The sequence below is a fragment of the Balaenoptera physalus genome, assembly GCF_965194825.1.
Source record: "Balaenoptera physalus genome assembly, chromosome: 4".
In the NCBI taxonomy this organism is placed as follows: Eukaryota; Metazoa; Chordata; class Mammalia; order Artiodactyla; family Balaenopteridae; genus Balaenoptera; species Balaenoptera physalus.
In genome coordinates this window covers 49,005,067-49,149,245 of record NC_138891.1, presented here as the reverse complement: position 1 = coordinate 49,149,245, position 144,179 = coordinate 49,005,067, and the positions used below count along the sequence as shown (strand labels likewise).

The 144,179-nt window shown below is 36.7% G+C and overlaps 1 protein-coding gene across 1 annotated transcript; it reads right to left on the bottom strand.

The window, feature by feature from the left end:
- Nucleotides 1-31,602: 31,602 nt before the first annotated feature.
- Nucleotides 31,603-134,030, bottom strand: LOC309659136 (uncharacterized protein). Its single transcript, XM_082458456.1, has 7 exons — nt 131,967-134,030; nt 120,159-120,293; nt 116,393-116,455; nt 69,860-69,979; nt 64,083-64,211; nt 52,658-56,657; nt 31,603-49,852 (listed from the first exon to the last, which is right to left on the bottom strand). Exons 1-5 carry the CDS (start codon nt 132,039-132,041, stop codon nt 64,158-64,160), a joined length of 447 nt encoding a protein of 148 aa, XP_082314582.1. The 5' UTR covers nt 132,042-134,030; the 3' UTR covers nt 31,603-49,852; nt 52,658-56,657; nt 64,083-64,157.
- Between the last annotated feature and the right edge of the window lie 10,149 nt (nt 134,031-144,179).

The following is a 144,179-nucleotide window of genomic DNA, read 5'->3' as shown; positions in this document are numbered from 1 at the left end:
CTCTATACCTAGTAGAGCTATAAAAAAAACTTTGAATGCATTTACTTTGAAAAACCATTTAAATCATTTTTAAGTGTACAATTCAGTGGGATTAGTACATTCCCAATATTTTGTTACCATCACAACCACCCATTTCCAGAATTTTTTCATCAATCCAAACAGAAACTGTGTACCCATCAGATAATAACCCCCGATTCCCTCATATGCCCAGCCCCTGATAACCGCTATTCTACTCTGTTTCTATGAGTGTGTCTACTCTATGATTTTACCTTTTCCTCACACAAGTAGAATCATACAATACTTGCTCTTCTTGTCTGGCTTACTTCATTTAGTGTAATGTTTTTAAGGTTCATCCATCTTGTAGCATGTAACCTAATATAACTTTTTGTCTTAAAGTCTATTTTTACTGATATTATATTACTTGCCAGAATTCTTTTAGCTAGTGTTTGCCTGGTATGTCATTTCAAATCTTTTACTATCAGCCTTTTCTATCTTTGTGCATCAGGTGTTTCTCTTATAATCTATTGGTACATATAGCTTTATTTCCTTAATTCATTCTGAAAAATCTTTTACCTGAGAAATCAGAATTATGATTATTGACATTATTGGTTGATATATTTATTTTTATATCCAGATTGTATATTATTTTTCTCCTTTCTTAAAGTCTTTTAAAAAATTGATTGAGGTTGAGATTTCTGTTATTGCCTTTATTTTCCTTTATTATGTTTTTTTTTTTTCTGCACTGCATTGGCCTTTGTAACCCTTATTTTATCATATTGAACTTAACAAAATCTAAAGCTGAACAATGAATTAATCCCTACTTTTCAACCAGAAATGTCTCAAAAAATGTTTCTAGTAGTCCATATTGTTTCTTTAGAGACCTTTGTCTAAATCTCTAATATAAACCAATAACACACATTATATAAATTTTTTTGGAGAATAAATGAGGAGTGTTATGGACTGAATGTTTGTGTCTCCCCTCTTCCCCGATTCATATGCTGAAATCCTAAGCCCCAGTGTGATGACAATAGGAAGTGGGGCTTTTGGCAAGTATCAGTAATTAGGTAGTGAAAGTGGGGCCCTCATGAATGGGACTAAAGGACCTTTTTAAAGGACCTTAGAGAGCTCTCTTGCCCTCTTCTGCCATGTGAGGACATAGCAAGAAGATGGCCATCTATGAATCAGGAAGTGGGCCCTCATCAGGTACCAAATCTGCCGGCACACTGATCTTGGACTTCTCACTCTCTGCTCTGCAAAATAAATGTTTATTGCTTAAACCACCCAGTCTATGGTAGTTTATTAAGCAACCTGAACAGACTAAGCCAAGAAGAAAAAACATTGTGAGCTGGAGACCATAGCATATAATAGCATGAATTTGGATTTTTAAAAATATGGGCTCAAGTTCTGGCTCCACACTTATTTGACCTTGGGCAAGGTTTTTACAGCCTCTAGGCCTAAGTTATTTCTGTAAGTAAGATGGGTACAGTAATATCTACCATGAAGCGTTAATTTATTTATTTACTCATTTATTTATTGAAAAATCTATGTTTGAACTAATATATATGACTCTCCTGTACCAAATGCCGGATGTGTAGTGATAAACAGAATGTCTTTACTTCCTGCCCTCATAAAATTTACAGTCTTGGATACAGAATTTTCTTAAAAAAATCATACAAATAACTGAGACAAATTCTCAGAAGAAAGAAATTGATATGCTTTTAGAGGCTGTTTTCATGTTATGTATGAAATGTATGAAATATAGTAAGCACTCAATAAATGATGGTAGTATTACTATGAATAATAATTTTCCATAACTTTAGAGTGACTATTTATCATAAATAAATAATAAGTGAACAGTATGTTATATAATGAAATACTCAGTTATGTGTTATAGGCATTACATTTTTCTTAATGATGTCAAAAAAGTTGAAATTTGAATAATCATCTATGTGATTTTCAAAAGTAGAACTCAATGCATCAAAAAATTGGTTAAATATACTTTTACCAATATCTTTTTATCATTTTCATCAACTATGTAGAATTCCATTTATATGACAATCATCCTGCCTCTTCCAAAAGAGCAGTTCAGTATCTAAACTCGGGCTTCCCTGGTGGCACAGTGGTTAAGAATCCGCCTGCCAATGCAGGGAACACGGGTTCAAGCCCTGGTCCGCGAAGATCCCACATGCCGCGGAGCAACTAAGCCCGTGCGCTACAACTACTGAGCCTGCGCTCTAGAGCCCGTGAGCCACAACTACTGAAGCCCGCTCGCCTAGAGCCTATGCTCCGCAGCAAGAGAAGCCACCACAATGAGAAGCCCACACACAGCAACAAAGACCCAGTGCAGCCAAAAATAAATAAAATAAATTAAAAAATAAATATATATCTAAACTCTATTCACAAATTTTCATAATTTATTATGCTTTTTTTTAATTGAGCATCATCATTTCCTCATTCTCTCATTCAGTAAATGGACATTATTTAGCATTTACTATGGACCACATTGTATTATACGAGGAGTCATGTCATGACATTTTGCAGTGGAATTTGAGAATTGGGCAATTAGGAGGTGGGGGTAGCCCAGAAAAAAAGGAATGTGAGATGTTTGATGCAATTTATCAGATTATGAGCCATGCCACTTTTTGTTTTATTTTTATAAAAACAGAATAGAAATCGATTAATTCATTTATTCACCACACAATTATCAAGTGTCTACTATGTGTTAGGCATTGCCCAAGGTTCTGGGAATGCAACAATTAAGATTCGCTCCCTGCTCTGAAACTGTTAACAGTTAATTGGGAATTATGGATGGGTATAATCCAGTGTGATATTTGGGAGGTGAATATAATAGAGTATGATGTTTAGAATACTTTATTATAAGGATTCTAAAATGATTCTTAGACCAGGAGAAGCAAATCTTATCAGATTCCACACTCTTTATTCCAACTGTTTTTGTCTGCTCTAAAAACCAGTTACTCTAAAATGGTCTCTTAAAAAAATATCAAGATGAAACTATTGAAACCACGTCACAGAAACCCATTTTTGCAAAAGATTTGAGAAATAATCATTATGCTTATAATCTGAGGAGAGAAACAAAGGATATTTTGGAAATTGATATTTCTTGGTACATTCAGTATTTATATCCAACTCAACAAATGTGATCTTAAACTTATCTATGGTTTCAGTTCACCTATTTTTAAAGAAAGCAGTAAAGCAGCAATTTGGTAGACAAAGGGAAAGAATTCTCTGTGGAAAGCAAATAAAAATTAGAACTTTAAAGTATTAGGCACTAAATCTAGTTCAGCCATGGCTTTATTTTTCAGGAATTAAAATTTGCTAGAATATTTGACATTCAGCATTTATCAAATTCATCCATAAAATGACAATGATTGGCTGATCAAATAGTAATTGGATGAGCCCAATAGTACAAATAATTACTGAGAAGATTGAATAGGCTAACCCCAAAAGGTTGACATTTGTCAGCTCATAATTATTTCTTGAGTTTTCTGCTCTGCATATGTGACAGAAGTTTTTGCTACACTGGATTTCCTTTGGGTGTTTCATATATAAACTGTGGTTCTTTGTGGAATCAGAAAAGATTGACATAATTGGAGCAAAATTTTTTAAACTGGGAAGAAATGGTAGGATCGATGATACAATGACTATAAAATATTTTCACCTTTTAATTTCTGTCTTCATTGAATCTGCCTATACTTTCATCTTGTTTATTCTATTTTTCACTAAAAATGGGGGATTTTATGGAGTCATGGAGAGCTAAACCTTTTATAGAAGTTTTATTTTTTTCTCTAGGTGAAGTACTTATTATAGATGGAATTAGTGGCTATGTAGATATAATACTTTTACTTCTTACCAAAGTAAGGTACATCAGGAAAAAAGTCTACAAATAGAATATCTTTTATTTATTTATTTATTTAGAATATCTTTTATCACTTTTCCTCAAATGTTATTTGAAAGCTCCAGTATAGTCAGAGTCTAGATAAAAGGGGGTGATGAAATATAGCTCAAATGGTGCTCCAAATAATTTTCTTGTAATGCTAGGCACACCCTTTATCATACCAAAACAACAATAATAACAACAAAATAACTTTTAATTAAAATGTTCAGAGCTGTACCCGAAGATGTGTAAAGATTACAGATTCCTGAGGCTGGGGTGAGGGGAATATAGATCTGAACTTATGGGACTTTTTAGTGGATGAATTAATATTTGGAATAATCTTTTACCTTAGAGTGAAAGATGTGCAGAGACTTGCTCTTTGTTCATCAAACTGTTTACCTTTCCTTCTTGGGCAGAGATAGACTACATCTCCCAGCCACCCTGACAATGTAATGCACATAGAACTCACGTAAGCCATTTTCGGAAATGGCTTATTAAATCTGACAAAGGAGCCACTATTCTCTCTCTGCATCATCTCTGCCTATCTGTAGGCTGAATCTGAAAGACCCTAAGCACTCAGAGAAGGGCAGAGCCACAAGGGAATAGGAATTTCTCCTTGGAAGAAAGCTAGCAGGAAGAGCCACTCAACTCAGAACTCTACAGTAGACTATTGTATGCCTGAGAATAAACTTTTATTATATATTAAGTCACTAAAATTTGGAGTTCTCAGTTAGCTTATCATGGCTAATTCAGAAAGATTCCAAGAATGAGGAGAAGTACAGAGGTTACCATCAACAACCTAGAATCTGCACTATTTGTGGGCACATGAAGCATGAGCTGGAGGGATATCAAAATGTGTACCTAGGATTCTTTTTTAAAATGCAAATATTCCAGGAGAGGAAATATACTTTCATGAGGCCATTTTCCCACATAACATGAGAAATGGGAGTAACATGAGAGAAAAGAAGAATGCTAAAGAAGCAGGAGAACAGTAGGAAAAGCTAGGTAATAGCAAACACAAACGTCACTTATTCTGTTTAGGGGCATGATGTCAAAGGTAATGGAAAACATATGATCTCTCTTGTAATCTTTGGTTCTGTGAATAGTGGAAGATGGACTTAAGGTGATGCCATCATTTTTTTTTTTTTATAGCTACTTTTTATTTTTTTTAAGAGGCTTTTTCTTTATTTTTTTGGTTGCATAGGGTCTTAGTTGAGGCATACTGGATCTTTCGTTGTGGCGTGGGCTCTTTGTTGTGGTGTGCTGGCTTCTCTCTAGTTGTGGCGTGCGGGCTCCAGAGCTCATGGGCTCTGTATTTTGTGGCACATGGGCTCTCTCATTGAGGCGTGCAAGCTCAGTAGTTGTGGCATGCAGGATTAGTTGCCCCGTGGCATGTGGGATCTTAGTTCCCCAACCAGGGATTGAACCTGTGTCCCCTGCATTGGATTCTTTACCACTGGACCACCAGGGAAGTCCCAATGCCATCATTTCTAACAAAGTGGATTATGCCACTTAGTTACTCAAAATCTTTTGTACCTCCCTTGTGGTATTTTTCACCTTCTGACGTCAGTCAGGTATTGTGTAGGGATCTTAAGATATAAAAATGAAAAAACAGACACAGTCTCTACCTTCATGGAGCTTGCAGTCTGGTCATGGAGAAAGACATGACACATATAATAAGATAGGTATATAAACACATAATTGTAGCTGCATAATTTAGCATAAAGTGATCTGAGTGCTATACTGGAGGTAGCTGAGTCACATGGGATGGAAAGAGAAAACCTCTGGATAAAGCAAAATTTCACTCTGAAAGGATAGTGAGTTAGGTAGGAGGGGAGAGAAAGAGAAGACTCTAGGTGAGTGAAGAAAGGAGATGGAAAACATCCAAATAGAGGAGCCAGCATATGTACAAGTAGGCAAAAACTCTGAGATGGGAAGGAACATGCTATACCCAAGGGACAGAGAAGGCCAAAGGTAGTATAGAGTGAATTAGGAAGGGAAGAACAAGACATGAAGATAGAAAGGAGATGGATCACACAGAGCATTGTGGGCCATTTCAAGAATTTTGAGTTTTATCCTAAGAGAAATGGGAGATCATTGAAGACTTTTAAGGAGGGGAGTTGTGTGAACTGTTGTGCTTTTAAAAGATCCCTTGTGCACCATGGAGAATGCATTTGAGGGGAAAGAGTGGGTTCAGGAAGATCTGTTTGGAGGTTACATCTGAAGTCCAGGCAAGAGATGATGGTGGTTTGTACCAGGGTGGTAGCCAGGAAGACAGAGAAGTTTGAAAAGTCAAGATACATTTAGGGGGTGAAATCAATAGGGATGATTGAATGTGAACATTAAAGAAGGAGTAGACAAGGCTGACTGCCAGGATTCAGACTTGAGCCACTGGTGGTTATTTTTTCTGTATTTCATATACTTCTCCTGCTTCCAGTGAGCTTCAAGACAAGAATAATTTGTTTTGGTCAACTTTTTAGCACCCAATCTAGTAAGGCAAATGCAATAGATGTTTAGGATGTTGAAAAAATAAATGAGTGAATGTATATATGCATAAATAAATGAATGCATGGCATCTTGAATAATAAATTAGTTCATAATCTACTCAACTGAAGTTTCTAAGGCTGGTTACAATCTTTGAGATATTAATTTATATCTTTTATCTATGCATTATTCTCCTTTTCCCCCTCCTCATTCAAGGCTCTGGATTACATTACTCAATAGACATTTGTATAGGTAAGCTTACTGAGGAAACTCTAAATAAATCTAAACACAAAGGCACTGAGGCTACTGAGACTCACAAACTCTGAAGGGGCCATATAGGTGGGGACTGCGGACTTCTTAGCTACAATCTGTGAATTACTGTCTCTATGACCACACTTCCCAACCAACATCTTAGCAACGTTGACATCGCTCTAGGGATAGAAGAACTGCTCAAAATCCCGTGGGTAAATTACCATTTCACCTGGTGTAAGGGAATAAGTTATTTAACTTATTATACATTTGGATTTGTTGCTTAATTTTCATACCTATAATATATACTTTGTGACTGAGACTGTGATGGTTAATTTTATATGTCAACTTGGATAGGATATGGTGCCCAGTTACGTGGTCAAATATTATTTTTGATGTTTCTGTGAGGATGTTTTTCGATGAGATTAAAATTTAAACCAGTGAAGGGACTTCCCTGGTGGCACAGTGGTTAAGAATTCACCTGACAACACAGGGGACACGGGTTTTATCCCTGGTCCGGGAGGATCTCACATGCTGCTGAGCAACTAAGCCCATGCACCAAAACTACTGAGCCTGTGCTCCAGAGCCCGCGCTCTAGAGGCCGTGAGCCACAACTACTGAGCCCATGTGCTGCAACTACTGAAGCCTGCACACCTAGAGCCCATGCTCCACAGAAGGAGAAGACACCACAAATGAGAAACCCGCTCACTGCAACGAAGAGTAACCCCCACTCGCCGCAACAAGAGAAAGCATGTGCGCAGCAATAAAGACCCAATGCAGCCAAAAAAATTAAAATAAATTAATTAATTAATTAAAAAAAATTTAAATCAGTGGAAACTGAGTAAAGTAGATTGCCCTCCATAATGTGGATAGGCTATATTCATTTGAAGACTTGAATAGAACAAAAAAAACTGGCTTGCAGCAGATGGTCCCAGAACTTAACTACAACATTGGCTCCTTTCTAGGTTTCCAGCCTGATGGACTTTGGCCTTCATCTGTAGTATTGGTTCTTTTCTGCATCTCCAACCTGCTGGCCCTGCCATGCAGATTTTGCTCTTGCTATCCTCCATAAGGATGTGAGCCAATTTCTTAAAGTAAAATTTTTAATATTTCTTTATCTATATATCCTATTGGTTCTGTTTCTCTGAGAACTCTGTCTAGTGCAGAAACTAATACTCATTAATGCTTTTGAAGAAGTCTTTATGTTGTCTCAGGTATCCAGCTTTACTTAAAAATATTATTACTAATTAGCCACAATCTAGCTACTACCTTTATAGATTTATTTAGACTAATGGTTCTGTGTCCACAATGAAATTAAACTAGAAATGAATAACAGAAAAATATATGAATAAACTCCAAATATTTGTAAAATAAACAACCACTTCTACACATCTCATGAGTCAAAACAAGCCATACTTGAAAGTAGAAAGTATTTTGAACCTATTAAAAATGAAAATAAAATACATTAAAATTTGTGGGATGCAGCTTAAGTTGCTATTAGAGGAAAAACTATAGTTTAAAAGCTACTATAAAGGGAAGAAAAAGTTTCAAAATCAATTATCTGAGCATCTACTTTGAAAATATAATAAAAAGGAGAAAATTAAATTCAAAGTAAATAGAAGAAAGAAAATAATATAGATAAGAGCAAGAAAAATTAAATAGAAAACAAACAATATATAATAGCAATTAAGTAACAATCTGGCTTTTAAAAATCTTGATAAATGCTTTAAAGAATTGATAAATCTTTAACTAGAATGATCAAAGAAAAAAAAAACTAAAAATAGAATTACCAAATGACCCAGCCAATCCACTACTGGGCATATACCCAGAGAAAACCATAATTCAAAAAGACACATGCACCCCGATGTTCATTGCAGCACTATTTACAATAGCCAGGTCATGGAAGCAACTTAAATGCCCATCGACAGATGAACAGATAAAGATGATGTGGTATATATATACAATGGAATATTACTCAGCCATAAAAAGGAACGAAATTGGGTCATTTGTAGAGACGTGGATGGACCTAGAGACTGTCATACAGAGTGAAGTAAGTCAGAAAGGGAAAAACAAATATCGTATATTAACGCATATAGGTGGAATCTAGAACAATGGTACAGATGAACTGGCTTGCAAGGCATAAATAAAGACACAGTTGTAGAGAACAAATGTATGGACACCAAGGAGGGAAAGGTGGGGTGACATGAATTGGGAGATTGGGATTAACATATATACACCAATATGTGTAAGATAGATAACTAATGAGAACCTGCTGTATAGCACAAGTCACTCTACTTCATTTCGCTGTACAGTAGAAACTAACACAACATTGTAAAACAACTACACCTCAGTTAATGAAAAAAGAAAGAAAAGAATACCCAAATTACTAACATAAGGACCAAAACAGGTGACATCATTACAGATACTAAAAGGATAATAAGAGAATATTATGAACAACTTTGGGGTAATAAATTTGACAACTTCAATGAAATGGACAAATCCTTTTAAGCCACATATTACCAAAACTGACTCAAAAAGAAATGAGAAATCTGAATAGTTCTATATCTATGAAAATCATATTTGTAATTAAAAATCCCCCCCAAATTACAGACTCAGATAGTAAATTTATTTATTTATTCACTAGTAAATTTATGCCCAAGATAAGACTTTTCAAGAGAACTGCAGACCAGTAACCCTCATAAACATCAACACAAAAATGTTTAACAACATTTTAGCAAATCAAATTTAATAATTAAAAAATGGTTAACATGTCATATTAGGGTTTATTCCAGTAAAGCAAGTTTGGTTTACCACTTGAAAAGCAATCAATGTAATTCACTATATCAACAGACTAAAACAGAAAAACCATATGATCTTCAAAATAGATGCAGAAAAGCATTTGACAAAATTCCATAGCCACTCATGATTAAAAAACACCCAAATTAGGAATAGATAGGAACTTTCTCAACCTGATAAAGGGCATCTAAGAAAAATCTATACCTATCACCAACTAAATGAAATCCAGAAACAATACTTGAACAAAATGAGAAGTTTGAGAAAAATATAGGGACTAAAAAAATAATGAAACAAATTCTGGAGCTGAAGAACACAATGATTGAAATAAAAAAAGTCAATAGAGAGTTTCAACAGCAGAATCAATCAAGCAGAGAATAAATGAGCTCAAAGACAGATCATTTGAAATTACTTAGTTGATAAGATAAACAAGTTGACAAACTCTTAGCTAATTAATTAAAAAAGAGAGAAGACATGTAAATAAAATTATCAGTGAAAAAGGAGACATTTCAACTGATACTACAGAAACTAAGAATCATAAGAGAATACTGAGTACCATTTTGTGGCAATAAATTGAATAACCTAGAATAAATGGATAAATTCCTAGAAATTTACAATCTACCAAGATTGAATCATGAGGAAATAGAAAATCAGAAGAGACCAGTAACGAGTAAGGAGATTGAATCAGTAATCAAAAAATTTCCAACAAACAAAAGTGCAAGACCTAATGGCTTTACTGCTGAATTCTACCAAACATTTAAGGAAGAATTACTCCTAATCCTTCTTAGACTCTTTCAACAAATTAAAGAGTAAAGAACGCTTCCAAACTCATTTTAGAGGCCAACATTACTCTGATATCAAAGCCAGACAAGAAAAGAAAATTACAGTCCAATATCCCTGATGAACACAGAAGCAAAAATCCTCAACAAAATACTAGCAAACCAAATTTGACAGCACATTAAAAGGATAACACACTATGATCAAATTGTATTTATCCCTGGGACGCAAGGATGACTTAACCTATGCAAATCAATTAAATGATATACCACATTAACAGAATGAAGGACAAAAATTACATGATCACCTCAACAGATGCAGAAAAAACATTTGACAAAATTCAAAATCCTTTCATGATAAAAACTCTCAACAGATGAGGTACAGAAGGAATGTACCTCACTATAGTAAAGGCCATATATGCCAGCCCCACAGCTAACATCACTGTCATTGGTGAAAAGCTGAAAGGTGCTCCTTTAAGATCAGGAACAAGACAAGGATGTTTACTCTTGCTACTCTATTCAACATAGTACTGAAAGTCCTAGCCTGAGCAATTGGACAAGAAAAAGAAATAAAAGTCATCCAAAGTGGAAGGGAGGAATTAAAATTCTCTGTTTGTAGATGTCATAATCTTATATATAGAAAATCTTAAAGACTCCACCAAACATCTGATAGAACTAATAAACAAATTCAGTAAAGTTATAGGATACAAAATCCGCATAAAAGTCAGTTGTGTCTCTATACACTAACAACAAACCATCTGAAAAAGAAAGGAAGACAATAACGCCATTTACAATAGGATTAAAAGAACAAAATAATTATGGATAAATTTAAGCAAGATGGTAAAATATCTGTACTCTTAAAATGACAAGACATGGATGAAAGAAATTGGAGAATACACAAATAAATAGAAAGATACCCTGTGTTCATGGATTGGAAGAATTATTATTGCTAAAATGTGCATACTACCTAAAGCCACCTACCAATGTAATCTCTACCAAAATTTCAATGGCACTTTTCACAGAAATAGAAAAAAATAATCCTAAAACTTGTATGAAACTACAACAGACCCTGAATAGCCAATGCAATTTTTACCAAAAAGAATAAAGCTAGAGGCATCACACTTCCTGATTTTAAATTATATAACAAAGCTAAAGTAATAAAAAATACGGTATCCACATATAAACAGATACATAGACCAATGGAACAGAATTGAAAACCCAGTAATAAACTCATGCATATACATCAATTAATCTTCAACAAGGACACCAGGGATACAAAGTGGGGAAAGGATAGTCTCTTTAATGAATGGTGTTGGGAAAACTCAATATCCACATGCAAAAGAATGAAATTGAACCCATGTCATACACCATATATAAAAATGAACTCAAAATGGATTATAGATGTAAATTTAAGACCTGATACCATAACACTCCTAGAAGAAAACATTGGGGAAACAACTCTTTCACACGAATCTTGGCAAAGATTTTTTTGGAACATGATACCAAAATTAAGGGCAACAAAAGCAAAAATACACAAGTGGGACTAAGCAAACTTGTGGGTAGAAAATGAAACAACAAAATAAAATGGCAACCTATGAAATGGCCAAAAAAATTGCAAACAATATATCTGATAAGGGGTTAACTTCCAAAATATATAAGGAACTCATACAACTCTGTGGCCGAAAAAAAAAAAAAAGCCAAACTATTTAATTCAAAAATGGACAGAGGAACTGAATAGATATTTTTCCAAAGAAGATGTACAAATGGCCAACAGGTACATAAAAGATGCTCAACATCACTAACCATCAGAAAAATGCAAATCAGAACCACAATGAAATATCACCTGTTAGGATGGCTATTATTAAAAAACAAAAGACAAGGGCTGGACAATATCTGGAGAAAACAGAATCCTGGTACACTGTTGGTGGGAATTTAAATTGGTACACCCATTATGGAAAAGAGTTTTGAGAAGAAATTAAAAACAGAATGACCATGTGATTTGGAAATCCATCTGAGTATTTATCCAAGGAATTGAAATCATTATCTAGAAAACATACCTTTACTCCCATGTTCACTGCAGCATTATTCACAATAGCCAAGTTATGAAAACAACCTAAATGTCGATTGATGGATGAATGGATAAAAAATGTGTAATATATGTAGAATGGAATATTATTCAGTCTTTAAAAAGGAGGAAATTCTGCCATTTGCAACAACATGGATGAACCTGGAGGACATTATGCTAAGTGAAGTAAGCCAGACACAGAACGACAAATACTGTATAATTTCATTTTTGTATAGAATGTAAAATAGTCAAACTCATAGCAGCAGGGAGTAGAATTGTGGTTGCCAGGGGCTGTAGGGTTGTCGGAGGGTGGGGTGATTGTCAAAGGGTACAAAGTTTCAGTTATATAAGATAGATAAGTTCTGGAGATTGATTATATATTGCCCAAAGCTACTGTATTGTATACTTGTCTCAATCTGTTCATGCTGCTATAACAAAATACCACAGACTGAGTAACTTATAGCAATAAAAATTTATTTCTCTCAGTTCTGGATGTTTTGGGAAGTCCAAGATCAAGTCGTCAGCATGGTTGCATTCTTTTGAGGACCCTCTTCCTGGTTCATAACCAGTGCCTTTTTGCTGGGTCCTCAGATAGTCCGAGTGGCTAAGGAGCTCAGTGGGGATTCTTTTATAAGAGCACTAATCCCATTAACGAGGGCCGCACCCTCATGACCTAAGCACCTCCCAAAGGCCCCACCTTCTAATACCATCCCACTGGGCATTAGGATTTTAACATGAACTTTGGGGAGACATAAACATTAAGACCATAGCAATACTTAAATTGTCTAAGAAGATGGATTTTATGTTGTGTTCTTAGCACACCATACAAAATAATGATAATAACACAGGGGCAAGAAGAAACTTTAGGAGTGATGAATATGTCTTTGGCCTTGATGGTCGTGATGGTTTTTTGTTTTTTTAAGAGATTATTATTTTTAATTTTATTTATTTTTTGGCTGCATTGGGTCTTTGCTGCACGTGGGCTTTCTCTAGTTGTGGTGAGCAGGGGCTGCTCTTCGTTGCAGTGCACGGGCTTCTCATCGCAGTGGCTTCTCTTGTTGCAGAGTGTGGGCTCTAGGTGGGCGGGCTTCGGTAGTTGCAGCACGTGGGCTCAGTAGTTGTGGCACACGGGCTTAGTTGCTCCATGGAACATGGGATCTTCCCGGACCAGGGATTGAACCCGTGTCCCCTGCATTGGCAGGCGGATTCTTAACCACTGCGCCACCAGGGAAGTCCCATGGTGATGGTTTATACTCATTCTTAAATTCATCGAGTTATATGCATTAAATATATTCAACTTTTTACATGTCAATTATACCTCAATAAAGTGTTTAAACATACACACACATACACACACACACACACACACACACACACACACACACTAGAATTTTTTTTCACCACTTTCTCAGACTTACTGCCCTGTTAATGACACAGTCATCTTTACTTACTAAATATGCCTTGGTTTCTGATCTAAATTTTCACACCTGAATTAACCACATTAAAAAAAAATCATTTCATATTAAAGTAAAGGGAATGGCAAAAGCACTTTATGGAGAATGTCCTGCCTTCTTTGAAGCTGTGCTCTTTGCATCGGTTGTGAGAAGACGAGATGATATTCTTCCTCCACCAGAATAGAGGCAGAGGTGGGCTTGATAAAGCAAACCCGTAAACAATTGCTTGTGGATCTGGAATCCAATCCAGGAAGGAAAAAGAAGTTCTCATTTGAATGGATTAAATTAAAACTAAACAGGTTAGATTAAAATAACAACTATAGACAGTTGTTTTGAAAAGATTCATAGTGACCGAAAGTACTAGTCTTTACCCACCTTGGGATCTTTCTTCCCTCTCATGTAAGTCTGTTGACATGTGAAGGGAAGACGGTAGATAAAATCAACATGAGAAGTAGCATTTACAACATATCAGTCTTCTGTCTATTCTTATATTATGATTATATGCACTTGCACTGCATTCTTTTGAGTGCGGAGCGTAATACAGAACAAAAATCTCCACTTCCCCAGGAATCGTATGCCAATTGACTCATCCTCCAAACTGGTTCCTGTGGCCTTGTTTTTGGCCTCTCAATATGTGAGTGGCATTGCCAGACTCTTGTCTTGGTTAGTAAAATGCACTATCTACTCTTATTTCTCCCATAGTCATATTTATAAGAATCCTGGGGAAAAGAAAATGCATATTCATCAAGAGAAAGTCAGCAATGCCACTTCTGATGTTACAGTCCGTGTGTTAGCCTGCAGACTGGAAGTATGGGGGGGGACTCCAGGGCCCAGTGACTCTGCCAGTAGTTTGTGAATTAGGCAGACTTAGGTTAGCACTCTGATCTTCTGAAGTCTGCTCCTTCATATTTCAAATGAGGGTTCTAACATCTTCCTTACAGTATTTCGTGAGGATTCAAAGAGATAAAGAATGTAAAGCACTGACCGCAATTCCTGGTACTCTGTTCAATATACAGTAGCTTTGATTATCATTATGGGTTGATTAGGAATGAGGACTATTGACCTCTAACGCATGGATCGCTCCAGCAATGGACAATTCTTAACATTTGTGCCTATTTCCTTCTTTCTAAATTGGGGAATAGTACCTTTCCTATCTATTTGATGAGATAATTAAAAGGATCCAATGTAAAGGAACTCTGATGACTGCAACGGGCTGATCAAATATGTGCCCAATTACTTTGTGTTTGTGGTAGGACAAAAAGTGAGAGTCAGGAAAAAGGGAAATTTTAAAACAACCTTGTTTTTTAATTGGGTAAAAGAACACTTTGGAGAAGAGAAATTTATAATTACATAATTAGTTGGAAAGTTGGGTGGGATCAAGAAGATGAGAAACATGCTTCTAGTAAAATCAGAATTGGAAATCATGGATTATCATGAAAGTGTAAACAAACGAGGAGAATATTGGATTCCAGGAAATTATTGCTTAAGACTGCTAAGAAGTGAAACTCAGCTTGGTTCTTTTTTTGGCCTACTCGAATACACACACACACACACACACACACACTTGATTCCATGTGATTAAGCAGCTTCGTTTCTGTCATTTTCAACATGCCACTGCTTCCCAGAACTTGGGGAGGTTTTGTGGAATAGGGATCCCTGGGTCTCAAGCGTCCCTCCTTGCATAACTCTGGTTTTTGAAGAGGTGCACCAGAGGCAAAGTGCATACTGTGTCATTTCCAGAATTTATGGGGAACCAAATGCTTGAGTCCGAAGTCGCCAAGTACACGTTTCATTTTTATTTAAAAGACAGTTAATGTCTAAAATTGAAAAGAACACAAGTGATTATTAATAAAATAGGTAACAGGAACTAACAATTGAGAAGCAGAGCTCTTTTACATGCAGTAGCTGATGCTAATTTGCAATTAGGTAGCTAAAGCAGCCTCCTAAAAAAATGAGAATCGGGTTTCTGAATGATGGTATTCTGTGACTGAGTGTTGGATCTTCTTTGATGATGAAGAGGAAAATGGGGCATTTTGATATGTTGCTGGAAAGATCATTTTCTCTAGCTGTACTGTAAAGCTCTGTTCATTCCCCTGACTTCAATGCCACAATAACTTGGCAAGAAGCTACAATGGCTTACAAATGGATGCTTATAGAGGCATTTAAGTTGTCCAGACTTAGTTGCAGCCTGGAGAAAATGAAGGGGCGCATGGTTACTGTAAATGTGGACCTTTCCATTGAATGGTGATATATAAGACTGATGACTAATAAACATACCCTACATGGGAAACATTTGAGTGATGACATCTTTTTTCTTTCACACTTTTGACTAGCCACAGTTGCTGGGATTTTACCTAAAGAATATATGGGAAACAGACTAAGCCTCCAAGACAGATCACCCTGGCAGCTGTAGAAAGAGAAGGCTATACTTTCCCATGTATGTTATCTGCTTTTTTTCCTATCATTTTAACATCTGCCAGTGAGATCAGCATGGTCCCTTGCATGCTGCACATTGAATGCCCAAGTTTGGTGGAGAACTGTGGCTTCTTGCCTTAAGAGACAGGCTATTAGGCTGTGGCCTTTGAGGCCCCTGCCACCAGCCCTATCCATGCTGCTTAGCTTTTTGGACAAATGTATTCACAAACATTCCTTGTAATCTTGGGCAAAATTCATTGTTCAGCCATCTTTTTCCCTGTGTCTCCAACAAGGAAGATGCTTGTACTTCCTTGATCCTCATGAGATTAATCACAATCAAGTGACAGGATGATTGTAATTTTGCAAAACATAAAGCAAAATGTAAAATATCATATTATTGGCTAAAAACAATTTGAAACAAAGTAAGATGTTTATTATACCTTCTCCATGTGATTTATTATGTCCAGTTACCTATTTTTTGTCTGCAGATATACATTTCTGGGTGCAAAATTAGCCTGGTTTGCCGTTAGACTCTATCATATCACTGAGCATGTTCCTATTCTTTTTATCTACTCATTTTCTCCTGTGTTACTGAGATTTTCCGAGATTACTTAGTACATGTAGACCTGCTTCATTCTTTTCTTTATTAAGATATAATTATAAGAACCTACTGTAGTGCACAGGGAACTCTACTCGATACTCTGTAATGGCCTATAGGGGAAAAGAATCTAAAAAAAAAAAGTGGATATATGTATATGTATAACTGATTCACTTTGCTGTACACCTGAAACTAACACAACATTGTAAATCAACTATACTCCAATAAAAATTTTAAAAAGATATAATTGACTTATAACATTGTATTAGTTTTAGGTGTACAACGTAATGATTTGATATTTGTATATATTGTGAAATGATTAACATAATGTCTAGTTAACGTCCATCATCTCACATAGTTAGAAATTTATTTTATTTTATGTTTTTATTTTATTTATTTTATTTTTTTAATTTTTTCTTATGATGAGAAATTTTAAGATCTACTGTCTTAGCAACTTTCAAATATACAATATAGTGTTGTTAACTAGTCATCATGCTGTACATTATATCCTTAGAACTTATTAATGTTACAGTTAGAAATTTGTACCTTTTGACCACCTATATCCATTTCCCCCACTTATTACCACTGCCTCTGGCAACTACCAATCTGTTCTCTGTTTCTATGAGTTTGGTTTTTATTTAAGATTACATATTTAAGTGTGATCATACTGTATGTGTTTTTCTCTGTCTGACTTATTTCACTTAGCATAATACCATCCAAGTCCATCCACGTTGTTGAAAAATGCCAGTATTTCCTTTTTATGGCTGAATAATATTCCATTGTGTGTTTGGAATTATTGTTTCCATTTTTTTATCCATTGATCCATCAGTGGACGCTTAGGTGGTTTCCATGTCTTGGTTATTATAAATAATGCTGCGATGAACATGAGGGTACAGATATCTCTTCAAGATAGTGATTTTGTTTCCTTCACATATATTCAGAAGTAGAACAGCTGAATCATATGGTAGTGTTATTTAAGTTTTTGAGGAACCTTCATACTATTTTCCATAGTGGCTGCACCAATTTATATTCCCACCAACGGTGCATAAGTGTTACCTTTTCTCTCCATTCCTTCTGACACTTATCTCTTATCTTTTTGATGATAACCATTCTAATAAATGTGAGGTGATATCTTATTTTGGTTTTGATTTTCATTTTCCAGATGATCAGTGTTTTTGAGCCTGTTTTATGTACCTGTCGGCCATTTGTATGTTTTCTTTGGAAAAATATCTATTCAGTTCCTCTACCCACTTTTTAATTGAATTTTTTTCTTTTTTGTTTTCTTGCCACAGAGTTGTATGAGTTCCTAATATATTTTGGATATTAACCCCTTATCAGATAAATTATTTTCAAATATTTTCTTCCATTCCATAGGTTCCCTTTTCATCTTGTTGATGGTCTATTTTGCTATGCAATAGTTTTTTAGTTTGATGTAGTCCAACATCTTTATTTTTGCTTTTTTTGACTTTGCTTTTGGTGCCAAATACAAAAAAATCTTTCTCTTCTAGAAATTTTTTTATGGTTTCAGGTCTTTTGTTCTAGTCTTTAATCCACTTTGAGTTGATTTTTGTTTATGGGGTAGGATAGGGGTCCAGTGTCATTCTTTTGCATGTGGCTAACCAGTTTTCCCAATACCATTTATTGAAGAAACTGTTCTTTCCTTTTTGTATGTTCTTGGCTCCTTTGTTGTAAATTCATTGACCATATATGCAGGTTTGCTTCTAGGCTCTCGATTCTGTCCTATTGGTCTGTATGTCTATTTTTCTGCCAATAACATACTGTTTGATTACTATAGCTTTGTAATATGTTTGAAATCAGTAAGTGTGGTGTCTCCAGCTTTGTTTTTCTTTCTCAAGATTGCTTTGGCTGTTTTGTGGTTCCATACACATTTTAGAATTGTTTGTTCTATTTCTGTGAAAAGTACCACTGGAATTTTAGTAGGGATTGAATTGAATCTGTGTATTATTTTGGGTGTATGGACATTTTAACAATATTAGTTCTTCCAATACACGAGCACATATTTCCATTTATTTCCATTTATTTGTGTTTTCTTTCATTTCTTTTATCAATGTCTTGTAGTTTTCAGTGTACATATCTTCTTACCTCCTTAGTTAAATTTATTCCTAGGTATTTTATACTCTTTGATGCAATTGTAAGTGGATTATTTTCTTAATTTCTATTTCTGATAGTTCATTTTTAAGGTATAGAGCCACAACTTATTTTTTATATATTGATTTTGTATCTTGCAACATTACTGAATTTATTTATTAGTTCTAACAGATTTTGGTGGTCATTTTTCTATTAAAAATTAATTAACTTGCATAATCCTATTTCTCTTCTTGAACCCAAGTTAGATGAATTTAATCATACAGGCAAATTGCTCCAGTTTTCTGGATTTTTTCCAATCTTACTTTTATGCGACTAGAATTAGTTTCTTTAGAATGAAAAAGAGCGTATATCTGCATAAGAATCTGGTCATTCTGTTGGGTTGGCCAAAAAGTTCATTTGGTTAATGAATAGGTTGTTCAATAAAGTTCTTGGTGAAAATGAAAAACGTGTCTTTTTACTTAAAACCGAAAGAACTTTTTGGCCAACCCAATAAAACCACATTACTTTTAGTGGAGGGAAGGGGAATATGTCCTTGCTTAGATACACAGTCCTGTTATATCAACATGAATACAAACTGTGCTTAGATGTCTAGAGTATCTCAAACTCTATGAGCCTTCTTACTTGACTTTTTATTATGTACCACTCAAAGCAGTTCCCAGGGTCCAGCCTCCTGAGAATTGAATAGAAGAAGATGTTGAGATCAGCATGGCTTAACATGACTACAAGGTCAACTTGACCATTTTCAGCACTAAGTGCTAATCCTGTGGTCAGCTCAAAGAATAATGCTGTCCCCTCGGTCCTTCCTTTTATCACATTTGTTGCTAAGACAAACGTGCATTTAGAATCAAGATTGCAGGTCTAAGATGATGTGGAAAAAGAAATTATAAAATTATAAAGTTAAAAGCTCTTGCTCCCTACTCTCCACTCCCCACCCCCATCCTGCCCAACTAAATAAACATTAAAATACTATCTAGACATACTTCATTGTAAGCCTTGGGAAGGTATGTTTCTATTGGCAACCAAACTCCTAAACATCACTGCACACCAACTAGGAAAGAATCAGGATTGACGAAAACACAAAGGTAAGATTTGTTCTAGATGATTTATTCTTCTGTAATTTCTTTCAAGAACCCCCCCTACCCCCAACACACACACACCCCTTTTTCTCTTAAATAAATAATAAGCTTTGGAAGTCCTTTAACCTTTTTTTCTTATAGACATCATTCTAAAGGAAAATAGAGCCCCGTGTATTTTGGAAGTTTATATAAGTTCCAAAAAAGGAGTCACTCTGGTGCAGTTTCAACCCTCACTACAGCAGGTTTCTTTATGGTGAATATGACAAAGGGCAGGCTGTGTTGCAAAAATGCCAGCCATCTCTGTGTTCGCAAACCTTCTATCACTCTTCTTGATTTGACATGAAATATTAAACACCAGTTACCAGCAAAAAGTTATTGAATACAGATGTCCACTATCACTTTCAAATTGCTAAAGTCATTTTAGGTTTATATATTTTCTTTGCTTAAGCATTCGCATGCAACGCAAATGTTCTGTGACAGTAATGATTTCACAATATACCCTTTCAATTAGGAAAGCACATCGTATATGTGTTTTCATTTTTAAAATGCCCATTTTTTCATTTAAAAGTTCTGTGTCCCTCACTAAAAATGGGACCTTGGATTGAAAAATAAATAAAAAGAAAGAGCTCCACCTACTGATTCATTTTTAAAAAGTTTTTTTCTGCTCTCGTTTTGAATTGAAAATGTTCTTTGGCATGACAGGGATCTGGTAAGCAAGCAGCTCAAACTGTTTGGTTTAAAAAAAAAAAAAAAAGATACAAGAGTTGCCCCCATAGAAAGAAGCAGATTAGAATGGAGCTCTGTCTCTGTAACTAAAAAAGTTCTCCCCACTCCTGCCTTTGCTGTGCCCCTCAGAAGCCCTAATTAATAAGTCTGCTTCAGGGTTAGTGCTCCCCAGGGATATGGCTTAACTGTAGCATTCACTTTTGCTGGATTTAACAGAATCCCCAGGAGTCACACATTTTGCTCCATTACAATAATCGTATTCATGTCACTGGCTGCCTCTTCTTTCTGAAGGACTTGGTGGGCCCTCTTGGAAAGGATTTACAGGGCCATTCCTCCCACCGGTGAAACTGGGATTGTTCAGTACCTACCATACTAGTCCCCTGCCCCCACCACTGCCCAGATTCCAGTGATTTCATGGGGAGAGTGAAGAAAAACATCCACTGGGAACCTGGGGGTATTTTAAGGAGGCCAAGAGTAATTACTTGAGGAGGAACTGCTGTGCCAGCCTCCTGGCAGCAAGGGTTGAGAGCAGCAGCTGGAATGACGGCTCTCTGTGACTTCTGCCAGTTCTCACCCTGCTACCTCTGTGGCTGAGAAGCTTCCAGAACCATTTCTGATTCCTTCCTTGGAGCTTCTTTGGAGAGGGGCGTGTTCCCATGAATCTCCCATTGTGTGCCAAGCCAGGCAGCTTCCTTGGGATACAGAAAGATGTGACTTATCGGGGGGAATTTCCTGGCTGCTTTGAAGGGCCACAGTGTTCTGGATCTTAGGTACCCAGTGCTTCCAGCTTGGACCCTGCTTCCTGTATTATGGAATTTCTCTTAAGATAAACAAACACCAGACTGTATTCATCTCATACATTTGAGCAGTGGGTATAGAAAATATTACCAGTGGGCGACAAGATGATATCTGGAAACATACAATGGAGTAATTGATTAAAGTCTCCTACCTTTGAACCTGTCTGCTCAGTCATGCATTCCTAGAGACATGATTAACTAACCATAAGACCATAAGAACCATAAAGAATTCAGAGTCTGAATAGAAAATGTCTATTCTTCCCCAAATGAATCACACATCACCTATCACTGCAGAGTTGCCAAACTCTATGGTTTTCTTGTCAAACATAAATTCAATAGCTGACTACAGTCAGGGACAGAAATTTCTTATAAATCAAATAACTACATACATTAGAGGGAGATGCAGGGGACCCACTGCCACATTTCAGGCAATCAAAAATATGTGTAATGAGCATCTACCAAGTTCAAGGTGTTGTGCTTGGCGCTGTGTGGGTATTTAATGAAATATGACCTGGCCCTAACCCTCAAGCAAGGAAGTACCTACTTCACACTGCTGCTGTGAGGATTTTATGCAATTACCAAGCACAGTGCCTGGCACATAGTCAGTGATAGGTAAAGGCCACTATTATCATTACTAGTAAGGTAATATAATATTTAGTTAATATTTAACACATAAATGGAAGAGATGTCACATGATGGATGGGTTAGCAAATGGTTGACCCAGACACTAATTGTTCTGAGATCAGAAGAAAGGGGAACTCCTGGAGTCTGAAGTAGGTGAGATAGTTTTATGCAGATGATTTCAGCCCGAATTACAATTTACCATTTTTGGAAGCTCATTAACATCTAAGCACCAGGTTGACTAACAATTTCATCTCTTTTTAACTTTCACAATCAAATGATGTAGATATACTCACCCTCATTTTACAGATGACAAAATGAGGTTCAGACAGGCTAAGTAAGATACTGTGTGTCACAAAGGCCTGACACCAATGCTCACGGTTTTTCCACCTAATCGAACGGTCTCCATCACAGAATTACAGACTATTAGAGCTGGAAGGAAATGCAGAGAGCATGTAGTCCTAATTGCTCACTTGACAGGTAAAGAAGCAGGGGTCCAGAGAAGAAAAGTAATTTGCACAAGTTCATATACCTAACTAGTGACATAACTGAAATTAGAAACCAAGGCTCTGATTTTAAATTGGTACTATTTCCAATATTTTTCCCAAGTATTTTCCACTATTTATCCTAAGTCTAAGCACTTTCTAAATACAAATATAAAAGATTATGCTAAGAGAAGTCTTTGTGCTCCAAGTCAATCTTACATAAACTCTCTTCTCTGCTGAGAATGTATTTAATGATTTTCCTGTTAGTGAGAAGTCATTCTCCACCTCACATCCCACACAACTCCATTCCTTATACACACACACACACACACACACACACACACACACACTGAAAATACATACACTGTCTTTTTATTCAGAAGGTAAAATGCAAGCCAAATTTATATCACAGTATTTGGGACTTCTATTTAAGCCCAGGTTTAACTGAACTATTACCTCCCCAAATTTATCTTTTAGTAGGATTTAGAGCTAATTTGTTTCTTGGGAATTGTGTAATTTAGGAAAAATATAGCAAATATCTACTAATAGTAGATGCTATGGTCTGAAAATCTGTTCCCCACCAATTCATATATTAAAATCCAAATGCCCAGTATTAGAAGGTGGGACTTTGGTAGATAACTAGGTCATGAGGGTGGAGCCCCCATGAATGGGAGTAGTGCCTTATAAAAGAGGCCCCACAGAGCTCCGTAGCCCCTTCCACCATGTGAGGACACAGAGAAAAGGCACTGGTTATGAACGAGGAAGAGGGTCCTCATCAGAAGGCTATCAAGCTGGTTCCTTGATCTTGGACTTCAGGTCTCCAAAACTGTGAAAAATAAATTTCTGTTGTTTTCCACCACCCAGTCTGTAGTGTTTTGTTATAGCGTCCTGTATGGACTAAGAGAGTAGATATTAATAATCGATTACAAAATAGTTTCTTTTTAGGCTCATTAGTGGGTCCAAGATCAATCAGAGTACCTATCAATCAGACTGTCAAGTGAGAAAATTTTTGCTCTCCCTGATCACAGGCTCTTCTTCTTGGTCTGATATGATCACGCTGCTCTGTGTCCCTCTTTTGTTTTCTTTTATGGTGCTCTACCAATTTCTAGAGCTGACCGAAGCATAAAAGTCAAAAGAAACATACAATACATCATGGCAGTAGGCAGGCTTTTTTAACAAGCCTGTTAATAATTATAACAAAAATATTATTTTTTTTTGAATTGTAACAGAAAAATAATTTTGGAAGTGAAACAAAAATTTGTAGTTGAGCTTTTAGTTTCCTAATTCAATCATTTTTTCTTGTCTGAAAGTGCAATTATTATTTATCACAAAGCAAATACCCATGTAACTATCATCATGACCATGAAATAAAATATTGTCAGTGCCCAGCAGGCCCCTTTGTGCCTGCTCTCTCTCACTCTCTCCCCCTGAAAATTACCAGTACTTTGAATGTTAGGCTAATGATTTCCTTGCTTTTATTAATACCATCAAAACACGTATTGTTAAACACTCCAGTTTTTCCTGTTTTTAACTTTGAGTCATACATACATACTGTATATAAATTTATTTATTTATTTATTTATTTATTTATTCCTGGACTCTTTCACTCACAATTACATCCATCCATTCATGATGATGCCACAAGTTATTTAACCATACTTTTAAAGGACATTTTTCCAATTTTGACTATGGTAAATGATGCTGCTATGAACATTTTTGTGCATGTCTCCTGGTATGCACGTTTTGCATTATCTTGGGCGCATATTAAAGAGTAAAATTAGGGGGTCATAAAATATGGGCACCTTTAGTAGATACATTTTTCCAAAGTAGTTGTAGTACTATATCACCCAGTACTAGTGTGTGAGAATTCCTGTTGGCCCTAACATTTATTATCATCAGTATTTTTAAAGTTAGTCATTCTTTAGGTGATCTTAATTTGCATTTTCCTGATTACTAGTGAGTCTGAATATCTTTTCATATATTCTGTATGTTTACTGGATATTTGCTGCCACAGTGTTTGAGTGTGTAGTGCCTTTTCAGTTCTCTTGTCCTTTTTTTCTATTGGGTTGTCTGCTTCTTTCTTACTCCTAGGTGAGAGTTCTTTACATAATCTGGAAAAAAGCTCTTTATCGGCAATACGTGTTGAAAGCATGTTTCTCCTCTTGGTGATTTGTTTTTAACTGTCTTAATGGTATATTTTGATGAACAGAAATACTCAATTTTAGTATATATCCTCAATATTTCCTTATGGTTAGTGCTTTGTTTCCCATTTAATAAGTTTTCACTTATAATAAGATTATGAATATATTCTCCAAATTGTCTTCTAGATGCTTTATTGTTTACCTTTCATATTTAAGTCTACAATACATATGGAATTGATGCTTTTGTATGATACGAAATAAGGTCAAATTTCTTTTAATTTTTCTATTCATAGTCAAGTTTCCCAGTATCTTTTATTGAAAAGACCATATTTCCCCACTATCTACAATACATATGGAATTGATGTTTTTGTATGATACGAAATAAGGTCAAATTTCTTTTAATTTTTCTATTCATAGTCAAGTTTCCCAGTATCTTTTATTGAAAAGACCATATTTCCCCACTATTACGGTACCACTGTAGTTGTAAATCACATGTCCATATACGCATCTGTCTGTTGATGGGAATCTTGATTCTATTCATTATATCTTTATAAGTCAATACCATGTTCTTTTAATTACTGTAGCTTTTTAAGTTTGACATACAGTAGAGCAATGCCAACCATTAATGGTTATTTATAAGGCAGATCAATCTGCAGAAAATACACAAGAGGAACATCAGAGGAAGAATGAAAATTAAGGGATGCTGAAACATCCAGGGCTCAGTCCTTGGACCACTTCTCTTTCCTTCCTACACTCATTGCCTAGGTCACCTCATCCAGTCTCAAGGTTTGAAATACCATCTATACGCTAATGGCTCAAAACTCTATGTCTCCCACCTGGACTTTTCCCCTAAATCTTGGACTCAACTCTCCAAGAGCTTACTTGACATTTCCACTTGAAAATCTAATAGGTATCTCAAACTTAACTGACCTCCTGATGTCTGTCTTTCCCTAATAAAGTTCTAGCTCTTTCTGTAATCCTTCCTATCTCAAAGAGTAATATAATTCTTTCATAAATCATGCTGGTTTTTTTCTCTTCTCTTTCTCACTCTCCACATCCATTGCATCAGCAAATTCTCTTTGTTCTGCATGAAATTACATCAAACATTAACAACTTCTTCCCACTCTACTTGACATCCTGAACACCATCTTCTCTTGCTTGGATTAATGCAATAGCTCCTAACTAGTCTCCCTTTTTCTGCCCCTAGTTCTCCATAATTTATTCTCTACACAGAAAACATAATTATTTTCCTATCATTCCTCTTTTCAAAATCAGTTCAATGGATTTCCACATCACTCAGAGTAAAAACCAAAATAGTATGTTGAACAACCTCCTAAATGATCTGGTTCCCTGATAGCTCTTTGATGTCATCTCAATATTCTTCCCTTCATTCTCTCTGTTTCAACTACCTTGTCCTCGAACATGCCAGGCATGCCTCTTCCTTAGTGCTTTCACATTAGCTATTCCCTCTGCCCGGGACGTTATTGTTTGTCTCCCTGCAGATATATACATGTCTAAATTTCCATTTCTTTTAGTTCTTTACTCTATGCTTACCTTCTCAATGAGACCATTCCTGCACACCTTATCTAGAATTTCCAAGTCTAACATTTCACATTGCCTTTCCATGCTTTATTTTTCTCCTTAACAATTATTACTATCTAACATACTGTCTAAAGTACATATTTTACTTATTTATATTGTTTATTTTGTGGCTCTTTGAAGTGATGTGATTTGAAGCTCAAATTGATACATTAGTCTTAAAAGAAGTAATAGCAGTGTATCCACTGTAACAGGTCCGAAGGGAGACAGGATAAATAACCACATAAGTGGGGTTATAAGTCTGGTCGATTAAGGAGTCTATAATTTACTCCTGACTACCAACAGATCATCTTCAAAAGGTTTGGCTGGGCTGAGCAGATTTCTTGGAACTATGTCTTGAAAAATTCTTTAAGATTGATCAGTTTCTGTGCTTTATAATCATATTTGAACACTTTGACTATTGAACATGGTTGGAAGCTGGGAAGATGGAGAGGTGGAGTGGGGACAAGAAGAGAGAAGTATGCACATCCAAGTCCGATGTACATATATTCATTTGAGCTTAAAAATTCTTATCAATTTAAGAAGTAGCTAAAAGTTACATTTCTAGATTTAGCTATGATTGTATCAACTCAAATGTAGTAAAGCCTGAGTCTGATTGGCCCTATAAAAGGGTCAGTAGTTAGTTAATTCCAGGATCACTTTCAGTAAGTAGCAGATACAGGCTTAGAAGAAAATTTTAGTACCATCCTTACCCTACCCCTCTCATATGGTCATCCAATGAGTGAGGTGACTTCCTAGATGAACAGACACTTAGAATTCAAAGACTGTGTTCATTATGGGTTGAAACATATTCCTCCAAGAGATACTGAAATCATAACCTCTAGTACCTGTGAATGTGACTTTATTTGAGAATAGGGTCTTTGGAGATGATTAAGTTAAGATGAGGTCATTAAGGAAGACCCTAATCCAATATGACAAGTACCCTTATAAAACAAAAATTTGGACAGAAGCAGACATGCACACAGGGATAATGCCATGTGGAGATGATCAAGGTGAGGCATCTACAAGCTAAGGAATGCCAAAGATGGCCAGCAAATCATCAGAAGCCAGGCAAGAGGTATGGAACAGATTTTTCTTCACAGCCCTCAGAAAGAACCAGCCCTGTTGAACATTTTGATCTCAGATTTCTATATACCAGAACTATAAGACAATTTTGTTGTTTAAGCCACACAGTGTGTGGTACTTTGTTATAGCAACCCTAGGAAGCTAATACAGTCCATATTCTTTTTAGAACAACTATAGTAAATAGAATTCAAATTATGACCATAAGAATTTTAATCTAGTAAAATTTCCAAGGTTTCAAGAGTCATTTAAAAAAATTAACTTTCTAATGTAGAACAATTTTAGATTTAAGGAAAAATTACAAAGTACTACAGAGAATTCCTCCATGCAGTTTCCTCTATTGACATTTACATTAGTAGGGTACACTTGTTACCACTAATGAACTGATACTGATACATTATTATTAACTAAAGCACACACTACTCAGATTTCCTAGCTTTTAACCTAATGTTCTATCCCAGCCAAGATATCATGCTACATTGTCATGTTTCCTTATGCTCCTCTTGGTTGTGACAATTTCTGACTTTCCTTGTTTTTGATAACCTTGATCACTTTGAGGAGTACTGGTCAGCTATTTTGTGGAATTTGACTGATGTTTCTCTCATAATTAGGCTGTGATGTTGCATTTTAGGGGGAAGACCACAGAAGTAAGGTATCGTTTTCTTCACATCATATCAAGGGTACAGACTACCAACATGACTTATCCCTGTTGATGTTCACCTACATGAGGAAGTGTTTGTCAGATTTCTCTGCTGTTAAGTTATTCCTGGCCCCTGCCTTTCATACTATATTCTTTGGAAAGAAGTCACTATGCACAGCCCATACTTAAGTAATGGGAAGTTATGCCCCACCTCCTTTGGGGTAGAGTGTCTATGGACATTTTTTGGAATTCTTCTGCACAGGAGATTTGCCTCTTCTCTTCAGACTGGAATAACTATTTCAATACTCTGAAAATAGAGGGACTCTACAAAGAGGATAATTAAAAAATTTTACTATATAATATAATTTCTATTTAAAACAACACAGTATTAGTATTTGATGTACAAAAGCAAATATTCTGGTCCAGATAATTAGAAATAATAATATATACTTTTAAAAGGCTTCCTTTGATCATGGAGTCTCAATTTCTCTCTACTAGAGCATGTATTCTCAGTTACCAAGAGTGTGAAAATTGGTTCCTAATTACAAAGAAAATTTACTAGCAGAACACAAGATGTTTTAACCTCTTTTATCATCACATGGAGGGTTTTGTACCTTTGTGCATGACCCAATACTGTCCTTTCTTCATGTTTATCTTCCTCCTGAGGTAGAGTAGAGAATAGAGTGAGAGGGAAATAACTTTGAGTTTCCCCCAAGATGGCAAACTGTGTCACTAACCACGGGAGTGCCTCAATTCAGATGTGCTAGATTTTGCCTTCCAAAGTATGATATACTCTTTATATAAAACTAGTAATGTGGTATTATAGAAAAGTTCATGCTTCAAAAACTCTAGGTATATGTAATGCCTCGATTTTATTCTTTCAACAAGCATTTGTGGAGGGCCAGCCATGTGCAAAGCACTACGTTTGGTTCTGAGGAAACAGCACTGAGAAAGCATAGATAAGGTCCCTGTCCCTGTTTTGATATAGTTTTAAACTTGGTGGGGAAGACAGGTACTGAGTGAGCATTAAAAGTGTGCTAAGTTACATGAAGAACTTTAGGGTACTATGAGGGTGTAAAATGTGATCAGGTAATGGGGTGGTGTGTTGGTTAATGTAGCACAGCAAAACAGAAGGTTTCTTTGAGAAAGTTATGTTAAAGCTAAATTCTGCAGGATGCATAGGAGTCATGTTGGGGAGGGTTATCATATTGACTAATATGGTCCTGTGTTGAGTGAAAGTTAAGTTTCTCCTTGCTTTACAAGGCAGAAAGAAACTTTAGAGAAGATCTCAAATCTCAAAAGTCTAACACTAGAGTTTATAATATTTTTGAAAAGCCAGTTGAAAACTCCTAACCCTGGAAATTTATTATAAATAGTTAGAGACAACTCATACTGGTATCCTTTCTTTGAAAATCCCCATGGAAATAGCAACACTACAATACTTCCATAATTGATATAGTGGTTTACAATAGCCAACTTCTCATGCAAATGATAGTACAGTATGGTTTTCAGGATGTTTGCTACAAAGGGAGAAAAAAATAACTGAGGAAGCAATTTCCCTAAATGTGGTGACAGCCTAGTCATTAAAGATCATTCTACTTCATTGTTATGAATATGTGAATCATTCCAGTGGTTACTGGGAATATTTTTTTTACCATTTACAAGAAAACATCTGCTACAACTAGATGAATTATCAGCTGCAAAGTATATAGCAATTTTCTTTTTTAAGGATTACTTTCCAAAGTCCCCCCATTTCACCCTTCACTTCATTCAGGTGCATGTATAATGACATAGGTGGTCATTTCTAGAATTTTCCAAGTTGGTAGGAGCAAATTCTTGAAGAGGCTCATAAGATAAAGTTTTTGTTTCTCTCAGAATTTCAGCATTTCTTTGAGATTACTCCATCCCATTTTCAAAGAATTCTATCCCCCCTCTCTGGCACTCCCAGGACATATCTTCAAGGTTAATGTTTAAGTGTTAATTAAGCCTAGCCATCCCTTAAGAGATAAGTAAGTAAACAGGCTAGCCATGATAACAAGGTTTCTAAGACTGGACAAACAGGAATGTTAATGCATCTTTCATAATGGAAACAATACGTTTATAATCTTAGATTTAAAGTAACTATGGTTACAAAACCTTGTGCTGCTTTACCTTCACTTGATTCCTTTCACTGGGGATCCACCTCTGTCATCAGGAGAGGGTCCTCGGCTAATGGCCCTCAGTGTGTCATCATGAGAATACAAAGATTAAATACCTTATGAATAGAGAGTGTAAATTTCTTTATCTGCTTCAGAAGTGTCTTTTCAATAAGGAAGACTTGGTCAACAAAGGAGAGAGAAGTGTTCTCATTTTCAACCAACTTTCTAAACAAAAAAACACTGGCTTTCTATTGTACCTGAAGTGTTTTGTTATCAGTGATTACCTGCCAAGTGCTTCAAGTCTTTATAGCCATAGTCCTGATGTTGACAAAGTGCTTCAAAAAGAATTTCTGCAGATACTTAGGGTGAAGGGGTCAAGAAGAAGATATTATCAAGATAGAATTTAGAATGCTAGATTTAGGATGAATTACTGCAGACATCTTCTCAAAGAGTGTTAAGGAGATAGGAAATTGTTCAAACATAACATTAGAAAAAAAGCAGGGTTCGAAATTGTGTATATAATCCATTCTATAAAAATGATATAAAGTATGTAAAGATGAAGCACATGAAAATGTAAACAGTGGTTATCTTGGGGTGAGATTATGGGTGATTTGACACAATGAATATTATTACTTAAGTATTCAGAAAAAACTGTTTTATGTAATAATTTATTTTAAACAACAGCTATAGGTTCGGTAATTATGAAAAGGACTCACTGTTAATCTGGGGCACTTTCAGAGGATGTCAGCAAAGGATATCAGGAGCGGTTATAGCACTGATGCTTTTTCACCTGGAGAAAAAAAGAGTAATGAAACATAAAAGCTAGCTTCAACCCTTCGAAAGACTGTCAAGTAGAGTAATAACAAGACTTATTTTCCAAAGACTGGAAGTTCTATGGAGTTTAGCACCTGTCTTAATTTTAAAAAGACATTTCTAGTAACAAGGGAACAGATTAATATGCAAGAATTACTGAAGGCATTCAAGAAGAGGTTGGATGGGTATGAGACATATGGTTATAAAAATGATTGCTTCACTGAGTGAGAACTGACTATGGGGTTTTTAAGGTCTTTTCAACCCATGGATTCTATTATTTTAAACACTGCTAACATATTTGCCCAACACTCTAGAGGTCAGAAGTCTTGGTTTTTCTTTTCCTCACTTTTCTTTCCCCCACCCTGCTCCCACTTCCCTCCCACATTGACAGGAGATGATGACTTCTTGTGCTGGGAGTCACAGGGGCAAATCGCCCTTGAGAACAATGCTAAAAGAGCAGTAAATTCCTCATGATAAAGCCTCCAATTTAAAGAATAGAAGTGACAGAATATAGTGACTTGTCTAATTTACCATAATGTGTTTTGTATTATAATGGCAGGGCGGGGTTCACTTGGCTTGGGGTTTGTAGGGGCTTAAGACAAATCAGAAAGAATAAGATGGGCTCAGATTTCTATCACTCATCTGATCACACATTTAGACATGATGCATGCTAACCATCCCTTTCGCTATGCCATCAATTTCCGCACCATCTTACTCAAAAATGGCACAAGACATTCTCTGATTCACCTTCCCAGACATCCCAGCCCCCTAGCTGAGGAGGCCCGTTGTGTGATCCCCAATGCGTGTGACATCGTCACCTCTTGTCAGCCCCAGATAGGAAGCAAATATTCTTGTAACACCATTCTTTTAGGAACCAGCCAAACAGTATTAGAAACATTGTTACAAATACCAATAACCATTCATCTTCCAGTAAAAATAACAGAATATATATATTTAAAATTCTGGGCAATTTCGATATTTATACTTATTCTACTCAAAGACTTAAGTCCTAGAGCGATGATTCAGATGATTTTCTTATACTACTTAGTCCAAATTCCACTTGTATTTATTGAGTATCTATGTGTTCCAGGCACTGTGCTCTGTTTTCATTTAGACATCTCATTAACTTTGAGTGAAGAAATTTGTCCCTCTCTGTCCAGGTGAGTAAAATGTAGTTTAACAGATAATACTTTGCTTTGATCACCCAGCTGCCCAGAGGTAGAGCTGGGAAACAACCTAAGGTTTCCTGACGCTAAGAGGCACGGAATTTTGTAAATGCCTTCATATATAATTACATAAACAACCTGTAAGGCTTCATGATGATAACATGAACACGCCCACATCAGCCTGTAAAACAGATGGGACCTGAGTTGAGTTATTCCCTTCTTGAGACAGGCATGTTAAACTACAGTCCAAGATACTCAATTGGGACAGGACAAATGAAGGATTCAAAGTCCTGTTTCTGCAGAGTTCTTCTCCCTGCTGTGAAGTATTAAGGAAAACAATGCATCTCAATAGTGACAAACCCCAAATACCTCTGATTGCTTACAATGTCTTGCTTTACACAATGTACATTGTAATTAATTTTTACCAATATAGAGAATCTTATTTTTTAAAATTTATTTTATTGAAGTATAGTGGATTTACAACGTTGTGTTAATTTCTACTGTACAGCAAAGTGATTCATATATATATATATCCTTTTTCATATTCTCTTCCATTATGGTTTATCACAGGATACTGAATATAGTTCCCTGTGCTATACAGTGGGACCTTGTTGTTAAAGAATCTTTCGTTAATCATTAAAATCAACTGAATGAGTTATATTTCAAATGAGTCTATTAGTAGAAAAAAAGCACTCATTAAAATAGAAGTCTGAAAATGGAGACAGACAACGTTGGCCAAGAAAGAAGAAAGAACAGGTGTTTGATCTTATCCCACACTCCTTCAGAGTGGAATATGGAAGAGCTCTTGTTTTTGTGGACATGTGCTAAAGAAAACAGAAAAATCCAGCCAAGTTCTGCAGTGAGTTTCATGAATATATGGAGAAATGTTTACTTGTCTTGAATTGAGGATGGAATTCTAGTCCCCTTAGACAATGAGCCAGATTTTAGAGCTCATTTGTACTGTCTAATCATTCTCTCTTCTGGGAACATTCTAATTTAGCTAAAACCAGGATTTGAATTTGGCCTAGCTATAAATTAAAAGAATACTACATGGCTATGCAGCTCTGCTCAAGAGTTTATTTGCTGTTACATTAAAAAATAACTCAAGTTACTCTCAATGGATTCATTAAAAACCTTATTTCTCCACTTTATAGCTATTTTGTCTGGCAGATGGGATCTGGTTTTTTCCTTATGCTGCATTTTTCGAACTAAGTATATATGGTGAGATAACAGTATACTCTCCCGCCAACAAAAAAGCCACATGAATATTTCAATAAAATTGCATTATTTGGCATCTACTGTCCACATATGTTCATTTGGCTATTGCTTGTCCAAGCCAATTATAGCCACAAGGGGAATGAGTGTTTGAAATTTAAACAAGGAGCTCTAAATTTTCTAAGAGAGGAGGCCTCCTGACAGGTAGATCAGTCTCTAATTCATTTTTAATGAAGTTGACAATTCCATAAATCATTGTTTCCGTCCCTTTATCTGCCAGCTTCTGTGCTGCAGAAGTCTGAAAAGAAAACTTCTTTATACTTTTTTTGGGGGGGGGCGGTTAGGATGAGGTTAGACTCTTTGAATGAGCTTTTAAGGATAAATAACCTCACCATGCAGAGAACAAAGAGTATTTCAAGCAGAGAGAACGGCAGGAAGGTGTGATGGGTTCAAGGGTAGAGCAAGGATGTAGAAACATAAGTCGGAGGGGATGGTAGAGATGCTGGATTTGTTGGTACACTCAAAGAGCCATCATCAAAAGTTTTAAAATAAAGAATGTTAAGTTCCATCTCTATGAATCCTGAGAAATGGAATATTACATTCCCACAAATATGAAGAGAAAACCTGATTCCTCTTTCCAGTAAAGAATGTCTGTAAGGTCTGAAGTTAAGTGGACAGATAAATAGGGGCAAGAGATATTTGGAAATATTGTTGTCAGTTAAAAACCAAAATATGTAATACCTAAGTTAAATCACCCCAGGGATTTTTTTTTTTCATTCTGATTTTTAAAAATCTGGTTTGGAATTGGGAGAGAACAAGGCACAGATAGAATTAGTGTGAATTTCTTTGTCAAAAGTTAAGGTCACTCAGAGATACCATTTGCTTAATCATTGCTTGTACACATATCAAAAAAAAAAATCACACACACACACCACACATTTTTTTATGTGCCAAAAATGGTAGTGGTTGAAAATGTGATTAAATCTACATGTGTTGATCAGAATCTGGAGTATAAGCCCACTCTCGTTTAGCTTTGCCAAAATTTTATTACTTTCTCAAATTCTCAGCTATAGCTCTTCATCCTATATGGTAGTGCTTTAGAACTGCACGCATAATATAGACAAGAACTTGGCCTCCAGAATCAAGCAAACCTGAGCTCTGTCTACTTATGAGCCCTATGACCTCAGCAAGTGATTAGACTCCTTTAGGTCGTAACTTTCTCAACTGTTAAAAAGAAAAATCAGATGCAAACTCGTATCTACCAAATAATTATTGTGAAGATTAAGTAAATGTTTGAAAAATGCTTACTGTGGTGTCTGGTGTATATTAAGAACTTGATAAATGTCATTAGCCAATTATATAATTATTATTATTACCCAAAGATAAACATACATAATCAGCTTGAGAAGAAACATCTGTAGAAACCACTTTATCTGTACACGGAGCCAGCTGATTCACCGCATTTTGCTTGATTAAATAATAATTAAAAGGGTAATAATAACATACATATAATACTTTAGTGTTTAAGGATATTCCCTCATGGACAAATAATTTGGCACCAACTCTGTGAGTTAGAAAAGATAAGATATTCTTACTGTTTACAAAGAAGAAAAAAATGAAATCAGGATATAACATACAAGAGAAAAAAAATCCATAAAAGCCAGAATAGAACAAGGAGATTAAGGGGAGAGGAAAACCTCTTAAAGAGATTAATGTGTCACAACAACCCTTTCAAATAACCAGAGTGGAAAAAGCACCGTGTCAGTTAGTTAATTGACATTGTCAAATCGACTCATGGGGATCTAACAAATGTCAGACTTATTTAACATTTTTTTAATTGCTAGCTATTGATTTACATATTTATTTTTTATTTATTTTTATTTTTGTATTTATGCAGGTATTTTTTTATTTATTTAACATTTTTATTGGAGTTCGTTCCAAAATTAATATTTCAGTTATGTTTATGACTCTTAACACATACATTATTGCAGAGAAAAATGTATCATCAAAACATTTGTTCAAAATAAGCACCATTTTTAAAACACGCATTTGTTTAAAAAAGTACATTATTGAGTAAATTTTTATGTTCTCTATTTTCCAAAATTATATATTCACAGACTGAAATGTAGTCACCGTTTTTACCTACTATTTAAATTATTAATCAACAAACCATAATATAGACTTTGGAGCAATAGTTCTCAAACTATACAATGGCGGGCAGAAAACTTGGAAAATGGTTCCATTGCTTACTTGAATATGGCCAATCTTTCTTCCAGTTCACATTTGATTAGATTTGTTAACAGTTTGACCAATAAGTTTTCCTTTAAAAAACTGATGCCTGATAATTGTTGAGTCTGACAAAGTGAATGTCCAAGTATCATAAAATATGTATTTTATGAATACGTATAGAAAGGTGACTGTGCCTAACTGGACAGTTAATAAATGTGATCATATATATTCACGTCTAAGATTTTTGCACCATGTACCTATAATAGAGTTATAGTTTCTCTAAGAAGCACTGATTCCAACTCATTAATATGATCAAATATCCTAATAATTCATATTCTACCTTGATCACCATGATATTCAGATGCTTCCTGATCAAATTTGGTAACCATTGCTTTAGAAGTATACACATATTCAGATTACTCATTTTTATTTAATTATTTTAAATTACCTTGAATATATCTTTGTCAAGTAAGTAAAATATAAGGCAGTACACTTGGTTAGTTAAAATTATGTGGAATAGATTCATTGTTATCAGTGTGGTTTCCATTTCAAGTGCTCTCACACTAATGGAAAAAAAAGTTAATGCAACTTTTCCTTATGGCTACAGGTGGAGGTATTACTAATAATGTTTCTCAGAGGTTTCTTTGGCACTTACATAATAAATTTAAAGAATTACATATTTATTTTTATTTTTGTATTTATGTAGGTATTTATTTATTTATTTATTTAACATCTTTATTGGAGTATAATTGCTAAGAATTACATGTTTAAACTTAAATGTTTGTGTGGATTGAATCTAGGAATTGTGCTTATCATTCATTATAGAAATTGATAGCTGTGGTTAATTAAGATATTGTTATATGTAGGCTAAACTGTCTTTTAAACATATAAAATATAAGGTTTGAATAATATATGCCAAAGACAATATAAAAATGTTTAAAATTCACAGGGCAGTGAAATCATTACAGGACTATGAACCTCTCCTTGGCTTCAATTCCTTATATCTGCGTGAAACTACTGCTCCCAGATATAGCATCAATATCTAATAAATGGTGACACTGAAAGTTGGGAAGGTCTATGACACCAAAGCTAGAATTCAAAAGAATTTCTGTAAAGCAAAGTTCTCTGACTCTCCTAAGCGAGAAGAATTTTTCATATGTCTTGGAAAAGGCAGAATCAAAAGGCAAAAGATGGAAGACATAAGATGGGAGAGAAGAGGTAAAAAAGTTTTGGTCCTGTGATTCTCAGTTTCCTTGCCTAAAAAAAAGACTAGGGGAGCTTTAAGGTCTTTTCCAATTCTGAGCTTCTATGATTCCAAGTATACAAAATTCTCTATTCCAGAAGTGTTGCACCCTTGTTTTGCTTGGTTATCTAACACATCATATAGCTAGGTTATGGTATCTCATATTACAAATGGAAGATGTATTTTAGCCTGAACCGATATGAATTGTGATTCATATGGGATTGCAATTTATTAATTTTTAAATTTAAATAAGTATATACATAAAGTCACATAGAACTGGAGGTGTTTGTTTACAAGTGAGGAAGATGATTTTTCTGAATACTACAGCCTATACATTTATTTGTAATAATTTAGAATTTTTAATGGAGTTTTAACAGAAAGTGTCTAAAATATATAATCCAGATGGAAATTCTCCACAACTTTTCACCACCATCAGCATAAATAGGTCTGTGTGTGTGTGTGTGTGTGTGTGTGTGTGTGTGTGTGTGTGTGTATAGAATTGGGGTTAATTTATGTTAAACTTTTAATAAATGATATGATGATCATTAGTGAAGAATAATAGATCATAATAACTCTAGTATCACTAGAGTCCACATACTTCAATTATGATATGACAACAACTTATGTAACCATTTGGCAATTCTCAAAAAGAAATTATGTTCATTCCAGTGTGTTATTAAACATTCTGGCTTTGGAATTTTTAACACATTTATAATAATCCTCATGGGTTGTTCAAAATATGGTATATAAAACCACTATAAAATGCCCAGATGTTAGCAAAACCTTAGCCTTTTATTTTCTAACATATATTTCTGTATAACTTTTATAATATTTCATTTAAAAAGAATACAATTTATTTCACATCTTCCTAATTGTTCTTAATGTTTAAAAAAGCATTTACTCAATTTCTCATATTAATTTGACAAACAAGAAAGGCAGAACTCTTTAAAAGAGTTTCATCAACATCTTACTTCGCATTTCAAAGCTCCATTTTGACAAATACTTACTGGCTCATAGCAGATCTGTGGGAAACTATAAACTAATATAGGCCTTGCTTAGAATCCTCTCAAGCAGTTACTAGAAACACCATAAAATTGTGTGATCAGGATATCCAGACCAAGCATGATTTTGAGGACTCACTCAAGTTCACATTTATTCTCATTTTTCACAAATGGTGCTTCTTTGGACACTTGTTTTTCAAAACGCTCCTAAAAAAAGGAACTACGTAAAAGAAAAAAAAGGAACTACCTAGTTAAAAAATTTGGAATTCTTTGCACACTGTGTCTTCCTATTTGAAATTCACAAATCCATATCAGAGCTCCAAACAAGTATTTCAGTGAAGTATACTATTTAATCTATGTTTAACCCAGAGTTTTCTAGTCGTTGGTGTTGTTTTGACTATAAGACTCACGCAATTCTCCTCTCCTTCCCCCCTTTTCTCTTTATTAAATACGATTACTTTTTAATTCCATGGAACACTCATTGCTTGAGGCCTCAAGGCCTTGAGAGCCTCTGTACCATTTCCTTGATACTGTGATTGCCTCAAGGCCAGAGTGGCCTCTGGGGAGCAGACATTTAGGAAAAGGGTACAAATTTGGGAAATTCATGACGGCTGTTCAAAACAGAATTACAAATTCAATTAATATTTCATAGAGCACAATGAATTTGCTGATTGTCTGATGTTTTTTCAATATGTTTAGAAACATGAAAAAATGGATGCGCTACAACTGTGATACGCTTAGCAAACGATGACCGCTTTTCTAATTGCACGATCTTTCAGAAAAGTGTAACTGTTTAAAGGTGAAAAATGTCTTTGTTTCAGAAATGCCTAGCAAATAAGAAGAAACTTATAGAAAGCATAATTTCAAATAATCAAAATATTCACAAAATAGGAAAAAATTCACAAGTGCAGGCAGTATACAATTAAGTTATTCAAGTAGACCAACAGTTTGTGCTGAGGACTGTACAGACTATGCAACTGGCATCAAGAAGTTCTTCCTATAAAAAAAGAAATAATGCTTGGTGGTTGTGGAACAACAATGTGAATGTTCTTAATACCACTGAATTAGACACTTAAAATTAAGGTGGTAAATTTTACGCTATGTGTATTTTACCAATTTTTTTAAAAAAGAAATTATCTGATCTTGTTTTCCGATATCATTAAAATAGCAAGTATTTTTTAAGGCTTGAGAGAACTACTTGCTTTGTGATGAAACCAGATTCTTAAAAATGTCTAAAAACTTTCCTCTCTCACTGGGAAACACTTATCTTGACCGACAGAGAATGCAGCAGTGGATGCTGAAAGAACATGACATTTTTCAGAATAAGAGAAATATTTCCTTTTTTTCTCTACTTCCACTACCTAAATCTCCATGCCGTTAGAGCTACAATAACAAATTTGAAAGTGGACTTCCTTTTTACATTACAAAAAATAATATAGTTTTCTAGAAATGTAAAATGGTATTTCACGAGTTTTTAAAAAATATTTCATTTCCTGTAGTGGCATTAAGAGTAAAACCTGGTGTGTGGATTTTTTAAGGTTAGGTAGAATACATTTGATTTATCAAAGTGTGTATTAATATAGGAGAATTAACACATTTGTGAGAAATAGACTTAGGAAAGGATTAATGAAATCTGAAAGGATTGATGAACTATAAAACTCACTGCAAAGCTAAGAATGTTTAATAACATTGTTCTCCGTGGCTAACATCGTATACTAGACTGTAAGTTTATGAGGGCAGGGAACACACCCATCTTGCTCACCACTATTTTTTCCTGCCTCCAATAGTATCAGTGTTGTAGACAATAAATATTTCTGAGTGAATTAGTAAATTCAGAAGAGAGTTAAAAAATACAGAAAATTGCTTTTTAGGTAATAGTTAAAAAGTGACACTAGCGAAGGCCATTTTTCAATCAATAAATGATGTGAAATATTACCAGTGGACTATTTAGATATCTAATCAGTTACCAGTTCCATTATTCATCAAATACATGCTAAACACTAGCTACCAAATTCATCCAAATCTTACATATGGAATTTTATTCACAAACCAATGCTCTACATTTCAAGAGACTAATATTGCCAACACTTAAGCACTTAATATCCAATTCTTCACATGAATCTTTTTGTCTGATGGACTATTGTTGAATTTTTCTCATGAAGTCTGAGCAATAAAATTATATTTCATAGATATTCTTACATTCTTTCCAAGGAGAGACATTATGAAATTTTCTATATATTTTTAAGATATCCAGTGGAAGAATATTAATTAAAATGTTAATATTTGTCATTTGAATTAATATTCTTCAAAATTTGAGCTATTTGCACATAAACATTAAAATGAGGAGTGATTAAATGGTGTTTCCTATAATCCTGACAAAAGATTTAGAGATGAAAGAGCATGTCAGTATTTGTAAGAATATAGAAAAGAGATATCTACTGCTTTTAAAATTATTTCCTAGGCCTTAATTATTGGTTTTTGTGTTTTTTGATTTAGAAAAACTAAAATATAAGCAGAAAAAGTAGAACTAGTTTCCACATGATTAGCAAAAAGAGTCAAAACTTTGGAATCGCTTTGAAATCTACTTTAAAAGCTCAGCTACTTCGATTTTTTTTTCTGTTATAGAACCATGAAAAGTTATTTCAACTGAATTGCATACATAACTCCTAGAGTGTAGACAGTTGCTATTATTTGTTCACTTCATCAAAATGCTTTTTTAAATTATTGCTACATTTGTATTACCAGGTCCTGGAGAAACCAAGGTGAAAGAGGCCCAGGAGAAGCCAAACCCTCTTTGCTATTTCTAACAAAGGAAATGCCATTCTTGCCACTAACTCTTCGAATGATTTCCAAGTTCTCTAAAAATAATTTAACCTGTGTCAAATAGCTGTCTCATCTGGAAAACTAGATAAATGAACGTAGAAGTTAGAAAGAGTGAGGGGAAAGTTAGGTGTTAAACTGAGATGGTATATCCCAGGCTTTTTAGATGGAGACTACAAATTAGCCAGCGCACTTCTATACATCTGCTCACTTTTCTTTAAACTTGAGCTACATTATCGCAGAAAAGCATAGTAATCCCCACTCTGATGTTGTATTTCAAATGAGAGAGACTGAAACATCACAGCATAGGCACCTTTGAAAAGGGGTATTATGGATGGGTGAATTTCTTTTGGGGTCAGCATGTCTACATTTAAGGGGCAGATTATATAGGGAGGGAAAGTAGAAGGAATAATATAAAGTATTTCTACCCAATGACAGTGATTCTCATTTGATGTTGGACTTTAAAGAGGACATGAATGGACTTGAGGACACGGGGAGGGGGAAGGGTAAGCTGGGACGAAGTGAGAGAGTAGCATGGACATATATACACTACCAAATGTAAAATAGATAGCTAGTGGGAAGCAGCCACATAGCACAGGGAGATCAGCTCGGTACTTTGTGACCACTTAGAGGCCTGGGATAGGGAGTGTGGGAGGGAGACACAAGAAGGAGGGGATATGGGGATATATGTATACATATAACTGATTCACTTTGTTATACAGCAGAAACTAACACAACATTGTAAAGCAATTTATTATACTCCAGTAAAGATTTTAAAAAAATAAATAAAGAGGACATGCCTATTAAATCATGCTTCATTTTAAACAACAGTTGAATATTTAAAAATTTTGTGCAAATTATTTCTTGGTAGCCAAATTACACTTTACTGTACCTGAATAGCTGTTGACATGTAGAAAGCTCAGGTAAATCCTTATAGAAGTAAAACGTATGCTATATTTACTTATTCAGAAATGCGGGTCATTGTATACTATTTTCTTAATTTAAAGCATTTTAACATGCCAGTTATTTAAAAAATGAATTTTAAAATTCTGTTATATGATTTTGCAAGGAAATTCTATTTTATACTTTTCCATCTGTTAAATTATTTAAGATTAACATTTATTATATGCTGGTCCATGAATGAAATGTCATTGCCTACAATGATTTTTAGACATCTACTAGTGTCCTCAAAGAGAAGAACTGGAATATTTTTAGAACGGATGACTTACCACATGACTATTAACTTTTGTAGAGTCCTACTTAAGATTCTTCAAGGTGACTAAAAGTAAAATGGAAACCTTCTGGATTTTAAATATTTTTCTGTTTTCTTTTTTGATATGAAAGGGAAACCTATACCAATTTTGTAAAGAAAAGGGGCTTCAGTAACTTGCATTGGCTCCTGTTGACTGGTATAACAATGAAAGTGAAATTCACTTTGTGTAAAGGGTCACGTGATTGTGCAAATACAGGTTTATGCTATGACTTTGCTTTCCCACTCTCATAGTTAGTTTTAGAGCTTGGGGTGGAAAAGAGGATGAAGGGAGATAATATATGGACCATCTGCCATTTGCCAAGAATCATGCTTAACAGTTTACATGTGGCTTCTCATTTATAAAGAGTTAAGCAGTATATAAGAAAAAAATTCAACCTAAAGAAATCTCTTACTTTTTTTTCCTGCCGACTTCTTGTCTGTCTTACTAGGTGATAACAACATCTCTAGTAAGGGAGAGAAACCTGGTGTCTTGCTTTTCTTCCCTGTTTGCAGTCATTGTTTTTTTTAAGTCTTGAAATGAAGGGAGTCCAGTGGTGGATGGCAGCCCAAGAAAGAATGCTGCTTTTATATATCTTATTCTCTTTGCAGGTCAGATGAGGATAGCTGAGAGAAGCTTGAAAAGTAAAAGGTAAGGAAAATGAGCAAATATTGAGAATAAAGCATAGTTTTCCATTCATTGGATAAAAATAGTTAAAATGAATTTAAACATAAACAAAAAACTTTAATTTCAAATACTGTAGCTAGAGAATAGAAAAGGATAAGCTGATTGCAGCTTTTTTAAGACCAAAGCAAATTTATAAGTAATCTCTTAGGAAGTTATCTAATCAAGTCCTTCATATTATTTAATAACATTAAATTTGACACGGCTGCCTATTATAGGTATGCTATAGCTCTGTTAAATGTGCGGAGATATAGGAAGATAAATGTTAAGTAAAGCTCAGAAACTCTACTGAATTGATAACACCAAGCATTTTTCATAAATCCTTTAGTCAAGTCTATCTTAAATAGATTTTGATTTAAAAACTACTCTAGACGGTATATAAGTCAAATATCTAGTCATATAATTTCAGTATTCTCTATGTTTATCCCAATAAAGCATGGATAACACGAGTAACAACATTTCTAATCACGAAAATTTTTGTTCTCTGAAGTGAATTAACCAGTCGTCTGAAATTTTAAACACGTATAAACCAGTTGAGAGCAAAACTACAATCATATTCATCGCTGTGTCTTTCTGGGGCTCATCACAGGGCTTTTGCTTACAAATGCTGTAGAGTTGACCTAAACGATGAACAATTTGGGTCAAGATTACAGTGTAGATTAAAATTCTCCTTCCAGGCAGGCCCTACTCCATGGGAAATTTGCGTCCCTCGGAGCAGGCTAAGCACTTGCCTTGATCACTTCTCCTCACTTTTTCTTCCTGTCTGCTGACCAGTGATGGCGAGAACATCACTAAACACTTTGATGATTCATTGTAAGTCTGCACCTCATACTTTTACCCTGATATTTATGTGGCTAAAGTCTTAATAGCCTCCCACACCAAAAGTCATGTTTGAAATACAATGCATTAACAATCTGAAGCTGACTTAGCTGTGAAGCAGGATACCGAGGACACACAGATGAAATTCTAGACATTTCTAAAGAGGACCCAGCTTACTTAATGGCCACTGAGGTCTTCAGTAAATAGGTGTGAATATTTCAGTGCAGTCCAACCTGAACTGAAAAGCAGTTCTTACTTCCAAATTTAAATACCTCCTGTGCATATAAAAAGTTTCATTTCTTAGTCCAAAATGTTACTACGATTTGGGATCTTGAAAAAACATTCTCATTTTCTTGGGCATGTTCTGCAGCAAAAGGAAGTTGGGAAGGGTAGGCTAGAGAATGGAACTTATGCTTGGAGGCCATAAAGTTGAGATGTCCTGTTTTTCACCTCACAACAGGCGAGGCTGGGCTGAAGATGGTTGGGTAAGGACATTTCTCTGCCAAAGTTAAGATGATGAACCATGGGTGAACCTCAGCAAAATTCTATTCATCCACTGAGAATCTGTTAGTGTTTGGCTATTGAGGATTGTCGAAACCATATTCCTCTCAGGTTGGACCCATTCTCTTGGGGCGGGGGGGGCAAGTGCAGCTCCCATTGAGAGGGTCACAGTGAGCTGTGTGGACACACTGGCACTTCAGAGAGCAGTTGGGTCCATACTGGCCTGACCTGCATTCCGTGAGGGAAAAATAAAAATAAAGCCAATTCAAATATGCTTTTCTATCATACAGTCTTTTTACTACTATGTCTTGGAATGCAATAAGATAATGATAGGCTTGTAAAGAATTCTGGTTAACCATTGGTATCTTTTTCCCATGCTACAATGTTATATAAGAAAAGTAAGGACTTTAATGGAAAACAGGAGGAGGCTGGGGAGTGTCAAGGAAGTTAGTGACAAAATCGAAAAGACGAGAAGACAGGACAGCAACTTATATGTTTAAAGTGCCTTCTCAGAATTAGATTATTCAATAGCAGTGCATTGTGAGGGAAACACGGAAAATGGATTAGTTGTCCTGAGACCAGAAAAAGGCAAAACTCACCCTGAATACACAATATATGAAGTTTGTCTTTATGTTGAAAACACAATTATTTATGCTTATGTTGCTGAAAAGGAAATGACTTTAAATTCAACTCTTTCATCTCTTAAAATATGTCAAAAGGGCCATAGATCCCCTGTGTAAAATAATACTATATGTACTAAAGGGTTATAACTATCTTTAAGTTGAATTGCTTTGTGATTGCAACCAGTACAGAAATGAAGAAAAGGAATTAAAAAGTGTTAGCTTTATCAAAATAATGAAACGTGGACTAAAAGGGGCCCCCTCAAACATCACACCCCTGCCTGTGCATTTGGTCTTAGTCTGATATCCAGCAGGGAATTAGCAGAGAATTAACAGGTTCTGTTTCTGAAGGATTGTGAGGTTGGGAAGAAAGCCAAGCCCAGCCCATGGAAACAGAAAATGGTTTCACATTTCCTCGGCAGTCAGGCAAGACTGGGAAATAACTCAATTTACCAATGTTTAAGGACCAGAGAAACTTAACTTTGCAATAATAACAGTCAGCTAGCCCTATGCCATTTTTCAAAATGGGTTCCTAATACATTATCTTAATTGGTTCTAACAAACACCTTTGAGGTAGGAGAGGCAGTGAGGTAAGCTCTCTCATTCTAGAAAGAGATGAACTGAGGTTTGGAATGTCTTAAGGGACCTTCTCAAACGTTAGATCCCTGGTAAATGACAGAGCTGGATTTCTAAATTCTCATCTAGTGCTCATTCCTCATTTTGCACTATGATGTGGAAAGACACAAGGTATCAAGCATATGTAGAAGAAAGCCCAAATCAGGAAGTGGAAAGTGGAAAATGTAGAGATATTGATATAAACATAAAGATACAGGTACTAGAGCAAATTCTGAGTCTGAGCAAATTTTGTTAAACATTTCTTTATTGCCTCAAAATTCTCCTTGCTGGATTGGAGAGTCACCCTGAATATTCCACGAGCAGTGGATGTTTATTTGATATTATTTTTCTTTCTCAGATAATGAAGGTAGGTTACAGTATGGTCTAGCTCTCATCTTAATTAACTAGTTATATTTTAAATGTGAGATAAATGGAAAATATATCAATTTTGCAATTAATTTTTTTAACAGAGTTTCAGTGTGAGCAAACAGTAATTCAATCCCTTCCTAAATCAAGGAACTACAGGTAGGTAAAAGGAACTTCGGAGGCGACACAAATACTGCTCTGAAATGAATCTTCTCTTTAAATCATCAAACTTTATGAAAGTAAAAAAAAAAAACTATGTGTCATTTCAAATTTAACCTAGCATAACCACCTGTGTCCAGTATGTGGGAGAATTACTTAGTTTGGTGGTAAGACCTAGTTTTCTTGTTTGAAAAAGAGTTATGAGTCAGGATCTCTACTGAGCAGTTCAGAATCTGATTTTAATTTACAAAAATACCGCATTTTCATGTTAATAACGATGTGTATTTAAGACATCTGTTTGAATGTCTGCAAATGTTAATTTACCAAGGGGGTGGGGAAGTTATCCAATAAAAAGCTGCTACATTCTTTTATGAATTAATATTATGGCGGTTTAATAGGTTCTTTACCAGAGTTCAAATTAAAATGAGGTCTTTTATCTTTATAGTGCCTGCATAGACACAGCTGTTCACAGTTAATATCACAGATGAACTGTGCTTAATTGAAAATAAAAATGCAAATAAAAGAGCCTGCAGTATGTCTGTGTAGGCCATGGGTACCCCAAAGAGCTCACGACAAGAGAGGCCTTGAGGTGCCCACCTAGAATGGACAAGTTAATACATAGCATCCACTGTCAAGTGGCAATTTACTTGTGGATGAAAGAGACTATGTGATAGCGAATTTAGTCCACAGAAATTCCATAGAGTGAGGCTTTAATTTTCGGCCTGTCTATAAGCTCTCCTGGTTTAGTGGCTAGTTTTAAGTCATTGCTAACTGTTGTCCGATAGAACCTTCTGCAATGACGGAAATGTTCTATACTGAGCTATCCTATACTGTAGCCACTAGCCGTGTGTGGCCACTGAGCACTTGAAATGTCATGTGAGACTAAGGAGGTGAATTTTAAATTAAACTAAATTTAAATTAAGTAGCACGTGTGGTTAATGGACAATGCAGATTGACAACTGAAAAGTCCTATCCCTTTCTTTTCCTTGAGAGGCGGTACAGTGGGGATGTTAAAAGTCTAGCTCTGGGCCCAGATTGCTTGTTCCAAATCCCCAAGCTCCCACTTACTAGCTGTGTAACCTTGGGCAAGTTACTTAACCTCTTTTGTGCTTCAGCTCCCAGCTTCCTCATCTATAAAATGGGTATGGTGATAATAGTAAAGGCGCCTAGTATAAGTGAAAATGCCTGGCATATAATACGCATTCAATACACATTAGTGGTTTTCTTTGGGATTTAGATGCAAGCACCAATGCTATAAGCACTGCCTTTAGTGAGTGTTTCATTGGTGACATGTTACCGTGGCTTCACCAAGATGTCATGTGGATGTTTATTCTGACAGATTTAGTTTAGATTTCACAAAGTTCAGATACTTCTGTCTACTGTGACTCCATGAAGAACATGCAGAAGGGAAGCAAGAATTCCCTCAACAAAAATTTGCTGAAAGCTATCATGTGCTAGACTTGGTTCTAAACGTTTTTGATAAAAGACAAGTAAACATGGATGTGACTCTCAGGAAACTTGTAGTGCAGTGAAACACAAGAATTAGAGATTTTAATGAAGCAGCTTTGCAGAAAAGAAATGTCAATATCAATAAGCTCCTGAGTTGGAAGATCCTACAGGATTCCGAGTCACTACTCATAACCCCTTGGCCTTATCCTATAAGTCTACACAAAAGGGAAGAAGGAGGGGTAGGAAGTAATACAAGACTCTTAATGAGTCTCTGGAGGTTCCTTGTTCTGGACTAGATACAGATATTTACATATATACATAGATACAATATTGTCTACTAATAGCATCACCCAAGGTCTGAAGCCAGACTGCCTGGGTTCAAATCTTGGCTCTGCCACTTTCTTCCTTTCTGAGCCTCAGCTTCCTCATCTGTCAAATGGGATAAGAAGAGCAACAATCTCATAGGGTTGCGGTAAGGATGAAATGAATACAAGCAAACTGTTTAGAATGGTGCCTGGCATTCGAAGAAAGCAGTTTTTATTGCTGTTTCTCAGAAGCAAGGTGGGGTAGAAGAGATGGTGCCAGGTGACCAGCACTCTCCTGTGGCCTGGAAGGTTACTGAGGTTTTCTCAGCATTATTGAAATCCCAGATTACATAATCATAGATTAGTGCTGGAAATGATCTTAGAAATACATAGCCTCAACCCTCCTTTTTGGCAGATGAGGAAGGTAAATTCTGAGATTAAATGCTCTACTTTGGGTCATATCAGTGGCAGAGTCAGTCTTTCAGGGCTATTATGAATTTAATATAAAACCTTTTCATCTAGTAAGCATCCGTTAAGTTTGATAGCAAGTGATAAGTCAATGATTCATTCCATCTACTTTCTCTTTTTTTAAAGATAGTGCCTGAAGAATTAGAATTTTACACTCAAGCCTATTCTTCCTGTGAGTGAAAAGAAAAAGTATCGATTTCAATTCCCAAAGAATAGCTGAGAACTTGGTTCCTAAGAATACCACCTGGACCTTACCTTAATTGCCTTAATTCTAGTTATTTCTCTGAATCACTTTTGTGATCACAGTGTTTAACTGCATACTTTGAGGTACTTACAAGGTACTCTCTGTCAGCTGTGCTGCTGATTTTGGGTGCCTACAACGTAACAACTACATACCCTAAGGCAAGGTGACAAGCAGTGGTGGAGCGATATTCTTTAACTGAATAATGTTTTTAGTATGAAAATGTCTATATATTTCCGAGATATATACGTGTGTATATATTTCTAAATATATATTTAGGAGTCAGAGAGACATCCTAAAGTGCTTTGGTTCATACCAGCATCACATAGGGCTCCTGTTCTTCCAGGTGGGCAGAGGCATTTCCCAGTTACTGGGTGGCAGGAGTTTTCTCTTTCACAATCACAAAGTTGATGGCAATTGTCTCCAAATATTCCAGGCGAACACTCTACCCAGGAAAGAGAAACGCTGAAAAATTAACTCCTTGAGCTGTCAGTGATGCGCCTAAATTGAGATTAAAGATACAATTTCCACAAGAGCAAAGTGGGATGATAAAGTGAGACTGATTGGTCAGAAGAAGAGAGGAAATTTTCGGAATTCTCAGAAAGAAGCTTCATTTTATACACGGTATCACACTCGGGCCTTAAAGTTGAGTTACTTCAACATTGGTTTGTACAAGTTAGAATGTATGCAAGCTTTTTGAAGACAGGAATTTAAGGAATGAGACTGAGTCGCCCAGCCAAGTGTATTGCTTTAAATAGTTTTCCTTAAAATGTTATTTATTTACTGTCTATTTCTCCAGAAGTTGGTAAGCTTCACTATGTTCCCGGAATTTAACACAGAACAGGCACATAATAGATGCACATTGTATCGAATCACTAAATAATAAATGAATAAGTGAATAAAGGATGGACAAGAGTCACTACATGTAAAGTTCTAGTGACATATGAGGACACCGTATGGGACTAATTTATAGTTCCTTTTTAAGGTAAGAACTTTGATTCAAAGTCAAATTACCACTATCATTATATTATCATTATCGTTATTGGGGTTGTAACCATATATACACAAGAGCAAACATAATATAGACTAAAATGGGACTTGGAATTCTTTACTGAGAATGATGTGGTTTGGCATTGTTTTGAATGGACCAGGGCTTCATAATATTTTATTTCAAACTGAGTAGCCCAAATTCTCACCTCTATATCTTCATCCACATTCATGGCTGCCATTACTTCTACTGATAAATGCCTAATTCACATCTTTAAATATTTTTCATAAAGCCCTTGAATCTGTTTCAGTACCACTGAATCCAATGCATGTCATTCTTTAAAAAAGCATTCAATGAAATATTTCTCATTTAGAGTAGAATCTTTGTCCATTGAAGACTAACTGCTTTCGTAGTGTTTTGACATATTAAATAGTTTCATTTAGGGCAAAATAAAAATTTTGACCAATCAGCAACAAAATCAGGACTCATTATACTGTCTGTAGAGTGAATTCCTGTCACTTTAATGTCCAAATCTCAGGTGATTATTCCATGGTTCAGATTCGGGTTTACACGTTTGCCCTCAGATGGAAAGACCTCACAGTCACACAGAATTCCCACATTCAACGCTTAAAAACACCCTGGCTATACCTTTTTCACATTGGCTGCTGTGGAAACCTGCTGGGCAAATGCATTGTCCACCTGCTGCATCACAGTTGGCTCTGTTTTTGCAGTCACAGATGTGAGCACAATTCAAACCATAAAATCCAGGAAGGCATGCTAGAAAATGAAAATGTCAAAATGCTATTTTGGATTTAAGAATAAATAAGGAGAAAATTAAAGGATATGCTCTAGGTCATCTCTTTATCAGGACCAAAGAAGGAGAGAAGAGCACAGAATTGAAAAGCAAGACAAAATTACATGGAGAAGCATATTGACAATACATTTGTCATGCAGATATGTGAATATATCAGTGCCATTCTCTACAACTAGTCTAGAAAAGTCCATAAGAAAATTTAAAATATCTTCAAGTAGATAAAATTTATTTGCTAGAATGTGTTATAATCTGACAAAGACTTCATCAAAACCCTCTAATAACCTAAACACTTCAAATAGCAATGTTTTCTAACTTCAGATCCAGGCTAAATTTAGTGTGAATTTAAAATTCTTTAAATAAATAAGAGAGTATCTGTGGAAGGTGATTCACACAGCTCTCGATATTTAAAGTCCTGGAATGGATGACAGAAGTGGGTGTGAGGGAGACAGGCGAGGAAAAGGAGAGAAAAAGGAAATAGAAGACAGAGAATATGATGCATATGTAGTAGGTTAACATCTTATGAAGAAGTTATGTTGTAAAGTCAGTGAAATTTAACCTTTGAAAGATTTCCTTAGATAGCCTATAGAGTATGATATAGAACTGTTTCTTAGTAAGTCTGATATAACGTGTTTTTCCTCCATGGCTGGAGAAGATCAGTATTTTTGTGTCTGAACATCAGAAGTAATTTGTTTAGATTTAGAGACTATGTCATCTGAGCAAATGCATTTCTTGGAATGCTAAAATTGTCCTCTGCCCAGGGAGATCCTCACCCTGAGGGATGTACGTGAGAGCTAAGTTTGACTGCAGACAAAGGATTCCCATTCCCTACCTTGAGTTTTTGCTAGGGCTGTGGTCACCACTCATCATTGGGAACAGAAGGGGCATGCAATTTCCTCACCCTTCAATTATCCACTCTCTCTTTCTCTCTCTTGCTCTCCTTCTCACTCCTGCTCTCTCCTCTTTCTTTCTCTCTCTGTGTCTCCTGATCCCCCTGCCCAGGCACCTAGAGTTGGATTTGCCTAGGCTTCATGTGTGTGACACTTCTTCAACATGAATGGAGCTACTCAGGACAGATTTAACATTAGGAAAAACTCACATTCAGAGAGCAGAAAAAGGAGGTAAAACCAAAAGAGATGAGGATGAAGAATATATATCAAATATCTAATTTGATATATATTATTTTATATAATATAGTCTTCCATTTTCTTATCTCATTTTAACTCAAAAAAAATGAGTAATAAAGGAAGATTCAGTGCAGGGTTTCTTCTGTTCATTCTTATATAATCTTCGTTGACAATACATAAAAAAATCAAATCTCCTTTATCTCCCCTATTCTAATTATATATAGAAATGAGCTCATAAAGTTTGGCTTGCTCAAATTTTCCATTTGTCTTAATAATACTATCATTCTTCCAGGTCCCCTGGCTTAGAACTTTAGAGTTATCTTGGATTCCTACATCTTCCTCATTTACATGTCCAAATCGATTGCCAAATACAGTCAATTGTTCTTCCAAGATATTTTTCTGTTCATTCATTTACATTTTGATCCCAGAATAGATTTTTGAAATCCTAGACTATCACTACAGCTTCCTACATGGACACAACAAATGGTTCCTTTTCCTAACAGTTAATAATGTATCCACTTTACAGATTTCTTTCACCAAAGTGATGTCCTTTGTTCAAAATTTTACTTGCTACCCTACTGCATGTAGGATGAAATTTATGGGGCTTGAATATATATTTTTCCATCTTTTGTATCTCTAATTCCAATTTTGAAAACAAAATGAACAAAAACTACAAGATGTTTGCTTCCGTACTCCCTAACCCAAGAAACATCAGAGTGGTTGGCAAGAATTCTAAACCTGGAAAGGATTAGTAGGATTTGTTTCTGTGAAATATGTTTTCTAGAGCCTAAAGACAGGTTGAAACAAGTGGAAACAATTTAAAATATTGTTAATATCACTACAGAGGCTTTATAAATTCTTTACTTCTAAATAATTAATGTTCATCACGCTTTTATGACATGCCTCAGTGCTAAATGCTTACATGTATCTTCTTATTTATTCCTCATGATAACATTTTAAGGCAGGTGTTATTATTATCCCCATTCTATAGATGAGGAAACTGAAACTTACAGAAGTTGTGTTTATACATATTTTATATGGCAGAGCCAGGCCGTATACAACTAATTCTGGAGATTAAACTCTCATATCTTAATTTCTGTGTGCTGTCCATCAGGGCTCTCTGATGTCAAAGACAAATTATTGCGTAATTCTTCTTTTTCCCAATTTAGTTGAAAACATTGAGTCCAAATGAAGAAGTGATATAAATAAATATATTCAAAGGAAACTTGAAGGCAGATCTTTTAGAGTTACGCCTAAGTTAACATGAAACAAATAAGCAGCTTCTTTGTCTATATTCTGTCTAAAGGCAGCCAGGGGAAGGAGAATGATTTCATTCAAAAAGACCAACAGCTGATTCCACTGAGTGTGTCAGCCCGTGTCTACTCTAGATAATCATAGAACCATAGAAATTTTTTTCAACAACTATTCCAAAAAGAATAAAGAAGTCCAATTACTTCATCATGCCAGTTGTCAACACCCACAACTTAAATTAGAGCTATAAAATATATTGCAAGAATATACATTAAACTGTTGTTTATCTAATTTGATATAATGTGGACGTATTACTTCTATGATTTAAAAAACAGTTTTTAAAGCTTAAAATATATCAACACCATAATATGCCCACTCATTTTCTTGGTTTACCATGTTCGCAGTCTCTTCCATAATAACCTGGGAGGCACTCACAGCTTCCAGAAAACCTGTTGCAAATTCCACTGTTCTGACACTTGCAATTAAAATGGCAGCCCAGACCATAATAACCAGGAAAACATTCTGAAAAAGAAACCACTCAAGCAATAATTCTAGTTAAGACAATTGCATTTGTAATGAGTTCGATGACAGAAATAAACAGTAGAATTAATAAAAAAATCAAGGCAGACAAATCATTAGCCAGTGCAATCAAGAAAAAAGAGAAAAAGCACAAATACAATTTTTTAAAAATGTCAAATGATCATCAAAAGGAGTAAGTCTGAAAAGTATATGAATAAATATAAAAACCTAAATGAAATGGAAAAGTTATAGAAGACAACTTACCTAATTGGCCTAATTTGAGGCAGAAAACCTAGACAGGCTAACTGTAATAGAAAAACAATAGAGAAAATAGTAAAATAGCTCCAATTAAAAAAAATTCCACCCGTCCTAGGCTTCACGGGTAAATCCTACAACCTTTTACAATTCAGATCATCACCTTATTACTTATACTATTCCAGAGCATTGAAAAGGAAGGAAAATTTCAAATATGTTTTTTTATGTTAGTATAACATCAATTCCAAAACCTGAAAAAAATGCATAAAAAACTACAGCTCAATTTTACTCAATGCCAAATTTATAAAAAAAGTACACAGAAGCCAACAACATATTGTAAAGTAATATATCACAACTAAATAGTATTTATTCCAAGAATGAAAGGTCATGTAATAGTATAAAAATTTCATTGATAAATCCATCATATTTATCAACCTAAAGAGAAAAATCATATTATTAATCTCATAAAGGCAGAAGAAACATTTGAACAATAATTTAAAATTAGTAAAAATACTGAATAAATTAAAAATTAATAGCTATATCATAATATGAATATGAAAATCAAGTGTTTTACTTATTGGGGAACACACAGCTTGAACAAATGGAAGGATAAACAATGTTTATTCTTGAATGAGATGAGTTAATATCAGAAATATGCTAATTCTCCTTAAAAGAGTAGACACAGAGGACAACAAACCAGTGGGAAGAAACCTGAATTTTTTTTTTTTTTTTGCATCTAGACGATTTGACTATAAATTTCCTTTGGAAGGACAAACAAGAATACACCAGGAAATCCCCAAAAAAGAAGAGCAATGAAGGGCAGCTTGCCCTGCCAGTACCAAATACATATATAAAGACTTCATAATAAAAATATTATTGCATTTTCACATAAATAGACAGATCAATAGAACAGAGCATCCAGAACTATACCTAACTGCATATAAATGTTTAGTATTTGATGAAGCCTGCATCTTTAATCAGTGGGGAAGACAGACTTGTAAAACCTGGATTATGACAACTGAAAAGCCACATAAGGGGGAAATGGATCTATTCCTCACACCATACACCAGGAAAAATATTTTACATTGATCAGAGAATTGAATGTCAAAAATGGTGTCATATAAGTATTAAAAGAAAACCTGGTCAAATTCCTCTAAAACCTGAGAATGGGGACTCCATGCCTAATTATGACTCAAAATTTTAAAAAACAGAGAAAAGACATATTTTATAAAAACAAAAAAAAAGTCTTTTGAATCATGCAGTATCTATAATCCAAAGATGCTCTTAATGAAGCACATCTCCTAGGATTCACACCCTTGCGTCATCAATAACCTTGTGGAATCTGGGCTAAACCCATAACTGGCTGTATCCAAGAGTATGAGGTGGAAATGATGTTATATCATTTCCAAGCCTTAGGAAGACCTGACAACTTGTGCTTTAAGAAGTCAGCTGTCGGGCTTCCCTGGTGACACAGTGGTTAAGAATCCTCCTGCCAATGCAGGGGACACGGGTTCGAGCCCTGGTCTGGGAAGATCCCACGTGCCGTGGAGCAACTAAGCCCGTGCGCCACAACTACTGAGCCTGCTCTCTAGAGCTCGCGAGCCACAACTACTGAGCCCGTGTGCCACAACTACCGAAGCCCACACGCCTAGAGCCCGTGCTCTGCAACAAGAGAAGCCACTGCAATGAGAAGCCTGTGCAGTGCAAGGAAGAGTAGCCCCCGCTCGCTGCAACTAGAGAAAGCTTGCACACAGCAACGAAAACCCAACACAACCAAAAAAAAAAAAAAAAAAAAGTCAGCTGTCATGTTAGAAACCCAATTATCCTGTTGGAAAAAAAAAAACCATGCAGGGATGGTAGTGGTCAAGATGGTGGAATAAAAAAGACCCCGAGCTCACCTCCTCCCATGGGCACACAAAAAGTACAACTATTTACAGTACAAATAGACAATTTATAGATAAACGTCCTTACCCATTAAAGAGGATGCAAAACTTTATTCATAATAATAAAAATGAAAGTTAAAACTCCACTAATACAACATTTCTCACCAAAATTTTGATAATATACTCTTTTGATTCCCTTGTGAGGAAACAGGCATTCTATATGTTGTTTATGAGGATGCAATATGGTACAATCCCACATGAAAGAAAATCTGTCAGTATGTTGCAAAACTACATTTGTACTTACCCCATGACTCAGTAACTCTTGTATGTGTTTGAAATGTTCCATAATAAAGAGTTTAAATGATAGAATCAAACGTTAAAATATCCCACAACCCAAAATGCTAGAATTATCCAACTCTGAATTAGAAACAAAAACAACATGAACACATCTATTCTAAACACACTGCTATTCCTCTGATTTAGGAGTCCCAAATATCACAAAATTGATAGGAGCTGTTTCCCATGAATTAGGGAGGATATCCATGTTTTTAAAAATTCTGTGAAAAATGGTCTTGAATGTTGGATTTAGAAGGGCTGTCATTTCCAAGTGTCATCGTACTCACTTTCAGATGGGAAACTCAGGGAGAGGTTGCGAACCTCTCCAAGGCACAGAGCATGGTCAGCAGAGCAGAGATTAGCCTATGGGCTATCCACCCCCGGTGCAAGGTGCTTTCGCCTGTGCCATGCTGCCGAGTTTCATGATGGTCAAATTAGCGGCAAAGGATGGCGGGTACTCACACTCACTGTGAGAGTATGTTAGGGCCGCAGGTCTAAAGAGCCATAGCCCCCAAAGTTGGAACCATCTAGGTAAAAGTTCCCCGTGGATTATGTTTTACTCAGGGCGCCCCAAGTTTAGGCCCCAAGCACAGTGTTCTCACCCATGCTCTGCCTCACTGCTCCTTCTCGATATTCTGCAAAAACACAGCACTATCTCCTACAATAATGTGCTCTAACTATGGTGCATGCTTTTCAGTGTTGTACAAAATTATCAACTGTGGTTCCAAAAGAAAACATTAGAACAACTATTGATCTTTATCCATTCATTATCAATTTAAACCTTTATAATGTACATATTAGTGGAGAAGCACATGAATGTCACTTCTAAATAAAAGTACATTTATGGTGGTGCGTGATTAAATTTCTCCCGATGAGGTGCAGTTTGGAGACCTCTGCTCCCAGAATCCTCCACTTCTCTCCTTGCAGCTGGGTCCACTCCTGATGTGAACTGGCTCTGCCCAGGGCCCTGCATCCTCCATCCCGCCCGCCTCCAGAAGTGGCTGGAGGGGGAGTGGGATTTAGGTCTCAAAGGAGCTCTTTCCCATTAATACTATTTCAATTACTTAAGAGTTTTAAGAGTTTTCATGTGGTATTCCAGTAACAAGGTAACAAAATCAATCAGTATTAACATTATTTTTATTGGAAATGCAATCATAATTATAAACAACTTGCATAAACTTATTGGAAAAGAGCCCCTTCACAGGTCTCTACTATACTTTATCAACCAATGGCAGTACGCTGCAGATTTTTATTGAATGAAAGAAGGTAGTAATCAACTTACCTTTTTCACAATAATTTCCTGTCCAGCCAAGGGCTTCCATCCACAGGATTGCAAAGGCCACCATTTTTACAGGTACATTTTAGCTCACAATTTGGGCCATACTTTGTTGGGGGACATCCTGTAGTAAAAATAAAAAAATCAAACAATAAACATGTCACACATCAAACATTTTTCTCTGCTTCAGTAAGTAATCTTCAGGAAGAAATCTATATAGCAAAACCATTTTTTCAAATGCTCAAATTAAAACAAACAACTACTCAGATGTATCCTTGGGGTAGTAAGCACATCACTGTCATTCTTTCATGTTTTCATTCACTCCATAAATATTTATTGAGCTCATAACTATGTGCCTGGTATACTTCAGGAACTGGAGATGCCCTAACAGAGATCAACCTTAGAGTAGTGATGGGAGATTTTATGTATTTAATCTCATAATTGATAAAGAAGACGGACCAGTCATTTGTTCCTTAACGTCTCTGTGATGAAATCTGAAAAGCACTTCAGCACAAAGTGGTGGGTGACACAAACAAAAATGTACTGGCAAGAGGAGTTAAGCTACACATGAGTGAAGCTGACCAGAAAGAAGGGAAATTGAGCCTTCATTGTCAGGGGGAAAATAATTGAATGACGGGAAGTGCCACCAGTGGGAGAGGAACCATTACTCACATTTATTTGGTTTTGCCAAGAAGAATATGAGCCCAATACAGCCAGCTAATATGATTTTTTTCAGGAAAACTAAAAATCCATACTTTATATGAAATCATCCAATATTTGAAAGTTGGCAACTAATTAAAATTGTTTTATAGCATTGTGGAAGCCAAAACTATGTCAGCCAATTCAAACACATTTGTGGCTAGATATGGCCAAAATCCTGCCATTTATATCCTCTAGTTTATAGTAGTTTTACATAATGATATTTTCCACATGAATTATCTCATTTAATGCTTACACATATTTCTCTGATGTGGGTAACAGTATTCTTATTTTATACTTGAGAAAACTGAAGCTGAGAAACTTAACTCTTGCTCAGGCTTAAGCAGCCAGTAAAGATAAGAACCAAGATTCAAACCTAGAACTTCTGGCTTCTCTTTCTATTTTAGATGGTGGGAGAAATGGTAGAGAAAAAAAAATTTTTAACTTGCCCTAAAGCTTTTGGTTAATATACAACAGAGCACATACTTGAATTCAATTTGTATGACACTTCCTTCCTTGCCTTTATTTAACTGAATAGGTGTGCTTAACTTTAGTCTCAAATGAAAGAAGCATTTCAATTTTGTTTATTTAAAATAACAGGTATAGGGCTTCCCTGGTGGCGCAGTTGTTGAGAATATGCCTGCCAATGCAGGGGACACGGGTTCGAGCCCTGGTCTGGGAAGATCCCACATGCCGCGGAGCAACTGGGCCCGTGAGCCACAATTACTGAGCCTGCACGTCTGGAGCCTGTGCTCCGCAACAAGAGAGGCCGCGACAGTGAGAGGCCCGCGCACCGCGATGAAGAGTGGCCCCCGCTTGCCACAACTAGAGAAAGCCCTCACACAGAAACCAAGACCCAACACAGCCATAAATAAATAAATAAAGAGTTTTTTAAAAAAAACAAAAAACAAAAAACAGGTATAGTTGTGCAATTAATGGTTGAATTGTCATCGTATGTGTTTTTGGTTTTTGCCTTTAAGACAGTTAAGCAAAATCAATGATACCGAGTCTTATACTATAAAAATAAACTTTCATCTGTGTCCCTTTCACCGTTCCAAAACAACCTCATCAACCAGGAGGCCCATTCATCTTCCAACCTGAATGTTGAAATGTACTGATGAAACTGGTGAATCTGTGAAAATATAGGACTCCAAGATAAGACATTGGATAAAAAACATAATTGGAAAAGTGAACAGTACTTAGAAATCTTTCTTTCCACAGGTCTAAGTCCTAGAACAATATTCACACATAATTGTGTAAATAACTTTATTGTTTTCTAAAAGTTACTGTAATTACACAATAAATATTTCAAACAGTATATAAAGGTATATTAAGGAAAAAAGTATTCCATCCCTGTGCTCTAGTCTTCCAGTCTGCCTTCTAAAAAACATCATTGTTCATCAGTTAGAGGTTGAAGTCCAAGTTCCTCATACAGCCTCCAAGGGGGAGCAAGGATAAATGTGCCTCATTCCTGTTGGGCCAGGGCAAGAGTTCAGGCTCCCCACTAGGCTGACACCTACCTGACAGAGGGGTAGAAATGCCTCCTTATAGCTCCCTACTCAACCTCCACCGACACTGTGTGGGGTGGCCTCGTTGCTGCTTATGAAAGCCTTGACTGTCCATTAGACCTCCTCTGATTCCACCCTAGCACAGAGGGGTGTGGTCTCCTCACCATCTGGTGGGAGTGGACATTCATGCTTTCCACATGGTTTCCACTGTCACTGCCAGGGTGGCGAGTCCATTCCTATCTGGCAGGGATGAAAGTCCCAGCCCCACTAGTACTTCTCTCATCACATCCCGGTGCAGGGTGAGGGGTGCCTCGTACACCCCAGTGAAGTTGGAAGGTTAGACTCCTCACTTGGCCTTTGCTAATGGGGCTGTGGTTGAGGAAACAGTTTTATTCTGTTTGATGGGAATACACTCGTTACTGTCTAAGAGTTTTCTGTCTTGCTTGGCTGTCCTTTCCTGATCTTTTGACTAGAGAAAGCAAGCTTATCTTGGACCTTTCTTTGTCTGCACCCATTGGCCCTCCTGGGTTGCAGGCTCTCCAGCTCCCAGTCCAGGGTACATGAGACAGAAAAGAAAACCCAGGGAACCTACCATCATGTTGACCCTAGGTCCCCATAGGTGTGGCAAGCCTGCCGTCTTATCTCCACACTTCTGAGAGTCTTATGTTTTCTACATAGTGTCTAGAATTTTTATTGGGTTTAGAGGGAGGAATAGGATAAAGTGTGTGTACTCCAGTTTTTCTAAGTGAAAACTGTATAAACATAATTTTATATAATCTAGAGGATCTTCTTTAGACAGTGCATATAATATAAAATATAATGAATTTCTTCATTTGGTATATATTGACTCAACAGTATGAGTGGTGATGGAATGGATATGATTCTGCTTTCTCCGAATTTTTCTCATTTCTCTTTTCACCTGATTTTACTTGGCTGTATTTTTAGTCTTAAATTCTCAATTACAGCATTCTAAACTCCAGCATTTATCTTTATACACTTAAACATATTTATTGAGATGCCATATTTGAACAATATATTTTGACACAGATTTGTCCCTCCCATCCCAGAAACTTTAATGAAGAAATAAGATCAAGATACTTATACTCCTCCAGCCTCTCTTCCCTTTCAGCTTATGCTCCTTATGCTAAAATCTCAACATTTTTATCATGTAAAACATCTATATATTTATCATATACCGTGTCACCATAATTCCCACATTTGTTTTAAACTTAGCCTTAATTAAAATAGACTTAACACCCACTAAACGTCTTTTTTACCAGAGATTTTCCACGTATTACTTGGTTGCTCAAATTTATTTTCTAGAAGTTTCTTCGAAGTATTTTATGGCTACTATATTCCCAGCAACTTTTGATTATTAAAAATTGTTGTTTATTTTCCATCATATGTTATTCTTGAATAACAGTTTAACTATGTATAAAATACTTGAGTCATATTTTTTCCCTGGAACTTCATAGGATTTGATAGCCATATGCTAGCAATAAATATTGCTGTGAAGTATCAGGCCAGACTGATTTTCCCCATCTTTTCATATGAGATCTCATGTTTTTTCTTATATCGCCAATAGAGTTTCCCCTCGCTTAAGATCAATCCTAGCTAGTATTTCTAGGGATAGAATGTATTCATTCAATCTGTAGCAGCAGATCTTTCATTTCAGAGGAAAAACATCTTGATTATACATGAATATTTTCTTTTCCATTTTTATATTTGTCTATTTTTTCCATTTCACTGTTTTCACTTTCCTCAAGTATATTCTCCATGTACCTGGTTGTCGCATCAGCAGGTTCCATTCTCCCAATACCTGCGTTCAATGTGGTCTACATTTATATGATGTGAGGTTTAATTTTCATTTCCACTTCTTTCTGAGCTCTGCCAGCTTACTTTTTCATTTCCCTTTGTTGTCTTTTCATCTATTCCATGAACCCTTGTATCTCTGCATTGCCCTCACAATTTATAGGGAACATTTTTTCATTATGTCCTTCGAATGCTTGGAAGAAATTCTGGTTAATATTTTCATGGGCTCCATAACAAAACTCTTCTGCTCTGTGTTCATCTGCTTTTTGTTTCCCTATTCCTTTTCTCCTTTCTCCTTCTTACAGAATTTGTACTAAAAAACTTTGAATGCTTTCAGATTTTGTTTCCAAGACGAGGGAAGGTTTTTATATGCACCAGTTTGTTTTAATGTATCAGATTGGTTTCTTGTGCACCTGTAATTTTTAGAGGGGTAGTATCAATTCAGGGCTAGAAAAATGATTTTAGCTATTAGGATGCCTCCTTGGCCCAGAGTAAGACCCCATATGACACAAAGTCATGGGATATGTGTATATGCGTGGGTAGGCTCAGCCTCCCTTTAGCTTGCAAGGCCGCTTTTAGTTCATAGATTCCCCTCTATTCTAGAGAAGACTTGAAAAGATGATATGTCTGTGCACTTCTTGGTTTTATCCCATTTCCCTGCCACTTTGTGATGTCAGGTGGGGTTCAAGAAAGCTCCTGCAGCCTGCCCACATACCCAACTCTTGTATTTCAACAAAGGGTCATTACGTTTGCTCCTCTGTGTATGCCATGGAGAAACAGCTGCTCTGCTGACCCCACTCAAGAGCTGTAGGGGCCCAACATCCTCTACGCACGTCTTTTCATTGAACTTGACAGTTCTTCAGTTATCATGATTGTTATTATGATAATAATAAATAATACTATTTAGTTCAAGAAAGTTTTGCAGTTTTAAACCAAGATCATGGTTGTTTTTTTTTTTTCTTCTGTCTCTCATTTTTCTTACAGCTTTCAATGGGCTGAAAATTGATGAGGACATAAAACTCTTCAGTTGGTATGATTAGATACCTCCAACACACAATTCGAGGTAGTTTCACAAAAGTTAGCCAGTTACTTAAAAATTTGCTCCTGGTCAAGACTATGTGTAAATTATTCTTTGTTTTTGTTTACTCCCCAGTAGACTATTTCCTTTATAACTCTACAGGAGTGAGTACTTTCATGTTATTAAAGCCACATTTAAGAAGAAAGTGTTATAAACAATGACCACTTAATTATATGCCCTGGCACCTGCCTTCAAAGTTTAGCTTAATTAGTGCCTGGACAAACAAGGTGACCCTGAAGGCATTGTTACCGTGCTGACACCTGGCTCCCGTTTGGCCAGGTGGACACTGGCACCCTCCAGTCACTGGGTCACACTGTCCTGAGCCACAGGAACGCCGCTGGACATAGTCCTGCCCGTAGTGATCTTCAGGACAAGCTGCAGGAAGGAGCAAAACAAAGCAGAGCAAAAGGAAACCAGATTTTCCTTATTAAAACGTTTCGCCAGTCAAGATTTTTAAAACCGTGTAAATACATGACCTTTTCTTTTAGTCAAATAGGTTTCCCTGATTTGCCTTCAGTTTTCAGTTTAAAAGTTTACTTCAAAAAACCGAAGTAAAAAAGGACCTGTTCAAATTCTTGCTTACTTAGTGCAATTTTAGTTGATATCAGGAATTCCATCCAAATATATAGTGTCAGACATTTATGTATGTATATGACATAAATGACACTTACAGACTCAGTCTTGCTTTACCACATGGTTGTCTTTGCCTGTGTGTGTGTGTGTGTATGTGATAATCTTGAGTATGTTTCCTCTTAAAGTCCACTCCGAAATTTTAGCTTACACTTCTATGCATTGATATAGGATCCATTATGCTCATATCTCTAAATATTTATTTATGTATTTATTAATTTATTTGTAAATTTATTGTGCATTTATTAAAAACAACAAATCTGTTAAATTACTTTTAATAGATTATATCTATTTAATTAATATTATGAATATAAATTAAAAATTAATTTATTCATAAATTAACACATTTATTAATTTGCTTGCTTGTTTTGCTGCAATCTCACTCCACAGTTTCACTGAGATGCTTATCAAAATACAGACAAAACAGAGATAAAATAAATGTCTGTGAGAATCAAGTGAAGGGAAAATATAGTAACAGTGTATACATAAACGAATATCATAATTCTTTGAACTTGTAAGAGGTGGACTGCAAATATGGCTCTGACTTCCCTAGCCGTCAAAGCAAAGAAGGGAAATCACGGCTTTCTGAAGACAAAACTACTCCCAATATTCAGGGAAACCGTAACTTTTGAAGATGCTCTGGCCTAAGGAAATTAAGAAATTTCTCCAACGATTTTCTTTGAAGAACAAACACAAAGGAGCCAGTTAGAACCTTCTTTGGGAGATGCTTATGGGTTGGCTTTCACTCAGAGATAACTTGGCCGTTGAGGCCTCAGAGGCAGTATCCGTTAGGTTTCAATTTTCTGCTACTTGGAGCCAGGACTTTATCTTATTCATCTTTTATCCTCAGAACAGCAGGGTACTGAAGCAGAGTAATTAAAATTACCCTCCTACAAAGAAGACAGAGTAACTACCTGCCTAAGGGAGATAAGCATTCTGGATAGCTTTAGCACATAACAATTTAGTGCTCTGCCTGATCACAAACTTCATTATCATTCTTCCAAATAAAGGAATCTCAAGTTTACAATCACAGCCCTTCTATCTTTAAGATCTTCACTCTTTTGTGAAGTGCAAGATACAGAATAGTGCACAAAAACATCAATGCACAGATCAATGAAGGATCACAAGGCAAACATCCTCATCAACAGCACTAGGTCAAAGAACACAGCATTGCCAGGACCACCTCCCCACCACGCCCTCTCCTACTCATTGCCTCCTCCTCCTCATCTTACAAACTGTCTAAATAGTTAGAAAATGGCAGATCTGATGAAAGCAAAATGTATTTGCTAAGGATATCCCCATAGTGTCTAAGCCAGTGCATTTGTAAGGAATCATTCATTTACATCTGGTCCCTTGATGTCAATAGTTGTTTGTATGACAGGTCGTTAAGGGGTCTTCAGATTTTCAGGAAATGGTTACTTTTTGGTAACTAGGGGAACTACTTAATTTTGAACTGGGAAATTGCTGAGGATAAATGAAATTGTGGAACTTTGGACAATGAGTTTGACATTTTGTACGCAGGAATCTCCAGTCTGCTCTGATCTTGCCAAACAGATTTTCTTATCCTGACTTGAGTCCAGCACTTCTGGGGGCAAGAGAGGATGTGACCAAAGGTCTCTCTTTGGCTGCCTTCACTGACTTCAGCTCTCAATCAAATGCCTGCTGTTAAGTACTCCTCAACCTAGAATACAGGTCAGTTGCTGATTGCTGTTACTGCAATAAATCATTATGTAAAATAAATGCAACCACATTTACTCTCTAAGTGCAGTTCTTTAAAACTCTGCTTCAGCATATCTGCTTCATAGTATGTAGAGTGACTTACTTTGACTGCAGTCAGCTCTGATGAAGCCAGGAGGGCAATCACAGGTGCCAATCATGGTGTCACAGCTGCCACCGTTCAGGCACTTACACCTCCTTTGGCGATAAGGACCGTAAGTGCCTCTTGGACAACCTGTTGAAGGAGAACAAAACTATATGTGGTACTGTAACTTGAAGCTATCAGTGTTTAACTTCATTCCCATAGTCATGTGGTTAACTCAACATTCCAATTACTTTGGTATTTTTAATCACATTTAAACTACTGATTCAAGTCATGGACATATCTGAGGATATGAGTTGATATAGATACATACCTTAGAAATATGGAAGGGGACATAAAATTCCTGATGCTGTTCATTAATAAGATATAAGAAACTTAACTTTGAGCTTCCTTGAAAATCTACCCACTTTTAGAGAATGCTCAGAATAAAAGACAATTCACTGAACAAGGTTATTTCATTCCAGCCTAGAAAAAATCATTATTTCAATTAATGTTTAAGTATTATAATTTGTCTTATCTGAAATGATCTGGGTTTAATACAAATAAGAATTCAAAATGGCACCAAGCATGGAGGAAGCATCTTTATTTTCTGTTAGTTTCTCAATTTTCTACTCTCATATCCACGGATGCATGGCCAACCATTCTGATACCTGTGTAAGAGATAGATAAATGGCCAGACTTCAAGATAAAAGGAGATTGAACAGGACAAAGAGTGACCTGAAGGCCACATTATCTGTGCAATGACTGAAAGGTTGGGGGTGTTTAGCCAGGAGAAAGTAGACCTCAGAAGATAGAACTATCTTCACACATGAAAAGGAAGTCTCATGGAAAAGGAGGAAGGCAGATTTTATCTCAATAAGGAAATACTTTCTGAAAGACATGTCCAGGATTGGAATAAGCTTTTTCCAGGAGGTAATGAGTTACCCATCCTTGTAGGAGTTCCAGCAGAAATAGGATAAGTAACTAGCAGAGAAAATGCAGCAGGGATTCAAGCACTTGATTAACTTTGAAGCACTTCCAAATACGATATTCTCCTGCTCTGTGAAATGTCTGGTACTTTAAAGTCTTAAAATCATAGAAGTTTGAGTTTCAAGAGACCTCAAGTCCATCTGATTCAACTCTTATTTTAAGATGAGGAAGTTGAGTCCTAGAGTATAGTTACTTGAAATTTTTACTGCACAAAATTCTGTCATCTGTTAAAGATAACTTTCTTTTTTCCTGCCATATATTTAAAATATAAAGCTGTAGGAAATTTTGAATGGACTATAATTTGAACCCTATATCTTGCACTTGCTAGTGTTGTTAAGTCAGTCCTTCTTTTGAGTTCCTGGTTCTTCATTCCCAAAGGGGATGATAACAGAATCACAGGCTTATTGTGTGAACAAGTAGAGCATCTAGCATATTGCCAAATTCAGATCGCTCCCAAGTCAATGGTAGCCATTATTTTCATTCATGGTGGCAGGATCATTGGTGGGCACATGGCAAAACGCTTTCCCTACCTGCTTGACCTGAGTCCAAAGGCTTCGTATTTGCTTTAGGTCCTTCCTCTTGCAAAATCTTTTCACTTGGAAGCTCAGCTCTAATAATGACTAAATTAGAGACTGGATGACACTTGCTTCCTTCCCTTGTATCCTGTATTTCTATATAAGAATCAGATGGTAAAGAACACTTTGGAGTACTGCACAAGTAGCAGGTTTTAGAGGTAGAAGCCAAAGAATGGTTTTTATTGAGATTCAGATCGTTTATAATCCCTATCTACATCCTGTCCTAAAACCCATGGTCTCACCTTGAGTCGCAAAGAGTGGCTTCTTCTTCCCTCCCTTCTCTTTCAGTTTTAAAATAAAACCCTTCATGATGGGGATGGAAAGCAAAACACCTAGAATCATTCCTACCAAAGGTTACTTCTCTGTTGCAGCTGCCGTATTTCTTTATTCCTTTCTATGAGAAATGATGGATGCACTTCACATTCTATTCTGTTGTTCCCTCCTTCCAAGGGATGTCAGTTCTCATAGCTAATGGATGCTTCTTTGGTAAACAGCATTCTTTGGTCCTCCTAGAGAAGTTATTTTTCTCCCTCACAAAAATTCAATAGAGTATACCTAAAAACAGAACTAGTGGTTTAAAAAGAGTCTCTATCTCCTCTTCTCTCTTTTTTTAAAAAAAAGTATTTATTTATTTTTGGCTGCGTTGGGTCTTCATCGATGCGCGCGGGCTTTCTCTAGTTGCCGCGAGCGGGGGGCTACTCTTCGTTGCGGTGCGCGGGCTTTTCACTGCAGTGGCTACTCATTGCGGAGCAGGGGCTCTAGGCACGTGGGCTTCAGTAGCTGTGGTGCACGGGCTTAGCTGCTCTGTGGCATGTGGGATCTTCCCAGATCAGGGATCAAACCCGTGTTCCCTGCATTGGCAGGTGGATTCTTAACCACTGCGCCACGAGAGAAGTCCCACCTCTTCTTCTCTTATTCACCAAGATATAAAATGCTTTCATGTCTATCAAGGTCAATCTTTCAGAATGTAATTTTTTTAATAATTTTTATCATTACTATGTGTGATGCTTAAAAGAATGTTTGGTTGCTTGATATTAGAGAAAAAAAAACACAAAGCAAGCTAAAGGTATGCAATTGGAAACAATGAAGTCTTGGGTGCACTGCTGGCATGTTGCTTCCAAAAAGGAGGTTAAATGAATCAGAATGGATTGGCATAGAAAATTCTGTAGTCACATGACTAGGAAGTGAAAAGTGACATGGATTTTTGTGCAAATAGGGAAAAGGGAAACACCCGATAAAGTGAAATTTACATATTTATTAATAAGGGAAATGTTAAATTGTAGATATAATAATGCGTATAAAAGAATCAGCATTTCAGTTAAAAGGAAAGAAGAGTTTATATGCCATTATTTGATGAATTTATATAACTGATATGTGTAAAGATCTATATTTTGAGATCACTTTCATTTGAGTTGAAGTTACTTGGAAAACAATTTCTCTCTGACATATACTCATTTTCGAATTATCTGAACGGTGGTTTTGCATTTGAAAACAATCATCCCTTGCTGTTCCTTTTTCGTATATACAAAAAAAAAATAAGCCTTCAACTTAATTATCCTTTTGAAATCGGAATACTGAACTTGATGAAATTAACCTACTAATGAGCATAACATCTGTTGAAAGACAGTATATGCACTAACCTCTTAGTCCCGCAACTCATTAAATTTATATCAAGAGTATGATATGTGTTTACAAAAGTGCCCATAACTTTTTTCCCCAAGAATAAGTTATTTTACTGACAGTTCCACTTTCTCATATAATTCTGTAGTTATATGAAAGTTTGACTTCTGGAATCATGCATACATTTCTTGCTCAGGTGTTCACTAAATTTAACAAGGAAACATACACCCAGGACATAATGATTTCATTTGGCTTGTTTGTGTGTTTGGTCTCTCCTCCCTCATTTCCTAAAGTTCCATTTTGATCATTACTTGGCCTTTGCTCTATTCATTACAATTAGCTCTCCCAGGAAATTTTGTTTCTCTGGCAAAGGGATATTTGGTTATTTTCCATTAGAAGATGACTATTTTCCCCATCCTTGTACCATCCCCTCTACATGAAAGAGATTAACTAGGAAGAAGCTTGGAAATGAATTCACAGTTCTGATTTGTTTAAATGTTGAAGGCTACTGTATACCAGGATGATGTGAGTGACATTTGGTAGCTTTATTAGAAACTTAGAACAGGCAAGGTTGTGACTGTATCTTGAGACACTTAGCTCCAAAGCAAATGAAAAGCATGAATCTGTTTTTTTCAGTCTGTTTTCCTAGTAGTGTTTGACCAGGTTGCTCACACACACACCGGCCATTGTTGCACAGTTTTATTTTACTCTTAAAAACAGATACTAAGATGCGGTCTGTTTGAATTTTTTATTGCTATGAGCAAAAGCATTAAAGCCAAGCTTCCACTAATGCCTCGACAGCTTCCTCCTGGCACAGGTGAGCTCCCTGTGGTCCATGTTTCTCAAAGCATCCTCGACCAATGTAAGGGTGTTCTTATGAATACTGTCAACAGAAATGCCCATGGTTTTAGAGGACTCCAATGCCTTCAGTTCTCTCAAAGAGACTTCTAATAAATAGTATTGCAGTTTGGAGAAACAAAAGATTTCCAGGGCCTGTAGTCACTTTATACAATTTCTCATTGGTCATAAAATACATAGATAGCATGATGAGTTTGCATCTACCGAGCAGTTTGTTTTTCCCTGCATGCTATCCACAGACTGGGACTGACCTGCCCAGTGTGAATTATGAACAAGTGGTGAGATTCCTACTGCAAGTTTTTCTGCTTCCTCTGGCCTCTGCCGAGAGAAAATGTTGATTCTCCACTCCGAACCTGAGAACATGAAAGCCCAGTTGTTTTTGGCTGCTGGAGCTTTTGCTTTTGAGCCAGCTACACCTTTCATGGATATTTTCTTGAACCCTTTTTCATCGTCCTGTAATTACAGTGGATGTTGCCAAGGAACCTTTGCAGCAACTTTCAACCACGTGTTGCCTGGAACGAAGCCCACCTGACTAGTCAGGGAGTGGCTCCCTGCCTCAGCCTGGCTTTTACAAGGCGAAGTTCCCTTCCTTCAACCCAAGGGAGCTGGCCTTCTGAAATGGAAGGACTCTCAGCTTTATGTAACTTAATTTTATTTTATTCAGATGAAATACCCTTGATATCAAGAAGAAATTCTTCCTGAGAAATGTGACAGCATGCAATGTGAGGAAATAACTCCTTTCTTCCACTGCAAAAGTGCTTGAAATTTGCCATGACCGAAAAAATAATTGAAATTTTACTAATTATATATTTTAATTCTTCATTTTAAGTTTGAATAATGCAATCATTATGGGTCCTATGGGTGTATGAAACCATTTTCATACATGCTGAATTGTGTTTTTAGCTAGTAACGTTTAAAATTAGGACAAATGTGAGAAGTGAGATTCAAAATATATATTCTATGGCTTGTAGAAAATGAAAACCAATAGCTTGACCATGAGTCTATGTTTTATGGGTGGTGTTTTTTAGGAAATATCCCCAACTCATCCATATACTTGCAGAATTAGGAAAGGAAAGTCGAAAAAAAATCTCTTATAGGAACGACTAGGGAGAAAGAGTGGCAAGAGCCAAGTTGGGGGAGAAAATGAAACTGAGGCCAAATCATTTTATCCTTAAACCTATAAAAAGTACATTATAAATAATTACGAGCTTAAAAATTAAGTAGCTGACTGAACATTTTAACATGCTCTTTGGGACTTTTTATCATGTGTTCTCCTATAACCATTTCGATGTTAAAATGTCCTAACAAATCAATATAAGGTGTCTGGTCTACGGACTATTCTTTTTTATTACACAACAGGGAGCCAACTGGCATTTTGTCATTTAAGCAAGTCATTGTTTTCATTCCAGAATAACAATTTGTTTAATTTGATTGTTCCTAAGCAGATCCTGGAACTAACTTACTTTTATGAATCACCTTAAATATGTTGCCATTTACTGTATATTGATTTATACTCATTGGTTCATATGTTCTTCTTTATTTCTTATCTTTTTCTTGGGGATATTTTGAATAGAAAAGGCAAATAGGAGAATGAGTTACACAGGAAAGTATGTTTTCAACCAGGCCAATAAAAATTCCCAGGGGATTTGCAATGAATTAGAAGCTTGAATTAACATTTGCCCTTTAGCATTCTGAGTGATGACCACCCCCATCGGTGTCTCTTCAATCAATTACAGCTAAAGCACAGAACACACTTACGGAGATGATAGCGGTTTCCATGGTAGCCAGGCAGACAGGTACATCTCCCCGTGATGGGGTGACACTCCTCATTCTCAGCTGAACACTGACACACCTGTTTACAGTCCTTCCTGTTTGTTCCTGGTGGACAAACGAAGGGAAAGAGGAAATGTAAACCCAATGAATTAAATTTGTCTGTGTAAATATAGCTCTAAAAGTGAAAGCACGGAAAAATTTATTAAATAAGACCCTTGCCTACAGAAGCGTGCTGCCCTTTGGGATTTAGGTTTCATTAAATTTTCTTGGGGATTACTTCACTCTTTGATTTTGTTTTGTTCAGTCAATTTGTGACCGACTGTCAAGGGCCAGCTGCAATTTTCTTGTCACTGAAGAAAATCATAGGGTGATGTCAGGTAAAATCAACTAAAATAATAGTATAATTCATGAGGGACCACATATCTGGATAAAGATTTTTTTTTTTTTTTTTTTTGGTGCAGCCGGTTTAAATTCTCAAGGTTGTTTCTCTCTCTGCATTAGTATGTACTGTATTTGTGTCACTTGTCAGCTACTCTGCTGGTTGTGCTGTTTTCTTTTTACAGGCCAAGCAGTGAAAGCTTTCTGTCCAACTTCTAAATAATATCACGCCATTTTGCTAGGAAAAGAGAAAGGCTTTCTGGGTATTTTTCAGCTTACAAAACAGAGTCAAGTAGACATTTTGAGTTTCATGATTGTATTTGATGAACATTCAAACAACTTCAGTAAAAAAAAAGTCAGACAATTTAGGTTGTTGCAGACCTAAATTTGAATAATAATTTCTGGGTCAACCTTTTAATTTATCACCTTGGGGGTTTGTCATCGTGAAAGAGCAAACCTTTTAAAAAGCCCTCACACTGGAGAAGTTATTAACTGTCTTATTCACTGCCTCCCTGTGTTTTGTTGGCTGCTCTGTGTTCCTGTGGTGTTACTTGTTTTTTTAGCATCCACTATCCTTAAAAACATTTCATCTTCCAGTTTGCTTTAAGTAGAAATGACAGCAGTAATAGAAATGCTACCTTTAAGGGCCATTGGTTGCTTGCTTAGTATGTAAAAACAAAGACTAATGAAACATGGGGTGATTAATCAAAAAATGCATTTTTTTTCTCCCTTTCTTGAGTGGGATATGTACAAATAAGAGAGTATTAGGTAGAATCTGACTCGGCATCTGAACAGCTGTTTATGTAGTCTGCTGTTGGTCTAGACATTCTTTTATCTAAGAATCACTGATTGTTCAAATATATCAGTAAAGCACTTATCCTGAACTTGCCAGGTATGCCAGAGAGCACATCTGGGTTTACTGCCTGAAAAGTTTATTAACTTTGTTTGTTAATAAGTGACTAAGCAATAAGAACTGCTTATGGCATTTCAGAGGTGACTGGGAGTGGATGTTTGTGATATTCTTACTTCCTTCACATCGTGGTCAGTAAACGCCTAACAGCATCACCTACATTTCACTGTGACGTGATGAAAGGTGATCCCTAATGGAAGGCTCACAAACAATCAGAAAAATCAAAATGTTTCATTAAAGCCTTCTGATAACTTTAGAAACCAAGAGCTGTGGTTATTACAAATTCTTCCCATCACTGGGAAGACCTGTTTTTGCCAAGGGGTTACCTGCGTATAAATCTTGATATGGCCACAGCAAACATGGCCACAAAATCCTGTGCTCTGAGGAGAATAATAACATTAGAAGAGTCAAAGTGGCCGTGCTGAACACAATAGGGTTTGTATAATAAGTTCCAGTATCCCCATCTATTGATATTTAGCCATTTCCCATCTTGAGTTATGGGGCCCACTGGCATAGGGCTTTGAGGGAAGCGGTATTCTGACTGGTCTGCTTTGAGAGAGAGGGAGCCATCCTGAATACCATGCTCATCTGCAAGATCCACTGAAGGTTGTGTGGTCTAGAGGAAATGGTGAGAACTTTGGGTCGGGGGGCTCGGCACGGCTATGGACCTTATCTCTGGCTTTAAACAGTTATTTAAGCTCTAAGACCTTCAATTTCCTCTTCTGTAAAAATGGGATTAATAAAATCTATCTCACAGATTGTTATCAGGAGTAACCTAGTAGACATAGTAACATAAGGGAATCTCGTAATACTTCAGTAAAATGTGTTTCCTTTCCATTGAAACCCTTGCATTTAAAATCAGGATCAGGGCTTCCCTGGTGGCGCAGTGGTTGAGAATCTGCCTGCCAATGCAGGGGACACGGGTTCGAGCCCTGGTCCGGGAAGATCCCACATGCCGCGGAGCAACTGGGCCCGTGAGTCACAGCTACTGAGCCTGCGCGTCTGGAGCCTGTGCTCCGCAACGAGAGAGGCCACGATAGTGAGAGGCCCGCGCACCGCGATGAAGAGTGGCCCCCGCTCGCCACAACTAAAGAAAGCCCTCGCACAGAAACGAAGACCCAACACAGCCAAAAAATAAAAATAAAAATAAATAAATTAAAATCAGGATCAACTATTCAACAAAGATGCTATACCTGGGCAAAAACCATAGACACATTCAGAATAATATGGGAAAAATATATAATATGAAAAGACCAATGCTTTTCTAAAAAAACATTGAAATCACCTGGCTTGATGTTTCTGAAACACATGTAAATAAAATTTAACCACTTTCTCATTAATCGTTCCGTGTTTTGAGGCTTCACAAAAATGTTCGCAAATGTTAATCACTTCTCCATCCCAAGAAGAGCTCAGACAAATCCTTAGTTTTGATTCCTGAACTCCAGTGGAATCAAAATTGCAGAAGACATAAATAATTACTCAGGAAGATTGATCTTTTGAAGTTCTCAAAGTCTGTTCTTAAATGGATGTTTAAGTGTCTTTGCAGGAATTTACAATTTATATTGAAAAGCAATAAAGTGCAAATGGAAATAAAAGTAAGTAAAAGCATTCTGGATGTTATTAAAGAGAATTCTTGAGAAATACTCTAGCATTTCTTAGATTATATATGCATCATGAAAAACATCCATCAATTGTCATCTGGCTAAATAATCATGACTTTGACTAAGACTTCAGAGCAAATCAAAGTTAATGCAAAGCCTGCTTCATGTCCTCTGAAAGAGGAGGTGGTGTGTTGGTTTGTTGCCTCATGATCCCAGATGGACTGCATTATGGGGCATGCTTTCAATCTATCTTACAAAATATGCAGAATTCTAGAATGTTCTCATTCAGCCAAAAAATATTTCCTCAATACCTACTATGTGATAGGTTCACAACAGTGAGCAAAATCAAGCATGGTGCTTGTACCCATCAAGCTTGCAATAGTAGAAAGATGAACACAACAAAATTATCATTCAAATAAGTGCCTAATTTAAAAATGTTATAAGGGGTTAGTGTGTATGAGAGAGAATAACATCAGGGACCCTAATTTAGATTGGCAGGCAGGGGATGGGGTGTGTTTAGTTCCAAATGTTCTCTTTGAGGAGATCACCGTTTAACAGATCTGAAACACTAGAGAGAGTATAAGGAGTGGGAAGGGGAAGGGGAAGGAAAAAAGAGTAGGGAGGACAAAAAATTTCCAGAGGGAAAGACCCAGGTACATATGAGTCACCGATACAATTCCCAAACAGTGTGCTGGCAATGGTATGTATGTATGTATGTTAGACAAGGTAAGGCTTACATTATTATAAATGTTTCTGTATTCGTTTCCTAAGCTGTAACAAACTGTCACAAATTTAGTGGCTTTAAAAAACATATATTTATTACCTCACAGTTCTGCAGGTTAGAAGTCTAAAATCAGGTGTTGGCAGGGCTGTGTTCTTTCAGGACACTTGAGGAGAGTATCCATTTCTTTGTCTCTTCTAGCTCCTAGGACCCACCTATATTCCTTGGCTTGTGGCCACTTTCTCAATCTTCTAAGCCAGCAGTTTAGCTGCTTCTTTCTACTCTGACTGTTTTCCTCTTAAAAGAACCTTTTTGATTACATTAGGCCTACCAGGTAATCCAAAAAAATCTCTCCATCTCAAAATCCTTAACTTCTGCAAAGTCCCATTTGCCATGTAAGATTACCTATCAACAGACTGCAGAAATTAGAACATCTTTGAGGGTCTATTATTCCGCTTATCACAATCTCTCTATTTCTAAATATTTTAAGTAGCTTCTGACTTACCCTTAGAGACCATGTTATTAAATAGAGCTAAGTTATTAACAATAGCTTGATGCACAAGTCTTTATAGAAATAAATACAAATATAAATATTTTTAAAACCATGTAATATAAAAAATATATGGGCTGTCCACTTTTCCCAGCACCACTTATTGAAGAGGCTGTCTTTTCTCCACTGTATATTCTTGCCTCCTTTATCAAAGATAAGGTGACCATATGTGCGTGGGTTTATCTCTGGGCTTTCTATCCTGTTCCATTGATCTATATTTCTGTTTTTGTGCCAGTACCATACTGTCTTGATTACTGTACCTGTGTAGTATAGTCTGAAGTCAGGAAGCCTGATTCCTGCAGCTCCGTTTTTCTTTCTCAAGATTGCTTTGGCTATTCGGGGTCCTTTGTGTTTCCATACAAATTGTGAAATTTTTTGTTCTAGTTCTGTGAAAAATGCCGATGGTAGTTTGATAGGGATTGCACTGAATCAGCCTCATAGCACAGGGAGATCAGCTCAGTGCTTTGTGACCATCTAGAGGGGTGGGATTGGGAGGATGGGAGGGAGACACAAGAGGGAGGAGATATGGGGATATATGTATATGTATAGCTGATTCACTTTGTTATAAAGCAGAAACTAACACACCATTGTAAAGCAATTATACTCCAATAAAAATGTTTAAAAAAAATAAATTAGCATCAAAAAAATATATATATATGGGCACTTCCCTGGTGGCACAGTGGTTAAGAATCCACCTGCCAATTCAGGGGACATGGGTTCGAGCCCTGGTCCAGGAAGATCCCACATCCGCGGAGCAACTAAGCCCGTGCACCACAACTGCTGAGCCTGTGCTCTAGAGCCTGCTAGCCACAACTACTGAGCCCACATGCCACAACTACTGAAGCCTGCGCACCTAGAGCCCGTGCTCCGCAACAAGAGAAGCCACTGCAGTGAGAAACCTGCGCACCGCAACGAAGAGTAGCCCCCGCTCAATGCAACTAGAGAAAGCCCGCGTGCAGCAACAAAGACTCAATGCAGCCAAAAATAAATAAATAAATAAATAAATAAATAAATAAACAAATAAACCTATATGTCATACAATAACCTTAAAAAATAAAAAAATATGGAAAAGCTATCATCAATTATTAATTAATTAATTTTTTTCCCCCTTAACGGAACCAAAGGACAGGTTTTAATAACTGTCACTTTGAGAATGACTTGGGACTCTTGAGGGAAGGTCAGAACCCAGCAAGAACCTGGGAAGCAGCTTGAGTGCCCAGATACACCTACAGTAAGACTCAGGAGGAAGAGACTTCTCAAGGGCTAAACCTGACAGAAGACTAAATGCAGATTGCAGTGGAAGTTTCTATATCATGAACTGCTTGTTCTTCTTAGTGCTCAATGTAATAACATTATTTTTTCTGTTTGAAGGAAACAACTTTAAGGGCTCCCCCTGACTATAGAACAGTGTTTGTTTTTATGTATAAGGTCTCCTTTAAGCAGATGTTACTGTGCACATAGCAAGATAAGCAAACATTAAGCCATTTGCCCAAATGGCAAGGCTACTAAGGAAAAATCAGGAACAAAACCAAGGTAGCCTTAGGATGAGCTCTGAGCTTTTTTCCAGTCTCTCAGGGATTCTTCTTAGGAGGGGAGAGGGTGCTAATTTTATATAACATTGAAGAGATTACAAAGTTGGACAAGAGGCCAAGTTCTGGTTTGACTTAGTAGGTAGGAAAATCAGCCTGGAGAGTTTTATGTTGACATTTTCTTGTTCACCTTGTTTACTAGTTAGCCACCAAGACCCCTGGAAGAACTGGTCAAACCAGTTTGAAGTAATATAGTTGATGCCTCTTTCTAGTTGAAATCATTCTGGGCAACCATAGGACCACAAAGCCTCTGAGGGTGGCTTCTCTGTAGATTTAAGTTGCTTCTCCATATTAAAGTTAGATTTCACCCTTTGAATTAACCAGTGAATGTACTCCAAAATAAGATTGAACTGACAGTTCCTATTTTTTGATTTAGGTAGAACTTACATCACTTTGACCATGAAGATATGACTTGAATAGAGATAAATACCCAAAAGATTTTGGAAGGGGAAATATTGTGTTTTTGATTTGTTTGCTTCTCGGGCATTTGAATGATTTTTATTAAAAACTGAGGAGTCAGCTTTGCTGAATTCAAGATGAGACAAATCAGTTAGAGAGACAAGTTGGTTAACTCCGAAAACCTCATAAACACTGCCTCTCACCTAGTTTTACTATAGGGTAAACTTTCTAATAGTACTTTTTGCTTCTAAGAAATAACAGTTATCTTCTTCAGAGTGACTTGTGAGAGGTCATTCATATCTTTACTTTTCCCACTAAAATTTAAAGATAGATGAGATCTCAACTAGAGAATGTAATGAATTTGTCTTTGTTTAATTGTCGTGTCTACTGTCTTATGTAATTATTTTACCTGAGCGATATATCTGGCTGGCAAACATTTTCTGAGATGGCACACAGAATTCAAACCATACACATAAGAAAATGCAATGAATTGACTTTTTTGTTTGGAAATTCATGACTGTGTTAGCATTTGACACGGCATAGAGTAACTTCTCATGGGAAGACCCTGTCCGGCCTAGTAAGAAGATACGTTGTGCAGTCCCAAGATCACTGTGATGGTTAGAAACTCCAAGGTCTTCTACATCAGCACAGAGTCCCTAACAGCTAAATAAGCAGAAGCAGAAAAGTGTTTTAGACTGTCAAAACAAGTACCCACCATCTCACCAGTTTCTTTTTTTTTTTTTTTAAAGCCTATAGCTTTCATGGTGGGCAGAGAGGTGTATTCAAATTTCATCTAATACTTTGCTTCTCACAAATTGGGATTGACCTTAGGTGTTTTGTGACAGCATATTTTGCTCAAGTCTTTATCAAAGGCCCGGTGATAGATCCGCTGTCATCCACCCGTTTCTCAGAATGTCTTTGTATTAAACTAATGGTCCAGCAGAGCAGCCAGCCTGACAGGCAGGTTATTTATTTGCAATCTGGTAAAAGAACTGACAACTTCATTGTTTTAATTGTTCATTTTTCATGGGTTGATGCATTAGCTCACTCGGATCTTTGTGCCTCAGTCAGAGAATAAATATATGGGAGTCAGGGCATCAGAATGACTGGGTCCATCTTAAAGTTCAAGAAGCTGCAGAGAGCCGTGGTGCCGGCTGTGATTACAAGCATTTGGGGATTTTTTTTTTTTTTTTTGTCTTATCTCTGTTCTGCATCTCTTTCCTCTCTTTCAGGAAGACCTATGATGTCAGCTACTGATCTGATTGTTTTTTGAAACAATGTTCCTGGTTCTCACAGCCTATTAAGGAGAAAGACTGGAGTGGGCCTAGAGTCTCCGTGTCTCAGTCAGGGTGGGGACCTGCCAGACAGAGGCCCAGAGACCTCAGATGTCAAGATACCATCGAGAGCAGATATAGCTCAGTCAAAGCCTCTCAGAATCACCAGCAAGTTATTTTGCTAAATACACACGGCCTGGCCTTAGCTTGGGAGATTTAAGTGACTCTTTGGTAGGGACTGAATACATATATTTTTAAAATCCTCTGATAAACTCCTGGTTGAGAGCCACTGACCTAGAGTATAGACCAACACCCTCAATTTACAGATAAGATATCCAATAGATTGGATCACTTGCCCAAGGTCATAGCTAATTAGTAGCAGAGCTAAAACTAGAACTCAGGGGTCCTGACCCTTTGATCAATGACCTTTTCATTCTCCACATCAGACACCATTCTCTAGGAGCTACTGATATACTTTGAGGAGGTTCTCCCAAGACCTTCTGCACATGCTTAGGTGTCGGGCACAATATGGAGGTGACCACGTGCACTCAAGACTCATCTCAAATGCTGGCCCTCAGAGAGTAGAAGACATCTCCACAGTCCCGTTATAAACATGAAAGGGGCTCCTGTTAAGCAATTGGTACCCAACTCATATTATTACTTTGCTGTTTTTCCTTCATATTAAAATTGAGAGCACCTCTAGGGAAGAGGCAATGTTTTATTATTTTTAATATGCCTGACACCTCCCATAGAACCTAGAACGCAGAAGTTGCTCAATAAATACTTGGTGAAGAAAAGAAAACAAGAAGGAAGGAATGCTTCTCTACTTCAATACGCATAACAACTGTGTGCAAGGCTGATCCTATACAAAAACAGAACACTGGCTCCCTGCATGGCATGCTTATACATTCGCTTATTAAACATTTATTCAACATTTACATTATTCACAAGGTCCTGTGCTTGGCACTGATGATATAAAATAAATAAGGCTAGTATTGTTTCTGAGAATCCAAGAGACTTATTCAGGAAGATGTGAAAAATTGATACAGAACATTCTGACAAGAGCCGCGAATACAGACACATAAAAACCGCTAAGGAATCTAAAAGAAAAGAATAGTTAACCCTATCAGGAGGGAATCAGGGTGTCTTCAGAAAGGTAGCATTAGAACTGGGTCTAGAAGAGTAGAAATTCATCAGTCAGAAGGAAGAGAATGAATGAGTAAAGTCTTTTATTGAAAGTGAGAGACACATTTTCTTCATGGCTAGAGGACAGGGTTTAGGAACAAGAAGGATGTTGAAGAGTTGTGCTGGTCCTTAAAAGCGAACCATTTTTAATATCACACTGAAGCTTTAATCTGGTGCTTGCAGGTTGCCATAAAAACATCATGGTCAGACTGACGACAGTGTGCATATTGGATTGGAGGTTGGGAGCCCAGTTGGGGGCCATTGCAGGCATCTTAGTGAGAGACAAGAACCTGAACTGGAGATCTGGAAAAGGATGGAGATAAAAGGTTGTACCAAGAGATTTTCCTTGAGGTGGAATGGATAGGACCAGATGACAGATTGTATAAGAGATCAGAGGGAATACTCTCTTGGTCCCTAAATATTTCTTTCATTGTTTGTCGTTGTTTGTTTGCTTGTTTTTGCCATATGGCATCTCTCTTCCAAAATGGCCTAATATGCTCATATTCCAGTTGCAAACGGGCTAGAAAATATTAAGATACTGACTGCAGAAGGCCATAGCAACTAAGCAAATCTGAATCAGCATGCAGCCATTCTTAAGTTTTTGATAACAGGCCTTTTCAGTTTACCTTGGCAATTAAAGCACTGGTTGGAGAGGGCAGGCGGACAGGGCAGGGGCTACAGAGTGTGGATAATCCAGCAGCTCAGGATTGGAAAACAGTATGTGGATCAGAAAAGGGAAATGAGCCTAAGACAATGGGGCTGGGATAGGTCCCGAAAGCAAGTTCCTCCTGGCTCATTTCGTTTAGGCTTGTTTTCTGAATATATGCTCACATACAGCACAGTCCTTAAGGAAATGTTCGGAGTGTTTCAGTGTTGAAGTCAAGTGGCAATGTTCCTTTCTGCAATGGATACCTTAGGTGCCAGGGTCAGCACGGTATCTCACTAGGGCATTCATGATGGCTGCTGCCCCTTTTGTGGAACCTGGTGGTTGCCAACCTCCAGATGTGTGGACAGTACTAATAACTATCTAGTAACAACACTTCCTCTTCATCAGTGTTCCAGATAAAAGCCAAACAATACGTAACAATTCTAGAACTTTAACATTTCAGTTTAAAACTGATGGATTATATTAATACCCCCAGAAGAAATATATCCATTCTGAAAACCAAGGGTTAATGTATTCATGCCTCTTTTTCAATCTTCTTTTATGTTTTATTCAGCTACTAAAAGGTGAAAATAAGTAGCATGGTTAAAACTGTGGTTAGGAGACTTTTGACCTCCAGCAGATGTTCAGAATGTAAGAATTCAAGCAGAGAGAGGACAAAAGTTTGCAGAAATAAGAGAAGGTAAGAATGACCAGAGAGCAAGTTATGGGAAATGAATGACTTGGAGAACTGAGGAAAGGCTCATGATTAAAGCGCTGACATTTTCTGAGTACCTACTGTGTGCCAGATCTGTTCTAAGCCCTATCCTTGTATTATCTCATTTGATAACCAGAATAACCCTGTAAGGGAATGTCTGTTATTATTTTCATTTTACAGAAGAAACTAAGGAAACTAATGTGAAGTCCTTTGCCCAGAGCTTGCACAGCCTGAGTCAGCATTCGTGATTCAGTATCATTTTCTTAAACATGACTTTATACTTCTTCCCAGGAGTAACTACACTAACTGGGAGATAAGAACTTACCCTTCTGGTTTATGGGCCCTTAAGAAGAAAGGACCTGAGATCCATGTTCTCACCTCATTTCACAGAACCAGGATAGTACAGAGAGAGGAGACCGGGACTGGGCATTGGGAGTTATTAATTCTTACCCATGTTACTCTGGGAAAGTCACCTCTCTGAGGGCCATATTGGTTTCTGTTATTTCCATAGCTCTATTTAGTTTTACATTTCAAATCTTTTTTATTATGAAAATGATCAGTAAAACACCTACAATGATGGAAATCTGGTACATTCTAACTTAGTGTGAGTTTACAATAAGTTGGCTATGCTATATTCAAAACCATAGAAACTGATAAGTAAGATTAGATCCCATAATTTTCTGCTTCTCTATGAAACAATTAGATATTAAGCTTGAGATGCTATGTCACCAATCATCACTGCTTTCCACAAGATCCATAGAATTTGAAGGATAGGGGTAGTACCTAGAAAGAAGGACACCCATGTCCAATCCACTGAGTTAGAGGATGGCACCAATCATACCAGAGGCAAGAATTCTACTTTGAAATGCTAAAGGAAACTTTCAGTATTATCTACTTAGAACTCACAGATTGGATGATGAGCAATATGGTGATTAGACAAAGAGGGCAGACGAGGTATAGGAGGCGCTTATATACTAGGCAAGAAACCCTGGAATCCCAAATCCCCAAGTGTTTCCGCTTCTGCTCAAGTGTGTTAATACTCCCTTCAGTGCATACCCAAGATAAGTTTATAGAGTCCAGGAACAGCATAATTAATAGTAATTATTTTCTTTTTTCAGATTTGCTACCAGAAGAGAGGCAACTGCTCTTTGACTGTTATCCTAGAGTGTTAATTTGTGGTATCCATGTAAAATGAATCCTTAATGAAAATGTTCTTCATGTTGGTATTATGGTCAATGAAAGTGAACAAATGATAGTCACATATACTAATGAAACTTCTGTATTAGTGATCAGCTCAAACCCTCACCTGGCAAAGAGATGTCTTTCTGGAATATTATTCCCCCTTTATCACTATAGAAAAATAAAGCATCAGGAAGAGAAACACAAGAGAAGCAGTTAATGTTATTTTGCATAATGCAATAAAATCAAATAACTCTAATAGAGTAAGTAGATTCTCATCAGTTCAAATCATAAAAATCATTGCTTTTAGGCCATGGCTTGTGAAAACAGATGCCTTTTCTTCATGCCGGTATGTTAAAGACAGATATAAATATTCACTCATAAACAACCACGCAGGCTTCATTCATTGAATTAGCAAATATTAATTCAATGCTTACTATGTAGCCGGCACTGCATTTGTTTAGGAAAAACTCAAAATCGACTAGATCTCAAAGTTTTCTTTATTTCAAAGTCACCAGTTTGTGTGAATTCCTTAAGAATAAGAACAAGATAATTGAAAGAAATTGGCCCTTAACTTTTATGAACTGTTCATCTCGGCTTCAGCTACTTTACCTGCCAACTCTCCAAAACAAACTCCAATTCAATTAGTAATAAAATATTGCAACTCTCCATGAAGCTCTTTCCCTTTCAAATGGCAGTTTACTTGGTCCAAAGTCAGGGACTGAAATGAACTACTTCATGTTATCACTCTTTCCTTACATATTGTCCTGAATAGGTCACAGTCTTTCTTAATAATTTGAAAGCATTTTTATTTGTGCCCTGGGAATGACTAGAAGAGCTTTTAATATTATTAAATCTAGATCAAATCAATCCAGTCGAAATAGGGCATGGGACTAATGCTTCTTTAACCACTCCTGCTTCTTACCAATTATTCACGACTATATTGGTGGCCTTGTTAGGGAATCCTTGACATGTATGAGCAGAGGTTCCAGATGCAGGCCACTTTCATACATTTTGCTGACAACCTTTGAACCAATCTGCCAAGTCAAAGCTTACCATAGTCTTAAAATCCAAATGATGATTCATTGTTTGCTCGCAGAGAGACAGATTACCATTGTTAACTTGACCTTAGCCTCTAACTCCAAGTCAAAAATGCTGGAAGACATGAGCATCTTAACTAGAGCAAGACATAGATCAAATTACCTTCAACAAAGAAATGAATGGCTGGCATCTCATGAACTGTAAAGTGCAGTGGGTTTTCCATGGAAGATGAAGTTGAGACTGATGACAAAAGATTCCATTACTTAATTGAGTTTAATAAAATATGGAGGAACAAACTTTGCCATGATTTCAAATAGTTTGATGAATAAGTAGGGTCATTCTGAGAGCTTGCTAACTGCACAGTTCTTGGGACTGAAGTTTTTCTAAGAGCATGAGTGAGACAAGAGAGGAACTATCCAGAGACATGGATAATGTTGTCTTAATTTCCTTGCGACAACCAAATCAGATTAGATTATATTGTTTTAATTGGCTTACTTGCAGGATTTAGAGCAAAGATAAGGGTAGAGGAGAGGGAATGAAAAGGCTGCTATGGGGAGACAAGGGAAAATATTTGTTCCAGAGAAGACAGTTTTGGTAAGTGAAGGAAGTGTAGTGAGGTTACGGGAGAGCTAAGGCCAGGCCAAACATGATCATCAGGTGAGAATTTTACGAGCGTGTTAAATCTCATCATGTCATGAGTTAAACTGCAATTTTATGAAACGTTGGTTGAACTGAATTGAGGCAGTGTGGATCCACAATTGAGGAAAAGAAAGGCTTGGAAGTTTAAATAATAACAGATCATTATTGTTTTTGGTATATGACACCAGCTCTTCTTTTTCCAGTGAGTTTTAACTAGGTAAAAACTAAAATGTGTATATGATTTTTAAAAATACTTATAAAATCCAGTCTTCAAGTTTAGCTTAAAACCAAAATAAATGAATATTAAATGTTGGAAAATGTCTAATATTGATGATATAATGTTGATCTTAATATCTTAGAAGGGTATAGTTCTTATTTACTTTCTGCTTCAGATCTGGGAGGAGAGAGAACTCTCTCTACCAGTCCAGAAATGTATGACAATTCAATATTATTAGTCTTGATATCTCCATAAAAGTACTGAGTTTTCCAAACAAAATCTTTTTGAAAATTAGTCTAGAAAAATGCACTTTTCCACACAAACAGCAAATAAGCGCTTCAGAGGTTCGTCCCAAAATGCTCTGTAATTCAGCGGTTCCAACAATAGATGATCTATCCCAGAAACACTAGAGACATTTCTCCTTTTAATAGTTTGCCAACGTGTAAGCTCTTGTGACATCTGAAGGTTTTAAACACTGGCACAAGCTAGTTACTTAGAAACACATGAGCATTTCTTTGGGTCTCTGGAGAATGCAACTTAATAGAAAGTGACATCCACGTGCACCTGAGGATGCTTACAGTGTGTGCGTGCACCTAAGGATACCAGCAAGACACATGCACACCTTAAGTTAAGTAGCCTTAAATTAAGGATACTGATGCATTCATGTATCTCTTACTGTGTGACCTCATCAACCTGCTGTCAACAGTGCTGGTTGAAACATGAAAAGTTCAATTATTCACCCAGTTATTTTGCCTACACTAACTGGTCTGGGTTTTTTTCCTTTTGAATTAATTGAGCTGATCAGCTGTGTTCATATTTTGGAGTTGAGCTTGTATCATCTTCAAGGGTTGGAAATATACAGCATCTTTCCCAAAATTGCAATTTAAGGATCATGTTTTTAAAGTAGTTGCAAGTCAACACTAGAATAGAGTATATGAAACACACCATATTTAGATGTATGTTCATTAACCAGAATTTTATTCATTTTAAACTATAGGAATCTATTGGACAAAAAAAGGTGCATGTGTGTACAGGGCATGGGGTAGAGCTGCTCAGTCCACCTCCATTGTCACCTCTGGCTCCAAACCAGCCAGGGAGAGGGAAGGATATCCCAGAGATGGACTGCACAGTGTGACACACCTTGTGACAATTCAACGTCCAAAAGTCCATCTGGACAGCTGAAAATGGAAAATAAATCAACTTTTTTCTTCCTTCCTTCCTTCCTCCCTTCCTCCCTCCCTCCCTTCTTCTTTTCCTTCCTTTCCCTCCCCTCCCCTTCCCTCCCCTCCTCTACCCTCGCCTACCTTCCTCTCCTCTCCTCTCCCTTCCTTTGTAAAATACAGTTCCTGTTTCTGTGTACTGCTCCAGTGCCTGTCAAATGAACCAACTCTGTTTCTAGGCTTCTGGACATAAACTTTTCAACCACTGGAAAACTTTTTAATATTTTTAAAATAGCTTCCCAATCATATTGAAAAGCATTTGACCCTCTGTCAAATTATTCATCACCTCTCTAACACAGCGCATGGAGAATTGTATGCATAGTATCTGTTATACAGAATATACAACAATTTAAAAATATTCAGTCCAAAGGTTATTTTACACAGCTGATAAGAAATTACTGCATAGCTGGAGCTTTATAATCTAAAATCACATTTTCAACACAGAAAATTACAGTACAAGGCAGAAATAAATTCAAGTTTATCTACACAAATCTCTTTCTGGTTTGTATAAATGAATTTTTATTAAATTATTATTTTTTACAATAACATTCACACTCAGGAATTCACCCCATATACATAACTCATTTCTCACAAACAAAAACCATATCCACATATGTAACTAACTCAGTTTTCCTTATTCTCACGTATTTTCCTTTTCTAGCAAAGCCGTATTTCTCAAGTTCATAAATTGGCAGCCAATAATTACACTTCTGCCTCAATTTATCTCCTTTATTTCAAATATATTAGTTAATTACTAAAAATGGAACTTATATAGAACAACCTAAAAATTTAGAGACCTCAAAATAAGAAATTATTGAGATAACTTAAGTCACACTGATTCTTATCTGGTTGGAGAAGGGGGCAGGAAGGAGGGGGCTATTTCCTCAATTAGCATCAGTCAGAGTCCAACAAAATTCCCATACCCAGGAAGGTTGGCATGTGGTTTAAAACCTTCTATTATAAAGCTTGAAGTATGGGTGATCAAAACCAAACCAAACACACACACACACCCCCGACACACACATATACATACTAGAGCAAACTATTAGATTGAAAGAAATAATGATACCCCAGTACATCTAGTGGTTCTTTACCATTCTATTTTTCTACAACTGGAATTTCGCATTTACATAGACTCAGATGCTCCATATCAATAGGCACAGAAACCTCCTAGGACACATTCTGTGCTTGAAAATACATCTCCTGCTCTCTATTCCTAATTATCCCCTTAAGGAAAGCTCTCCTTTGACTCTCTGAATGTTCTTCATTTATATGTACACTCCACACCCTGGAAGACATAGTCAACTAACACTGAAGTTCAGATATCTCCCTTCTGCTATAGATTACTGGGATAAAGCTAAACACAGCTAGGCGGAGGAAAGGGGTGAAATGTGGGATATGGCGGGGATGGGGAGTGGGGAGGGAAAGGGACAAGCCTTGACTGCTTTGCAATTTTCCAAGGTGGGCTTGTCCCTTGATGGGATATTTTTGGGTCAGGTAAGATATATATGGCTATCATGAAAGGTATTGGGTTTCTGTCAGAGGAAAATGAACAAAAATGGTACAACAAACTAGCCAAGCTGTGTTGTAATTATTTTTAACCTGCTACTTGGGTGTATGTTTAACCTAGTAACAAAAATATTTGTTAGGAAAAAAATACTTGACATTTAAATTCTGGGCATTTTGTTCTTTGCTAAAAACGAAGAGGAAAGGGTGGGTGCTGTAGTTTAGAATGGAGAGAAAAGAATGGGCAAATTGTGATAGGCAGTCTCTAAGGAGAAAGGGAGAAACAGGCTTAGAAGGTGAAGTAAGATTCACTTTTAGATTCAAGATTCATTACTGAAGTTCTTATGCTGGAGGTCATAATAGTGATGATTAAAAAGATTCATTCTCACCTGGATGTTAAAAATAATAATACCCACCCACCTTCCTTTACAGATTTTTTATAATAATTTTTGTCAAATGATATAAAAGTCTTGTGGAAAATTTTAAATATTTAGACCTAGGACTGGTTTTATTAACACTAGTTTATGGAAGTCAGGTCAGTTTGCCCAATGATGTTTTCTTCTGGAACCATTAACAACTGGTCATCCTATGTTCATCTTCTGATAAAAACATGTAAAGCAAATTTTCACAACTTTTTTTCAATTTTAAATTTAATTTATTCATTGAAGTTAGTTATCATGGACCTAGACCAAGATATTATTTTTCCTTTAATAGACTGGCAAAGATTATAAGGTTTGACATATGCAGTGTTTGCCAGGGTCAGGGCTAAAAGGCACTTTCACACATAGTGTGAGTTTAAATCACAAAATCACAGGTTTTTTTTTTTCTGGAGACAGACACTCTTTGCAATATTTATTAAAGTTTTAAATAAATAAGCCTTGCTATTATGTAGCTAGGAAATTTAACTCACAGAGAAACGCTCACATCCATGCAAAGAAATAAATGAAAGAATGTTTACCACAGCATTTTTTTAATACCAAAATACTGAAAACAATCTAAATGTCCATCTATAGGGGATTTATTAAACAAATCTTTTTAGGGGCCTACGATAGAATATTCTGGAACCATATGGAAGAAAAGGTAGATCTGTGTGAACTGACAGGAAAAGATGCCTACAATATATAGCTTAGTAAATAAAACAGATAAGCAAGACATAAAATTAATGTTTAGTGCAATCACATTCACGTTAAAAAGAAAACTGGTGGGGCTTGGAGGGGGAAATTGTAAACTGGCAGGGACGCTTTTTACTCTACACAATTCTGCACCGTTATTTTTTTAAAAATATTTTTACCTATCGTATATTTATATATGTTTTTATGTTATTATTTTATATATAAAAACAACGAGCTTGAGGGGAAAAAAAAACATAATAATATTTACCTTTTTTTTTTTTTTGAGCCCTGACCCAGACGCACAAGGAAGGAGGGAGCTGTGGCCCTCTAGTGGAGAATCCTAGCAATGCACTTCTCTTCACTTAATCCCACATTGTAAAGAAACCTCAACAGCTGAATTTATTTATGGGTAGACACAACTAGAATTTTATATCAGGTAATATCAAAAATATACAAAATTCAATGCCCTTGAATTTAATTCTTGCTTAAAAAGTCTTGGCAACATCCTAATAAAATGTGAATTGACGATCCATTTTCAACGTGCCACACAGCAGTACCTACGTACTCAGCTGCATTTCATGGGAAAGGTCTGAGCCCTTCTGTTTACTATGAGAGCATATGTGCTAGCATAGATACTTCAATCACAGGAAAGGCTGACTTCTAATAATTACAAAAAGCTTATTGCTAATTAAAAACCAGTCGTTGCTTATGCCAGTCTGTAAACTAGGATCTATGTAGGCAGCTGTCACCTCAAAACTGAATCACTGTATGTGAATAATGAAGGTGCTTATTTTCCCGGGCTAATCTAAAACATTTCTAACAAGAGAAACTATTTCAAAAATATGTATGGCTACGTCAACCGCCGAATTCCCTCGGTCCAGTTGAAGGCGTGCAGAGTTTCCTGTCAACTTGTGCTCTGAAGCAGAACAGTCTCCAACCCGACCACTGGGCTTGCTCCGTATTAAGTATTGGCTACCTTGGAAATGTACCGTCTCTCAGTGTAAAACTCCCCAAAGGGCAATTCAAATCACATTTAGAATTTCCTATTTACATTGCAACGGCCATGGCAGATGTTTGAATGTCACAGTACAAATCGGTTACCAAATGCTCAGTGTGTTCAGTGGATTCAGTTTCAGAATTCACTTCACATGAGCATGTTTTCATCAAGTGAAAGGGGGAGGGAGTGTCACAGGATAAGTTCAGGTTATGAACTCTGGCCTTAACTCTTTATCATTTTGAACAAGTAAACTGGTGTTTTTGCCATTGCAAAGAAAGTCTTTATCAGACTACTTCGCATAGGAACCTTGCCTTTTAAATGCTTATGCAGAAATGTTATCAAGCAAAAACAGGCCACTAATATTTCCAGTTAAATTTCCCATGCGAGAAAGGGAAATCTGGTTAGAACAGACTAGCAAACAGAGGTAACGTTCCTGAAGAGGCAATTTTTTTTCTAGACAAGTAATAAAGGTTGCTAATTGTTTTTCTTTCTCAAGCTGTGGCTATCCTGAGAGAAAATGTATTGGGAGATCATCTTGATCTTCTGATTTTGTGTTTTAATATATGAATTTATAGGGGTAGATTTTCCAACATAGATAATCTGATATAATTTTCAACGAACTTTGTTTCGTGTGCTTTGTTTTGCTTTTTCGTGTTATAAAGAATGATCTGCAAGAAGAAAATGTTATTCCAACTGGACACAGTCACACACATGCATACTATCTTAATCTCCAGATTCCAAGTCCACCCAACTGAGGTGAACTTGAAAGAACTCTTCCAGACAAAGATGGAAGGTAAACCTGGCAGTGAGCAGTACTGCTTCTTGTCACTATTTAATGACTGGGTAGTTGACTTCACATCCATCCAACGTTCCCTATTTCAGTCATGATCCTTTATTTGCAGTAAATGATGATATGCCTAGCAATTTACTACAATCTAACATTGAAATTATTTATTCTGACCTGTCTCTTCGGAAGTTTGTTTAAAAATAAAATGCACCTAAAGACAATATGTATTACCATAGACTTCTAGGCTCAGAATAAAAAACAACAACACTTATTTGGCCTTTGCATGGTTATGGAAAAAATAACATAAGCATCCTTGGCTAAGGCTGCCTTTGAACAATCCTGAATTGGAGACTTAAGTGGCTGCCTTCATTTGCAAATGGATACAACCCATCTGGGGCTGGGACTATCTGTGTTCTGTCACACGAAGCACAAAAATTCACAAATATATTTGAGGAGAATAGACCTGTCAGCTTATGGAGTATTCTCACTCAGGTAGAAGAAAATAAGGCATTGTTGTTCACAATCCACTGGGGCAGAAACTATTTTTCTTTCAAAAGTTTAAATCTGTTAGGATACTTTGAACTAGTCACTTAGGCTGGGTTTTGATAATACCTTATATCAGATTAGCATATTAGATTGAAACTTCTACTTTCCCAAAGAACTAGGATAAATCTTTTTGGAGATCTAAAATTCATTCCCCAAATTTGTTTCATTGTGAATATCAAAACAAACAGAAAAGAGACAACTAGCTCTTGTTATATACCAGCTTCAAAGAAGACAAATACTTCAGAAATTATATACATTAAAATCATTATTTTTTAAAAAAGTCTTAATGTAGCCTTATGCATTATTCAGTGCCACCTTGTTTTAATACCCATTGCCATCTAGCTAAGAGAAATCCTATAACTGCCCTGCCACACACAGCAGACATCATAGTGTAATAAGACAATACGGGACTTGGGGTTGGACAGATTTGGCTTCTAGTCTAGCTCTGCAAAGGTGACAGTGAATGTGACAATACGCTGTCCTGCCAGATATTAGAGATAATGCTTAACAACAGCTGGTCCAGGGCCTGGCATAGGGTTGACAACAATAGTAAATTTACCCCTGAGTGACAAATGGGTAAGCTATAAGGAACCTAGGTCAAAGGCAACAGGCCAGAGCTGCCAGAATGAAAAGTGTAAAGTCACAGTTAGAACTCAGCCGCTGCGTATCCAAGTCCTAAACCTTAGTTGTTCATCCAAGCGCAAGGAGTAATCCATTTCAACCTTTCCCAGTCTTAGTTGATCTTTAATCAAATTGCTCCCATAGGAAGAAAAGATTTAGCCAAGTTCCTTATTATGTAGAAACTATAGCATGTAAGCATTTGAAAGTTTAATGTGAGCGCTCCTTTTATAACAAGGCAGGTCATGTCATTCCTCTGTGCAAAGCCTTTCAATGGATCCCCCATTTTATTCAACTAAAAGCCAATGTCTTACAATGATCCACAAGGCCCTATATAACAATCCTTTCCCTCTACTTTTCTGATTTCATCTCTACAGTGTTTTTCCATTTGTCTCTCCATTCCTGACACACTGGCTTCTTAACTGTTCCTTAACTTTCTCAATGGACTCAAATCTTGTCTTCTCCCCGAGGTCTCCCTTGATCACTCTTTACTACTCTAAACTGTTTTGCCTATGCTGCATTCTGAAGCCCTTTTACTTGACCTGTTTTACTTTGACTTTTTCCAGGAGCACTTATCGTTTTATCCTGAAACAAAATGCACTTGTTTTTACTTTTATTGTTTATTATCTGTTTTCTCCTTGCTAGGATGTAAGCTCTAAGAGGGCAGTGTTTTTTGTTTTGTTCACGGGTATATCCCAGGAGCCTAGATCAGTGCTTGGCCCACAGAAACGTGGACATAGGACATTAAGCAACAATTCACAGAAGAGTACCCTTGAAGAGACAATGCATCAAAAGATGCCAACCCTCACCAGTAATTAGAGAAATGCAAATAAAAATATTTCCTTTAAAAGTCTGACACAAGTTAGACAACAAAATAACACAATTGCACCTCTCACATAACTGGTAGCCCTGCCCTGGAGAGCAGTTTGGCATTATTAAACAAAGTTGCAGATAGAATATCCTGTGACCCAGCAAATCCGCACTTAGTACAAACCCTAAAGAACGCCCTCCACGTGTGCACACAAGGAGACACCCACAGAGGCATTCTTGAAACACTTGGTAATGGCAAAGAATCCAAGACAACCTATATGTCTCCTTTAGGAGAATGGAGAACAAAGTTGTGGAATGTTCAAATAACAGTAGCCTTTTAAGCACTCGGAAGAAAGAAACCCAGTCAACGTACATCAATACAAACTAACTTCCAAAAGAATGTTAAGTGAAAAAACAAATGGCAGATTGAGAAGCACAGTATGCTGTTCTTTGTTAACCAAAGAATTAAAAGCTTACAGAACAATATTATATGTTGTTAACAATATATTATTAACTCCTTAACTCTGTATAAGACTCCCCACTTTATAAGCCCTTTCCATACATCCCACCACACTCTCTCCTTCACCCGTTTTTCTGACTCTGCTCCAAGTTTGGATGAAGTTCAGTGATTCTGCTCCAGGTACACAGAATAGCAACTTGTGCCTCTGAACTGTTTCCATGTTGGTTTTACATAAACCGGCTTGTTTTAGTTGACTACAGGGAGGGCTGCCCTAAATCTCCAAAATTGCACACGATGTTTGCATTAAATAATCTAGGTCATTAGAGTTCAGCCATGACTTTTCTAAAAGGCTGTTTTCATAGACTTTATCTTGTTCCATGTGACATATCTCCAGCAATAGACCATTTTAGTTGTTATTTGCAGATATAGCTCTCAATTTTGAAGGAAATAGAACTGTACTGCGGTTCCCAAATATTAGACTGTCAGAAAGAGACCAAGATTTTTAGATATGATCTAAATACGTGAAGCTTTATGTGTATAAACAGTTAGCTCATACACTTTCTAGAATACCAACAAATTCATTTGTTATTTGAAATAAGGAAAAACAACATATCAGTTTCTAAATGCTCAATAAATACTTTTGTTTTTCCTTTTGAAACATTCCAGTTTTTCATTAAATGCTTTACTTCAGATGGAAATGATCAAGAAGCTTCCTGGCTCCCAGCATAAATTCTTCTCCTTTTAAATGTGAACATGTCTCTTTTATAGTAAATATGGACAGAAGGAAATTAGGTTGGTCTTAGACAAAATTGTTAAGAAGCAAGGATTTGTCTGTATCCTTCAACTGCATCTAAAAGCCCTCCATCACTGTAACTTCTGGTAACGATGATTCTCATCTGACTTTCTCTCAGTTAGTTGTTAGCCCTCTTGGTTTCAGGAGTTATTAACTTGAGCCCATGAGTTAATCTCAGGGGTTTCATAATCTCTCTGGAATTGTTAGTAAAAATGAATGTGCCTATATATTTTTCTGGAGAGAATTTCCATAGCTTTTGACAGATTCTCTTAAGATGTTGAACAATCAAAATAGTTTAAAAATAATGTTTTAAGAATTGGACATTGCTTCAAGCAGTAGTTTTCACAGATTGCAAGAGATTTCTTTGCTCAGTCTTCAAGAGTTTCTGATTCACTCGATCTGTGATAAGAGCCAGGAATTCGCATAATTAAAAAGTAGCTCAACAGATCATGATGCAAGTGGATCTTGACAAAGAAATGAAACTAAACTACAGAATAAAATTTAGATTCTTTAGTGTTGTCTTCATGGTCTCTGTGCCTAACCAATTTTTCTAGTCTTACCTTATTTCTTCCACTACTCACAATGCCCTACAAACATATTGGGTTGGCCAAAAAGTTCGTTCGGGTTTTTCCCTATCATCTCAAACCAGAATGAACTTTTTGGCCAACCCAATACTAATCATTCTTCCACTCATTTACTCCTGCATGCAAAGAATAACTATTGGATTCATTATAGGGACCCTGTGCTATGCTTCAAAGATCCAGTGGTTGACAAACACTCTAGTCACAAGAAATGACCAGCATTTCTTCACATTGTATCTCCTCCTCCTTCACCAGGTAAGTGCCTATTAATCTTGTGAAACCCCATTCAAATATTAGCTACCTGTGCAACCATTATAGATCCTTTGTGGCAGATTTTTGTTTGTTTGTTTATTTGTTTTCTCAGTGAATTACAAGCATTTTTTACACCTTAAGTATACCGTTGTGCAATTATTTGTTTTTCTTCCTGGTTTCTGTGCTTCTCCTGGCCAGGAACCAGGTAGAAGTCTTTAACATATCCACACGGCTCCATCCAGTTCCAATGACAAATTCCCAATAATATTTGCTGAGTGGATGAGGAAATCATCATGTTTTCATCCCTCCCGAGAATGTGTACATTTTAGTGAGATACTCTTGAAACCCAAAAATCCATGAGAAGAAGTAAATGATTCCCATGGCCCGAATCCTAGGCACAATGGTCCACTACAAGGCAAGAGACCTCAGTGAGGGAATCTTCATTAAGTCTGGCAATACATCTAAAGAACTAGCTCCCCAAGAGAGTCTGTTGTTATACAAAAGGGTAGGAGTATATCAGGCATCGGCCTCCAGTGACTAGAATGATCTTCAGCTCAGAGTGAATATTATAACCTACCCTAGAACTAGTTCTCCTATCAGACAATCTAAAAGATACTGTCAGAAGTGGAGCCACTGGAATTTTACTAGATTTGGAAAGAAACTAAAAAGAAAAGCAGAGTCTATCTAAAGTTGGTTTTACCTTAAAGTCTTTCAGAAAGTCTACAAGTTGCAGTGAAATAAGTAAGGCAGCATGCTCTGAATCTTGGATGCAGTGACCACAGTGAGGGTCAGACCAGGAGAGAGTATGCCTGGTAAAGAAAATTCACTTGATAATACCTGAACCAATACTTAAACTTCTATTTGTTCAGGAGCCATTTATTAAGTACTCCTTTCAGAGCCAGGGATAACATATGTGTGTATATATACATATATAATTAAAACATGATTTTTGTCTCCAGATGAGTGCCTAAATTTATTCATGAGCTTTATATATTTGAAGTACTTTATGTGTCCTAAAAATAAGTCACACTACAAGTAATTTGTATATCCTCATTACCTTTATTCTAGGTATGCTGTGAAATTTATAAAATTTTAAAATGTTGTCAAAGCATACTTTGCATTAGTAGAATTATCATTTATTTTCCTCTCAAAGCATGTATTTTTTGAATTCAGGGCTCTTTCAGATTATTGACCTTTATTCAGTTTGAAGCTACTCCATTGCTGAATAGAGTATTTCCCTCACGTGTTGAGACACTGGATTTTCATGCTTTGTATATATGTATTTACACGTACAGAGAAGAAAACACACGGACACATATCACTTAAGTGTAAGATATGAATGTGGTCATAAACCTGTGTTGAGTTTGACATCTACAGTTTTCCTTACCTGTGCATCCCAGAGATCATAATCTGGGAGGTCAGTAGACTGAATCATAAAGGTAAATATGTTTTCACTTTTTTTAATTAGACATGCACTTAAAATAGAACTCACACTTAAAATTAGAATATTTCACATAAAAATTCTTATTTTTGGTTTTTCTTGAAATGGTCAGAAGTCTTAGCAGCCCAGAGCCAACCTTCCTGCATGGCCACAGCCAGTGGAGTTGGGAAGTCGCTATGACAGGGCAGGAAATCCTCATACCATCGCAATATTCCTTAGCATTTCTTAGAGACTGGGGTCCTTTCCCATTTTTAGCTTCCTTTATTAAAACTGTGTTCTTAATGTCTGAAAAAGTGGACTTATATATACAATATCCACTCAGACGACCACTCCAGTATCTCCAATAATCCCCAAAGACTGAAAGATTTGTCCCTGATTGACTCTAGCATCTTCTTCAGTTAAAGAGAGGTTGACATACCAGCTGATGAGAATGAAGACCTCACAGAGATCCTCTGCATCTTCCTTCCCAGGGTGGCTTTGGGGTGCTGGGTGAATATATGCATGGGAAGTCCTAGGGCCCTTCTCTTCCATCTTCTTTTGGAATTTTTTGGGGGCCAGGAGCAGGTGCTGCTAAATTTAGCTCTATCTAGGGAAATATGTGTTAATCCACCACAGGACAGGTACAATTGTCTATAGCAGTGGTTCTCAAACTTTAGCAAGCATCAGAATCACCCAGAAGGCTTGTTAAAAACAGATTTCTGAGCCCCACCTCTGTGGTTTCTGATTCAGTACAAGATGGAGCCGAAGAATTTGAATTTCCACCCAGTTCTCCAGGGAAGCTGCTGCTGCAGTTTTGAGGACCTCAGTTTGAGATCCACTTGCCTATAGTTAACTATAGGGAATTTTTCAGTTTTTTTCTGGACATAGTAAATGCCACATTTATGCAGAAAAGGTCAATAAAGGCGGCATATCTTTACAAACATCTTGATGCATTCACTGGGCAGAAGCTGAATCCCTGGCAAATTTTGCAGGATTATTAGTCTTACCTATACTGCCACCTCTATGTTGCCCTCTCCCTGTCCTACTACCTGTGGTCATCCATGGACTATATGTGGTATTGTGACAGAGGACAAACAAACATGTAAAACAGAGACAATACTTGGATAATGTCCCTTTTGTAAGAGACCATTTCTTTTGATGTTTTTTCCAAATTGAAAGGGATCTTTGAAACCACACGATGGCAGTATAATCACATAAGTGATGGTCTCAAGGTGCCTGAATTGGGTTTTTGAACCCAAGTCTACATTAAGAAATAATTCTGAAAGCTAAACATCTGCGATTTTGGCTTAATGATTATTGGCCCGTAAAGTGTCAATGACAAGTTGTAGTCGGATACCTCTACAAAATACCTCAGTCAGAGCTTTCAATATTTTTACAATGCCTCAGACAGAATACATTCCCCCCCCCCACCCCCCCACCCCTGTTTCAGAGTGTGAAAACAGCTTCACAAGAACAAGCAACAGATCATTTCGTGCATGAGCTATGTAACAAACTCAATCCAAAATAACTCCTGCTTCAGTTTAGCAAATTACTGTGTGATAGCAAATTCACTCTAGACTTTAATCATTTTTGAAAAGTGAATTTATTTTTTTCTCTAGCATTGTTTAATTTTAGATATTTGCATGCTCATAATTTCTTACAAGCAAGTAAAATTGAACTTTTTCTAGATTTGTTTACTAAAGTGTCTACTCAGAGTTTTGCTTTCCATGGTGAGGTTTTAAGATGGCATTAAGTCTTTGGTGCATTGTAATTTGGCTGGTTGGCTATTAGTCTGTACTTTATAATCTATATAACCCAATATAAGGTGTACAGAATTCTTAAAACAGGGTCCTGTTGAAGTGAAAGACATAATCCGCTATTTCACTCCCTGTCCTATAACAAAATATTCTGTACTGTCAGTAGAAATGGTAGGGGGAGGAGGAAAGGCTGACTTAATATTAAATATAAAAAATGCTCCCTTATTTGCATCTTGATATGGTGCTCTGGTCACCTTAGCAATGAAAAAATTTAAATAACACCATTGCAAATGTCAATAGATATGGGTGTCAACAGAAGGGAACAAAGACCCTACAAACTTCCCAAGCAACACAGGGTTCAGTTCCAGTTTTATGACAAAAGTCCGTCTTTGCCAAAGATGATGGAACCTAAAAAAAAAATCAGCAACCAGACTGACGTGGGAAAGAAGGAAACATTACCTTTTCCACAAACTGTCCTTATCCATCCTCCTGAACACGTGCAAACTTCTCCCACCACCACAGACACCCTGATTCTGGTTTTGGCTGATGCCCTTACATTTTGGATCAAAGGTTCCCTCAGGGCATTCTGAAAGAGATAAAAATACTCGCTGGGAAATACACTGTGAAAGAGATTTCCCCAAATGCAGGGAGCTGAAGGGGAAGGTGTATTAATCTAGAAAAAGACAAAACACAAGGTCTAAAATCATCTTCCCAAATGCAGACTACAGAAGTCATTAAAATATTACTTTGAAGATGTAGCTATTGCTCTGATGTGGGTACCACGTGCTGCACTTTATTGCCACGTGTACTGGGTGGAATGGGAGTTCAGAGGGCCCACCAGCGCTGCAGTGCTTCACAGTACAGCCACAGCATCTACAGTCTCAGACATTACGACTCCCTGAGGCCTCATTGCAACCGATGGGCTGCACACACCGTTCGGAATTTCTTATTTGCCCCACATCATCTAGGTTTTTAACTTGCTCTCCTAGTTGAGTTAGTCCATATTCAGCTAGCTTGTTTCATATAGGTTTCCAATTTTTATTCTCTTCCAGAATCTCAAGATCAAGATCATCCACTTAAATTAGGATGGATATTAAGATTTGGAAAATTACACTCTGCAAAACAGTTGGTCTCATGCATACATTCAGCCATACACAGAGCCAAGTTTGTATGAGGTGGATATTATTATCTGCACTCTGGATATAAAGAAACTGAGGCTTAAGAAAAGTAACTCATCCATGGATTACACAGTCACTAAGAGGCAGTGCTGGGATTCCTACGCAGGTTGGTTTGATAACTGTAAAGCCTGTGTCCTTAATCATTAACAGGGGTAGAAAGACATCAGTCATTACACTTCCTACTTGCAAAACTGTTATTCCTTCTCCCCTCCTTACTCTTTCATTACGATGACTAAAGAGGAAAAAGTGATCTATTATTTGGTTTAAGCATATATTCTAGGCAGTTTATAAAAAGCAGATTCTTTCTCCATGTAAATGCTACTTATTTTTAATACTGACATATATGTTAACTTTTAAAGAACATTCCATGTAATATTTATATGCATAATATGTATTGGCAATACGATATTGGACAGTTATAATTTTATCAAAGCGCAATTACTAGGAGTACTATATGAGCTATCATTCTTTTTGACAATTCAATCAGGCTTCAAAATTTCAAAAGAAGTTTAACTTGCCTCATTGATTGTCTTATTCATTATTTATACCCTATTTCAAAAAAATGGACTTAAAGTAACTTGCACAAAAAGGAAGGACCCATAAAATAGAATCATTAAAGCAAGGATGAAAGAACAAGAACCATGCAATAAAAGGGACAAAAACCTTAGATTAAAGAAAATTACTGTAATCAGATATACTTTATCTAGGAGTTTCTAGCTAACTAAAGCAAAAACAAAAGAACAAATAAAAATATAGTTCTCTGATTAAAAAATACTATTTTTTTTTAAGAAAAGACACATATCTTTGTAATATTAAACTTAAAATGTTTTGGCTTGGGTGTGTGGTGTGAGGTAGGAGTGAAGATTCTTTTTTTTTTTTTTTTTAATTCCTGTATGAATACTGAAGGAACCCAATGTTATTTATTGAAAAGGCCAGTATATGCCCACTGCACTGTAGGGTGATTTTTGTCATAAATCAATTGATTCTGTATGAGAGGTTCATTTTTCTGAACTTTTATTGTGTTCCATTGATCTATTCATCTATATCTGTAGCAGTACTACATTATCTTAATTACTATAGCTTTATCTAGTAATGCAAGTTCTCTAGCTCTGTTCTTATTCTTCAAGATTGTCTTGGTTCTTCTTAGATCTTTACTTTTCCAAATACATTTTAGAACCAGCTTCCCAATTCCAAAAATAACTGAAGGAATTTTGATTCTGACTGAGTTAACACTATCAATCACTCTGGGTTGAATCTTCCAATCCATGGCCATGGTATATGCCACCATTACTAAGCTCCTTTAAAATTTCTCTCAATAATATTTCATCGTTTTAAGTTAGAGGTATTATATAGCCTGCATATAATTTATTTTTTATATTTGATATTCTCTAATGAAATTATAAATTGAATCTTTTAAAATATTCATTTTTTATCTGCTTCTTGGATACAGAAATACAATTAGTCTGTTCATTGATATAGTATCCAGGTGACCTTGCTAAAGTTACTTATTAGTTCTAACAGTATGCAGTTTCTTTGAGGTTTCTTAGACACATAATCATGTCATCCAGGAATAATGGCGGTTTTAAGTTTTTCTTTCCAGTAAGTCTTTTTCTAGACCTATTACACTGAATGAGACCTCAAGTGCAATATTTTTAAAAAGTGGTGACAGTAGCATTCTTATCTTGTATTTCTAATCTTTAAGAGGATAGTTTTAGTATTTTACCACAAAGTATGTTTGCTGTATTTATTTTTATAGATTTAAAAAAACTCAGACTTAGGAAGTTCTTTTTCTCATTTGCTAAGAATATGTGTGTGAATATATCTATGTGTATGGGTATGTGTTTCATTATAATGAGTGTTGAATTTTTCACATACTTTGCTGCATCTATTAACATATATAATTGTGTCCTATTTTTTCCCTAATACTATGGTGCACTGCACAGATTGATTTTCAATTGTAAAACTACCTTTGAATACCTGTTACAAACCCCCTTGGGCAAGGTGTATTATTCTTTATATATTGCTAGATGGATTGTAGATTTAAATTTGAAAGATAAGACAACAAAGCTTTTCGGAAACAAATAAGCAAATATATACACAAGCTTGAGTAGCCAAAGAATTAGTAAACAAGTCTCAAAAAGTTAAACACAAAGAAAAAAGAAAAAGTGATGAAAAATTCAACCATATTAAAATTAAGAACCTCTGCTCATTAAAGGATATTAGTATTAACAGAGTGCAACTGTATGCCACCACAATGTGGAAGAAGGTATTTGTAATACATATAAATTATGAGAGTCTATAGAAGATATAGAAAGAACTTCTACAGACCAATACTAAAATGCAGGCAACCCACTTAAAAATCAGCCATAATAGAGAATAGGGTTTCACAAAAGAGAAAACCCCAATCACAATAAACATATGAAAAAGGAATAAATATCATTAATTATTAGGGGAGTGCAAATTAAAATCACAATGAGATACCATTAAACACACCCCTAGAATGGCTAAAGTGAAAAATACACACAATATCGAGTGTTATCAAGGATGAAGCAACTAGAGTATTGCTTATAAAAGTATAAAACTTTATAAGCACTTTGGAAAACTCTTTGTTGGTATCTGTCTGATGCAGGAATTCCACTACTAGGTATATACCTAAGAGAAATGCATAATATACTGACAAAATATATGTAAAGGAATGTTCAAAGTAGTACTATTTAGCCAACAGTGGAAAACTACTCCAATAACCACTGTGGTAGCCAGCCTCTGAGATGGTCTGCAATGTCCCTACCTCTTCCTGGTATTCACATTCTTCTGTAGTCCCCTCTCACACTGAAACAGTTAGTCTGTGTGACCAATAGAGTATGGCAGAAGTGATGGCTTGTCACTTCTGAGATTCAGTTATCAAAGACAACAGCTTCTCTCCTGGACTTTCCCCTCCCCTACCCCCTCTTCTCCTTTCTTTCTTTTCTCTCCCCCCCACCCCCACTCTCATCACTCTCTTGGGGAAGCTAGCCACCATATCAGGCGAAACTCTATGAAGAGACTTATATGATGAGAAACTGAAGCCTTTTGCCAATGGACACATAAGTGAACTTGGAAGCAGTTTGCCTTAGTCAATTCTTCAAAGACTGAACCTGGCTGCCAGCTTAAACACAATCTCCTAAGACACTCTGAGTCAGCGTCTCCCAGCGGCATCACTCCCAGGTTCCTGATCCTCAGAAACAGTGTAAGATAATCTTTGATCTTTTAAGGGGCAAGTTGGCTGCAAATTAGGGGTAATCTGTATGCAGAAATAGTTAACTATTACATCCATCATCAGAATAAAATTGAAAATTATGGAATACTCATAAAATTAAATACTAAACAGCAATAAGAATGAGCAAACTACAACTATATCCAACATTACAGATGAATCTCACAAATATGTTTAGTAAAAGAAACCAGATGGGCAGAAGACCTAAATAGACATTTCTCCAAAGAAGAGATACAGATTGCCAACAAACACCTGAAAGAATGCTCAACATCATTAATCATTAGAGAAATGCAAATCAAAACTACAATGAGATATCATCTCACACCAGTCAGAATGGCCATCATCAAAAAATCTACAAACAATAAATGCTGGAGAGGGTGTGGAGAAAAGGGAACCCTCTTGCACTGTTGGTGGGAATGTAAATTGATACAGCCACTATGGAGAACAGTATGGAGGTTCCTTAAAAAACTAAAAATAGAACTACCATATGACCCAGCAATCCCACTACTGGGCATATACCCTGAGAAAACCGTAATTCAAGAAGAGTCATGTACCAAAATGTTCATTGCAGCTCTATTTACTATAGCCAGGACGTGGAAGCAACCTAAGTGTCCATCAACAGAGGAATGGATAAAGAAGATGTGGCACATATATACAATGGAATATTACTCAGCCATAAAAAGGAATGAAACTGAGTTATTTGTAGTGAGGTGGATGGACCTAGAGACTGTCATACAGAGTGAAGTACGTCAGAAAGAGAAAAACAAATACCATATGTTAACACATATATATGGAATCTAAAAAAAGAAAAAGAAAATGGTCAGAAGAAACTAGGGGCAAGACGGGAATAAAGATGCAGACCTACTAGAGAATAGACTTGAGGATGTGGGGAGGGGGAAGGGTAAGCTGGGACAAAGTGAGAGAGTGTCATGGACATATATACACTACGAAACGTAAAATAGATGGCTAGTGGGAAGCAGCCGCATAGCACAGGGAGACCATCTCAGTGCTTTGTGACCACCTAGAGGGGTGGGATAGGGAGGGTGGGAGGGAGGGAGATGCAAGAGGGAAGAGATATGGGGACATATGTATATGTATAACTGATTCACTTTGTTATAAAGCAGAAACTGACACACCATTGTAAAGCAATTATACTCCAATAAAGATGTTAAAAAAAAAAAAAAGAGAAATATCCAGGGCATTGACTTAAAAATGGAGATACACCATCTCTATTCCCAGAGAGTGTGATTCAGCAGGACTAACAAAGAGCCATTAATTTGTATTTTTAACAGATATTCCAGTGAAACACTTCGTAAAATGCGAAATAAAATTGTACAGGTGTTTTTTGCACACCTTGATACATACTCACATTTCTGAATTCTAAATAGAAACCATAGTTTTAACTGCACACGGTTTTTGTTACTTTTGTCTAACTTCCCTCAAAATGAGGGTAGACAAAAAATAAGACAAAAAATAAAGCTTGAATATAGAAGCTTGTATTTTAAATGTCTTTGGAGAATAAAAATGATATGAACCAAAAAAAATCACATATACTTTACTGATTCTGTTACACACAGAAAGGTGACATCTATAAAATATATGCACCCAATGTACAATGAAATGTCATTCTCATAAAACCCCCTACACACACACACACACACACACACACACACACACTTAAATTGCAGTCCAACTTTGAATCCTCAGATAAAACCCACCACAAAAAAAGTTAAAAAAACAAAACAATTTTCAGTAAGATCACAGTATTTTCTTAGAAGTTTGTCTCTTCCTACTTGTGTCCCTCACTACAGTTCATAAATCTGCACTTGGCTGTGGATGTGACTGTAGCATGGAGAACACGTGATTCTGACTTAGAGGGAAGAATAAACAAAAACTCTCAGAGGACAAATATCCAAATAACCTGTTTTCATGCAAATACACTCATAACAAACAAAGCAAGGCAAAAGGAATCCTGAAGTTATAAGATATGTAGGCAGAATTATTTATAAACTGTATTATTCTGAAACTGCCCAAGAGGCATCAGAAAGTCTTTAAAGGTCCCTTATGATCACTGTTATAAGTACTGCTGGAAACAGCATATAGCAGTAATAAACCACAGGTGGCTACAGAAGCAGGCATATCATTTATTTTACCAAATGGGGTTTATTTTTCCTCTGTAGTCTCCTCTTAATAATATGAGCCCCAAAGTGAGGTCTGTGTCTAGATTTATGAAATAAGTGAAAATGGGGAGGTCCCAGGTCCTCGTGCACACCAGCGACTCTGTAATCAAGCAACAGCTTGCTGGGTGGGGCGATGTGCCTGCCTCTGTGTTCTGTACATTAGCTAGGCCTGTTAGTGCTCGTTAAATTCTTAGTGGGACTGATGACACTACAGCTGAAAGAAGGTTATAAATGCAGCTTTCCCAGGTGCAAAATGATGGGCCAGATTTTAAGCCCCCTATTGCTGAGCCCTATGGATTTTTTGGTTAGAACTATCACGTGAAGGAATGTATAAACATGCTTATTAACATCTTCACTCTCTGTAGAGTAACTATTTGGCCCCAGTGAAGCAGGTAACATCTCCCCTTCTGGGCAGTGAACTTTAGGGTAATCAGAAGTCAAGGTGGTGCCTCAAAGGGCAAAAGAATAACAAGGACGCTGGCATGCTGGCAGAAGTGGAATAGGAAATGTGTGTGTGTGTATGTATATGTGTATATAAAAGCACATATATGTACACACACATATATAGACACATATATACACACATATACATATATATACATAGATATATGAAAGAAAAAAGAAGAAACACTTTCAGAACAAACAAAATCAAAACTCCATTAAATAGAGAAATTATATCTGTGTTAAACCAAATGTTGTAGAACTGTATTAACCAGCGCAAAACAACAATATAGAGCTATCTAGTTATTTTTCTCAAATGCTAAATTCATCGAGGGCTAGAGATAATTCAAAACCTCACACCTCAATTTTGACCTATGGAGATTATCATGAGTAAAAGAGTTGGTGAGATGCAGTATATGAGGAGCTCTCAATACTGCCCCCTCATAATCTGAGAAAGCAATTGTGGTCGACTGATTGTAAAAACGTCCCCAGTTCTCCTCCCAGCCCTGAACCCCTGCCCTTTGCAATGTGACTTTCAGCTCCTCCCTTCCAGTGGTGGAGCTGACTTCCCCATCCCTTGGATCTTGGCTGGCCTTGTGACTTGCTTTGGCCACCTGACTGCAGCAGAAGTGATGGTGCACCAGTTCTGAGATTAGACCTAAGAAGCCACCTTGGACCAGCCAGACATGACTGACCTGCCAGCTGCCCACAGACACATGAGAGAGTCCAGCTGAATCTGGCCTAGACAGCACAACTGCCCAGTCTATCCATGGGCTCTTGAGAAATAATAAATATTGTTTTGTGTCATTAAATTTTAAGGCGATGTGTTATACAGCAGTAGCTATATAATCTTGCCCGACATTATAGTGAAGAAACTCCCTCTCTAAAGAAGTTTTTTACACTCCTTTTCTGATTCTAGATTATAGCCACTATTATCATTTTTGCTATCTCATGTGAGGTACAGTTCAAAGTACCTCACACAATTACTACAATTAATGGCTTTAAAAATCCAGATTTCTGATAAAGTGCTTTACCTAACTGGGAGGTCTGCTTCTAACCACAGAGACACTAGTCTCTTGTCATTGACCCTCTGCATTAGAAAAGGTAGTTCAAAGGAGTCGCAGCCAGTACAGGAAGGCGGTGGGGAGATGAAAAGTGATCCAGGCATGGGGTGACTGGGGACCCAGATGAAAAGTGAGTTCCATCATGAATAGGCAAACTCTCTAGTAACCTTTTCATCCTCAATTGGCACTTTGAACTGCAATCAACCTCAAAAGCTCAAGATGAAATGTATTCCGAAAATGACTAGTATCTTTAAATCATCACGGACAGGTACCAACTGGGACATTGGTCCCAGGGTGTGCTCCTCTGTAATTGAGCAAAGACAAACATCCTAATATTCTTCTTCCTAAAAACCAAACTCTAATTGCTGAGCAGACTGTCCCCAGGCAAAGACATCTGAAAATAACCCAGTATCCAATCTACTACATATTTGAATTCAAATGATAAAAGAAACCGTATAATTTTAAACATGGGCTCTCTAAAAACACTGGTGATCACAACATATTGAAAAATCTACAACTTGGAAGGGACTGTAAAGTATCATCAAGACAAAAAATAAATAAATAAACATTTCTATTTCCTTGACTCTTGCAGATTTCCTGCTTTGGCCCAGGGGTAGCTGCCACATGAAACCCTCTTCATGAAGACAGAAGCTACAGTGGGAGAGGTCACAGTTATTACTACTTTTAACCACCATCACATGTGTTTCATGGCCCAGTCTGCAAATACCAGCATCACTAGTTGCAAAGAAACACAACATTTAAATGAGAGTGAATTTCACACTTGAGGCAACAGGCAGCTTTACATTTGGATATGACATTCAGAGCTGTGTAAAAATACTACTTTGCATACAGATTATTGAATGCTTTGCCTTGGAAACCAATTCGTGTTCTGCATGCCAGGACCAAGGGAAAACTGGTGGTGCTGACTGGCAGAGTCTTTCGTTTAAGTTACAGAAGTCCAAGAAGGAATATAATTCCCCCAAAGCATATTTTATAAAGAAAGGAAACCAGGAGGGTTTGAGGATGGACTTACAAGCATCTACAATGAGAGAAATACACCCTTTGAAAGTCAGAGATACTATCATTTTCCCCGAATTGGTAGTGAAACTGAGTACAGAAATTTGCATAATCATGCTAAATAACATAGCACAGTTCACCAGATTATCTTTTTGTAAAATTTAAAGTTCTTGGAAAACAATATCTGGATACTTAAAAACTTAACTGTCATAATAAGGGTTACTAATTATTGAGGATCTACATGTGAGGACCGTGTAGCTGATTTTTTATAATAACCCTGGTCCTCACAGGATCCCTCATCAAAGGTATTATTGTTATTCCAATTTAAAAAATGGGGAAAATGAAAAGAAAATGATATATAATTCACCAGAAGTCACCTTCTAAATACATTAATGATTTAAATAAATAGTTTTGATTAGAACAATTTTAATGCTTTTTTTTTTTTTGCCTTTCACATTTGTCATTTTTTGCTGGCTCTATGAAAACAGCAAAGTCGGAACAATTCAGACTCCTCTAAGACCTTTCTTCTCTTCCCCATCTCCCTTTTCGATTACCTTATATCTCAAAATTCCTCTATTCTCCATTTAGATATCTATTTTTCACTGGTCACCTTATTCCCAAACTCTTTCTCCACTAAATTCTATGGTTTCACTCCATGAAAACAAGATGCAGATTTTAGACCGTGAGGAAGACTTCATCATAACTGTCATATCTCTGACTGGTCCTCCAGTTAGCAAACTTAGTTACAAAAGGTTCCAGAGGTAACCTGTCTTCCTTAGAGGATATTCCTCTGTACCAAATTTCTTGACTAGTATGCATATGGCCATAATTTTCTCATTTAATTGTTGTCAAACACACTTGAGTTAAAGTCTATGTGTATGTGTTTTAATAAATAAGAACTTTAGGTTGGTGAAGAAGGCAGAGAGTTTTATACTGTGTCCTTTTCAGAGCAGATGCATTTTATTTCAGATAACTAAAAACCACTCAAACTCTTTGACCTCAAAGTTGACATGTAATTAATCTTTAATGAGTTATTAATATTCTTTGCAAAGTTTTAAAAGGCCTTGCTAGGGACTAATAAAATTATTAAAATTTGAAAAATTAGCCCTGAACAGATGAGTAGGATATTTTACTATCTTGTCAGGTGGATAATGTACTTGAATACTAAGTGTGTGGAATGTGCCACTTTACACAGGCTGGCTTTTGCAAACATTTGCACGGCACTCTTAAAACTATGTGTCATCTAGTCTTTTCATATATTTTCAACCAGAATTGTCTTACTTTTCATTTTCAAAAAACTAAAATAGAAGAGAAAAAAGAATATAAGATCCAAGACAGTGCGCTATTAAGACTTCATATTAGATACCATAAAGAACATATAATTCAAGATTGAAAGCAATAATAATTTAAGACACTAAATATAACTGGAATTGGCCTTTTTACCATTTCAACAGTAGTGTAATATTAAGGTAGACACCATTGTTTCCCCTTAGATAAATTTCCAATTTTGAACAAGATAATAGAGGTGAAAAATGCTTTGTAAAGCATAAAGTTAAACAATTTTTATCATGATTTGATTATTAAAGTACATCAGACTGCTGGATCACATAGTTTAAGTTATAGACATTCTCTGCAGAAATGCACACTTCTATGTACACTATATATGGGTATGTCTGGCACTATCATTTTGTGTTTTCTTAAATTTAAATGAAAATCTAGCAACATACAGTTGAAGTATACAATGGCAGTATTTCAGATTCTATAATATAATAAAATATAGTTCCCTAGTAATAGCTAACACACATTATCCTTGTGGGACTACATAGGCAATTTCAGTGATATTACAGAATTTCTTCCTCAAGATTTGCAAAGTTTCAGACTGAGCTTGCAAAACAGATGAATTATGTGGAGACTCTCACAAAGGTAGGCATCCAGGAAGCTGAGCTCTTTGCTACTATGCTAAAGTGAGACACATTAAGTGGTCTGCAGGCTTCCTTCCCTTTCTTCTCTACATTCAGACAATTGATTAATGATGGCACAAGAACACAGTTAGTGAGATCGACAGTATCTTAAAATAGCAGAAGGATTTTTTTCTAGTTTCTTGGGCCTGTCATTTTTATTCGAGAATAAAAGCAAACTCAGATATCTCAGCCTGAGCATTACTATTGTCTCTGAAGCCAAAAGGCAGTTATTTATTCCAACTTGGAAATAACTATTATGATCCAGCAGGCATTTAAAATTGAGGCACTTCAAACTGCTTGAAAATTAATACACATATTACATTTGATTTTTCCCTCCATATTCTATCTCCTTTGGGGCCCAGGAGATGGAAATTATTCATAATGTAGTAACAGACACTTGACTTCAATGTGTTCCTAGAAAATAGACTATGTTAGAAAGTTACAATATAATTATATATTGCTGTGCTATCAGTTTGTAAGACACTCCCTAATTTTAGAGATGTTAAAGTGTCAAAAAAATTGTGTCTCAGGATACATGATATAAATATTGTGTACGCGAGAGAGGGAGAAAGAGGGAGATGAAGTTAAAACTTGACAATAGAAAAATTCAATGAGTTTAAAAAGTTACATATTTCTCCAAGTACCCATCAGCACAGATATTTAAATATATTCTTTGCAAGTTTCACATGAGAGCAAATTTCCAGGTATTTGATTTCATTTCAACATTAATAACTCTCAGGGATTCTGAATCCTTTCTATCATGACTACATTGGACCTGACCTTCAAGTGTGAGAGGGATCGAGAATGAATAAGATTCATCAACAGGAAAATGATGTATGTTGATGACTGGGAGGGATTACGCATCTTGAAGAGGCAAGAAAATTTTAAACATTCTGTTGACAGAGAACAAAATGGACTAAATATTTACTTCCTTCATTGTTGAGCTTTCTGGGAAGGTAGTCCACAGGTGCTATTTTAATTTCCTCATTTACCATTCATTTTTAATCCAAATTGTATTTCACGTTTTTTTATTTTCCAAAAACTACCAAGTTCTAAATCACAAATCCTGTGCTTGTCCCCTATTTTTTTATTTTCCTTTTTAAACAGCAAATGAGACAATGATTATCCTTTTCTTCTTGAGAGTCATCTTTCTCTGGAATTATATCTCTGAGTTCTCCTATTTCCTTTCCACCTTTTTCCATCTTTTAAAAGCAGGAGTCACAAACGCAGGTCCCTGAGACCCAGGCAGGCAACCCCCAGGAGAAAGCAGGTGGAGTCCCTGCGGGTGAATCCCCATGGGGTGGTGGGATTAGGACCAATGGGAGAGTGCCTGCCCCCCGCCCTCCATAAAGAGGTATGAGCTAATTAAACGGAGCCATTTGTTCCCACACAGGAAGACGGGTCTAGAGTTTCTACATCTTCTGATTTTTAAAATATTGAATCACATACTTTAAAAGGAATTTGCCTGCCATTCAGAGTACATCTGCAAGTCAAATTCAGCTCTAAGCCTGCCAGTTTGTAACATCTGCTCTAAGTAAATCTTGTTCACTGGTTTCTCTTTCTCTAGATCCCCCTAAATGTAAGGAATTTAGCGAGTTTCTGCTCACAGTTTTCTTGGCTTTCCCCTTTAGCATCTTCTCCTCAGTTATCTCATCCAATCCATCTCTATGTTGATGGTTCTCACCTCTACACTACTAGCTCTGATCTTTCCTTTGAGTTCTTAGGATCTGACTTTCCAACATTGTTCACATACATCCCGCTCAGCATGTCTCAAACTATATATATCAAATAATTTTTAAACTTCAGTCATCTTTCATTTTCCACACCTATTCACTAAAACCTGTGACTTGAGTTCCAAACCTAACATACTCTCTTACTAACCATGTGGCCTTAGGCAAATGACTTTGCTTCTCTGTGCCTCACTCTCCCTACCTGGAAAAAAAGGATAATAATAGTCCCTATCCCACAAGGTTACCATGAGGATTAAAAAAATATTGACTAGATAGCAGGATACAAAATGGAATGTTTTTGTTGTTGTTGTCTCAGATTTGCAGAAGAAACCTCAAGTCACTGTGTGCTAGACAATTTATTCAGGTCTTCCTGAGGAAGTGCTAATCTAGTTTTGTGATTTGTATATGTTCGGTCACTTTGAGGGTATATAACAAGTGCTACAGACTAATTTTCAAAGATTGGTAGAGATTTTCTTTAAGGAGAGAGGGTTTTAGCTTATAATTTACCGAGTGTAACTATGTGCTAAATGCCCTTCCAAAGGTATAATATGTATTAACCTATTTAATCCTCATAAGAATCTAGTAAGCTGGGTCCTTCATTAGTCACATTTTACAGATGAGGAAACTAAGGCAAAATAAGTTCATACCTATTGCAAGTGTAGAAAGATAGACGGACAGGACTCACAAGATCTTTGCTTGGGAAGGAAACAATGATATTTGGCCACAGTCATATCAAAAAACAAATTAGAACATAAAGTATTCTGTATGTCATACTGACCCTTATATTTAAGTACTAAGGAATTACAGTACTAGAATGAATACATGTCCAACAAGTAAAACTAAATATTCAGCCATTGTAGATAAAAATTCCAAAACACAGTGGACCATGAAACAAACTAATAATGCACGAAGGGTCTGTGTATATATATATATATATGAAAGGTGTGTGTACTGGAATGCAGAACTTCTGGATGACTCACTGTGTAGAAATAAGAATTTATTTTGTGCTCTGCCAGATATTCAATTTAGGGCTCTGGAAGAAAGCAGCAAGAGTAATCATGGATTCTGGTAGGCAGCTAGCCAGCTATATTTACCAACACACAAAGAGAATGTTAAACATGGTTAAGTTTGGGCAGCCCTATAAAAACGAAAAGCACTGAGACCACTCAGCAAGTGCATAATGTAAAGAAAAATTCTTTGGGTCATTATTTATGTTAGATGATGAACAGGACTTATGATCAGCTTCTGATTTACAGCATCTGTCAGCAGGCACCATCTGACAGGCAGGTACACTGGCTGGTATCACGGTCCCACTGAGAACTATCATTACTGATGTGGGGCAGCAGGCAGCTTAAGCTGTGGAAATAGGTTGGACAAGCTGCATACAGACAAACAAAAAGCATCCTCCCTCCATCGTTAAATTGAGCATAGGCTGTTATGGCTCTTTACATTTCAACAATGCTCTTGGCTATGTCAGTCGCTCTTTTTGCAACCTACAAATGCAAGGCCAAAAACAGAACAACCTTAATGAAACTTCCTGACTACTTAGGTTTTTCTATGGAATCTAATTCTTCTCTATTTTCTTTACATTTTTACGAGCAGGCAGCTACACTACTTAATATTGATAACTACAGTCTCACTTTATAGATATCTAGTGTTTGTATGAACTTCACTGATTATCTAGTCCTCAGTTACTAATTATATGAGTCTTGACAAGTTACTTAGTTCGGCCAAGAGTCAGCTTCCTCATTCATAAAATGGGAATAGTAAGAGTACCAAACACAATTAGTTGTCCTGAGGGTTAGGTGAGTGAATTGATGAAAAACACGTAGCACAGTGAACACAGAATGGGCACTCAATTAACAAGAGCTTTGAGTAATTTATTATCATTATACAGCATATACCTATAATTATCATCTTGTGTTACTTACTACACATTGGATTATATATTATTACATAGATATTACCTATTACATATTATCTAGTTAAATCCTTTCCGTTTTTTTACAAAAACTAAAAGCCAGAGACATTTATTCACTATTTTAATGTGGCTCTGTTATATTCAGAAGAAAGGATTGAATATATTGGAGGTGAGTACAGAAAGAAATAAATCCAGACTCTTGAGAAGCTAAAGAAACATAAAAAACTTCATTGGTGCTTGATGTTAGTCATCAAAACCTTTGAAAAAGCTTCTTCTGAAAAGTGCTTTCAGAAACTGAGCATCAACAAAGCTGTGGTGCTGGGTTATAGCAAAAAACCTCCTTTCTTCTCCTTGTGCCACTGCTGCCATCTTAAAAGTCCTAGCAATTTAACCTGGTTTAGTGTAGACTACTGAATATTTTTCAGTACCATAAACTCTGCTTCTCATGTCTTTTTTTGACTTGGTGGATTAATTCTATGAAACTTTAATCTCAAACTGCTCTACTAAGTTGTCAAGAATGTTCGTTAATTGAATCTAGCAAATTTTTAATGAGCATCCCTTGTAAATCAAGAGCTGGGGAATACAAAAATGAATGATAGTTTTAATCATGCGTAAATAGACCATTATAATACACTACGACGGGCAATACTACAGAAGGAAAGGATTTAGTGTTTTTGTTTGTTTGTTTACATATACTGAAAAATAAAAATCCCTGAAGAATTTTAACAGGCAACAAAAATGAAGGAAGAAAAAATTGATTTAAGGGAAGAGGAATGAACAATAGCACCATGTTTCAAAAGCACATGGTGCTTGGGAGAATGATGAAGGTATGTGGGGTACAGGTGAGAGTAGTCAAAATTATGATGAACTTAAATTTTGGAATTTTGTAAGGCATCAGTAATTTGTTGAGGGTTATAAAGTAATAACAGGATGAACTTTTTTAAAAAAGATCTAACTGGGACATTATGGAAGTTGATAAGAATAGGGGAAAGAACAGCTCCTGGACCCACCACTCCTCAATGTAAAGCCGTTGACTCCCTTCCGTTCCTGCAGAAGATGGGGAGATGAATGAATTGGTAATGACATAACCATCAGTCCTTAACCACATCCCTATTTTAAAACTGAATTTGCACAATAGCTTTTTGAAAGGCCTGTCACTGCTTTAGTGTCGCCTCTTGTCGCACTTCTCTGTGGGAGCTGACATTTTGCTGATGCTTCATCAGGCTGGACCGCCTGCTGAGAACCAGATTGGTAAAGGATATGCATCTCACTGCTGGGAAGCATGGGAGATGTATTATTTAAATACAATTTATTTTACAGCAACTTTAAAAATCAAATTGAGGATTGCTTCAGAGAGGTTCCAAGCATATTATTGCACCTCACCTCTTTGTGCTTGGTGATGCTTAACACTCAAAATTGTTCTACTAATAGTTTTTTGTTTGTTTTATCTTATTTTACATTACAAGTACTCTTTTCTTTTTCTGCCTTAGATAATTGCCTTTTTCTCTTTTTATAACAGTATGTCATAAAGGAAATTCTAGCCCTGGTTTAGGGTAGGTGTGTTACAGGAAGTTGGAAAACAGCGTAGTGGTTGTTTGAGGGCTCATTTGGTTCCTTGAGATCTGAGTCAATACTCCAGCTACATGAACCTTAGAGAAAAAGGATGGGGGGGGTGTGTCTACACATATAGCAACGCAACTTTTTTGTGTTTATTTATTTATAAATATTTTTATTTTTTGATTGATTGGCTGCATGAGGTCTTAGTTGTGGCATGTGGGACCTTTCATTGCGGCATGCGGGCTCCTCGTTGCAGTGCGTGGGCTTCTCTAGTTGTGGTGCAAGGGCTCCAGAGCCCGTGGGCTCCACAGCTGGGGCACGCCGGCTCTCCAGTTGCGGTGCCGGGCTTAATTGCCCCGTGGCGTGTGGGATCCCAGCTCCACCACCAAGGGTCGAACCGGCGTCCCCTGCATTGCAAGACTGATTCCTAACCACTGGACCACCAGGGAAGTCCCTAGTTTTTGACTCTTGAATCAGTTAAGCTGAGCAATTGATTTTTCTTTCAAAAATAAAATAGACTAGCCTGAGAGTGAAATTTTTCTTGGTTGATTTGTTGGTTAATTTAATTCAACCCAAAAGGTCAAATTAGTCACCTGTTTAGAAACAGGAAAGTAAAATCAACACCTGCAAAGTTATCAGCTCTTAATATCAAAAGAGAAAGTAAGTGTTAAGAAATCATCCAGATTCCTAAGAGTGTTCAGAATACAATTATTTGCCAGCCAGTGGTACACTGGAGCTGTTACTACCAGCTTGGAAAGTCAATGGTTAAACTGCAACCTGTTAAATTTTCAGGAATTTTGTGAGCTAGTTGACACCACATTGGTTGTTTGAAATTTCCCCTGTGGGAGTATTACAGGGGAAATCGTCAAATTATACAAACCAGGGCTTTTATTTCAGAGAATAATTTGTTAAACATTTACCAGCTTTTATCTACAGAAGGTTCACACTTGTGTTCATTAGGGTTTTCATGACGTTTGATGGTGTTTGACCATCATCACCTCATGATGATTCATCATTTCATGATGTTTGATCATATAATGTTTAAAGCAAAGTTGTATTTGGAATTGGTATCTCCCTTCCAACGTCTTCTCCCCTATTCTCTCTAATTTTCTCTCCTTCAATAGTGAAGGGGCCTATTTTGTAAACATTCATAAAAACATGGCAGAATTCAGGGAAGTAATAACAATGACTGAGGGATAGAAAATAGGATTTCTGGAAAAAAGGGAAATGAAGTGTCCAGAGGAAACATTACTATGTCACTTTTTTTTAAAGCATTTTAGTAGTGCTGCCAAGCTATGCTCAATATCCACCTCATCTGAAACAGGAGAAAACAGTCTTAAATTAAAAGAGCAACAAGATCAAAAAAAAAAAAAAAAAAAAAAAAAAAGAGCAACAAGATCAATTAGACTGAAGAAAAAACATCTTCACTATACGAGAACAGTTAAGATCACCAGACAATACTTTAAGAACAGACAACTATCTTACTTAGATTTTTAGTAAATGATTGGTCTGAAGATGATGTATTTTCTCCCTTGTAAAGGGGAAAAATAGTAAAGTAGTACATATGGGAATGACAGAAATGTAAAAAGGAGAAAAATATTCACTAATAGTCCCGCTGTCTAGATATGGGCACTGTTAACAACTGCTGTCCTTTCTACTACAATTTTCCACATACATACACGCATACAGGTTTTTACAAATTTGGAGCATTCTCTATATACAACTTTTAATGTCAATTTAATGTCAATTCTCCTGACATTACACATTCTTCCAAAACATGAATCTTAATGGCCTCAGAATAGTCCACTGATGTGTTATATGATTTGTTTACTCTTTCTCCTTCTGGTGGATATTTAGGTTATTTTTATTTTGTACTTTGACTATTATAAATAATTCTGGGATAAAGAAAAAGTTGGGATCACTTCTGAGATTATTTGGTAAAAGGCCTGATATACGAGGCTAAACTTTCTCAGAGACGATACATTCTCATCAAGGGTATGAGTGTCCATGCAGCCACAGCTGCCCCCAACCCCAATACTGCCTAGGAAGCAGAAAGAAAAAAATACAATCTACCATAATCCAGAGAATTTTCACACAGTGAAATAAAACCCTTTTTAAAAAAGAATTATTTTGCCCAAGTATTTGTATTTATAACTTCCAAAAGTTGGAATTTATATAAAGCCAATATCTTTAGAAATAGCTTTTTTGTCTCTCCTGCCTCTAAAACATATTACTTTGTATAGCCTATAAGTATTTTTAAGTTCATTATGCAGAATAACTAAGTTTTAAAATTCTGTAAGCACCATTTTCAGGGTACTTAGAAAAATGTTGTATACTTTTCTTCAAACATAAGTCCCTTTTTAAATGGCACACACATTCCTTGTGGCGTATACATGAAGCATTTTTAATGAGTTCTATCCTTTGGTTCCACTTATTTTCCTAAATAGCCTATTATGATGATTATATAATTTGTGTGTGTACCTTTGTTTGTGAAATCAGATGATAGCATATAACACTAAAGTTGAACGATACTAGAAGTTGGGGTATATTTTTGCCTATCCAATTCAATACATTATCTCATGTATCAGATTGACAATAAAATTAGAATTGTCACCCAAAATCACTCAGGATTATCATGATATATTCTCCTGGGTTTTGAAATCTTAGAATGGAAGAGAGTTGTAACATAACTATTAAAATTAATATTTTAAAGAATGAGCAGTTTATCTCTCGACTTGTTTCTAAATAGTCTATTTATATCACCTGACAAGTGGAACAGATATATCACTATCTGCTTAATAATTATTCCATTAAAATTGAGTTAGACAAGAGAAAATGTCACTTCATTGTGGAAATAGCAAGTAACTACCTTTTGAATATGTAAATTCTTACCTTTAAGCTTTTTTTTAAAGCAAACAAGTAGGTTAGGGATAGCCAATTGCTGCACCAGCAAACTTTTAAACTGTTGAAAGGCCTGTCAACAGTGCCAGAATGACAGTCCTAAAGTATAAACTGATCTAGTTATATCCAGAAAAATTGTCAGGCAACAACCTTGTCCTATCACTCTTGCTTGAGGGTTATCCTTAGGAGCAGTAATGCATTTTCCCAAATGATCAGATGATTAGCTAAGTGCTAAATACTATCCTGGTGTTACTTTTTATATTTATGTTTAAGTTTCTGATTTTATTTGCTTGTTGGTTTATAGAAAGTTCTAAGCACTGCAAGCTAATTCAGATCACTGTTCCCACCTCATAACATCATAGACAATCCAAACAATAAACTTTCGCTAACCTTTATCAGACACATTTGACATAGTAATGTAAAAATACCATCATTACCATCCAGCCCACAGCTGTCCTCAAGTTCTCAGGTTACCCTGTTTCAACGTGGATGGAGTAGAGAATGCAATACCGTCAGGGTTAACAGAGGTTATATAAGAATCACAAGCAGAAAAAGAGATAGCAAGGAAGTAGTTCTACTGGCTCTTTGAAGCAGATTGAGTTTAACTAATCACTTTTTATCAGTCTATAATCTGCTCTCTCTCTGACAAGAATGATAAATACAGTCTAGCAGATTCTTAAAGTGCCTTTCAGTATAACTTTTTTTTTTTTTTTCAGTATAACTTTAAATAGTATGTTATGATCGATTGGTTCCAAAGATGGCTGCAACAATATCTCCCAGCTTGCAGGTCTTTTGCAACGAGATTTTGCTACTCCTCTCATCAGGAGGTAGAATCTCTTTTTCCTCCCCTTGAATCTGTTATGTCCTTATGATTTAACCAATAGCGTGTGGCAGAAGTAACTATGTGTGGCTTCTGAAGGTAGGCTTTTTGATGCATTGTACCTTCTGCTTTCCCACTTTTGGGATGCTCTTTCTTGGATTGCTGTCTTGAGACTGCCATGCAATGAGGAAGCCCAAGCTAACCTTGTGGAAGTGCTATGTATAGGAAAGGCCAGATTCCCCTGATTAAGAAGCTTAGTCAAGCCCAGTTCCCAGCTAATCTACTTGCTAGAAGCAGCCACTAGTGATTCCAGGTGAGACCAGAAGGAGAACTATCTTATCAATCCACAGAATCAAAAAAATAATAAATTGTTGTTGGCAGGATTTGTTACCAAGTATTGGGATGTTTGTAATTTAAACATATACTCTTTTATCATAGCCCATAGAGCAGTTTTTAAAAAGCATTTATAACGCTAACAATTTTAATAACTTTGTTGGTCATCTTGTCTAGGTTAATGACTTTCGTATGGTACAGGCTTTTCCCGTGTAACCAGGAAGACACTCACAGTTTCCAGTTTTTTTGTTGCACTGACCTCCATTCTCACAGGGTCCACAGGAGAACGGACGATCTGGTCCCCAGAGGCCATTAGGGCAGGCTTATAAAATGAGAGAGAAAGAAAGGAGCTAAGACTTGTAATAAATCTCAAGGTGGTCCCAGATTTCTGCTGTTGCCCACGTGAGTTGGAAAAGTGTGTGTGTGCGTGTGTGTGCAGGTGAGTGTGTATGAGTTGCAAAGAAAGAAACGGAGTAGCCTCTAAGGATTTATAGCACTTCCAAAAATATTCCCTGGAGAAATCAACATGATGCCATACCTTGTCACTTTGGAAACACAGATACAGAGGTTGGCTTTTTGCTGAAAATGTGGTTTTGCAGATGTAACAGTGGAAGCAATTTTGATTCATATCTTTGGAGGCAGTTGCACACACGAAATCTGAAATGAGATGTAATGTGTAAAGGAAGCTGGGGAGGTGTAGTGCTTGGGAAGCTGTCCCCAGATGTTTACCTGAATCCTGTTCTCCCAGTCTTTGCTTATTTCGTAAGCCGGAATAATCACCCAGGAGGTTTGTAATTTGTGGGTTTTATAAGAGCGGGCGATGTATAAGGTGGGGAAAGAGGAACTTTTGCTGCTTCGTTGGATGCCCTTTGAACTAGAAGAGGATGGCTGATGTTACAGGGACCGCTGAGGTTTCAGCCTCTGTTGAAACCACTGGAATTAGAAACCTGGAGGAAAGCATGCTTTCAACACAGGCAAAACAGTGAAACTTTCCTGAACACGTGACAATTACAGAAAGTTACATCAAACCAAATTGGGCTGTTAAGTATCTTCTGGTCCTAAGCAGAATCTCTGAATAACAGAATTATTAAATTTTCCGGGATGGTCACACAATTCCTGGCTACTATCTGTTGATCACTTCCTCTGTGCCAAGCATTTTACATAAATTAGCTCACATTTCCATAAAAAGCACTATATGACATAAGCAACTTTATCTCCATTCATATAAGAAACGTGAGGCTCGGAGGAGCTAAGTGATTTATTCTGGGTCACGCAGCTAATAAGTAGCAAAGTCAGTATTTGAATCCAGATCTGGCTTGTGAAACTGTTGCTCTCAGCCACTACACGCAACTTATGTTACAATACGAAGTACTCAGCACTTCTCAAGTCAATTAACCTGCTCTTAGAGACCCACCGTGTTCAAAATTTCAAGGCCATCAGTGTGGAACTACTGTAACAAAAATCTGTCCTTTTTATGGTGACACAAAGGTTGATCAGGCCTCCTTAGATGGACTCAAGAGGCTTGCTGGGCCAGAGTCCTCTACATTCAGGTCTGCCTGCAGCTGGGGTCCAAAATACCCCAGGCAACAAACTAATCAAAACAAGGCAAAGACACCGTTTTCCTTTGTTTTTTTTCTCTCTCTCTTTTTTGCTATTTCACAGATTAGTATAGAAACCAGCTCTTCTGCTCTTAAAAGTCATCACCGATGGGCTAAATAAGGCCTGGTGCTGATTGTGGAGAGTACTGTTCATTAGTGCCATTGAAACAATTTGCAGTCTTTTTAATTAACTATTCATCTGCAATCTAGACACAGGTCTGGAGTCAAGATTTTTAAAGATATGTCTGGCTCTAGGAGCACTTGGGCTAGTTCACTCTTTTAAAAAAGAGAAAGAAGAACAACAGGCCTGATTTTCATCATGCAACGACACTTAGAAAGCTTTTTTTCCCTTGATTTCAGCTGCCAATCATGGCGATCCCGTTCACCCGCTCCAGTCTGAGTCATAATTTCATTTTGTGGTTAGACAAAAATATCAGAATTGGACAAAGTTATCTGACTGAAAAATAATATGTTTTCCTGAGATGATGGTGACCTCTCTATTTTGCTGATTTACATATACTTTCAACTCATTTTCCTTCACAGTGGGAATCTCAGAAGCATTTTCCAATATAGTATATTCGGCAGTTGCTTTGAGAAAATGTTATCAGAATAAATTAAATTTACCCAGGTGTGTGTATATGGTATTGTCTCCCATGTGTCAACTTCTAGGGCACGACTTCTCTAGGGGGCAAATGAATAAGGGGCTGACTCTCGGTTTAAAAACCAGTTGAAGCAGAAGGAGGCTTAGATATTGGAATGGGACCCACGCTCATACCATATTAAACGCATTTGTGTCATGTCAGCCTTCTGTTTCCCCAACTTCTCTTCCCCATTGCCTAGAAAGTCACAATCCAGCTACATAAATAGCCCTAATCTCTACAAAATCTTGATGAACAATGCTGTTCACATACTCTAGTTCCATAGCCAGTTCCACAGCCACAGGCAACCTGGAAGACCCTTACTCCCTTTCAGTCAGCTTGAACAAGCCCTGCAGACCCTTTGAAGATGACAATGCAGGGAGGAACATGTAATACACGAGAGCCAAGGACAACCTCCCACCCCAGTCCCTGCCTTTGTAAGTGGACCCAACAGTATGACAGCTTCCTTACAAACCTATTATCTCCCCCTGATTTTATTTATCTATTTATTTATTTATTGGCTGTTCCACACGGCATGTGGGATCTTAGTTCCCTAACTTGGGATTGAACCCGCGCCCCCTGCAGTGGAAGCGTGGAGTCCTAACCGCTGTACTGCCAGGGAAGTCCCTCTCTCCTGATTTTAAACAAGATTGCTTTGGATCACTTCAAAGGCAAAAAGTTCACTTGCCATTAGTTATGATAATTGTATTTGTTATATGTTCAGTTTTGCTGTGTATTGAAGAGAAAAAAAAAATGCTGTGATAATTTCCCCTAAATAATACAGTAACATGTGCTCAATTCAGAATGTATAATATGAGAAAAATGAATAAAGAATAAAAATGGATGATTCACATTTATATATTCATTTAATAAAATACTTATTGAGTAACTTCTATATGTCCCGATTGTTCTAGGAGTTTGGGGATACTTTGGTGAAAAAAATGAATAGCTATCCTCCCCTTGTTGGAGTTTAGCTTCTAGCAGGAAGGGCAGGCAATAAATATTAGGCATAATAATAATAATTAGAGTATATGGTAAGCACTTTGGAAAAATGCAAAAGTTCAAGGAGACTTGGCAAGTTGCAATTTTAAGTAGGTTGGTACTGACAAGATTCAGTGAAAAGGTAAAATACAAGTTTTTGAGACAATGAGAGAGCCATGGAGATGCATTGGGAGAAGCATTCCATGAGTCCATAAACCAGAGAGAGCCATTACTAACATCTTGGAATACCTTTTTCCAAATTTTATATGCACCTACACACACATATATATCTATACATGTTACTTATCATTGGAATTACGCTGCACATAAATTTTTATCGATTTATAAAGAAATTGTTTAGAAATTTGAGAAAGGACCACACTGATGGCCATATTTAAATTTTCCAAAGATTTTTCTATGGTTTCTCTTGTATTTGTTTGAATAGTCTGTCTTTAGATATAAAGAAATGATTCTTTAACTCTGGAAGCTAGCAGCCCTTACTTGATTAGCTCAGCTCAAGGAAGTGATTGGCCAGCTCTCATCTCCTTAGGATAAGATTCTCTGCAATGTGATCTTTCTTCCCTTGCTCAAGCCAGTAAGGGGACAGCTAACATCAGAGGCTAAGAAAACAAGGTTACATGACTTTATTGCCCCATGTCTCAGTTTCCTCACCTGCAAATAGGGGATTAATAAAGTTTACTGCTCTCCTGAGGACTCTGGTGGATTAACTAATTAATGATGGTATGGTGCTAAACAAAAGCTGAGCATTGTTATTAGAGAAGAAAGAAAATTTATAGTCAGACAGTACCTTTCTGTCATCTGTTGCCTTGGTAACCAGATCTGCAGGTGCAACTGCCGTTTTTGGCGCTGCATCCCAGGGTGTCCTCCTCCACACACTGACATTCTGAAGTGCAGCCAGCTCCATGGGCTCCCTTGGGACGGTCTGCAAGCAGATTGAGGCAACCCGGTCACCTGAAAACCATGCTTTGTTTCTTTCGCATTGTTAGTGCACAGGCATGTAGTTCTGTGGGGCCCGATTATGGGGAAAACAAGGGGATCATCCTGACTGCCAAAAAATTAGGGAAACAAATGTCTTTCAAATCAGGCAATTCATTTGCTTTTTGGCAACTGGATGTGAACAGTGAAGCCTGAACTACTTAAAAGGCTTTAGTGCTTCCGGGAGAGAAATCGCTTCTCAATGCGCGCCATTGGTGCCTGTATTTAATATTCTCCAAGGACTGCTAAGGCCTGCCAGGCCCCATATTCATCCTGCCGCAGCACGGCGATGATGGACAAGCATTGATGGGAAAGCTTGCCATTGTTTTCATTCCCTTTCATTATACGGTAATCTGAAGTAATTTTACATCGTGTAGATGACACAAAACTTTCATCCTGACAGCAGCATTATCTTGGCCATGTCTTTGGCAAATGGTGCCCGCCTTTCCTTCATTATTTTCCCCATGACTTTGAGTTTTAGGGATGCTAGTCAGCACAGGAATTCTAATTTGAGAAAGTCCCACCTTTGCATTCAGGAAAACATACCGCACCTTAGTTCTCTCTTTGAGGAGTTATAGTAATTCAATTCCCTTTCCAAAATATAAGTCTGACAATTTTTTCTCTTACAAGTGTCTACAGGACTCAAATAAAAGATCCTTCAAGTGCCCTCCAGGATCAAAATAATTATATTATATACCTATATAGGCTTTGCTGTGGACAGGTGCTTGGAGAGAACAAAAATAAACCACTTGACTTTCTGATGGATGGAAATTATTAGCATCTGCTAATATTTGCTATTATTAGCAGAGCTAATTTGAAGTGGTGGTTACAATGCCACCATGGAGGGTGGTCTTTGTCTCAATTGCCAGGGACAGAGTTACCCCTTAAAGCAGAACAGAATTATTAACAGGGCTCCTTTTCACTGTTAATAGTATCCTATTTGGATGATAAATTATATGATACCTCTGTCATCCTTCCTGCCTCTTCTTAGTGTTGAGTCCTTCCCCAGACCCACCAAGCCCCCAGCGTCTCTCAGAGCTGTTGTCTTCCTTGATGTGGACCTCGTGCTCATTCTAGAGCACTCACCTCCTTAGATTGGCTTCCATGCCCTACTTATTCTTCCTGGTTCAGCTTGTAGAACAGTGGTTCAGGGGACAACTCAGACACCACGGAATACTTAAATGCGACAATTGGGTACATTAAGAACTTAGAACTGGAGAGATATACTTACAAAAAAAGAAAAAGTGGAAGAAGTAACTTTTTTAGCAATCTAGTGTCTTCTCAGGATTTGCTATGCATTGAAATGTATCCTCCAAAATGCATATGTGGAAGTACTTACCTCCAGTACCTCAGAATGTGACCTCATTTGGAAATTGTGTCTTTGCTGATATAATTACTTAAGATGTGGTCATACTGAAGTGGGATGGGCTTATAATCCAATATGACTGGTATCCTTATACATAGGAGAAATTTGGACACAGAGGCACTCACACAGGGAGAATGCCATGAGGATGCTGGAGTTCTGCTGTCACAAGCCAAAGAACTATAGGAAGCTAGGGAAGAGGCCTGGAACCGACCCTTCCCTAGCACCTGCAGGGGGAGCATGATCTGCCAACACCTTGATCCCAGACTACCAGCCTCCAGAACTGCGAGGCAATGCATTTCTGTTGTTTAAGGCACTCAATTTGTGGTACTTTATTGCGACAGCTCTAGAAAACTAATATAGGGTTGCAAAATTCAAGCTTCTTAGGGCCAGGCAAGTGGCATTAATAAATGAAGCCTCAAGTCTGAACAATAAGAGTCCTGAAGAACTGGAATGTGTATGATTTTCTAAAGAGGGTCACATTCCAAATGCTAACCAACATTGCCACCACCACCATCTGCTTTTTAAATTTTTGAGCAGATAAATTATGACTTAAATGTTTTTGCCAAAACATCTGGTATTAGCTTATAAAATATTCAAAAGTTATTACTAAAAAATGGGGAGTGTCTTGTTACCCTAGAAGAACAATAACAGAAGTGATGCTATCTTTGTTTCTAGGTGAGTTTTCTTCCCTTGGCATGTTCCAGGAAGTATCTGATGCTCTGGAACATACCATTGGCCTCTCCATTTTCTCATTTACCCATGTCTTCTCCCCTTCTCTTCCCTTTTGCTTGTCCAAGCCTTTCCTCATGACTCAGGCTCCGTTTTCTATGATGCCTTCACTGGCTCTGTTATTGGAGAATTCACAATTTACTCTCTGTTTTTAAGGAGCATGCCTTTTCTTAAGTAGATAAGGTCCATGGACATTCAACTAAAAATACAATATAAGACTCTAGAAGGTCTCTGTTATTAAAAAAGGGTCATGGTATTACTGAGGTTCACTCAGGAAGGATTTTCAGAGGCAGGCATATGGAATAGGTGGTGGAGCGAGGTACAGACTGTTTCAGGCCCACAGGTACTTGCACACAGCTTCAAGATGGGATGGTCGGTAGGCGTCCAGAGCTGTCCCACTGGGAGACAACTTAAAAGTTACCGATGAGCTGAAACATTTATTGGTGATTGTGTTTTCTTACATCTTTTGCAGAATGTGATTGCTGGCCAAAACGCAAAATGAATAATACGTTTTAGACATTTTAGGGAATGATATTGTTTTGCACTAGAACCCAGAAATAAAAGACACTTGTACTGGGCCTTCGATATTCAACTTTCACAAAGTGTGGAATGTCCACTTAAATGAACTATTAACAACCCTCTCTCAATAATCAAGGTAAGCCTAACTAGGAAAAAAATGGAAAGACTCCAGAAATATTTTTCTTTCATTCATCAAAATATAGATTCTATAACGTAAGGAGGCTAAATAAAGATTAGAGCATAAATCGTCATATATATATATGATATGACCATATAAAATATGTTATACTTTTTACTCTGTTCTTTTGTCTAATATGAACAAAGAAGAACAGAGATGTGTTGCTTACCACCCAGTTCTACAACAGTTAAATCCTAACCCACTGCAGAATAGTGTACCCTGAGGGGAATCCAGGATGAAAAACAGGAAGAGGCACTCTGTGCTTTGGATAAACAGGCACTTAGATGGTTAGATGCATATCTCAGGAAAAATTTCAATGAACCCAGATTCTTTTACCAGCATGTATATATATATATATATATATATATATATATATATATATATATACACACACACATATATATATATTTAGTAGAAAGAGTGTTTATTTTTTTTAATTACCTTAAAATGTCATTTACAGAGGTGCAGATTTACATAACTTGGCAATAACATTTTTAAAATGTATGGGCTATTTCATATTACTGCACTTCCTCTTTAATAATATATAAGGCATTTCATTTTACATAAGTAAAGGATAATGTATAATATCATACAACAGGTGTGGTGCCAGTTAAGTCAACCCTAAAATTAAACGAGATGTGTATGGGAGGATAGAAATAGATATAAATAAACTGGCTTCTCCCCTACCTCTTTGGAGCAGTTTCTTCAGAGCGAACTGAGGGGCTGTCTCCTAGGCTCTAGTCTTCAGCAAGACCCTGAATAAAACTTAAGCTTGCAGCTCTTATGTTGGCTGTCTTCCTTTAAGTTGACACTGAAGTATTTTTAGTATTTTTCTAAGCTTCCTTGCTTACACACAGAGAGAAAATTTCATGCTTGTGACTTACTCAGATGACAAAACCTCCCATAGCGCCCTGGCTCACACATACAGGCACCATACACCCTGTGGCAATGGCCACTGTTGGCACAGTTACATTTGCTTTTGCAACTCTTCCCAAAGAATCGTTTTGGGCATCCTAAAGGGTAGAAAGACAAAGGAAGTGAATATTAACCCACATGCAAACCTCACTAGAGCTGTTGTTACATAAGATAAGGAGCTTGCAAAAGGTAAGACATTTCCAATCTGATTGGACCAAGGCTAGAGAGCTCTTTTAAAAACCACCCCTGTGATTTTATGTCCTCCGCCAAAAATTCTGCAATGACTTGCCATTGCTGTCAGGTTAAAAACTCCAAACATAACAAGACTGATGAGCCCCTGCACTGGCTGACCTCATGTTGCACTAATATCTCCCTGACTTTTGCTCCACCAGCTGACCTTCCTTAGGTGCCTCTAATGTACCTCACTCTTTCCCATTTCACAGCTGGGCAACACGTGGCTCACTCTCTCATCCCCTGTCTCATGTCTCCTCCTTTTGCAGGCTTCTGCTTAAGGGTCACTTCTCTAGAAGTCGTTCCCTGGCTCACACAGTCTGTATGGTTCTCATGGTCTGACCTCCAAGCACACATTAATATTTAATTTGAAATACCTACCAACATTTGTAACTGATGTCTGCTTTGAACAAGACTGTAAGTTCCACGAAGAAGGACCAGGAGCTTTTTTATTTTTGTTTTGTTACCATATCATAAAACCTGGCACAGTGCCTCACAAGCACTTAATATATATATTTTGAATAAATGAATAAATAGCGTTCGGGGGATAAACAACTAGAGGTGCCTTCCTGCACCTCTCTGAGAGCAAACTAAACTTGGTTTCCATCTCCCCAATTTCACGACCTGTGAGAATCTAATAAACTCCGATGATTTCTGGCAATCCCTGAAGACTTATATCTTCATTGACTCTCTGCCTTCAACTCCTGGGACTGTACAAGCAGTTTCTTTTTTGTGTTTTACCAACCCATGTAGAAAATGTGGTCTCTTGACTGGTTTCCATGAAAAATCCACACACAGCAATCATTGGATTGGTATTTTGTGAGCTTTTCAACCATCATTTCTCCTCTCTTTTCCTCTCTCTCTCCTCTCCTTTTCTTCTCTGATTTTTATCTCACTTCCTCCCTGATATGCCCAAAGAGCTTCATTTTCTTCATTCTTTTATTATGCAGAGCAAATCAATTCACTTAGGCCGTATGTGTAAACCTCTGCACACAAACTCAACATTTTGCTCAGCAAATGAGAAAGGCTGTCTCTGTATCTGGATTCATCCTGCTTAGATCACAGTTGGTGATTTAAGTATCAGTTATTTTTTTCTGTTACACATTCATCAGTCAAAGCAATTGTGCTCTTGTATATATAGACACAGCCCTTTACTTATTCAGAAAAACCACCTTGAAGAAGAGCTACAATCCTGCAGCCTGTGGAACAAAACCCACATTCACAGAAAGATAGACAAGATGAAAAGGCAGAAGGCTATGTACCAGATGAAGGAAAAAGATAAAACCCCAGAAAAACAACTAAATGAAGTGGAGATAGGCAACCGTCCAGAAAAAGAATTCAGAATAATGATAGTGAAGATGATCCAGGACCTCAGAAAAAGAATGGAGGCAAAGATCGAGAAAATACAAGAAATGTTTAACAAAAACCTAGAAGATTTAAAGAACAAACACTTAGATGAATTAAAGAACAAACAAACAGAGATGAACAATACAATAACTGAAATGAAAAATACACTAGAAGGAATCAATAGCAGAATAACTGAGGCAGAAGAATGGATAAGTGACCTGGAAGACAGAATGTTGGAATTTACTGGTGAGGAACAGAATAAAGAGAAAAGAATGAAAAGAAATGAAGACAGCCTAAGAGACCTCAGGAACAACATTAAACACAAAAACATTCGCATTATAGGGATCCCAGAAGGAGAAGAGAGAGAGAAAGGACCTGAGAAAATATTTGAAGAACTTATAGTCAAAAACTTCCCTAACATGGGAGAGGAAATAGCCACCCAAGTCTAGGAAGCGCAGAGAGTCTCATACAGGATAAACCCAAGGAGAAACATGCCGAGACACACAGTAATCTAACTGGCAAAAATTAAAGACAAAGAAAAATTATTGAAAGCAGCAAGGGAAAAATGACAAATAACATACAAGGGAACTCCCATAAGGTTAACAGCTGATTTCTCAGCAGAAATGCTACAAGCCAGAAGGGAATGGCATGATATGCTTAAAGTGATGAAAGGGAAGAACCTACAACCAAGATTACTCTATCCAGCAAGGATCTCATTCAGATTCGATGGAGAAATCAAAAGCTTTACAGACAAGCAAAAGCTAGGAGAATTCAGCACCACCAAACCAGCTCTACAACAAATGCTAAAGGAACTTCTCTAAGTGGGAAACACAAGAGAAGAAAAGGACCTACAAAAACAAACCCTCCAAAATTAAGAAAATGGTCATAGGAACATACATATTGATAATTACCTTAAACGTGAATGGATTAAATGCTCCAACCAAAAGACACAGGCTTGCTGAATGGATAGAAAAACAAGACCCATATATATGCTGTCTACAGGAGACCCACTTCAGACACATACAGACTGAAAGTGAGGGGATGGAAAAAGATATTCCATGCAAATGGAAATCAAAAGAAACCTGGAGTAGCAATACTCATATCAGATAAAATAGACTTTAAAATAAAGAATGTTACAAGAGACAAGGAAGGACACTACATAATGATCAGGGGATCAATCCAAGAAGAAGATATAACAATTATAAATATATATGCACCCAACATAGGAGCACCTCAATATATAAGGCAACTGCTAACAGCTATAAAAGAGGAAATTGACAGTAACACAATAATAGTGGGGGACTTTAACACCTCACTTACACCAATGGACAGATCATCCAAACAGAAAATTAATAAGGTAACACAAGCTTTAAATGACACAATAGACCAGGTAGATTTAATTGATATTTATAGGACATTCCATTCAAAAACAGCAGATTACACTTTCTTCTCAAGCGCACACAGAACATTCTCCAGGATAGATCACATCTTGGGTAACAAACCAAGTCTCAGTAAATTTAAGAAAATTGAAATCATATCAAGCATCTTTTCTGACGACAACAATATGAGATTAAAAATCAATTACAGGGAAAAAAGCATAAAAAGCACAAACACATGGAGGCTAAACAATACGTTACTAAATAACCAAGAGATCACTGAAGAAATCAAAGAGGAAGTCAAAAAATACCTAGAAACTAATGACAACGAAAACACGATGACCCAAAACCTATGGGATGCAGCAAAAGCAGTTCTAAGAGGGAATTTTATAGCAATACAAGCCTACCTCAAGAAACAAGAAAAATCTCAAATAAACAATCTAACCTTACACCTAAAGGAACTAGAGAAAGAAGAACAAACAAAACCCAAAGTTAGCAGAAGGAAAGAAATCATAAAGATCAGAGCAGAAATAAATGAAATAGAAACAAAGAAAACAATAGCAAAGATCAATAAAACTAAAAGCTGGTTCTTTGAGAAGATAAACAAAATTGATAACCCTTTAGCCAGACTCATCAAGATAAAGAGGGAGAGGGCTCAAATCAATAAAATTAGAAATGAAAAAGGAGAAGTTACAACAGACACCACAGAAATACAAAGCATCCTAACAGACTACTACAAGCAACTCTATGCCAATAAAATGGACAACCTGGAAGAAATGGAAAAATTTTTAGAAAGGTATAACCTTCCAAGACTGAACCAGGAAGAAATAAAAAATATGAACAGACCAATCACGAGTAATGAAATTGAAACTGTGATTAAAAATCTCTCAACAAACAAAAGTCCAGGACCAGATGGCTTCACAGCTGAATTCTATCAAACATTTAGAGAGGAGCTAACACCCATCCTTCTCAAACTCTTCCAAAAAATTGCAGAGGAAGGAACACTCCCAAACTCATTCTATGAGGCCACCATCACCCTGATACCAAAACCAGACAAAGATACTACAAAAAAAGAAAATTACAGACCAATATCACTGATGAATATAGATGCAAAAATCCTCAACAAAATACTAGCACACAGAATCCAACAACATATTAAAAGGATCATACACCATGATCAAGTGGGATTTATCCCAGGGATGCAAGGATTCTTCAATATACGCAAATCAATCAATGTGATACACCATATTAACAAATTGAAGAATAAAAACCATATTAAAAAGAAAAAAGAAAAGACCACCTTGAAAAGTAGAGATGCAGCTTTTATTTTGTTTATTTCCTATTAGAAACATCAAGAACTTAAAGAGCTGTCTCATGTGACCAGCCATTCCTACCATCTTCACAGGTTTTCCCATGAACCCCTGAGGGGCACTGGTACTGCCAGCTCAGAGGATCACAGGTGCCTCCGTTCTGACAATCACAGATGCCGTCATACTCTTTCCCACTGGTCTCTAGGGAACGAACTATGAAGAAAATGGAGAAGGTGGACACACAGTGTAATATACTCATTGTGATACAAATGGTCAGAGAATAAAAGCTTGTCTTTCTATTAGAATGGATTCTCAGTAATTAAAATCTCTGTAACTTGCAGACCCAGGAAGAGTCTCTGGCCTGTTCCTAGTTTGAATGGCGTCATCATTGCTGGAAGAATTACTGATACAGCTAGTTAAAATGATGTTGACTGAAGAACTGCTAACAAGGTTTACATGCAAAATTTACCTTGTTCCTTAAACTCTAACCTTCACATTTTCAGAACTACTTAAACATTTTTGCTCTATATATGTTACTAACCTTAGTGAGAAACAAACTGCATCTTCTATTTTGAAAAATGGGAAGAAAATGTAGAAAAAAAAGCCATGGATTTTTAACCGGAAATGAAGGCAACTAAGACTGTCTTGATGGTTCCAAGGTATTCTGCACAAAGACTGACAAAGTCAAGCAAACAACTGTTTTCTTTGGTTTGTTGTTTTGCGGGGGAAGTGCTTAGTGTTCCATTAAAAATAAATAAAGTGGGGGAAATGTCTATGACTTTAAGCTTAACTTGAGTAAATAGAGCTGTTGAGATAAGTTCAGTACCTATTTAAATTGACATTTTATCATAATTGGCTAAATATTGTAAAACTACATTTATATCACCTCCTCCATCTACCCACCCACACCATTCCAGATGTTGCTAATATGGAAACTTGGCTTCTTATTCGCTTTTTTCTTTGCTTTCAAGCCTGAGGTTACTATGAAAAGGAAAGGGGGAAACAAAAGGAGTAAGAGAGAAAGAAACTGGCCACAAATACTGGTTGAGACCTGCATTGTTAATTTACATGTAGTAAGTCTTTGAATTCTTACAGCAACTATAGATGGCACATTTTTTAAAATATATATACCTGGAAAATGAAGCTAGGCAAGTTTAAATAGCTTGAACAGTATGTGGATTATAGCAAGGCATCAATATTGGCATACCAACACTATCATCTGGTAGTCCCCCACTAAAAGAATATGATATCACGGTGCACACGGATTTGCTAAATACTTCATTAACATCAAACAGAGCAATTATCCTGGAGAAGAAAATTTTAAAACAAACATGCGCCAAACCATAGCTGGATGATTTGGAAGAAGTCATGAATCTTCCCTTCCATATAATATACAGTCCATTCATTTGTCATATGAAAATACTCCTATCTTCTCTTTCCACTGGATAGAGTCTCACAATAACAAATGAGACAGTCAATATGAAATCTCTTCAAAAGAAATGGAGTTCTAAAATGTGCTGTTAAAATTAATATGTGGTAATTTTTTAATTGTTTCACTGTAACTACTTGGAGAAATTCCTAAAACATCGAAGTATATGTTTTCATTATAGACCAATAAAGATATTGGGCTAGAAGATCTACTCCATGGGAAAACCAACTTTCCAGATCCCTGCAGAATTTTTTTTTAAATGTCTCTTGCTGCACTTGAAGAGCTGGTACTCTTAGAAATACTAGTGATGAATGATTGGTCACTTCCATTTATTACAGTTTATAGGGATTTTTAAGAAAGTGTTCTTGCTCTCCCTTTTTGTTAAAGAATTACTGAGCACTTTTTTTTTCCAACCTGGATTGTTCTGTTTTAATTTTTGTAGAAGAAAAATGAAAGAAAGACAGGAAATGCAAAGAAGACATAAGTTTCTGCTTTCAGGGACAGACTGCCCTTTTCTGGACCATGTGAACACTTAGAGAATCTCAAGGTTTTCCAAAGCCAAAGAAGGGGTCATGTTATCTTCATTTTATCAGGAAGTTCATTTTCAACATTTCTATATTAATTTTGTGTCAGATGTTTTATTTTGATGCATTTGCAATAGATTTTTAGTTTCATCTCTCATGCTGACATGTTAGGGATCAAGGGTTTGGAAGATGCATATTTACCCAAAAAATTTACAATATAGGGAAAACACTTACTTCCTAATAGTCATGCAATAAGATTTATTTGATCCCAGTTTTATACAGTTGACTATGTCAAGCAGCAGGTCCGTATAGCTGGGAGTCTCAATACAAAGTTTTATCCATTCATGCACAGGTGCTTCCAACTTGGAGAAATGTGAAAAGGATCGGGCCAATAAGCTTCCAGGCTAGTAAGGAAATGGAACAGGAGCATAGCTAACTCTAATTCAACGGAGAGAGGGAGAGAAAGAGAGAGAGAGAAGTAGAGAGAGAGGCTTTAACTCCACCAAAAATATAAATAGCTGTGATTAGACTGGGGCCATCAAATAAAGCTTCGTGCAATAAATGGCAATAGACAAAGATGGCAGTTTAGCAAAAGGCACAAAGCTGAAAAGTGCAAAGCATTAAGTAGTGAGTGGTTTAGCTTGCTGGAAGTGATAAGCTGGTCAAAGAGTTGTGGATAGAAAGAGAAAAGGATTTATGAGGGCCTGATATTAGATGGTTGCCAGTAACTAGATTAGAAGCATAAAGCTTTATGTATCAGGAAATGGGACACTCCTGAAGCTTTCTGAGCAGCAGGGAGACATGATCAGACTGATGCTTCAGGAAGAGCCTCCACACTCTAACTAGTAATTCTGGGGGAACCACTTCGCTATGTTATAATTCAAGTTTTGCATCCATCTCATAATAGAAACAATATTTGTGCTCTTTCTTCCCACACGCAGGGGCTTCAAAAGAAAATCTGCTCATATCATCTTCCAAGCGATTCACAAAGACCAAGAAAACTCTTTTATTAAAAAATTTATGAGGGAAATTTAAAAAGAGAAAAAGGAAATAAAAATAGTCCATATATTCTGTTTTTATTACTTGGCAGTTTTAGTATCTGCAAATACACCTCCATTTAAAATATAAAGGAAAAAATTTATTAGAGGTATTATTTTTCAAATCATTGACATTTTCTCATGAGAGACTTATATAAAAAACTTACAAGTGTCACTGGCTGTATTTACATATTGTTTAAAAGAAAAAGAAGAGAAAACACAAACCAAAAAGAGGCAGCAAACAGTCAAGCAGTTCCATTAACTACACTTCGTAACTCAAATCCTTTCATTTTTTTTTTTCTTCATTGGGAGTAGCTTGCCAGGGCCTAATGATTTATTTAAATGGAGGGACTTTTATAGGCCTAGAATATGAGGATCCTTTATAAACTTTTACGTTCCATGGATAAACAAGAGACAGCACATCAAGTTTCCCAGGGAACACAAAATCTCCCATTTTAATCACATGTTCAGTTTGAAACCTCAGTGCTTCACAGACATTCTTTGTGCACAACAAATAAATTGGTTTCTCACCCACATCAATTGTTAACCTTGTTAAAACATTTTGGGGAGAACATATGTAAAGCGCTCATGACCAACAGTTTACCAGCAGTAAAGGAAAATTCATCACTCTCTTACCAGGGCTCCAAGGAATCACTTACTTTCATTACAAGGAATGTCTCCCCAGCCAGCTGGGAAGAAGCATCCACTCTTTCCTTCCTGGCACCAGCCTCCATTCATGCAGTCCTCACAGCTCAATGTGCAATCGTGTCCGAAGGTATGATCTAAACAGACCAGAATGCAATACCATCTTAGTGGACCCATACTGTCTACGTCACTGAAAATAAAGATGAAACCCTTCATGTTCCAAAAAACAAATAAACATGATCCTTGAGCACATTTCCTAAAGAGTCTCAGAAAAAGACAATAGCAAAGAGATACCTTTTAAAATAGAGCTTGGAAGTAGTCCCTAAAGAATATTTAGGTTATTTAAGAAAGTAAAAAATGAAAAGAAATTACCATTAATTTCTGAACAGAAAAATAATCAATGGTCCTGGCACTTTAGTGTTTTTCCTTCCAGGCTGTTTTATGCAAAGTTTTGTTTTGTTTTTTTCCCAAGTAAGCCTTTTTACTGAGATTTAATATACATGCAGAGAAGTGCACAAAACTCAAGTGTACACTTCATACTTTTTTCTCCCACAGTGTAAACAACCCCATGTAAATGCCTCCCAGATGAAGATATAGATTATTACCAGCACCCCAAAAACTGAAAGGTGACTTGATGATTCTTAATCATTAACCTTACCAATTAAGCTCTATTCTGATTTATATCACCATGGATTATTTTCCCTTATTTTTGAACTTTATATAAATGGAATTGTAAAGTATGTACTCTTTGGTATCAAGCTTCTTTCATTCTATATAATGTTTATGAGACTCATCCATATTGTGTGTTCACTAGTTTATTTTTTATGGCTATATAGTATTCTATTGTATAAATGTACCATAATGTGTTTATCCATTCTATTCTTGAGGGAAATTATCTTAATCTGAATAAGGATGGAGAGACTTTATCTCAGCTGTTTTTTTAAGGCTCACTCCATTTTAAGATTTGCCCCTGTTTCTAGATGGGGTCTTTCAGATGTCCCAGTTGAAAGCCTGTCATGTTTAGCAAGGCTTCTCCACCTTGGCAGATTCTCAACTCCAACTTCTACCTCTCCAGCACCATGCATGATACTGCTGTAACTGTGCTTAGCTCCTTACTCTCTTTGCAGCTGTCGGTAGACTTCCTGTCTTCTCTGTCTGCATAGCCCATACATTAGCAAATGGCTCAAGGAGAAAAGTAGCACAGATTGTCCATCTCACCTGTCTGAGCTTCTCTTCTCTCTAGATCTTGGCCACTCAAGTTCTGACTGTCTTGGTAGCCCTGAACTATTTCTATTCTGACTTTGAGTAGCCAAAGTATCAGGAGTCTAATTCAGTAACATTAAAGCATTTCTATCATTATGCAGATGCATTTATTGATATTATTATCATTGACCATAGCGTATAAACACATCTGCTATTTTACTGAATGTCTTCTAAAGAAATCATTAAGCTTTGATGCTCTTAAAATACAAGGAATAGAGGGAGAACAAAAAGAGCAGCTCTGTCTTACAAAGAAAAGAAAAAGAAGCAGCAGACTGGCTGCAAACTGTTACTTTTGAAAGAGGTTATGCTAATTTATTCTGATCAGAAGTGATTTGATGCTTGAGTTCCGTTGCATGGATATATGAGAAAAACTGCTCACATTTGTAAAGATATTTTTTCTTGGTCCACTTGAGCATATTGAACCATTGATTTTCTGCATTTTAAAATTTAGAAAGGGTCTAGATTTTAAGGCTATTTAAGGTAAATTTTAACTATACAAAAATGACTTCTAGTAGAGTTTAAACTGTTAGAACTAAAAGGTCCCAATCCTTTTCTCCATTACGCTAATTCAAAGCTATTTTTCAGCTCCATTTCACTGTATCACATTTTCAATAGCGCCCACCCCCTTGCACCCCCTCGTCCACACATACCTACATAGCAACCTTTTTTTGTGCTAAAGGGAAGAAAGACAAAAGATGATGAATTTCATAGGGAGCTTTGAAGAAGTAATTTTGGTCCCATTTTTCTTGCTAATATCACGTTAAAACACTTGATGGCATTAAACATTGATAATGAAATTGTCTATGAAAGATTTATGTGAATTATCTAAAAATAGAGAAAAGAGGTGATTTTAATGAGATACATGCTTTTACGCACCAACTCTGTGCAAAGCAGTCAGTTCTCCTCGAATACCTTTCCCCTCTTCCTCCTCATCTTCTTCATCTTCGTGGGTGAGAGGCAGAGAGGTGGCCACATAATGAAGCAGTTGAGGTGGGCTCTTGAATAGAAGACCTGGAAACTTCACAATGTCTAATTCCTCTTCTTCTTCCTTTAACTCATCATCAACTAAAGCTCAGACCGCACAGGGAAAGACCTGGATTCCACACGCTGGTTAAAAGAAGGAAAAACTGAGCAAGGGTTGATGGGAAAAATGAGAGAGTCTGAACTATACAGTCAAGGCAGGGGGCAGCTGAAAGGTAAAACTCTTTGAGAAAGCCATTTCAAACTGCCTATTGTAAATGAAGGTGAGAAGCAGCAAGCACAGAGTTGAAACTGCCGCAGAAAGAACAAAAGGAAAAGAAAGATCTCAGTCTGTGAAGAGAGAAAGGGGAGGACAGGTTGAGTTAAAGAATATATGGTCCCCGTGCTCCCAAAGAACAAGACAAGGGTTGAAGTCGGTTAGAAGAGATTCGATAAAACTCTCCACAGCAACTTACAGATGCAAGGTTTTCCATCACTTCCAATTCTGCAGCCTTCCTCACAAGTATACTCATAGGTTCCCACAGAGTTGACACATAGTTGGTCACAGACGCTACTGACATCCAGACAGTCATCCACATCTGGGAAAATTTAAACAGTGTCTGCTCTTAGGCATTGAGAGATAAAATAGACATTATGAACTCATGGGCATATTTGTCACCTTTATTAACCAATAACAATGTATTGCTATATAGAAAGCATAGCCCCAAATTCTTCCTCAAATATATCCTGCCAATTATTTTTCCTTCACTCATTTCCAAGTTTACCATAGCTTACCTACATAGACAAGGTCTTTCTGAGAGCTTGTTCATGAGATTTGAGGAAGAATTTAAAACTTACATGGTCTTAGGCTGTGTACCATTTTGCAGAACGTTCATTCACTCTTGAATTATTCAATATCTATGGTGAAGCCTTTATTCCATGCATAATTCTGTACACAGTTTGTGGAGAATTTGAGAGATGGAAGAACCCTAGGCCTTAATCTCATATGACTTACTGGTGTTATGTCCACGTCTGAGCCCAGACTTTGATCAATGTGTTCAGTATACTAAAAGCTCATTTATGAAGCTGAGTTTCTAGGCCTGGCCTCAGATTGTGGATACCTTTTCCATTTGGATGTGTGTACCCAAGTATGTATATTCACGCCATACAATCATCTCTTGGCTCACTCTGCTTAAGAACAGATGGCACATGAAATTCAATTTTTTTTGGCCCTGTTAATTGGATGGGAGGTGTAAGTGGTAATATGCTCTACTGTGTTTAGAATATATAGATATCATAGTTGTATGTTCTTTGCTGTTATCTATACTGCAAGGCTGGGGAGTTTGGCGTCTATATGAAGAAACACAACTATTATCCTCAACAGAATACAAGAATTTATTTCTTTAATCCAAGAAACACTATTTTCTCTGAGGCACTTCTTTTTAAAGTCTTCTTATATAATTTGACTATTATTGAAATAGATAACAATCTTCTAATCTTTTATTTCAAGAAAAGTAAGGTTCAAAATAATGGTAATAATAATCACAAATGAAAATTTAAAGATTATATATTTAAGGTAAACTCGTTAAAGTAATTTACAGCAATGACTGACATGAGCCCTTCTTAATGGTATAAAAAAGTGAATTAACTCTACTCACTGAATTCAAACTCTCCTATCATATAAAAATATACCTATCAGCTAGAAGTCATCTGAAAGGTAAGTGAATCAATTTCAACAAATAAGTTAGAAAACTATAAAATGACTCATCTTAAAACTTGCATTAGCTAGATTAATATCAGATATATAAAGGATTCTGATACAGATTTGGACTGTGGCTCATGAACCCGCAATCCTTTTGCTATTGCCCTTAAATTAGAAGGACACTCAGTAATCACCTCTGATTCCAGTCAAGCTTGCCACGAGCAATTCCTGTGGCAGTGTGCTATGGCTTGCTGGAATCCCTCACTTGCCTATATATATTAAATTAGGTAAAAGGGATTATGGGTCGATGACTATTATTATAATAATAATAGCTACTTTTAGTTGAGTGATTTCTCGATGTCAATCACAGTAGTAGGCACTTTACATTTATTACTTTTCTTAATTTCCCCAGTAATTCCATTATTGTCTTCATTTTACTGATGAGGATTTGAGGCTCAGAGCACTGTCACCCAAGTTCATATAATAGAACGTGGTCGAGCCACAGAGAGATCCAAGTCTCTTTAGTGTCAAAGCCTTCCCTTTCCCACCCTAACACTCTATCTCAGATATTCCCCCTCCATTGATTGCCCCATCACATCAGGGATTTCACATTAGAGCTCAGGAATTCACCATCACATCCACAAGCATCAGAACTGATCCTAAAGCCTTCCTGACAACTGCATTCACAGCCTCCTAAATAGTTGATGCAGAGCTGGGCCCAGCAGGCTTCTCCACTCTCACATTCATCAAGGTCTAAAGGGGGAAAGGACATTTCTGTTACTTAAGGGCAGGAATTTAACTGACCTGTGAAGGTGCCGATAAGCCTCACTTCGAAATTAAAACTGTTTTACTAATCATTTCCTATTTCTCAGGTTACAGAGTACAGACACTGAAGAGACTATAACACAAAACAAATGAGGCCGCATTTGGGTTTATGTTTCTGACATGCTTCTATGCCTGGTATTTATTTGAAAAGCACGTAAGTCATCTCCAAATGCATTTATAAGCACAGGGTAAGAGATCTCTGCTATTTTTCCAGTTTAAATAGCAATCTAACTGAACAGAGAACTTGAAGAACGACAACAAAAAAACAGCTTGAGAAGAATAGCCCAAAAATTCCATTTAGTGGACATTTAATAGCTGCAAAGAGGAGGCAGTCTTAGGCCCCTATGTGATTGTTCTTCTGGAACTTCAGATGAAAGAACGTTCCCAAGCAAAAAGAAGTCACGTGACTGGGAAGAGCCGTGGATAAAGGCAATTTAGAGAGAGGGCAGACAATCATTTTAAATATTATGTGTTAAATTACAGAATATTTCAGGGCATTTGCTTGAACTTTTCGATGATGCTTTGACTGGGATGAGTTTTTATTATAATTGGTGACACTATTACCCTGGAATGTCCTATCAGATAAATAGCTTTCTAAATGATGATCTTTAAGTCTCCTTCAGCACTGTTACTCTAGAATTCTACAGTCTGGCATGTGTCTTCCTTTATTTGCCTTGCAGAAAATAAAAATGCACCAGAAGATGTCAAATTGAAACCTTTCAGCCAAAGGCTAATCGATTTGTCCTGAGTTTTGAGGGGATCATTTATAATATAATTGGCTAAAGGGTAGCAACAGACTCTTTACCCACTGCTTTCACCAGGCTAGACACCTGGGAATTGTGTGGTCAGGGTTTTTGGCTATAGGTCCTTAGTTCAATTCTACCCCCTTTGTTGAACTGTTAAGTTGGGTGGCCTGTCAGTGCTGAGTTTACAAAATCCCATTGCTCCATAACTACATGAGCGGCCCCAGATATAAAAGGTCAGTGTCTCAATTAACCTTGGAAAGGGTACCAATGTAAGAAAATGCAGACAAGAGAAAGGAAGGAAAGAAAATGCAATCAATCAGCTAAGGTTAAGGGTCACCATAAAATATCCAAATGAAGGTCATTTGGACACAAAATAACCTTTCTCCTGCAAAATGTCACAAGCAGTGCTACTCACAAAACTCTAGATGATATTTTTTTCCTTTCTTATATTAAAACTTCATTTATCCTTTGTATTACGTAGCATGAATATAGAGGACAAAAAAAAAACTTTAAAAAATTCAGTTTCATTTTATCTAAAACATTATCTTTTATGTTTTTTGGATTTTCTTATTTCAAGATTTTTTAAAAAGTCTTCTCAGATATCACCAGAGCCTCTAAACATATACGTCTCATGATTCCCTGTTCTCAACCAGTAAGGAGCACAATTGCATCACATAACTGGAAAAATGAATTCCTCGATCTATCATTTTATGACCCATTTTGGATTCTTCTTCTATTATCATTCCTCTGGGGTTATTTCCTGTCTCATGTACAGAACTCACCTGAAACCCCATTCTTCCTTTCTTAAAATGCCCTGTCCCTTCAACCCTTATATCACCTGTTTTCCTAAATTTCTTGATTCCTTTTCAGATCTTATTTGGTAATATCTTTGCTTGCTTATTTTTTATTTTTAATTTTTCTTCCTCTCTGATGATCATATTTTTCCTATTTACATTGGCCAATACACCAAATATTGCAGCATCACAGAGAAATTCACCTGTACTTAAAAATTTAGCCCTAATCAAAACTACAGCATTAATTGCAGTCAGGTGAAACAATTAAACATTTCAACTATGACTTCAGAACAGCATCAAAAGTAAACCTTGAAAAAACTTGACCTTCTGTATCTGCCCCCCACACACAGTCACTGAATAAAGCTCCAAAGATTAGAATAAAATTATTTTTCTGATAACTACCAATTGTTAAATTTAGTGAACTTACTGCTGGTCAGACACTTGTATTTTGTATAGTTGTCTTTCAAATTGTGTTAACACATCTCTAGGATTTAGCCCTAATAAATTTTTGCATTTGGGCAAGACTGACCATTTGCAGACTAGAACACATTTATATGTAAAAGGAAAGTTGTGTAAAAGGAAAGTTATGTAAAAGGAAAGTTGATCTTAAAATACACTAAAAAGAAAATTGTTTAATTTCCCTCATGCATGAATGTTTTACAAAGCATCCATGGCCTTAATCTGTTCTCAGGCAAATAAGCAGAGTATGTATATGCACACTCCAAACAAATCATTGCCTTTACTCTAGTGAATATTTGGTCTTTAGGAATGAGTGTTATTTACTGTTGGAAAATGAAATAAACTTGAGCCGTAAACAAAACAATGTTGTCATGTTGACTGCTGAAATGTCATAAATATGCAATTTTCTACATTTTGACCCTGGCAGATGCTATTTTTTCTGGCTGCAAATAAGAACTTTACTGAATTGTACTTTTCAAAGAATAAGGAAAGATACCAAATTATAAGTTGCAAACAAAAGGTTTAGCAAAATTCCAGTTTCCCTTACCCAACAGTCAAAAAAAGAAGGTAGGAAGGAAAGAAGGAAGGGAGGGAGGGAGCAAGGGAGCAAAGAAGAAAGGAAGCCCTTTATTTTTTCCAGAGATACAAATGTTAGCAAGGTAGAAAATTATAAGCATAATTTTCATTACAAAAAAGAAGCAAGGCAAGCAACTGGTTTCATTAAGTTAATCACCATAGACACTGAGAAAAATGCAGAAGGTGATGTTCGATCAAGAAATAACAAGTAATGACATTGTTTTGGTTAAATAATTTATGAAACCAGAATACTTCAGAATCCCTTGAAGTTCATTCTGTCACATTAGTACCAAACTAAAAAGTCCCAATGACTTAGGCTTTTGAAATTCACCTCTCCTCTTTTGGTACTTCAATTTGCCTCAAACCATACTGTAGCATGAAAAGGTCAAAGATATTTTTTAGTACTCACATCATAATTTTTAAGAAAGGGGATATAAAGTATCACAGAAGAAAACAAGCAAATATGGTGTCATAATTCTCAAATGATGGCAAATTGTTTCAGAGGCTTGTAGGTGCTCTCAGACCCAGAGCACATAGTAATTTAGTTTGATGTTCACTCTCCCTATTTTTTGTAGATATTCCTTTTTCTCAGAAGTTCTAGATTAAACATTTCATTATGAAGCAAGGCTGGGGTGGAATTTATTCTTCTCATTGTCTCAAATGATATAAGTTCTAATAATACGTTGAAAAAGTTATCCATTAAAAATAGTTTTGAGCTGGGATTTCCAAAGAATAACATCTTTTAAAGTTTTCTTTTGGAATGTAGCTACCTGCCATGTCAAAGGTGAACATGCATCCAAATTATCACCAAGTTGAAAACCAATGAACATGATTGCTTCTGCTTGTGGTGGAGAGAATTAGCATGCGTGGTGGCATTTTTGTTTGAATTATAAATTACATTAAATGGTTAGATAGGCCTTAGAATATTTTCCAGAAATAAAACTGTTAAGTCCATATATATTGCTAATAAGTTTTAAATCTCCTTTAACTTCAAAGTAAATATCTAAACACAATGATGTCTTCTGTCAATTAGTATTTCTTTTACATTTATCCAGTAGCCAAAGACACTGTTCATTTTACTTCTTGCAGTTTGAGAGATGTGGCTACATTAGAGCACTAAGTATTAGAGAAGAAAGGGCTAAATGAATCCAGGGCAACCTCTGAAGGGAGATGGCATTTACCATACATTACCTATGCATGTTTTCTCATCTGAATCAAGCCGGTGTCCATGGTTACAGGAGCAACAGGGCCCACCAACTGCATGTTCACAGTGACAGGAACAACCACCATTATTCTTTTCACAGCTATTGACAATTTCCAATTCAATCCCTTTCCAAAACAAGCAAAAGAGAATTATTAGCATAATAACAGAGAAATCTGAATACATGGCAACAATGGGTACACTCTCTCTGTTGGGAGATGACAAACTTTATTGGAAATCTGTCAACACTCTAAGCATATAAAAGTAAAAGTCTGAGGACTATTAAGCATTGTAAATATCTATACCATATCAAAATGCTAATAAACCTATAAATAATGTCAAATTGACAGTGTGGCAGAAAGGTAATGAGTCCACCAGTGGTTATTAAACGTATCTTAAAGGACACTTACGTCTGGGAATTTTCAGTATTTTCAGAATGTAAAAAATACGTGTATTGGATCAATGATCAGACAGCAAATACAGCTGACATATCTGTTCTCAAACTAATGGTATGTTAATATCTGCTCTTTTTTTAGGCTGTGAGTACATGAAAATACCGTTAAAAATGGCTTTGGAACAAAACTATGAACAAAAAACCAATGAATTAGCTGATTATATGTAACTGGTATCATGTTCGTATGCTAATCAGCTTTGATGTATACAAGAGTCACTTATTACATAAACATTCTCTTCCTCTGAGCACTAATTTGCTGATCGTGGTACATGCCGCTACTCTGGGGCACTTTGTGGGGCATTCAGCTCAGTATACAGATGCCAATTTTCCTGAGCACACAGGTATTATAACCAATCATTTTCTAAGTGAGAAAATGAAAAATAAAAGAATGCTTTGCATCATTGTTAAAAATATGGAATTAAGATACTCTGCTATTTTCACCATTGGCCTCTACTGTTCTTCATTTGTGTTGCTTGGACACACCTCTAAATGAGAGCGACTACATTGGTTCATTTCCTTCCATCCTTAACTCCTGAATCCTTTGAAAGAAGAAAGATGGGAAAGAACAGGACAAGGGCACTTAGGATTGTGGTATTCCTTGAGAGCCTATATCACCATTCAAACTGCCAAGGTATCTGCTATGTTCCTGTATGGTTACATGTACAGAAATCATGCTCCCTGGTCCCAGCTTCCAGTCTTTGTGTCCCAGGGCACCCAGGGCACATCCCTGTCATTGTGCTCATTCCTCTGTGCCTTCATCATCTTGTATTACCCAGCTCCTAACAGATGTTCAAAAATTGGTTTTGAGAGTAGAGAATGGACTTGAGGACACGGGGAGGGGGAAGGGTAAACTGGGACGAAGTGAGAGAGTGGCATGGACATATAGACACTACCAAATGTAAAATAGATAGCTAGTGGGAAGCAGCCGCATAGCACAGGGAGATCAGCTCGGTGCTTTGTGACCACCTAGAGGGGTGGGATAGGGAGGGTGGGAGGGAGATGCGAGAAGGAGGAGATATGGGAACATATGTATATGTATAGCCGATTCACTTTGTTATACAGCAGAAACTAACACACCATTGTAAAGCAATTATACTCCAATAAAGATGTTAAAAAAAAAGAGTGCTAAAATTTTTTTTAAAAATAGGTTTTGAATGATTGAATAAACAAAAAAAAGATTATGCTAATCAATTTATTGTTGAAAATAAGAATGCCTTTGGGTTTAGAAACAGCTAGTTTAGGACTGAGCAAAATAAGAGAGCTAAAGGAAAGGCTGAAATAATTAAGGGAACTGATATTTTTCACAATATGTTAGCATATACTCTGTAGGGAGACATATTTCAAATTTTGGCTCCTATTCTTGTTTCCCTGTGATCAATGCAGCTGTAAGACTGCCAGAGGTACTTTACATATAAATGACATTACTGTAACCTCATAAAGAGCTAAACTATATGGGACTCAGACATGCGCATACGCATCTAGAACTGGCCACTAGAAGTAAGCTGAGAGTCTGCGTTCTTGATACAGATGAAACTGTTTAACTATCATACCTAAAAATATGCTTTAAAAAAACTTTAAAACCTGATCCCTGTGGTTTCTCATAGATAGCAAAAAATCATTATTTACTCAGTATATTAAATATGCATTAAATACATATGGAACTTAGGTTCACTATATACTGCTTGGTAGTTTGGGAACAGTTTTATTTAACCATGCTAGATCTGGAATTTTCTAATTTCTAATCACAAGATAGTGATAGTTCATTCATAGCACACTTTGAGGATTCAATGTTTATGCTATACAGTATTTTGAGAGCCTCTGAGAAGAAATGATATAAATACAAAATATTGTTGTCCTAGGAAAAAGTTAAAACAATATTTGCCTAAAATATACTGTTACATGAAGAACACGTAATTCATTGTTTTTTTCTTTTTTTAAATTTATTTATTTATTTATTTTTGGCTGTGTTGGGTCTTTGTTGCTGCGTGCGGGCTTTCGCTAGTTGCAGCGAGCCGGGACTGCTCTTTGCTGCAGTGCATGGGCCTTTTCAACGCGGTGACTTCTCTTGTTGTGGAGCATGGGCTCCAGGCACGTGGGCTTCAGTAGTTGTGGCACGCGGGCTCACTAGTTGTGGCACGTGGGCTCACTAGTTGTGGCACGCAGGCTCACTGTTTGTGGCTTGCGGGCTCTAGAGCGCAGGCTCAGCAGTTGTGGCACACTGGCTCAGTTGCTCTGTGGCATGTGGGATCTTCCCGGACCGGGTCTCGTACCCATGTCCCCTGCATTGGCAGGCAGATTCCTAACCACTGAGCCACCAGGGAATTCCCTCATTGTTAAACATTACCATGTTCTGAAAACATTTACCCCACCTACAAGTTTTAAAACACTCAAAATACCAGTTTCCACCAAGAAAGTTTTGTATGTCAGTAAATATTGAGGTCTGGTGAGAGCTACACAAAGAACTCAGCCAAATATTCACATGAGGGAAATAAATGTAAAAATACACCTCTACCAAATGTATTCAACTCTAGGGCAAATTGCTTTCCCAAGTAACTTTCACAGAAAGCCTATACCTCATGACTCATTAGCAATAAAGGCCCCCTCTTTCATGATAACTGAGAACTCACCAGTCAGATTGCAAGGGATTTTATTTCAGGCATCTGTAAAATGTACTCATCTCCTAAACCTCTGGCCACATTAAAAAGCCAAAATATTAATAAGAAAGAAAAACCCATCCACATTTCTCTCTGCCTGAAAGGACTCCTCAGGGCACTGAGAGAAAGACTCACTTCAAAAGAAGTTATATCCTAATTAGTAGTTAATTCTTCTCTCCCATGTTATTTAGTTTGCTCTTTAAAAGACAAATATCACTGCAGCAAAACTGCCCTGTCTTTAAGCAGTAGAAATATATCAACAGACCTTAAGGCTACACTGGCAACCCAGGCACTAAAGAATTAGAGTTTTATGCAGTGGAGGAGAAGGAAAAATTTAGTGACCTTAAGAATGTCTCTTCGGGGCTTCCCTGGTGGCGTAGTGGTTGAGAATCTGCCTGCCAATGCAGGGGACACGGGTTCGAGCCCTGGTCTGGGAAGATCCCACATGCCGCGGAGCAACTGGGCCCGTGAGCCACAGCTACTGAGCCTGCGCGTCTGGAGCCTGTGCTCCGCAACAAGAGAGGCCGCGATAGTGAAAGGCCCGCGCACCGCGATGAAGAGTGGCCCCCGCTTGCCGCAACTGGAGACAGCCC

Excerpts from the sequence above, each read along its gene's own strand:
- LOC309659136 (XM_082458456.1), bottom strand. The coding sequence starts at position 132,041 with ATGGAGGCTGGTGCCAGGAAGGAAAGAGTGGATGCTTCTTCCCAGCTG. Across the intron at positions 120,294-131,966 it reads AGACATTCCTTGTAATGAAA|ACCGTCCCAAGGGAGCCCAT; the intron begins GTAAGTGATTCC and ends ATCTGCTTGCAG. Across the intron at positions 116,456-120,158 it reads AGGCAACAGATGACAGAAAG|CCTGCCCTAATGGCCTCTGG; the intron begins GTACTGTCTGAC and ends TCATTTTATAAG.